The 115,664-nt window shown below is 41.2% G+C and overlaps 3 protein-coding genes and 2 non-coding genes across 7 annotated transcripts; 3 read left to right on the top strand and 2 right to left on the bottom strand.

Annotated features, from left to right (window-relative positions):
* Window positions 1–21,636: 21,636 nt before the first annotated feature.
* On the top strand, window positions 21,637–21,709 carry TRNAR-CCU (transfer RNA arginine (anticodon CCU)). The gene has a single exon. It is a non-coding gene; the product is annotated as a tRNA-Arg (tRNA).
* A 417-nt stretch (window positions 21,710–22,126) lies between these two features.
* On the top strand, window positions 22,127–25,923 carry FMC1 (formation of mitochondrial complex V assembly factor 1 homolog). Its single transcript, XM_054564149.1, has 2 exons — window positions 22,127–22,423; window positions 25,629–25,923. Exons 1-2 carry the CDS (start codon window positions 22,286–22,288, stop codon window positions 25,830–25,832), a joined length of 342 nt encoding a protein of 113 aa, XP_054420124.1. The 5' UTR covers window positions 22,127–22,285; the 3' UTR covers window positions 25,833–25,923.
* Window positions 25,924–32,228: 6,305 nt separating this feature from the next.
* LUC7L2 (LUC7 like 2, pre-mRNA splicing factor) lies at window positions 32,229–91,386 on the top strand. 3 transcript variants are annotated; one of them, XM_054564146.1, is made up of 10 exons: window positions 32,229–32,632; window positions 47,636–47,730; window positions 63,087–63,185; window positions 67,098–67,208; window positions 70,279–70,422; window positions 78,478–78,654; window positions 79,942–80,033; window positions 82,207–82,236; window positions 85,933–86,124; window positions 90,098–91,386. In XM_054564146.1, exons 1-10 carry the CDS (start codon window positions 32,572–32,574, stop codon window positions 90,273–90,275), a joined length of 1,179 nt encoding a protein of 392 aa, XP_054420121.1. In that variant the 5' UTR covers window positions 32,229–32,571; the 3' UTR covers window positions 90,276–91,386. The 3 variants fall into 3 exon arrangements, with proteins under 3 accessions (XP_054420121.1, XP_054420122.1, XP_054420123.1); XM_054564147.1 differs by lacking the exon at window positions 32,229–32,632 and adding an exon at window positions 35,648–35,732; XM_054564148.1 differs by lacking the exon at window positions 32,229–32,632 and adding an exon at window positions 35,907–35,925.
* Window positions 63,920–64,026, bottom strand: LOC129063625 (U6 spliceosomal RNA). The gene has a single exon (XR_008528393.1). It is a non-coding gene; the product is annotated as a U6 spliceosomal RNA (small nuclear RNA).
* Window positions 91,387–98,539: 7,153 nt separating the features above from the next.
* Window positions 98,540–106,814, bottom strand: KLRG2 (killer cell lectin like receptor G2). The gene is made up of 5 exons (XM_054563848.1): window positions 105,985–106,814; window positions 103,604–103,705; window positions 103,269–103,414; window positions 99,117–99,220; window positions 98,540–98,660 (listed from the first exon to the last, which is right to left on the bottom strand). The coding sequence occupies exons 1-5, from the start codon at window positions 106,772–106,774 to the stop codon at window positions 98,540–98,542; spliced, it is 1,263 nt and encodes a 420-aa protein (XP_054419823.1). The 5' UTR covers window positions 106,775–106,814.
* Window positions 106,815–115,664: the final 8,850 nt, after the last annotated feature.

Consider the following 115,664-nt stretch of genomic DNA (forward strand, 5'->3'; position numbering starts at 1 on the left):
TTTTATTTTATAAAATCTAAGGGGAAAAGTTTAACTCTGTAAATCGTTTCTTAGCTCCGGTAAAAATGCTTATATTGCTCCTCTAAAACATGCTCAATTCAGGCCTTCGTCTTTTTTAAGTGCCTTTTTTTCTTTCTCCCCCCCGCCCCCCACCCTTTTGAAGCTGTTCTCAGACACCCTAAAGTACAGGCTGATAGTCAGGGGTTCAGGAGGGAGAATCTCGCACCTGCCAACATCATGTCATGCTGTGACGTTCTTCCTTTCCTTTCTATGTATATGGGTATATGTGTAAGATACATACATATATATGTACATATATATGTATACATATGTAATATATATATAAAACTAGTAGCTGCTGTACCATTGCATCGTTTCTGAACACTCCCCTATCAGTGTTTGCAAGACTTCGGCCTTGTTTATTCCACTGCTTTTAGTTCATTCAAATGGATGGGTTGGGAATCATGGTATTGCATCTGAATATGTTTGCAAGGTGGTTAGCAACTTTGTCCATATTAAAAATGGGTCGTATTTTCTTCTGGGAAAGGAGTTTTGAGAAATTCATATAGCTGCATTGCCTATCTGTCAGAGATTAATAAGTTTAGAAGTAGAAAGACTTCAGATACTGGGGAAAACACTTACATAACCTATAGCATTATTGAGAGACCTTCAGTTTTCTTGTCATTTGCCAGATAATTACATTTGGCTTGATCTGCTTTTATGGTTATTTAGATTCCTCCCTTGAGCAAAATAACATAATTTTCGGTACCTAAGATTCATCCTTTCCTGTTGTTGTCGTTTGAAAACAGATGAGACATGTTAAGGGAGACTAAGTTGAACCAATCTTCAGAACCCAGTACAAATACCTAACAAGTGCCCCCTTTTAAATACATTTGACTTGGGAAGAGGAAACTGGTGGCCAAAAAGAGGGAGCAGAGGCCCCTGGTGGTGTTACCTGATGGCAGAGCTGTCGTGAGGCAGCCTCTGTTCAGTCGTGTTCCTCTTGAGTTACTGTGTTGGGGGAATGTCGTTTAACCTTCGTGCCTCAGATTACCCATGAGAATATTGGGTATAATAATATTCACCTACCTCCCAGGGATATCAGAGACTTGACTATTTCAAAAATACTTTGAGTTTTTCTAAAATATCCTATATAATCAAGAAAGTATTATCACCGTCCTGCAGAGGCTAAAGAATGGGTAGAAAAACACCATCTAATTTTTAAGTTTAAAAACAAATCACTGGAATTCTAATTGAGATACATATTTGTTATTTAAGCATATATTATATTATATTTGTGGTGGGGTAAAATGGTTACTTTGAGATTGATAAGAGGGAAATAGCACTACATTTCTTAATCACACATAGATTTTTTTTTTTTTTTTTAAGCCTTTTATGGTGTTATTACGAGTGATTTTTGCCAAGGTTGCGCAGCCAGGTAAAGTTTGGGTGATGGGGCATTGGAGTTGATAAATGATCCTGAAAGCTTTATCTGCCTCACTTTTCCATCTTCTCCTCTTATTTCCTTGTATTAGTTGTTTGGCAATGGATAGCTAAGCTTTTAACTGTCTTAAGAATGAATGGGAGCCGCCTCATTCTTGTAAATTGGAGGTCGTATACTGTTCCTGTAACTGTGGGTTGCTCCATCTCTGCAGGGCGCACTTCTAACCCGTCTGCCTTTGTGATTTCTGCTTCTTCTACCCATGAAAGAGTTGAAGCCGTCAGCTGCTCCGGTTGTAGGGAAACGGGAGACGGGAAGCAGGACTCCCTCCCAAGCTGGGGCAGCGGTGGGGAGGCCGGTGGTAGAAGGAAACAAGGTTCGCCCAACTCTGAGGAGGAGAGAAAGATCATTTTATCCCCCCTTCTACCCGAGTGTAGTAGGTAGTACGTAGAGCTTTCCTTTTATCATTTAAAATAACAGGAAAAGGTGGATGCTGCATTTCTAGCCAGGGCTAAATGCTGAGCAACTGTTGTTAGGGGTTGAGAGTAGATTTATATTGTAGCACATATTCAGGGTCAGGAAGAACATGCAGTGGGGTGAGGAGCGAGTTAGCGGGCGCGCTCGAGCTAGGGGAACACAGCAGGCCAAGCAGACAGCACCGTGGCTGATTCCCGGAACTGGCCAAGGCTCATTTACTCTCTTGGTGACAGGACATTTTTTCTTAGAAATCACTTTTCGGTTTTTTATTGCTTTTTCCAGCTAAGGCCTTAGTTAGTAGCCTCTCGGTATCAGCTATGCAGATAAACATACTCCTTATTTTCCACATTTCCCATTCTCTAAATAACAGATGTTAAGACTTCTACCCAAAGAAATAAGGCATGAGGGTTTTGTTGAATGTGTGTGCGTGCGTTCCTCTAGGGAAAACAAACAGAAGCATAAAATCGAGATATTGTATGTGTTCTTCTATCTTAAAATGTGAACTTTATATTTAAAAAGTTACGTACAGACCCTTTCACTGGTGCAGAGCTGTAGCTAGAGCCACGCCCTGTCGGCGGGTTGCGGAGAGGAACCAGCCCAGTGTTGAGCGCTGAGGCCGTTTTAGATTCTGCGGTACAGTGTTCGGCTTGTAGAACTGAGCAGATTGTCAGACTCTAATTAAAAATAGCTTTTAATATTAATGTTGAAGGTTTCTTCATTTCCTTTAGTTTTCATTCTTCTTTCCTTTTGCTTGCGCTCTTAAGTTAACCATTTCGTCAACCAGTTGCTACACTGGAGAGCAAGCTGCGTGTTGTTCGTAGTCTGGGGAGAGAGGTTCAGTTGTCCGTCTCCTCCCCCCTTCTCTCTCTCTCTGGCCACCGCCCTGCGTCCCATGGAGGTCAGAGGTGAGGACTGCAGTCCTGTTTCCGTCCCGGCGACAGTTCACATCCCCGCACAGGCTCACAGAGGGGCTCTGGGGTCTGAATAATGATGGGAAAGTACTTCTCAGACACTCCCACAGTACCATTTGCTTGAAAGTAGTGATTTGTGATCTTTCTCTACTTCCCTCATACTGTAACACTTCTTCATCTTTCTTACATGGTTTCAGTTTATAGCTGGCTAAAACTCTTAAGTTTCAGACACTTTTCCGAACTGTTAACCAAACAGGTCAAGAATACTTTCAGAAATCCCAGTAGTATAATTAGAGCAGCCTATGTTTCCAGGACTTAGAATCATCACTGAGGGCCAGAATTTTTTTTCTCTTCTCCTTTGTATTAAAAAGTAATGTAGCTACATTTCATGGTTTCCTCTTGATACTTTTTGAGGTTATTCATAAGAGGTGCAGGCCCTTGTTAGGGGCTCTTATTTTTCTTAATTCTCTGCCTTGCTTATTTTATACTTCTCTGGAATAAACTTATTTTGCAGAGGTTTAAGTCAAACTGGCCCTGTGAATCCTTAGTACCAACTTTATGTTTCTCAGAAAACTCTGTACATTTTTTTTCGCTCCCATTTTGCTAATAATAATATAATTCTATTATATCTTAAATCTAGTTGTAAAATATTTTATAGTGGAGCACTAACAGAAACCTAATTAAATTCAAACAAGATGACTATTACCCAAGATAACTTGAAAATACTTCTGTTTTTGAAGTCAACAGCTGCATCGAGCCTCTAAGCACATTTAGGAGTTAGCAGTGACCAAGACCAGCCAGCTGGCGCGTTTTTCTCCGTGACAACCTGCCCTTGGTTTGCCGGACCTCAGCCATCTTGTATTGTCCATCCCTGCGGCCCTCGTTTGTGCTTCTCTCTGCTGCCAGCAAGGGTGGCGTGCGCCCCGTTCCAGCGCCCTGGGTTCTCCTCCCCGTACCTGCAGAGCTACCGAGGGTTGCTCACCCCAGTTTGAGCTAGAGGCACTAACAGGGAAAGAAGTTATTCTTAGCTAACAAAGGTCTTACTGTTTTACATAGTTTGTTGGAAAGCTGGCCAACTTTTGAAGTCCTGGCTCTGCCTGCAGAATTAATTACATATACCTTCTGAGACCTTCAGATAAACAAGGGGCCATTCCACCAGTAGAGGTAGGCTCCCAACCTGCAAAGAATTCCCTCTGACCCATGGCCGGCCTCTGGAGAAAGGGTTCAGGCTTTGTACTGCCCTTTGTGGGCTGTCATTGAAGAATCGTACTACAGAAAGTATCAAAAACACAAACTGTTCTTAAGAAGAGTAGGTGAGTCTGAGGCTTGCCATTGTGCTTTGCTTGCTAAACATTGTCAAGCTTAAAAGAGGAGGAAAAGAGATCTCTGGCTGGCAGAAATTGTGTGTCCCAAATAATGTGTTAATCCAAGTTTACCGAGGTAACTAGGTGATGGGTGTTTCCTCCCGTTTTTACTAGCAGAAAGTTTATTCGCAGTTGTAGAAATTATTGTGGGACTGCAGACCTATTTGCTCTAACTGATTGGAAATAAGGATTCTGATTTTTAGTCTGGCTAAGCACATATTTCCAACCTTGACGATATAAATTTTGATAAGGGAAAGACTTTTGTTTGGTAACAGAAGGAAAAACAGGACTTATTTATGCAGCAAATGTTCACTCTGTAGAGGAACTTCCCTCCAGTTACACACCCTCCTCCTGTAGCCGCCTCCACACTTGCGATAGATGCCAGCCTGTGCCACAGCCGGTCCCGAGGGAAGGAGCCTGAGTAGCTGCCGCTCCTCCGGGCCAGAGGCACTGGTCACTGTGTTGCATTTATTTATAGGGAGGTGCGTTTACGCTAACTTGAAGGGATATACTGTATTCTACGTAAGTGTGTGACTTAATATTTTGGGATTTTTTTTTCTTCCTTTAAAACTGGACCTGAACACAGCTTTGAGTTGATATTTGTAATAATCTCAGGACCTGAAAGATTGTAGCATTAGTGTGTCTTAAAAATTATGTACTGTACCAGCCATGGATTTTTGTAAATATACCTGTCTCCCTTTTTTGTATTATTTTAGTAAAAAATAATAATAAATTTAAATGAAAGGGGGTGGCGATGACATGTGAGTGGGTGTGGGCGCGTGTGTGCGTGTGTTTGTATAAGGCTCTTTTGAGATGAACTCTGGTGCTTGTTTAATTTCCGGCTCTAATCGGAGCAGGAATATGGACAAACTGCTGCTACCATGCCCTGCACTGAGCCTGGGTATTTCCATTTTGTTTTTCCCAGCGGCTGATGAAAACACGAGCTGCCCGGAAATAACTAAAAACTTATATTCTACTTCCCACTGCTATCTTGTATTTGTATTCTGAGTTCTGCACACCCCTTGGAATTTAATGGTAGAGCCTTTCAAACTTTGGGTGGTTCACAGGTCTCTGGTTTTTGGAGACTTCTTGTCACTATTTTCTAAGAAAAAAGGAGGACAGATAAATATTTTTTAACCAAAGTCACACATTTCATAAAACCCTGATAAATTTTGGATATGTGAGAGGGCTTAAACATTCCTAAATATGGACCTGAGAATTTAGTAGATTAACCCCATGGATATACTCCTTCAGTGCAGGGAATTTTTTTCTTTTCTTCTTTTTCCCCCCTATTTTTGCAACAGCCTTGCTCATATTCCAGTTGTAGCTAGCAAACCCCTGTTTGAAAGCAGGAGCCTTATTTGATTTAGCATAGATGCTTCCTGTCTGTCCTTTGTGACAGGGCCTTTTACATGAGTGTTTTTTCTTTTTGTATGTGCTACGTGTTTGTTGTATTAAATAAAGAGGAATGTACATATTATTCTCGTGTCTGTTTAATTATTGGGCTAACTCGGATTTTAACACCTCATCCTTTCAGTGCTGGCGGAGTGTCTGTCATCTGTATCGCACGGTGCCAGGCACCGTGCAACACAGAATTAAAGGCACAGCCGCTACCATCGGAATATTGACGAACAGTTTGCGATCGCAAAACGCGTTAAAACATAACAGTCCAAAATCTGCCACGAAGGTGTGGACCATTGCCACCTGACGATTAGGTCAGAACAAAGGAGAAAAATTAGACTGGAGAGATCTGGGAAGACTTTGCCAAGCGGATGGCAGTCGAGCTAGGCCTCCAGAGAGAGGTGGGATTTGCCCAGGAAGAAGGAAGAGGGACTGACCCAGCGGACAGGGCGAAGCCGGAAGGGGCGAGGCTGGCGTGAGAGCGCAGCGGGGTTGGGAGGAGCCAGAGGGCGGGGCCTGGGGTGCAGGGTCGCTGGGTCCTTTCTCTGGCTTTGGGGATGTGTGCGTGCTCCAGGACGCTCCCAGGGTTAAGGCTGGAAACGTAGGCACTGGAAGTATCTGCAAAAGCCCTGCTTGTAGAGCACTTCTTCCTAGGAGGAGGAGTATTAGAGAAAAGACTAGAAAAGAGAATTCAACCTTAGAAATCTAAGTAAGGGGTGGGAAAAGAGTGGGGAGGTAGGAAGCAACTTGTCAGAAATTGAACAATGTCATTTTTAAGTGTGAATAGGAAAAGGACATGCCCCCAAATACAAAGAAGGGTGGTATGAGTGCTTTTTAGTTTCCCTTTGAGTGCATTGTCCGTGCATTGCCATGAATGATGAAGAATTTTGAGAAGGCATGGTCCTCATGCGTGGGGGCAAAGGGCAGGCTGCAAATGCCTTTATTAGAAAAACTAATAATATTTAAGGATGGTTTTGTGAAAGTGTGTTCTTGGGAGTAGTAGCCCCTTAAGAATCATGTGCTTAAATAATCGGACTACACTTAACTATGTTGTTAACATCTTGTAAATGTATATTAACTTTTTTTTGCTTATTTGTATATTAACATTTTAAAGGTGCCATTGTTAAACAAGGTTTTTTTTTTTAAGCCCATAAGTTCCCTTTATTTGACCCTGGGATGCTTTTTTATTATCACTCATACTAGTTCTGTTTTACTCTATTTATTTTAAAGAAGTTTTTAAGAGAAAAACCATGGCGCAAGGCGTTATGGATTTCAAGAAGTAAGCCGGTAGAGAAAGACAACCAGTTCTGTAGAGCTGAATGAAAGTCAAGTAGTCCGAAAAATGAGGTGGTTCAGGAGAGTATAGAAAAATATGAGAAGCGGTGGTGTGTTGTACACTTGACCGCGTAGGCAAGGAATCGCCTCGGACCTGAGCTTTGGCAAAGAGAAGTGCCTGTGGCCGGTCACGCAAAGGGTGACTGGAGCAGCAACTACAGATGGAGACGAAGCAAAATTAACAAATTGATAACACAGCTACTTTGCTTTTACAAATTTATTCTCAGGGAGAAATGACCTTGTACAAAGGTTTCTGTACAAGGATATTCATCTCAATGTTGCTCATAACAGTAAAAGTTTAAAACAGTCTAATGCCATATTAGAGGGGATTGGTTAGTCAATACAAATAATATTAAATAAAAATTTTAAAAATAAGATACGGCCAAGATGTGCACGTACTAAATGAAAAAGCAGGCAGAAGTGTAAGTGTACCTAGGCATGAGAGAATATTTAGGGCATACACTCCGAAATATAAAGAGTTGTGTTAGGAGTGCTTTTTCTTTATCCTTTGACTTTAATGTGGATAACGTGAGTAAGTCGTTTTTTGTTTCTTTTCTTTTCTTTTTTTAAGGAACAAACAGGTGGACTTGGTTGAAGAAAGGGAGAAAGAAATGGGAAGGAGACTCTTGTCTCATCACAGGGAGAAGGGCTAAGAATTTCTTTCTTTCACTCGGTCCCTACTAGATCCCCAAATTGGATCTGGCTTGGAGGGAAGACATAATGAACTGCTTAGCTTAAAAAAAAAAAAAAAAAAAAAGAATTTTTGGAAAAGATTATTCTTGCACTTGGTTTTTAAAAAGTACCGAGTACATGGGTGGACAGGGAGTGCAGAGCATCTCTTCCCTACCCACGGTGTCCCCGTCTCCTTTCTCCAGAGCGGCCACTGTTACTGGTTTCTCCAGTTCTAAGTATAAATCTGTATGTGACTTTTTAGCATAAATTAAGCATACATATCTGCTGTACTACACCCAGCATTTCTACCAGCTTTTTGTAGCTCACGTACCCACAGTTGGGGTATCATGACAATTTATTGTATTCATTTTATTGACACGCGTTTAGACTACTGTCACTGGTCAAACTGTGACAGGCGTTACATAGTTACAGTCTGTGTGTGCATATCAAACGGACAGTCCGGAACCCATTTGGAAAATAATGACCAAATGGATAATAATGACCTAACACTAGAGATCGGAAGGGCTGTCTAGAATCTGTGATTGTTTCATATCCCCGTAAGCTTTGAGAAATACGTGAGAAAATAACTCTTTTCTTTAAAAGACTTGAAAATTGGATGTAAAGGCACAAGCAGTGATTCTGGCTGCACTAAGGGTTGAGTTACATTGCAGGTGAGATCACAAGCTTTTCAAAGGACAGCGATGGCCCCTCTGCGGCCGGTGTGTCATGGGTGTCCGTATCTCACAAACGATCGCTCCTCCTCATCAGTATGTGCCTTGACATGGCTTTTTCTGTGTCTGTATATTTACCTCTTCTGTGTCCCTGTGTCTGTCCCTCCACCATTTCCCCACTGTCTTTTCCAGCAGGGTGGCATAGCGTGCAGGGGAACAGACTGACATTAGACAGATTTGAATTCCCAAGTCCTCATATGACGCCGTGGTACTTGAGACAGGATGTCAGCCTGTTCCCTCATTTCTACAGTGATAATATCTTATGGCGGGTTTGTTGTTGAATCAGATCAAGTGTGGAAAGCACCTAGCATAGTGCCTAGCACATAAGAGCTAATAAATGGTGGCTACTATTCTGTCTCTTTTCTGCCTTTTTTCCTTTTAAATTCATGCTTCCTCTCGCTCTCCTGATTTCCCAAAATATCTAAGAGAAGCCACGGTGTTTTTTAAAAAGTCTGTATTAGTTACATTACAGGCACGAATGAAAACACCAGTGAAAATTCTTTCATTGCCGGTATCCGACCCCTGGCTTAACAAGTAAAAGGAAACGGCTCTAAAAAATAGTCTATTAAACAGAACAGTACAGGGAATCTTTTGGCTCACGTGACTGGGTAGTCTAGAGGTACACCTCTTTCAGGTGAATCTTTACCAGGCAATTTAATGTCGTGAAGATCCTGCCCTGGCTCTGCTCTGGCATTCCGAGTGTCAGGTTTCACAGGTAGCCCTCTGACAACCGCAGGCTCTGCCTTCGTAGCCAAGTGGCTGCTCTAGTTACAAACTAGTTGTATGTGTTCTATCTAGTTTATTTTTGCTTTATTGAACCTCATACGCAAAGCCATGCATGAATGATGTGCCTCGATTCACAGGACACGGTCATCATCACTCAGTACAAGAATGCATTCCCTCTTTTTATTATAAATTAGGTTTCTCCTTCCTTAGTCCCCGCTCCCCTCAGTCCCATAGGCACCCCCCTCTTACTTACTACATACGTGCCCCTTGTTATGCATGCATCCTTCTAAAATACGTAGTGTTATTTTATGTGTGTGTGTGATTTAAATTTATACACATGGTCCTGTGCTGTAAATTTTGCTCTTTCCTGCTTTTCTCACTTTTCTTAAATTTATCCACGATGCTTTGTGTACATCCTGTGTGTTGCCTCTTATCTTTGCCTAGTATTTCACACTGTGCGTCCACCACATTTTACATAGCCACCCCCAGAGGTGTATACATGGGTTGCCCCCAATTCCTTATTACACTAGAAAAGTGACTAGAATAGTTGGTCTTCTGTGAATTGCCTGTTCATCTCAGCTCCTTATTCAATTTCATCGTTGTCTTTTTGTTGCAGAGAGTGATCTCTCACCAGTTTTAGATGTCAGCTATTTTAGACTGTTACCTGTCTTTTAACTTTGTCTATGACATCCTTTATTGAACAGAAAACCTTACTTTTTTAATGGTCAAATCAATCTACTTTTTGTCTGCATTTATGTTTTGAAGGTTTTGTTATGAAATATTTCCCTAGCCCTAGGTCACAAAGATGTATCCCTGCCTTTTCTTCTACTGGCTTTATAGCTTTGCCTTTCCCTTTTCCACCAATGGCCCAGCCCTTGTCCACCTTTGTATGTGGTGTAGCAGAGGGATCCAGCCTTATTTTTCTGCAGTTAGTGAGGCGATGTTCCCAGCACCACCTGGTAAGTCAGTACTTCTCCCGCTCATTTTTGGTACCATTTTCATCATATGTCAAGATCTCATACATACAAGGGTCTAATTTGACCTTTATTGTGTTCCATCATTCGCTTTATTTATTTCCGTGCCAGTATCATAATGTTTTTCAATACTGTAGACTTACAGTGTGCTTTAATGCAGTAGTTCCCCCTTATCCGTGGTTTTGCTTTCTGCATTTTTAGTTACTCGTGGTCAGCCGCATCCCACAATTGTTAAGACGGAAAACCCCAGAAGTAAAAAATTCGCAAGTGTTAAATTGCACACCATTCTGAGTTACGTGATGAAATCTCGCACTGTCCCGCTCTGTGCTGCCCGGGATGTGGATCAGCCGTGCGTGCAGCACGTCCACGCTGTGTGCTGGCCCTGCCCGTCAGTCCCGTCGCTGTCTCAGTTATCAGACTGTCGAGGTGCAGCAGTGCCTGTGTTCAAGTCACACTCCTTTTACTTAATAATGGCCTCCCAGCTCAAGCGTAGTGATGCTGGCCTGTCAGATCTGCCCAAGTGCTTAAAAGTGCTGCCTTTAAGTGAAGAGACATGTGTTTATGTATAGGAAAAAAACACAGTATCTGTAGGGTTCAGTACTACCAGCCGTCTCAGGCATCCACTGGGGGCCTTGAAACAGTCCCTTTTAGATAAGGGGGGACTCTACCTAGTAAGAAGAATCTCCCTCTTTGATCTTCGATGTGGACTCTGCTAATTTTGGATTTTTACCTTTATAAATTTTAGAATAAAATCTTCAAATTTTATTAAAAATCACCCTGGCCCTGGCCAGTGGCTCAGTTGGTTGGGGTATTGTCCCTTACAACAAACGGTGTAGGTCCCGTTCCTGGCCAGGGCACATCCCTAGGTGGTGGGTTTGGTTCCTGGTTGTGGTGTGTTTGGGGGGCAGCTGAGTGATGTTTCTCTTCTCCTTCTCTCTCCACCCCACCCCCATCCTCGGTCCCTAAAATCAATAAACATATTCTTGAGTGAGGATTTGGAAAAAAAAGTCAAGCCTAAATATTTATTGGGATTGAATTTTATTTGTAGTTTAGGAAGAAGAATATGATTTGTACTCTGTTAAGTTACCTCATTTTTGGTATATTCAAATCCTCATAATTTTATGTGTCTGATATACCTTTGAGGAATGGTATGTTATTTTCTCACGGTTTTTGCCGATATCAAAGAATGCTCTTGGTTTTGGAAGTTGAATTTGTATCCAGAAACTTTGCTAAAGTCTTATTCTGATAACTAGTCTGATTATTTTATTAACCTTTCAATGGAGATGATTGTATCTACAAATAATTTTATAATTTCTCCCAGTTCTTTCATTTCTTAATGTTTTATCTTAGATTCTAGAGCATTAGACTGGTCCCTATTATGTCAGACAGTTGTGGTTCCTTATTTCAATGACAGAATATCTCAATTTTCTGCACTAAGTATGGTGTTTTTACTAGATTTTTGATAATTTTGATGACGTTAAGATAGTTTTCTATTCCTAATTTTCTGGGAATGTTGATCATAAGTGTGGGTTGAATTGAATTATGTCAAATGCTTCCCCCTAACATCTATATGTGATCAACACTTGCAGAAAATGTCTGAGAAATGTATTCATGATACATTTTTATTCTTATAATCTCTGAGGTATATGTATTTGTTTTCCTGTTTTCACTTTGTTTTCTTTACATTGTTTGCCTTTCTCCTTTTTCTTAATCGGTCTTGCAACAGGTTCGTTATTAATTTTTCAAGGAACCATGATTTTTATTGGGTGAATATATGTTCACTGTGGTTATATATTTTGATCCATTTTTAACCATTACATAACGTCCTACAATTTATGATGTTTTTGCCTTAACATTAAATTTGATATCCCAGCTATCTATATCCTAAGATTCCATTGTATGCATATATCACATTTTAATTTACCCCACTTATAAGCTGGTAAGACACTTGGGCTGTTTCCACTTTTTGAATACAGGGGTAGGGAAAAGTAGGTTTATAGTCATGAGTCCATGAAACAGTTTATTCTTGTATTGTTATTTATTAATTGTATTAATTTGTATTACAACTGTAAACCTATGTTTGCCCACCCCGTAGAATGACTAATGCTGCTGTGAACATTTGTGTACAAGTTTTTCCATGAATGTGTGTTTCAGTTCTCTCGGGTATATACCCAGGAGTGGAATTGCTGGATCTCTGTGGTAACTGTTTAATTTTTTGAGGAACCATCAAACTGTTTCCCACAGTAATTGAAGCATTTTACACTCCTACCAGCGTGTAGGAGTTTTAATTTCTACATATCCTCACCAGCACTTAAACTAGTTTCCATTTTTTAAATTACAGCTGTCCTGGTAAATGTAAAGTGGTATCTCCTTCCTTTAATTTGAATTTCCCTAATGACTAATGGTATTGAGCCATCTTTCCATGTGCGTGTTGAATACTGAGTATATTTAGTACAATTTACTTATATAAGGATAAAAGTACTTCCTTCAGGAGAGCTTTCACAGCGACTCTTTGTGCTGTAAACTTTCTAAGGCCTTGTAAGTCTGAACTTTGATTCCTCACATTTAAATAATAATTATCTGGAAATAATATCCTAAGTTATTTTTTCTTCAAAAGTAGAAAATAAACTTCATTTTGTGTGTGCGTGTGTGTCACCAGTGTTTCTGTTAGGAAAACTAATGTCAACCTAGTTCTTATTCTTCTGTGGACTCTCTGCCTCTTCTCTCCAAAAGCTTTCAGAACTTTGTTTTTAATGTTCTTAAATTTCACTATGTGTCAAAGTTTTGCACTTACTATATTTATTCTGTTTGGTGCTCCACAAGACCTTTGGAGTTCTTTTATCTTTAATTTTTGAAAGTTTCTTATGATTTCTTTAAATACTCTCTTCCCTAAACCCATTTCCTCTTTATCTGGGACTCATATTTACAGGTATTGATATTGTTCTTATTTGTTATATGTTCATATTTTCCATCTCTTTCCAATGCCTTCTGGGAAAATTCCTTGCACAGATTTAAGTCATTATTCGTTTCTCAGCTGTGTAGCCATCCTTGTGTTTATTCAGTCTAATATTGGTTTTGTTCAACTAGTACGTGTTTCATTCCCAGTATTTCCATTTGGTTCTGTACTACAGCTTGTTCCCTATTATTATCCTCTTATCTCTGTGAGGATCTTTATATGCTGAACTTCTTGATCTGTCTTGTTCCATTCTGGTTTGTCTAGTACAGTTTGTTCCATTTATTGTCTTTTGTACGTCTCAAATATCTGATTATTTTCACCTGTGAGCTTTTTTCTTCTTAGGGTTATCAGCTTTCTTAGCTGGTGATACACACTAAAGGGAGAGGCCCAAGTCGCTAGCATCGCGTGCCTTCCCCCAGCGAGGTCGTAGGCACCAAAGTTGGACCTGGAGCCAAACTGCGTGTCCAATCCTGCGGTCTACTGTTTTCTACTAACTTTCTCACAGCGGCTTATTTCTCTGTTTGGTGATGGTTTATTATATATCCCTGCACTTTGGAACTTTAGCTATGGCCATTCTTTGAGACCTGGATTTAGAGTTTTCCTCTTAAGAGTATTTGAGTTTGCTTCTTCCAGGGTCCAGGAACATTTCCAATCCAGGACCACTTCAAACTAAATGTTCAATTTAAGGATTTCAGGGCCACAGAGGTAGGAAGAATTTTCAGCCACAAATGCATGTGAGTGGTTATTACCAGTGGTTAAGAACTCTTGTGGAAGGTTCTCCACCTGCCAACCATCCTGAGCTTAGGCAGATTCAGAAGTCTCTTCTTGGTGAGGGCAGTGATATATATACATATATACATATATACATATGTGTGTATGTGTGCGTGTATGTGTGGGGGGGTGTATATATATTTGTGTATATATTTTTTCATTCCCAGCAAGGAGGTCAATCATTGAGCGTTCCAGCATTTTGCAAGTGTTTATGATCTGACCTCCCACCATGCTAGTCTGAGGCTTTCTTTCCTTTTGACTACAAATGAAAATCCACTCAAGGCCACTGGAAATCAGAAGATACCCTCAAGGCGAATGCTTTTAGTGCTCTCTTATCCACTCCTCCTCCTCCTCTCTGACCTCCTTTTATTCTGGCTTCCTTTAGTCAGCTCCGTCATACTTTGAAAAACTGTTTTTGTGTATTTGCTAAAATCTCACCCAGCACTCTAAGGTGGTTGGTTCATATGTTGGAGAGAGATTTCTCTGTACATCTAATCTCCCATAATGTCAAAAACAAAAGTCCTACATATAGTTTGTACAAAAATAATTAGACCTATAAACATAATACATATTAATGTGATGAATATAAAACTAGAATTGATTAATATGTAACTACTTAATAGTCCCATATTAGCTGTATATTTACACTATCCAGTTCAGAAGTCACTGTCCCATGTCACCTCCAGTGCATCAGGTGTCCTGATGAAGAACAGGAGTTCCCTAAGGAGGAGGGGTTGACAATGGTAATTCTGTTTACTAAAATGGGACTCTTTCTGTGTCAGTTTCACCAGAAACCCCAAAGGCTGAGAACAAAACAATAGGTGCCATGTCCGTCCACATTCTAAAGGGAGGAGGAGCTAAATCACCTTTGCACCACATGCTCAGAGATTGTGACACTGGGAAGCACTAGCTCCCCACTGGGGAGGATTAGCGCGGCCGCCACCTCCAGGCTGTATGTGTGCTGGACGTTTTCCTTCTCCCCAAGCAGGACGGGGTGGGGGTGCTTCCTCGTCACCTCATGCCCAATGAGGAGGGCACTTCTAGAAGACCATTCGGAGAGCTTGACACACCCTGTGGAGTTTCAGGGACACGGGGACTGGTATCTGACTCACTCCACAGAGTCTAAAGACAAACTGTAGGTGGCCAGCTCCTTGAACAGACAGACAGAGAAGGCTGCGTCCACATCACCGTGCACTCTCTAAGTGCTCCTGAGTTGCCGTGGGCCTGATGTGCTTTCGACAAAGGGAGCCAGATTTGGCTAGTCTGAGAAGGAATCCAGCCGGGGAACACCGAGAGGGAAGAAATGACCTCAGTGGAGGGGAGGCTGTCACAGACTAAGGGGCTGGGGCAGGAACCCTCAGTAACTAGAGAAGGCATGGCCTACCAGGGGACAGCTGGTGAGCCATCCGCACTGATGGAGACACTCGGGAGAGCCCACGAGGAAGCGCCTATGAGGAAAGCAGCCACGTGGGAATCCGTGGCTCCCAGAGGACACTAAATCAGTTTGCAACTCTACTGATCAAGTAAGACCTTCCCTTCCCTCTGCCTTCCCTCACTGTAAGAGGACAGCAGCTAGCAAGTGGGGAGGAGGCAGTGCGTGAGACACAGAACCACTGGCCATGAGCCCTATTCTTGTTCAGATTTCCAGGCTGGAGGAGAAGTTCTAAATTAACTGACATTTGAAGTTTTGATATGATACTGGGTGAGACTTGTTAATACCTAGAAAAAGAGACTATTTTAAAAAAGATGATGATAATAACCCTTTAGTCTGCTTGTTCACTGAGGGAGGGGCTGGAAGAGCTATCAGTTTCATCCAGGCATGAGAACAAATCATTCCAGCCAGTTTGTAGGGGCGCTCCCGAGAAAACAAAGTTGCTCTCTGTTTATAGCTTGTTCCAAGAGCAGGTTGCACGTGACAAGCAAGAGAGCAGAGCAGGGAGACGGAGAGGCTGGCCGCATCCTCAGCCTTCACTGCCCACGTTTCATCCCCTGGCAGCCGGCCTCGGCTGACAACAGGGAGAAGTTTAATGTTACACAGACTGGAATTTTTTAAAACCAAAGAGAAGAGGCTAATTGTCCTGTTATTTCCTGGAAAAGCTGCATGAACCACCCACGATTTCATGCTGGAGAGAAACAACCAGGAGGTTTGCGAGCAGCCGTGGGGAGAGGAATAAATTGCCCTCTGCCTGCATCCAGCAAGTCCAGCTTGTTCATTAACAGTCACATTTACTCCGAGTTTTATAATGTACCACAGTTTATATGCTACAGGATGTTATCAGTAAGGTTAATTTGATGAAAAGTTAAGACCTTTAAACAGCAGAAACTACTATGTAATGGGAAGTACCTCTGAAAATCCTGTAAACCATACAGGTTGAATTTCGCTGAAAAGAATTTACAAGAGTTGTCAAACTTAAAAATGAATTACCTGTTTTTCTTTAACGAAGCAGGCAAGTATTTCTCATGCCATGATGACAGGAGACTATCAGGAGTACACAGCCGTGCAACCTAAAGTCCGCTGTTTGGCAGCCGGCATTCATGCCCACATCCTTCTGGGCTACTCTGTTACAGGGACTAGAACTACGGAAACTACATTTCCTAAACGCCCCTGCCTTCAGGGTTCTGGATGTGCTTTCTTTCTGCCCGTGTATTCATGCTAGATTTCGTAGGTGGAAGGAAAAAGTGGCATTACTTTTTCTCTGGCAGTACCTAGCAAAATGGGTAGGCCAAGGTAGACTTAAAATTCTGCCCTAGCCTCCTATCAAGTGACCTCCAATCTGCTCCCATTTCAGTATTTGGGGGGCAGCTCCGATCAGCAGTGGGGAGGTTCCCTGCATTTTTTCTGTTCTGGGTAACAGCAGCAACCTCCTGATACTCTGAACTTCCAAACATTAATGGCAACGTCCCCGAACTCCTGCGGTCCTTCTGTTAGGGCCACGAGCGCCTCGATGCCCTGCGCTTGGTTCCCTTCTGCTGGGAAGGCCTGCAGGGGTTTCTCTGCCTGACCGAGCCCAAGAAATGGACGTACTTAATGGGTCCCTTTAAAAGTAATTTTTAAAACCTATAAGTGAGGCATTAACTGCCTTTTTAAAAGAAACTCGTGTGATGAAGAAATTTGAAAATGGATGTTTAGAAATGTTTATCACTATGTGATTGTGTTACCCAAAATAATGTGTGAAACCAAGATTTTCAAGATAATGAAACACACTGAATTACATTGTTTTCAATAAAATAAACTAATAATCTTTCTTTACTGAGAGAAATTAGGACTTTTTTTTACTGTTAATAAAAATATTTTCAATATATTGCTTATTTCATTGTTAGAACATTTTAATTTCTATTTTGTATATGTTTTCAATGTATATACTACATTAATTCAGTAGTTCACGTACATGACTTAAAAATAAACACAAGGACTATGGCAGAGGCACAAGATGTTCACTGCTACAAATACACACTGTCAAGGTTAGAAATCATTGCTTTAGGACACACACCTGGAGTATCCCAGGTGCTGGCAATGCGTGCCTACAGATATACTCTCTCAGATACACCCTTGGATTAGTTCTGGCTCTTTCCCACCAAAATTTACCCCAAAGTCCCATGTTCATGGCCAGGTAGCCAGTCACTGCTGTAGTTGCAGAGTTAAGGCTGGACACTATGGGGTCTGCTCCCACAGTTTTATTGGGCATAGAAAATTTGTCCCCAAACAACTCCTTTACCTTCAGAGAGCTCAAAGGACAGAATAATGGTGGATGGACATTGCCCCAGCCCAACACTTGGACTCACATATGCTGAAGATGCCCTCACATCATTTGGGTCTCTGCTCAAATGTCACCTTACCACTAAGGACAGCCCTGAAGACATGATAAAGCAGCAGGTCCCGGTTCCCTGTCCCCAGCTTTATTTTTCCCCGTAGCACTCATCAGCATTTGACAAATTTTATGTTTTACTTGTTTATTTGATTGTCCACCTTTCTAGAATGGAAGCTTCATTAGTATAGGAAGTTTTATTACTTTTGTTATCCTGGCATCTTGCAAAGTGCCTGACTCATAGCAGATGCTCGATAAAAATTCGATAAAATACTTGTTTTGCCAGCCTCCCTTGACTATTACATGGGAACATGACCCTGGCCATGCTAATTAGCAGTACTCACCCCAGAACATGACTCTTAGGTAATGACTTAACCCATTCTGAACAACTGGAAGGAGAGAAGCCAGCTACAGGCAGTGTCCTGGAACAGCAGCCATGGTGTTGGTGTCCAGTCCTTGTCCAGTGTCACTGTGTCAGCCTTGCAAACTGTAGGGACTGTGTCTGGTGACACTTTCACTGGAGCATATCTGGGGTAGGATTTTGGGTGAGGTTCTTGGCTGTGTAGCTTCCAAGCCTGATCTCTAGCCTTACCAGGAAATTCTGAGACTCACCCAGCATTTTTTAAATTAAAATTCCATTTCTGGCCTTGGCTGGTGCGGTTTAGTGGACTGAGCGCCAGACTGCAAGCTGAAAGGTTGCTGGTTTGATTCCCTGTCAGGCCACATGCCTGGGTTGCGAGCCAAGTCCCCGGTTAGGGGTGTGCCAGAGGCATCCAATTGATACTTGTATCTCTCACACATCAATGTTTCCCTTTCCACATCTTGCTAAAAATAAATCTTTAAAAAAATTATTTTACTGCTATAAAACCTTTTCTTTCATTAAATAGGCTTTGAGCATGTTCTTTCTCTCTGGAATACACCCATGCCTTTCCCCCTTTCTTTTTCCTAAGCTCCAATAGCCTTCTTTTCCCTCTGTAACTAATTTCCTGAGCCCATGCAGCTCAGCTGGTGCACCTTTTCCACCTCTGGGACTTTCTAAATAAACTTTCTCTTATAATTTGGGAAAAAAAAAAAAAAAAAGGGCTTTGAGTTGGATTGCATGGGGTCAAACAGCAGTTCTCCACTGACCAGTTGCCTAAACCATGAAACTGCTCTGAGATTGCTCCCACATTTGTTTTACATTTAAGTTTATTGGGGTGACACTGGTTAACAAAATTAGAGTTTTCAGGTGCCCACTTCTACAACACATCATCCGTACACTGTACTGTATGTTCACAGGCCCCCCCCACCCCCCGCCGCCCATTTGCAAGTGGGTAAAATCAGAGTACTACCTCCTAGGATTGTGGTGAAGGTCAAATGAGATGTTACCTGTAAAATGCCCTGGGATATAGTTTACACACTTGCAAACCTAGGTTATATAAGGCCAACAGAAGTCTTTTTGACAAAGTGTTATTTATACCTGGCTGCTAATGTTTGTAAGTAATGACATTTCAAAAAACATTCTGGATTTACAACTTCTCTCTAAACATCAAAAGCTCACCCTGGCTGGTGTGGCTCAGTGGATTGAGCACCAGCTGCGAAACGAAAGGTTTCCAGTTTAGTTCCTGGTCAGGGCACAGGCCTGGGTTGCAGGCCAGGTCCCCAGTTGGGGGCATGCGAGAGGCAATCAACCATTGTTTCTCTCCCTCACTTTCCTTCTCTCTGAAAATAAAATCTTTTTAAAAAAATCAAAAGCTCTGGGACCACACTCCCACTTTTCAACAATGAGATTGTGCTGAAGAGTCTAGCTCCTTTGGAGGAGGTAGGAACCCACGTGGCCTGATTCATTCTTGTTACCTGCCTGGTCGCTGAGTTTGTAGCCTGCACTAGGAATTTATACATAGATTTCCTAAGGCTGCAAAAGTTTAGCTAAACTGTCTCTAAGAAACTTCAAACTGATTTGGTTTTTGATTGCTGCACAGTAATTCCAAAACATAGTTGAATTATTCCTAAACAGTCATTTTATTATCTTTAATGTTTCTCTGGATTGACTGTGTTTAGCTGGACGACTGTCCTCTCCACAAGGTGTTGGCTGAGACTGCAGTCATCTGGGAATGTCCGTGGATTGGGACATTCAAGATGGTTCCCTCACATGGAGGGTAGTTGGTGCTGCCACCTGAGGGCTCAGGTCCGCCCATCTCAGTAGCCCTCTAAGTGCCTTGAGGCTTTCACAGCATGGTAGCTAGATAGGAAGCAGGAAGTAAAATCTGCCAATTTTAAGTCCCGGCATTCCATAGAAGAGTCCCAGAATGTCACTAGTGCTACTTCCTATTGGTCAAAGCTAGTCACAAGGCTGGCTGACATTTAAAAGGGGGAGGGATGGGTGGGAAGGAAAATAAGTGTCTGCTCTTGAGATAAGTATACTCACACAATCAGGAGAGGACTGTTTGCAGGGGGCAGCATATCTATGGAGACTGACTAGTGGCTACATAAAGCCAACATTTTATGATCTATTTACTCTACCTTGATGTAAGAATGGCTTAGGGTGGAAGAAAAGCCTCTTGGCAGCTCAGTAAAAAGGAACTCAAAATGACTTCTTACTGCAACAGGTCAACAGTTATTGAAGGCCTACTTCCTATAAATTCCCCCACTTACTCAGAGCTGGCTTAAATTCACTACATCTTATTTCTAACAAATTTTTGTTAGGAGGATTATCCCTAACCCCTTCTGCGTATTTGCCTTTAAAAATCAGATACTTGTAAAAAATAGTAAAAAAAAAAAAAACAACCACCAGATACTTGTGAATTACAGGTTGACAAAATGAATATTTATAAATGTTAACAGGGAGATTCATTCACATTAAGTCATTCTAGTTTCCTCTTCTGTTGATTCTGGGAGTGTCAGGATTCCAGCCTAAATATGAAAGGTTACATACAGTTGGCCACAGCTCTAACTGGTGGACTCTGACGGGAGACCTAGAAAAGACCTGTTAGAGTGGGAATTCCTGAGTCTCGAGCAGTTGCATATTGGCTCACGTGGAAGATGATGCAGCTGAGATAACCTAGCTGTAAAAGGTAAAATTATGGAGGTAATCCAGAGAAGCCCAGAAGTGAAGTGAATCATTTTAACTTAACCACAACGGCCTAGGTAAGTGTCTGGCCTAGACCTCCCGAGGAAACTTGAAGCCCAAAGGGCAAATAGGAATATTAATACAAACGGTTAAGTTTGAGGCAGAAAGGATAACAAGTGTGGTAAGACAATGAGAGAAGTTCAGATAGCTGGAGGACAGGGTGATAGGAAACAGAACATTGTGAGTTGAAGGCTGAAATAAGGGTCAACTTAGGTTTGGCCAGTAGTCTGAACTTTATTACAGGCACTGGGGAGCCACTGCGAGATTGTAATCAAGGGTTAAGGTGGCTGAATCTCAGAGAAGTGCCTTACCCAAGTTATACAATTAAGAACAGAATCAGAAAATAAACCACTCCTAATTATTTCCAACGAGCTAATTCCTAACGCACTAATCCTCCGTTGTTCCAAGTTTATTACTGAACCTCCAATTCGCAAGGCAAGTGATGGCTATGTACCTCACCACTCTGCGGAAATAGCCTCGGCCCTTCAACCGGAAATAGAAAATGACCTCTGCAAACGCCACCTAACGGTGGGCTAGAAGCAAACAAAGTCCGGAAAGCCGCAACGCCGGAAACGGCCGGCTATTTCCGGTTAAAAACCCTACCGAGCACACTCCTAGAAGGGCGAGTCTCGGAGATTCAGCCAGTTCGTCCAGCGTGCTCGGCTCCGCGACGTCGCAAGCCTGCTTCTGCGCAGGCGCAGGAACACCCACACAGGCACACGCGTATGCAAAACCGTGCGCGTCCCCGTTCTCCGTTCGGCGCCACGGTGCTGTTCGAGGGTAAAGCCTTTGGAGTTGTAACGCAGCCTTTTGTTCTCTTAACTACAACTCCCAGCATGCTTCGTCTCTCATATTGGTACTAGGTGTGGTGTCCCAGGATAGGTTAAGGAGAGACCATGGTAAAAATGACGTACCAAAGAGGAAAAAATTGAATACGTCGTTGCAGGATGTCATTTGCAGAAGCCCCAGTGGCCTAATGGATAAGGCATTGGCCTCCTAAGCCAGGGATTGTGGGTTCGAGTCCCATCTGGGGTGATTAGTTTTTTCCCTTCTTTCCTTCTAAGAAACATTTGCAACGATACACCAACTTAATTTTACTTAAAAAAAAAAAAAAAGCTAAGTGTATGTGTGGTTTTATGCTGTTAGGTTACACTTTAAGAGAATCGGAACACTATTCTCTTCCTCTGATTTTGGGAAGTCAATACGTTTAATTGTTATCTCCCCTAAAAATAGTTTCAGCGTGTTCTGTTTCAGGTCGACTTCCGCCAGCCTTTCATTACTCGAGGTTCAAGAGGTCGGCCAACTAATAACTTCTTAAATGCAGCTAAGAAAGGACTTCCTTTTCCTTCGCCTGGCTTTTCTCCTAGCTCGTCAGTAACCCTCGGCTTCCCTTTGCCTTTCCCTTAACTCCTTAGGGCTCCGCTCGGCTTTCGATTAATAAGGCTCCGCAGAGAAGGGAAGTGAGACTTCCCACTGTTTTGCAATCGATGAGGGGAGCCGTTAGTGTGGGTCCGACCGTACCATTAAGCGGCTGGGCTTAGGGGTGAGGGAATTAGAGGGGCGTAGGGCGCCGTAGGGCGCCGCAGGGCACCAGCCTCAGAGCACGGGAAAATGGCGGCCCTCGGGTCTCCGGCGCGCACTTTGCGAGGCCTTCTACGGGAGTTGCGCTACATGAACGCAGCCACTGGCCGACCCTATCGCGACACCGCAGCCTATCGGTATCTCGTGAAGGCTTTCCGTGCACATCGGGTACGGAAGCCTCTGTCCAGGGTTGGGAGGGAAAGTAGGAAATGGGCGGGTGAAGAGAGCGCCGGGCCCTAGCACCGGGCTGTCTGAAGCCGACCCTCCCACCCGGTCCGATTCCTTCCGAGAAACCCCCAGGCCCTACCTGGGCTCTGGTCCCTGGCCTTAGCCCAGGGGTTGACCCTGCACGGGCGGGAGGGTACGTCGCCCGGGGGTGGAGCCGTTCCTTAGGATTTCATTGGCTGTCTTTGGAGGAACTACGGGGGGGAAAGGTGTGTGTACAAGGTGGACAAGTGTAGGGTCACTACCCACAACATCTGTCCACTCTCCCCGCCCCTTCCGTCGTAAAGCTATTTTCAGAAGCAATTTTTGAGGCAGAAAAAAAACCCAACCAACTAATAATGCATGGAATATAGGGAGCTTCCTGAAGAGCAGGAACTGTTTCACTTAATTTCTACCTCCTACACCACTTTGAAAAATGGTGCCTTGTAGAGCGGAACTAGAAACTTGTAATGGGCTTGTACTGTCAGGTATGACATTAACCTGCTTTTGGACGTTGTAGTTTTCCTTCTGTGGCTGCTAAATGGGAACATAGGGGAAGCCATCCTTGAGAAATTCCTTTGTGAAATCCATACACCGTATCCTCCTTAGGCGAGAGCAATAGAATATAGTTTCATTTTTTTTTTAAATGGACAACTGAGACTAAGGGACAGTGACCCTTTAAGCGACATGTATAAGAACAACTAAAATCTAGGATGCCTGGTTCCCAAATGAGAGTCTTCCATTAACTACTGCCTTTGAAGTTATGAAGCTGGTCTGGAGAGAGGTTGCAACCTACCTCAGAAATAATACATTGGAGAGTCATCTTGGGCTCTGCAAGAAAACATACAGTCTTTTGAACCATGTAGGAGAATGGAGAACTGTCAACCTAAATGCTGAATTTCTGAGCCATGGAAGTTAGAGTTAGAATACAAAATATTAGAACTAAAATTCAGCTAATTGTTAAAAGGCCACAGTGTTAGGGACTTTTAGGAACTTGGCTAAAAGCAATGAATAAGATGCACATAGGTCCTGTCTTACAAGAAGTTTACCGTCTACCTGAGGGTCATCCATATGACCAAGCACTTAGAGTAAGTCAGTGCTCAGGCAGTAGACAACAGTGATTTCTAATACGCAGGAGTAGGTTTTCAGAAGGCAATTCATTAAGCAGGGACTTAAGGATAAATTGGAGTTAGAAAGCAAATGGTGACTGGGAAGGATGAGATACAAGTAAATAAGCTGCACAAATGAAGTCTAGAAGTGAAAACTGACAACTGAGAATGGCTAAAGCTTACAGGGTGATTGGTGGAGTGGAGGAAGATGAGGTAGGTGGTAGAAAGAAGGTCACTCAGATTATTAAGAAGGTGTCATGTTTATAGCTGTCCCCTATGGAAGCAGTATTACTGTCCTTAAGAAAGGCTTGGTAATTGCTCTAAAATTCCTCGGCAATAAATCAGAAATTCATGCTATAAATTCCAGAAACACCACTCTGTGGAATGCACATAAGGATATGGGGAATGGTTCCTATTTCCTGCGGGCTCAGTGCCAACTCAGTCTTCATGTATGCCCATTCTCTCTCTCCGTTTCCTAGGCTGAAGGAGTTCAGGTGGGGAGAAACCTCCCCTTTCTCCTTAGGGAAAATAGACTTCTCTATTTCATTTATCTCTTTTGATTCATTTACTATGTTATATTCTTGATTGACCCTTCTCTCCAGACTCCTCATGATTCAGGCCTAGCTAAATCAAGGACAGTATTCTCTTGTTCTATACTAACATAGAATTCCTATTTCAAATCCTACAGTTTAGGTTTATATACCAAGTAGATACTACCGTTTGTTAATGTTTGGCATTGGTGTTGATCTCATAAATTTTTAACTATAAAAAATTGATTAAAGCAGATGAATTGTTTTTGAACAGCATTTGAGTGGCATTTTCACACATGTGATCTGCAGATCTTAAACCATACATTCTAATTTTGATTCTAATACTAGGTATTTAAATAAAGAAAGGGGATTCTGTAGGCAGTGGGGCCAGATTAATCCACACTGGACAGGGCTCCTGAAGTCATTCGAGGCTATGCACCCATCTCCACCTCAGCCTTCCTGCCCCTTTCTCACAGCCTCAGAACCCAAAACTGGTCAAGTGAAGGACAGTGGACTAACTTCCTTCATCTGGAAATTAATTATAAAGAAAAAAACAGCTTTTAAGTCACTGAGGACTTAAGAATGGCTATGAAGTTTCCATCTTCTGAGCATCATCAGAATCCAGGTTTTTCAGATGGATAAGTAAATTGTGAGAGTAAGAGTAACGTGAATATATGCATATTACTTTTAGATGTAAAACCTTCATTTTATTACTATTGAGGACAAAGCTGTTTTTTAGACAAAATAAATTTTAAATTGTCATTGACGTGAAAGGCATACGTCACATTAACCGAAGTCCACAGTCATGTAAGGAGCAGCCCTTTATTTGAAGGGGAGAAAGTTCTAAATTATATTTCTGAGGTGACATTAATGACCAGTGACCTGATTATAGTTGTCCACCTCTGTCATTCACCAACCACCCAGCCTCCTTGGGCTTTAGTTTCCTCTTTTGTAAAATGAGAGAGTTGAAACTAGAAGACTTTCTTCCACTATTAAAATGTGTGCTAATGGTTAACTATCTTGTACCAGTCTATGCAAAAGAAGTATGTATCTATCATTTTAATCCACTCCTGGAAATTTCCCCACTTTGCTTTCTCCCACCTCCCTAATCTATCACCAATGGATTTTATGTAATGCCCTTATGACTTCGTTGATTCTAATGTAGAAAATAAGGTGCAAAACTGCTATTCCCTGTAGTGTTTTCTCAATTTGTTGAGATACTGCTTCCCAGAAATTGTCATCAGTTTGGCTAAAATAAACTCACAAAAATTCTCTTAAAAAAAAAAGGTGTGCTAATTCAATAAAACACTTCTATGAAACTTTGTAAAACTCTTCTTAATTGCAAATTAACTGGAGGTCAGCTTTCTGAATTATCAATTACAGAGTTCCTGTGTGTATGTATTAAGTGTACATATACATGTTTCTATTTCCTTTTCAGTTGTATTTCATTCTCTAGAATGTTTATTAAATCTTATTTTGTGGCCTTTAGGTGGGCTGTTGATAGAGTATATGACTTTGCTACTTCTCTAGGTCACCAGTGAGAAGCTGTGCAGGGCCCAACATGAGCTTCATTTCCAAGCTGCCACCTATCTCTGCCTCCTCCGCAGCGTCCGTGAACATGTGGCCCTTCATCAGGAATTTCATGGCAAGGGTGAGCGCTCAGTGGAGGAGTCGGCTGGCTTGGTGGGTCTCAAGTTGCCTCAGCAGCCCGGAGGGAAGGGCTGGGAGCCATGAAAATGGAGAAATTCCTTGGATGCTGCCTTCATACAAGAATTTAATTATTTCTATCATTATGTATTTATTATTAAATTTTTTTTAAAGTTTAGGGATTTTTTCTGTAATTTTGTTGGCCAAGTGTTTCTTAAGGACATTTCATCTTTACTCTCAGTGAATTTACTGAACTTCTTACACTAGATTGATTGATGTTCTGCATTTACTTTTAAAACTCTTTATTAGTATTTTTATTTTAAATAGAAGCCTATTGGTAAGGAATTCAAATAGTATAGACATAAAAGCCCTCTTTTCTTTTTTTAAAGATTTTATTTATTTTCAGAGGGAAAGGGAGGGAGAAAGACAGAGAGAGAAACATTGATCGGTTGCCCCTTGTACACGCCTAACCCACAACCCAGGCATGTGCCCCTACCAGGAATCAAAAGCTGGGTGACACCCAACCAACCGAGCCTCACTGGTCAGGGCAAAGTCTACTTTTCTTTCCCTTTGTCTCTCCCTTCTCCCATTCCCATTCCCAGGTGGTCACTATTACTAATATGTTCATATGCATCTTTTCAGATACTTCCTATGCATATACAAATATACAATTGTACTTGATTAGAAATATACTAATATCCTGGTAGGAAACAAGTGGCACACTCAAATGGGGTTATTGAGGAGAGTTAATGAGATACATAAAGATGTGGCCTGAATTAAGGTCAACAGGATGGGCTGACAACAGTGGGGTGTTATTATGGGGTGAGTAAAAGTAGGTTAATAATAAACAATACAATCATTCATAAATAAAAAAAAAACTTCCATGTACTCATACTGTAAACCTACTTTTGCCCCCCACTGTACTGCATCCCTTGGCCTGGGAGAGGTGACTCTTAGTATAAGATCATGGACACCACTCAACTCTAGGCCTCAGGAGGAAAACCAGGGAGAGGGAGAAAGAATACACTGACTTCTCCTTCTGCCTTCAAACCTTCATGTCAAATTGCTCTTCCTCTTTAATTCTCTATTGGAGCGCACTTGACCAAGTGAAAAACTTGGGCTTCATTCTGTATTCCTCTCTCCTTTTTCCACATCCAATCAGCTGGCAATTTCTGCTTCTGTAGTAGGTCTAACATCCTTCTCCCTCCTCAATCTTCACTGCCTCTGTCCTACTTTAGGCACTGATAATCTTCTGGTTGAAGTATTAAATTATTCTCCTAAATGGCCCTCTTGTTTCTAACATCCAGAATTTCTCAAATACAAACTATTCTTTCTGTAAACTACCAAGTCGTCTTTATCTTCGCCCTTTGTGGCATATGTCAGAGTCTTCCGGTATCGTAATTGTAAACATGTCTTACCTAACCTCTTTTTCTTGGACTGTATGGTTCTTGAGAGTAAGGATCAAGTGTCATTCATTTTTATGGTCTTGAAAGCACCTGCCATAGTGACTTAAATATAGAATTATTCAATCATTGTTTTGAATTCACTGCTCAGTTAATTTTGCTCATTGGAAGGAATATAATCTGAACAGACCTATTTATAAAGCATTGCACCATCTCCTAAATAATAGTATTAAAATAATAGTATTAAGAGGTCAAACAGCATTATTCAATTGACCAGATCAAAAACTAGAAATGTCTTTTTTTCTTTTTAATCCTCACTCAAGGATATGTTTATAGATTTTAGAGAGAGAGGAAGGGAGTTTGAGGAGGGAGGAAGCATCGTTGTTAAGAGAGAAACTCTGATCAGTTGCCTTGCAAATGTGTCCCCACAGGGATCAAACCTGCAACCTAGGTATGTGCCCTTACCGGAAATTGAACCCAACTTTTTCTTGGTGTATGACACAAGGCTCCAACCCACGAGGCCACCTGGCCAGGGAGAAACTGTAAATGTTTAACATACTTCTCTTCCCGTCTGTTTCATCGACATGGTATTGGGTTGCCCAAAAAGTCCGTTATGGTTTATCCGTAAAATGAAAGACACATTTTCCATTTTCACAAATAACTTTATTGGTTTGGAAATTTTGAGTATGTCGGCTATCTCCTGCTATTGGCTTCTAGTGGTTAGAGGCCAGCAGGGCTGCTAAACACGTTCCAATGCATAAGATAGCCCCACAGCAAAGAATTATTTGGCCAAAATGTCAATAGTACCCAGAAACTCCACAAACCATTTTCAACATGTTTGATTAGTCACAGCACCTTCTCCATACACTGCACAAATCATTTTTTGCATTTCAGTTGCCTTTTTACCTTTCTAGAAATAATAAAGCATAATATGCCAAAAATGTTGCATATTTTCTCCCATCTTCAATATTAAAATGGCTGCACAAAAATTCACCAATTTTGGTTTTTTTTAAAATGCAGACTGACATGACAACTGTCACAATACAATCTAACAAAATTATTTTGAAAGACGTTAAAGACAACTAAGCGCTGCTAGAGCCATTACAGGAAAAACATAATGAACTTTTTGGCCAACCCAATATATTACTATCCAAACATGTTTGCTAAAAAGGAAGCAAAAGGATTAGGATAGGTTGATGTTTTCATTTTCTTGTTGTTACAATATTATATATACAATAAATAACCTTTTATAGAAAGCAAATGGACGCAGAACTGCCTAACAAAGTAAGAAATATTATGGCCCTGGCTGGGGTGGTTCAGTGGATTGAGCACCAGCCTGTGAACTGAGAGGTTGTGAGTTTGATCCCGTCAGGACACATGCCTGGGTTGTGGGTCAGGTCCCCACTAAGGGGCAAGAGACAGGCAACTGATCCATGTATCTCTCCTGTGTTGATATTTCCTTCCCTCTTTCTCCCTCTCTTTGCATCTAAAAGTAAAAAAATAAAAACAAAAACAAAAAACAAAAAAAAATATTTATTCCAGGTTTTAACTCATGTAGACCTCGGTTTTAATCCCATCTTATAATTTACCAGCTGTGTAACCTTGGGCAGGTTAGTTGAATTGAACTTGCTCCCTCTTCTCTAAAACGGAAATGCCATCAAGGTGGTTGTAATAAATGAGAATAATGTTTACATAAAACATTTGCACAGTACATAATAAATGCCTGACAAAAGAAAATCTTATTTTCATCTTTTTTAGTATACTCTCATTCTTTTATCACAAACCCTCCTCTAAGCCTTATTGCCACCAGTCTTCTTGGAGTATGGATAAGTTATTTCTTGTGGTTTAAAAAATTTGCTCAGGCCATTTTTGTCTGTATGTAATCAATCTGTACCTCTTATTAAGAATTAGCTGAACTCAGTGTTAGAAAGAGAATGAATTGATTCTGGAACATGCACTGTATTAGTAATCATCCTTTCATACTAGGAAGTTCCCAGAACAAGAGAATCCTGTCGTTTTGGCACTGTGTTAACTTACTACTCTACTTTTTGATATGGTACTTGCTTTATGACATTTTTGACTTTGCTCTCTCTTACCTTTTCTCCTTTACCTTCAACTGCTTCCTCTCACTGAATTCTATTAGGATTTAGCATATATTTAGCATAACTCAAGACTCTTTCAAGTGCAATAAATAAAAATAAATTCAGCCTTGACCAGTGTGGCTTGGTTAGGCATCCTTCTGCAAAGTGAAAGGTTGCTGGTTTGATTACCGGTCAGGGCACATGCGTGGGTTTTGGTTCCAGTTGGGACAAGTCCAAGAGGCAACTGATCAATGTTTCTCTCTTACATGGATGTTTCCCTCTCTCCCTATGAAAATAAATAAATAAAATCTTAAAAAAAAATAAAAAAATCCACACCCAGATACATCACAGTAAATTGCAGAAAACCAAAGGCAAAATTGGAAAGCAGCCAACTATCTTCAAGAGAAGGTAGTGACAGACTGAGAACTGACTTCTTAGGGGCAATGGAACGTAAAAGGCAGGAAAGATACAATCCATATGCCAAAAAAAAGTAACTTCCAGTTGAGAATTCTAAACCCAATAAATATATTCATCTGGAATGAAGAGAAGCAAAATAAAGATCTTTTCAGATCAACAAAAATGAGAGGCCCTGGTCAGGTAGCTCAGTTGGTTAGAGCACCATCCCAATATGCCAAGGTTGAGGGGGCAATGCCTGGTCAGGACACATGCAAGAATCAACCAATGAATGCATAAATAAGTGGAACAACAAATTGATGTTTCTCTCTCTCTGTCTCTTTCTCTCTCTCTAAAATCAGTAAATAAAAATAAAGTGGGAGAGCCCCTTGCTAACAGGCAAATACAAAAGCAAACAAACACGGTAGGCAAACTTCTATAAAGAGCCAGATAGAAAATATTTTAGTCTTGCAGGCCATATGCTATGGTATCTCTCATAACCACTCTGCCGTTGTAGCTCAAAAGAAACCACAAACAATAGCAAATGAATGTGCCTGGCAGTATTCCAATGAAATTATTCATAAAAATAGGTAATAGGCTAGATTTGGCCTGTGGACTGCAGATTGCTGACTCCTGTCCTAAAGTTTAAACTTCAGACACAAGGGAAATGATCCCAGGTGGAAAGGCAGAGATTCCAGAAGGAATGAAGAACAAAGAAAGAGGTAAGTAAACATCGATTATATGAAACTTGGTTTTTAAAAAAACAACTAAAACACATAAGAGCATATAACAAGAAGTTAAATGGAGTTGGCTTCCTAGATTCCTTGTGATGTCTCTCTGGGGGACTTGTAAAGGTATTGATGAAAGTAGACTTCGATACATTAAAAATGCCTGTTATAACTTCTAGGGTAACCCTTAAAAGAATAAAAATGGAATAAAACTTCCAAACTACAAGAAGGGTTAACAATGGAATGATTAAAAGGCAAGCAAGAAAGGAAAGAAATATTAAACAAAATATTTGAGACAAATAGACAACATAAAAAGTTCAAACCGAAATGTAGGACTAATGACATGAATATAAATGATTAAATGCTTCAATTAAAAGTGATTATCAGACTATTTAAAAACAAAAATTAAATGCTGTTTATAAGAGATGTAAGCAACCAGAAAGGTAAAAGACAAGGTTAAGACTAAAATCCCTTGACTAACATAAGTTTTCAACACTTTAGTAATTTCTCTCTTACAGATACTATACATACATAATAGTGCATCTGTTTGGGACACAGTAATTGAACATTTTTCTTTTATTGTACATAATTTTCAAAGGATGACATTTGTAGTATTTGGAGTGGTTTGAATCTTGAGTTATTCGAATAATTGAATGGAACTGTTTTGGCAGTTACTAAAGGCAACGTGATTCCAAAATTTTTATTGGCTCAATATGCATATAAAAGTATCCAGGGTCAATGATTGCTATTTCATGTTAATTTTTTGTTGATCATGCTAATAAAGTTCCAAAGCAATGTATATAAAATTTTAATGAAACAAAAAATACACCATTATTTCCTTTCAAAGTATCTAGAAGTACCTATATCTCATCCTGAAGAATTAAAGAGTTTATAAAAAACAAAACGTTAAAGCGCTGGGGCCAGGCTTTGGGCTCAGCATTTTCTTTTAGCTCTTTTAGTTCTCACAACAATGCTATAAAGTTCCTATTTACATTAAACATGACATTAAGAAATAAATTGCTCAAGGTCCCACCAAAGGTTTTGAGTCCAGGGCGACGGCAAGTTATGAACACAGGCTTTTTCCGTTGCTGCTGATACAATAAAAAGGCCTTATCCTTCAAATTTCTCTCAAGCAGGAAAAAATTCTCTGCAAGATCACCTCCTCTCCTTCCTCAGAATATCGCTTACTCTCCGTAATTTAGACTATCAGCTTCCTGCCGTTATTACAAGTAATGATGATATTAATCCGAAATGCGTTACATCTCTTGTTTCCCAGTGTATCAATTCCGGGTGTTATTTCCCGAATTTGACTTATCCCCGTGCGGGGAGCTTAACGCCTCTATGTAGATGAAAGAAAACGAACCAGATAGATGTCAGATCTCCACGGCTCCTTTTGTAAAGGGTCGGGCAGCAGGGAGAAAAAGGTTGAGTCTGCACAATTCATGGTGGGCCCCTGAAAACGAGTTAATTGGTCGGTAAGTATTCGTCAGGAATACGCCCATAACTATTTTGACTGCAAACAGTCGAGCCGACCCGCAAGGTCTCTTACTCACTTTGAATTCGGCCTAACCTTCCGGTACATTTACTAATTTGGGCTTGGTTCACAAGTACAAGGTCCCTCACAGCCCTATCCGACCTGTAGCGAGGAACATAAGATTTGGCGCCTAAGGCGGATCCTGCTCCAGGGTTCGTGGAAGCACCAAACTCTCGCGATATCTGAGGGGAGGGGGCAGGAGAACTCACGTGCACGCGCACGAGAGCCGTTAGGGTGGAACCCTTCCTGGGCGGGGCGGGCGGAGCGGGCGGAGCAAGTACAGTTGGACGGCAGTTGGTGGAGCCCCCGCAGAAAACGACTAAGCGCGAGCAGCGTGCGCGCTCACGTCGCAGCGACGGCGGTGGCGAGCGGCGTCAGAGCCTGAAGGGGGGGGTGACGGCTGCTGGCGGGTGGCTAATATCGCTTCTGTCCCAGGAATCGGACAGGGATTGAGGGAACGAGGGTCGTTTTCGGGGGCTGCTGTCTTCCGGGTACGCGTCGTCTTCAGGAGCGCAACCCGGACTCTGCTGTAAATCCTCTGGCTCCTTTTACGCACGCTTTCGGGCGGCGGCGGCAACCGAGACAGCGTCTCACCTTCCCCCAGCCCTTCCCCTTGTCCCCCACTGCCCGAAAGGGCCTGGTCTGCGCCCCACCCCCGCCTGTCCGCCCGGCCGCTACACCGCAGCCATGTCGGCGCAGGCCCAGATGCGCGCGATGCTGGACCAGTTGATGGGCACCTCCCGGGACGGTAAGTCTCTGCCAGTGCCCTGGGGGTGGGGGAGGGGATGGAGAAGGGGCTCTGCGGGCGCACCTGGGCTTTGCGTGTGTGACTGAGTAAGGGGCTCCCAGATTGGTAACACGAGGTCCCGGCTCCGGTCCCATCCAATCAGGACTGGGCAGGCGGGCTGGGGGGGCGGTGTCCGAGCGGATTGGCGGGAACCGCTGCCAATGGGGTTAGGCGGGGCCTGGAAGCTGAAAGGAGAGTTTGAGCATTCAGTGTTGACTTGCCTGGACCGGAGAGCCCACGTCTCTCTTGCGTAGTCCGGCGGCCAGTTTAGTGGTCTGATTAGGTACCTACGGACCGCTAGAGCCTCCGCCCCCTGTGTTGTTCCCTAATCCAGAGCTTTGGGATCTTTGGGATCTTCCCTCGCCGCCGCCCTCCCGAGCATCCAGAGAGAACGGCCCCCACCCCATCCCCTTTACCTGGGTCCGGAGGAAACCTTTTACTAAGAATCCAGTCCCAGAAATGCACACTCGACCCCCCGCAAGATCAAGTATTCTTAAAAAATCTGACCCAAACCATGGTTTCTTGAGTGGGTGTGTTTGGCCCCATTTTGTGGAAAAGAAAAATGTTATGTCCTGTTTTTCCGAGACCTCCATTTTGTTAGACAATTTAATAGAGGCTTTGTTCAGTAAATATTGACAAATCTTGCATGTGCCCCAAGTAGAGCCATTTTGAAAATGTGGTGCCCAGTGAAGTAGAATTGAGGGAAACGATTCCTTTAGGCACTTAGATTAGAATTTGTATAGAAAACTACTAATTGCTGGATATCTTTTTGTTATAAAGAGAATTTTTAAATAAAAAGATGAAATGTTGCTTTTTTGTTGTCGGTAATTAGTAATGTACTCTTTAAAATTCAGCTCAAATCCATGCTACTATGGAGGAAAGATCTAGTTCAATACTTTCTTAAAAACAAAATAAAACACTTGTTTATTTTTGTATGTTGCTTGTATAGGCAAATAGTTTCACAGCCATTGGAAAATTGCTTTTAACAAGTTAAATTGCTTGATATAAAAGAAAAGACACAGTCTTAAATTTTTAAGTCGCTCTTATAATTTTCTTGAATGTTTTGCAGCAAAATATGTGAGTAGTTTTTTAAAAATTTATTGAATTCAAACATTTTTGGCAATGCATATTTAGAATGGCTTTTCGGTGTTCACAGTTCAATTTTAATAAAAACCCATAATGGGAACTTTATTCCTTGTAGAACACGTAGACAAATAGGTGTAGATGTCAGGTTTACTTGTGGTTGTATAGAGAGGAGGGAAAGATTGGGAAAGAAATGAATTTTATTTGTGTAGTAAATCCTTGAAAGGTAACAGTTTAAAACGCCACTTAGAGAAACTTACCCGTTATCATTTTTCACTTTTAGATAAGAATGGTCATTTTACATCTGCAGCATGTCTTAACATTGCTCCTTTTTCATTATGAAGACACAATTGTGAAGGGGCTTATTTTAGGATTTTAGCTGGCAGAATTATTCTATAATAAAATTATAGAAATTGTTTAATATTTATTTTCCATAATCTTTTAGATCCTAGCTGGATACCATTTTTGGTACCTTCTGCATGGATTGAATTTCCTAATTTTACAGGGAGGATAATTGGATCAGAGTACACTATTTTCACCTGAAAAATTTCTGAACTAAGTAGCCAATCTAGGATTGCAAAGCTAAACCGAATATATATACATATACACACACACATACATACATACATATGTGTATATATATATTTTCCTGTGTATGTAGTTAGAACATGACATGGATTTCTTAAAATCCATCCTGTTGTGTATATAAATAAATTCATATTTTTTGTGTCTGTTACTGATTATTTATTTATTTATTGCATCCAGACTAAGAGGATTTACCAATGAATTCATGTTTAAGAGTCCACAATATTATTTAGCCAAAGTGACTAGGTTTTCACTGCTGTGTTGGCTAGAAGTAAGAAACTACTTTCAAGGAAAAGAATTGAATGTTTTTTTAGATACATAAATTCTTTTATGTATACATAAAAGATATTAATCAGAACATTCTTTTCCTTCTTAACCCGATACCAGATAGTTGAATGAGTTTACATATTTCATTTTATGATTGAGGACCTTTACATAATTAGAGTTGTTCTTTATTAGCATGTAGTCAACTTCAAGTTATCCAGGGATAGGGGAATGTGGATACTTCCTCAGTAACACTATGTAATATGAAACCACATAATGGGAAGCTTTGTATTGGACACAGGAACAGCATACAGGGACTGCTGTTGGTTGTGTTTGGCACTAAGGTGGAATTGGGGATTCAAGAGGTGAGAGAGAGTTGGAAAAGGTAGGTAGGAGGTATTTAAGGCAGCTCTGTCCAAATTTTTTTTTTTTTTTTTTAAATTTTAATCCTGGATACTAACTATAAAGCAACCACTGTCTTCCAGGGTAGTGGGACTCAAGGTGGCAATAACCCCCTCAACCTTTAGTGTCCCATCTTTGAGGGAATCTAAAGTGGCACAGGAGGCTTGGGGCAGTGGGCAAACCTTGTACCTCCTGCTCCCCAAAATCAGAGTTTTTAATTATTTTTTAAACTCCTTGGAGATTTAAGTCTGTTAAATGTACCTTATTTCGAATTACTTAAATCAATTAATCATTTAGATTATCTAAACTTCACTGAAATTCTCAGGAATAGGAATTTTAGTGGCAGGGAAATGGAGAGGTAATTTTTTTTTTTTTTAATTGAGACTATCGCCGTTGTCCCCATTCTTCCCCCCCCTCCCCCACCCCTATGGCCCCTCTTGGAGAGGTAACATTTTTTTCACTGGGCACTTCCAGAAAGGACAGTCCTGGGTGAGTGGTGACAGTGGGGGGCTTTGGACAACCAGAGGGCAGCATGATGACGCTGGGAGGCTGGGCAGGGGGATGACCATGAGGTGGGAGAGGAATGTCTAAGGGAGGTGGGAGGGCCAAAGACAAACTTTGCCTTCTTTGCAATTTTGCCTAGGGCCCTGGTGGTGGCAACCGCCTGTGTGCCACTGAAAATCGTGCCGATGCCTGGCATACTGCATAAATGGAAGCAGGGTACCGCGTGAGTTGAAACATTGGTCACACTATATAAAGTTTGTATATGTGAATCAGTGTAACTCATACCCATGTAACTGGGGGTCTGACTGTATTTGGATTTTTCTGATAAGGCATCATGGGCTAAGGAAAAGAGCACTGGGCTGAGACTCAGGAGACCTGGTTTCTAGCCCCAGCTGTACCTCTAATTGTAACCTTGGGTAAGTCGCTTAACCTTTTTTGCCTCAAGTTAAATCTGTAATTTGTTAAATGGGAAACCAAACAATTTCCTATGTTATACTCCAAAAATCTTGGAAAAATAATATTTTAAATTTTTAGGAGAGAGGAAGCATAGTACATAGAAATCAGTATCTTTCATCTGAAGTGTAGGATATGTTAAATTTTATAAATATCTTTGTTTTAGTTGTTAGAATTGAAAGAAGGGAGAGGGATAATTTGTTCTCCCTGAACTATTCCATTTGAAAGCAGAGAACAGGAAGATGCAAGCAGCAGTTTGAGGCCTGTCAGCGTGACACTTGGAGGAACCCAGTGCCTTCACACAGACTATGGTGATTGGTGCTGAATTGGGTTAATTGCAAGAGTGTCCCTTAGTTAAAGCTCTTTTGCCAATAAATACAGTTTGGTTATGATTAAGTCTCTGGTTTTGATCCCAGATAGGCCTGGCAGGATGCAGGGAGAGGAAGAGGAATTAAACAAAATTGAGGGTGTGAATTTAGATTGCATTCTTTGTTTAGAAACTAGGGAAGTTATAGAAGGTAGCTTTCAGGATTTCATACTTCTTAATTTCTGTCACCTTTAAATGGGTTCATAGACCATCTCTAAAACGTTAAAATAACCCAGGAATGAAAATCTGCCCTCAAAAGTAACCAGTAGATAAAAAGAATGTAGCATATAGAATAGAATTTTATGGCATCATTAGTTGTCCATCATAGTTAGGGAGTGTTTGGTGCAAAGTAAAGCTTACAGATAACTTTAGCTATTTTTGATGGTCATCTTCCTAAACTTGATGCTATACTTCCTCAGTTAATAATAGAGTACATTAATCAGAATTTAATATTCTTTGTTGATTGGTTACATTGTTCAGTAGTTGTAGTTTATGGGCTGTAAACTTAAAAGATTGCTCATCCTGAGAGCTACCCAGGAAAATACAGGTCAGAAAATTATTTACTTGTTTCTAATGCAAGTCAGTGATACATGACTGTAAAACTTACAGAACAGTATGACACTGATGCCTTTCTGCAAAATAAATTATTTAATTAAAGATTGAAGTAGTAGTATTCAGTGGTTTTTCTTAATAAAATTATCTTTACTGTAATCTGTGTTCCTCGACTTGTCATCAACATTGACAGCATTTTCTTTTAATTTTTTTCATTAACATAATTGACCATATTTATTTCTTGGTCAGTTGTAAGCCATTCTTTTATTTCACTTGAATTGTTCATTTTAAGTGAAGGAGGCATAGCCTTTAATATGTAAGCACACTTTTTTTTTTTTTTTGAAATAATAATGGGGTATATCTTACTCTAGAGCTTGTAAATTCTTTAACAGTATGAGAAATTTTAGCAAGCATAAGGTTGAACAATAGTTAAACATAAAAAGGTTAAACAGTTTTAGTAAATATTTGAATTAATCAGAGGTCCAGGCATATCAGAATACTGAAAGCTTTGTTGACACCCACATATTGAATCCATTAAAAAAAAAAACTATTAACTCATTTTGCATTTCGAACTCTGAATAATATTTCTACTACAGAACAGCTCAGAAAACAGTAATAGTATCACCTCATAAAACCCTCCATTGTCGTTGGATTCTTTAAAGTTGTTTAGTTCCCTTCAGGAAAGCCTTAGAATTTTGAGATATTCTTTTACTTCAGTTAAAAACAATTAAAACCAGGAAAAAAATCATTTTGTTTATCACTGCATAATCTCTGTAAGCAGCAAGTAGATGCTTTGATTTGGTTTGGGTAAAAATGTCATATAAGCATAAATGGTGGTGAGCTCCTTATACAAGATGCTAACAGGAATTCAAGGGCAAGTAGGTATCATGGGTCAGTGTTGAGTAAGATAGTGGTTCAGTACCAGGTGTTCCGTACAGACATTAAAGCTCAAAGTTGCTAAGGGTTCACGCAAGCAGTGGGGTTCAGAGATAGGCAGATGCTCCTCAAGGATGGAATTCCAGAAAGGTGATTGAAATGGATTGAATCCTAAAAGCTCAAGGCCATTAGTATACTGTTGTTAATATAGAAGAAGCATAAACAAAACCGCTACCCAACTTAATCTCCTAAGAAACTGTAGACTGAGAAGATGAAAAAAGTTGGAACATTTTGCTGGAGAAAGAATACGGGAGCAAGAGAGAGGGTAAGTTTCTGATAGAAGTCTTATGGATTCAATACCCTGCAGAAAAATCATTCTGTTCTTTTTTGGTTTAAAAGTCTTGGACGGGCACCAGCAGCACTAGGGTAGAAATTGGAAGGCAAGGCCAAAATAGATGAGCTCGTCAATTTAGTAAGGTTATTGAGACTGTAGAGAAAAGTCGTTTGTAAAAACTCAGAAATTGGCTACAGCTTGAGTGTTTTTGTTTTAACTAAGTAACTTACGACTTTAAAAAGTCAAAGCCATCAGAACGTAATATGTAGCTCAGTCAACTGAATGTCATATTTTGCTGTTTAGCATGGCCTAGAGAAGAGGGATTTGTATATTTTTTTAAAGAAAAAAAAGCCACTGTCTAGATATTGATCCATACATTCTAATTTAGTTGTGAAGCATCTGCAATGATGTTTGACTTTTGTGATTCAACATGAATAGAATTTAACCAGCTGCCCTTGCTGAATCTTTTGTCATGACTCCTGAATGCATGGTAAATTGTTTTTATCTTCTTGAGACCTCAGGTTTCTGTAGACCTGTTTTCTCTTTCATAGTTAAAATTTCCAGAGCTTTGCCTTTCGATAAAATAGGTTGGAGATCTATACTATATCTAGCTGTTGAGCTGCTTCTGTATTCTGTCCAACTATTAGTTTATACTTGAGGGTGTTTTAGATCAGGGCTGGCACTATGGCCCACCTGCTTTTTTGTAAATGAAATTTTGTTGGAATACAACCATGCCCATTTGTGTACATAAATTCTTGTACCCGCCTCAGGCCTAGAGAAATTCTGGGCCTGGAGTCAGCAATCTGTGCTTTAAGAAGCCTTTCACATGAATGATACACATTAAAAGTTTGAGCCGTGGCTGCTGTGGCTCAGTGGATTGAGTGCTGGTCTGTGAACTGAAGGGTCGCTGGTTCTCGATTCCCAATCAGGGCACATGCCTGGGTTGCAGGCCAGGTCCCCAGTTGGGTGCATGCAAGAGGCAGCCGATCAATGTACCTCTCGCACACTGATGTATCTCTTCCTCTCTTTCTCCCTCCCTTCCCCTCTCTCTAAATGTAAATTAAAAAAAAAAAATCTTTAAAAAAAGTTTGGGAAACCTTGTTATAGAAAAATGTTTCTCAAATGTTAGTCATACATGGTAACTTTACTATTTTTGAACCCTGTTTTTCTGTTTATTTAATATTCTTTATGTCAACTCACTTTCTAAAACATTTGTTAATTTTAAAGTTTATATCTTCAGAAAAATAAATACAATGAAAACTACATGATGTTGTAAGAGATAACTAGACTCTCTTGTCACTTACCCAATGCTGAAAATTAGAATTTGTTTGCTGTATTAAACACATGCTAAGTGCCAGTGGAAGCTTTCCCCCCCCCTTGATTTATTCATAATAAATAATCACCGGTAAGTGATTGGTGTTTAAAACATCATGTTGGTGAGATCAAGTAACACCTAAAATCATCCTTTCGACAAATCTCATACTTGAACAATACTGTTCTGGTCATTCATGTGAAAGGAAGGTTGCTTGAATTGTATAAAGCAAAGTCTCCAAGTAGAAATGACTGGCCAGAAATACACACCTATGAGATGGAGAAATTGAGGAGGCCTCATGGGTCCATCTAGGCTTCTCCGGAGAAATTTCCTCCTCTATTGATTTATCACCTCTCCACTAGTGTTGTGGTGTGGTGGTCAGCAGTTCTGGAGGATTTCACATAGTAAGACTGTGAAAAGGTGCACCTGGTTATGGGAAAAGCTGCTTATCAAAGAGAACCACTGGACTAGAGGCTGAGGTCGTGGGTTGTGATTTTACACTACAGACGGGGAACAGCAGGGCATGCTTACTAGAAGAGTTGGTCCATCTCAGATTCTACGAAACATTATTCGTATTTAGAGTTCCCTTTGTTGCAATTTAATTTGCCTCTTAGTTTTAGAGGGAATACTTCCCCAGACATGGATTCTATGTATTTATTGGCTGATGTGCTTTAGGGTATTGTAATTGCTCATAGGAATAGAATCTTTCGGGAATATTCCCATCTTGCTGAGTTGCTTTAGTTCTTCCTTTCCTTTCCTGAGAGATTATGGACATGCTTCTATTGTCTTTTGACTCTGCAATAAAGTAGTGACATAGGTCTCTAATCCTGGAGGGACTGAAAATGTATTGGGGAGTGAAGAATTTACTCATGAAGCGATGAATTCTCTGATACTGATTGCAGGTGTCCAATTTTGAAAAAAAAAAGTTTAAAAAAATGCAAAGACAATCAGATACCTATAAAAATGAACAAATGTTATTTCTTGTATTTTCCCCTACACAGTGTAGGGGACTGTAGAAGAATATAAGGAACCATTTATAATATTTAATTTAAGGAACATATTTGGTGTATAGTCAACACATTGCTTCTGTGTTGTTTCAGTAGTTGTAAGGCTCAGTCTCCTTCATGGTAATCTGTTTTTCATTTTAACTTCTGTTATCATTGAGTTGTCTGTCTTGATATTTTCATTTCTTTTCCCTTTCTCTTTTCGCGTCATTGATTTTAAATTTGGAGAGGCTCTGTTTAGCTTTTATAGCTATCATTAACCAATGAGAACTTGTCTTTTTAATAGATAAATCAGCCATTCGCTTTTTATTTGGTTCTTTTCAGCTGTTTCTTCATAGACACAGATAGCTTTCACTACTTCTAATTTTGTGTATAGAAAAGTTCTGCTGCATGATAGAAGGCACCAAGTATCCAGAGTAGGAGTGTTGCTAAATCAGAATTGCAGCTCTGCAAGTAAGTACCAAAATATAAATTTAGCAGGCTGCAGCTTCTGTTTTTTAAATCCTCACCTGAGGGCATTATTTTTTTTCATTGCTCATTGAGAGAATGGAAGGGAGAGAGAGAAACAGCCATGCGTGCAAGAGAAACATCAATTGGTTCCCTCCTATGCGCCCAGACTGGGGATCCAACTGCAACCCAGGTATGTGCCTTGACTGGGAATCGAACCTGCAACCTTTCCATTATGGGACGATGCTCCAACCATGTGAGCCACGCTGGCCAGGGCAGGCTGCAGCTTTTTAATGAGCTACTTTATGGCATACATCCATAAAACAAATTCTGTATACTCCACTTTAGAACTTGATTTTTAAGAAACTATTTACTCAAGCTTTTCTAATATATTTCTTAAATCTAAGAGGAGAAATATGTAGATAAATTTCGTAATGCACATATCTTCCCAGAAATACGATGGCAGTAACCCCTGCCAGTGGCCAAAACTCTGTGCTTGTATAACGAGAAAAGATATGGTTGTGGCAAGCAGTGGAATAGAGTCCTTGGAATGTAGGTACTTTAATATTTCTGTTCTCATACTTCCATTAACATTCTGCTAACTCTGAAAGACCCTATAAGCTCTTTTTCCTACTATCAAAGCTGTTTCCCAGTCTCATTCCTTATGATTTTGTTATTTGGATTTTCATAGTCAAGTAGGCTGGTGGATTTAAAAAGTTACTCTAGCATTATTAATCTCTACTCATATTCTGGAAATTTCTTCTGCAATGGGCATTGCATTTTAAGAATGTCGGACTTGTCATAGGGATTGTGGTGGGGGTGTTACTAGTTCCTGCTTGTAATTATAAACCTATAGGACCCCATAAAAGTCTTAAGAGGGATAGCCTTTCTGAACTGTCTAGTACCCTTATTTTTGTATTTTCTGGGGAAGAAAAAGCTGCTTCTACTGCTCAGTATGCTTATAAGTTCTGTTAGGAAGAAGCGACTTTGACATTTGGAGGGGAAAATGCCACAACTGGTTTTTCCTACTGTCATCTTTGGCTGAGTATACTTTCCTTTCCTTATAATAAATATATTCCTGAAAAGTTTGACATGTATTGAGTTATATTAAATGTTTTCAAAGCATTTATAATCGTTTTAAGTTAAAACACAGTAGTGAGTTCTTTTATAAATGAATTGTATGCTTTAAATTGTATAAATATGCTGTGAATTAAACTGAGTATATTTATTAACAAGAGAAGATGGGGTGGTTTTTTTTAAAGGTTAATTACAAAAGGATTCTTATAGGTGAGTTTTAGGCTGAATTCTAAAGGAACAACAAAGGTAGGTGGGGTAAGTTAGTAGAGTTGGTGAGGAAATTGGAGGAGGGTGTAAAAGTGATCAAATTGGTTCTTTAGTGTAATAGTCACTGTGCAGCCATAGTCACCTGCGTTTACCTTGGTTCCACATGAATACATAAGGGTTTACTAGTACCTTGCCATGTACTAGATTAGAAATTGGTCATGAGTCTTTGTAGAGCTCCCACCTTATTATGTGGATTCAGTAGCTTATGTTGTAAGAAATAGTAATAAGAGGGTAGAACATTTCTCTGCACTTGAGAACTCAAGGGCACAGAGAAATGAGAAGCTATAAGCTTTCAGTTATATACCTCTCGTTCTAGCTCTGGCTTTCCTTTCACTGAAGGAGTATGGATTTTATATTAGAGGGAATGTATCTGTCCTGTCTTAAGCCAATAGTGATATGTGGCCCCTAAAAAGTATACTTGTGGAGAGAGCTTTGGTTGTCACATTGGAGACTGTCAGGGCTTTTCCCCATTTATAAACTAGGGGTTGCTTCTATTTGCTTTGTGTGCTGTTGGGTTTCTTCTCTGTTTTCCCTAAGCTAAGCTCTAAGCTAATTCTGTACAAAAGAAATACTAATTAGTTGTTTTTACAAATTGCTTGCCATTAATGCCTGATAATATGCAGTAAAATAAGGGTTCTGCATACTATTATGTATGTCAAATATTACAAACTTTAAGGTTCTTTTGAAATTATAATACTAAACTCAGTTCACTTTTGCTTAGCCTTCACAGTTGTTGGTCACATAGCATGGTCATCCACTCACAGCTTAAAAAAATACAGGGAGCATCGGAGAGAATGGGTAAAGTAAAATTTTGATGTTTTTAAAATAGCTCCTAAATCTGTGAAAGTTGATTTGAATTATTGTTTGTGTGGGAGGGAGAAGGTGGGTGGCACTGGAGGGGTGGGGGTGGGTATTGGGAAAATAGCATGCACCATGTAAAATGATGACAGATACCATCTACGCTAAGGTCTTAAGGTCACACCACAATTTAAGTCAGTTTCAGAAAAGGCAGGACTGTGAAATGGCAGTGTTGGGATTTACAGTGGTGCTTATTTTTTCCTTCCAATAGATTGAAGGGGATTTGGAGAATAGCCGTATTTAAGTACAGTTTGGATGGGAGCCGCCTTTTTGGAGTGTTATATTCCCTGAGTGAAACTGCCTCAGTGTACCACCTTAGGCTCTGTTACATTGCTGAAAGACCTCGAGAGGAAAAATATGTACTCTAGTTTTTATTGTGCACCTATGACTCAGGTGTTCCCAAATACAGGTTATAATTCCTGAAACTTATGAAGGAGTTGAAAAGACAGAGGGTTAAGAGAGTTTTTACTCCAAAGTCAATTGCTTTCAGTGAAGAACATTTTGCCTGCTACAGTTCTAAATCAAGTTTCTAACTCTAAAAACTGGGCATTGTAGTTATATACAAAGTCGAGTGAATTATTGTGGAGGTTATAGAGCAGAGAGACATCCACGTGTTTATGGGTAGGACATTTTGCTGTTGTTGTTAATGCAAATAACTTGGCCTAATCTCTGCCCATTATTTTTAAACTTTTTAAAATCGTTTCTTAAAAAATTGTTTTAAAATTTATTTTAGAGAGAGGAAGCAGGGGTTGGTGGGGGGGGGGGGAGAAAGACAGACATTGACATCAGTTTGTTGCTCCACTTATGTATGCATTCACTGGCTGGTTCTTCTATGTGCTCTGACCAGAGATGGAACCCACAACCTTGGTGCATTGGATGACGCTTTAACCAACTGAGCTCCTTGGCCATGGCTGTTTTAAAATTTTTTTTCTTTCTTTCTTTTCTTTTTCTTACTTAGTTTACACACTAGAAATCTGGATGGAAGGAAAAAATCACTTAAGAAATCAGGTTTTAACTCCCCAAATACTTTAGCCCCAGCTTTGTTTGCTTTTCCCGTACATGAAGCTCTGTGCCAAAGCTAAATATGATTCTGCCTCTTTGAGCTCTGTCAAAGATACTACTCCAGTTTGGAATATTCTTTATCTCTTCATTCCTTTGATCTAAGTCCTAGCTTTCCTTCAAATTTTGGTTTCTACATGAAGCCTTTTGTAAACCTCTCCAGTTCTTGGTGGTCATTATAGCCTTAGAATTCCCAAGTGCTGTCAGTTGAAACATCCATTTGGCACTTGGATCAAGCTGCACTGTATTATTACTTCCTACATGATTTGAATGTCCTATTTCTCTAGCAAAATCATGGGCTACTTGAGGGTAGAGAGCTTGTCTTCTCTGCCTCTGTTGCCCAGTATCTACCAGAGAGGATGTGTTCACGAACAGGCTTGATTCTGTGATTTTGATCCCATGTTAGTGTAACAGGGCAATTGCTTTTTCTTAACTTAGGTTATTTTTATATAGATATATGCCCAGAAAACCCAAAGCTAAAATACATTGAATGTATAAAATAATTCCTATTATAAGGAGATTTGGTTCTTTTTTTGTTCCGTATTAATTGTCCCTCGCTCCCTCCCCACCACACTATTTTTTTTTTTTTTTTTTTTTTAATTTAATGGGCGCTGTTTTACCTAGTATTGAAAAACATGGTTTGGGCCAGATATCGTCACAGAAACCAAAATTACCGATAGATTTATTTTTAAAAAAGTTTTTTTGTTGGTGTAGCTAAACTATACTTCCATGGCAAAAGCCCAAATTTATCAAATACTGCACAGACATGGTAATGTAACCAAATTATTTAAAAATGTTAAAGTATCTTAAGTAAAATTTAAAAAATACCAATAAACAGATACTCAGGTCCTAGTTCCTCTCAGCGTATTTCTGTATCTCAAGTTATTATGAGGTTTATTATTTCATTGTTTTAAAAATTTTGTAATGTATAGGCTGATTTTTGATAGCTGTGTTCATTGTGATTACTACAGTTATCAAATGTATATAGAGCAACCACTTAGTGCAGTGAGAAGGCATTTTAAATACTCTGGCGTTTATAGAAAGTGATTTCTTTTAAAGCTCAACAGGAATATTTGCTAAATTTATATTTGGAATTGTTCATATTTTATCTGACAGCTGTGTCTTCAGGACACATAGGTCTTAATAGTAGATTTAATGTGTGATTTCTGAAGCAAAAATAGTCACCCTACTTACTGAAGTGTTTGACTGGTGAAACTTCGGAAATTCTTTATTTTATTTTAAGGCCTGGCTTATAACCGTGAGCCATTAGTGTGACAGCACTGAAATAACACTGCTGGGGCGCTCCTGAAAAGCTTAGGTACTTGGAGTAGGGAGACTCCTAGCTGTGGAAGGTATTTTTTTTTCCTCTACTTAAAAAATGTATTTCATCTTTAAATATCTTAACATAATTTGGGTACAAATTTAAAATAAAACATTTTCTTTCTTACATGCCGGGAAGCAAACAGCCTCTAATACATACAGCGTTGCTATTCTGGTGTTAGCTTATCATAGTATCGTTCTAACGTGAGCTTAAGGCCCTCACCAAAATCTGAATGAAATAATATGTTTTAAAAAAATCATTTTTTTAAACCCCAGTTGGCCCAAGGAATACCACTTTCCAGAGCTCCAGCCTTGGACTTTTACCTGTGGTTGGTCGTATTCTTCTTTAGGGTTACACACTTGTTAAGTCAATGTTTAAAAAAAATGAAACACCCTGATTTTGTTCACTTTTGTTTTCATATACAAGAATCTTTACAGTCAACATGTACTTCTACATGCTGTATTGAAATTGCTGGCAGAGTCTATTCTATACAAACTGAACAATCTGGCCCCTTGTTTTATTTGTAAAGGTTCAATGTATCTATGCCTGCCTACTTCAATCTGCAAGGGAGTGTCAGAAAGGCCCCGCATTCGCCGAGCCGTGAGTTATTGCTAACTTTTCAGATGTGTTAATGAATGTGGAACAAAAGCAGTTGTGTTTAAAGGAGAAAAGGATCATCAAAATAACCTTTATTATAGTAGCAGGCGTTAACATTAAATGAATTATTCCAAATTGTGGTGTCAAAAATAGCCTACTTTAAACTAGAAAATAGCCTCTAGAAAACCTATTGTTGAACTGCTCTGAAGCTATTGGTTTAGCTATAAATTACTGTTAAAAATATACATTCCCTGGTTACAAATAAGAATTGTTCTTTAAGTCTTTTTAACCAAGTTAAAACAATTTGAACAAAATCTTACCCCACCTAAAAATGATAGTAAATGATAGTTGACTTTGAGTTAAGCTCTTCAAAATAAGACCATGTAAAAGGGGTAAAGTTTTAACCTTTTTTGTAATTCCCATGTGAAAAACCAAAATTAATCCAAGTCCTTGAATCACTTCCTAGAGGAAGGTTTTTGGAGCGCTCCAGGCGTCATGTGAAGGACAGCAGCATTAATAAGTCTGTTTTGATACCAGCAGTCTCGCTTCAGTAATTCACCAGTAGGTTTTCATTCATCAGTGATGGTATCAATGTAAGGCTAAAACGAAACACCTCCATTTTTTAGGGCTATCACTCTAGATAACATTGTTAAGAGTTTTTTCTTTTTTTCCCCCCAAAAAGATTCTAAGCAAAAAAAAAAGGTGGTAACTATCATCTATATTTTGTTATTAGCTTTTTTTTTTCTTAGAATCTGTAAATTTTTTAGTTGATAGGCATCATTAGCAGGTTGGATGCTTCTATTGCTTAGGAGTTGTATTGTGTTATGTGAAGACAGAATGAATTTAAATGTATCCAGTTAGGCCATATATATAGAGAGAGCGAGCACAGGCTACATAAAACTTGGAGATGTGGGACCTTTGGAGGCATTACAGTTAACTTTTCATTTAGGCAATGTGCCTTTGTTTGACTGGTGTGTAAGTCCTTCTTCCAGGTTTGTACGCTCTTAAACACGTTTATTCTACCCTCTCTAACTCCTCCCAGCAGCAAAAGGGAGACACTTCAGCTGGAACAAAATAGTGGAAGAAAATGTCGTCTGGGGTTCAGTGGGGATTCGCAGTGTGTATGCAATGTTTGCAAGATTACTTTTTGTTTTTCAATTAATGTAAATAAGTCAATCAATGCTTAGTGTCAAGTAGGGAACGTATACCAGTAGAACTCTCCTATTGGGTCTGCTGCCAGCCGCTTAACCTCTCCAGGCCAGTTTCCTCATCTGCAATGTGAAGGAGTTGGACTCAGTAATCATTACGGTCCATTCCTGCTCTAAATCCTATGCTTTTCTGAATTACTTTGTTTAACAGAATGAATGCATTGCTTTCCCACTTTGACTATTTGAATTACATGTGCAGTACACCTACTGCAACTGCATGTTGTCTAAAATAGTTTTCCTATAAGATATCATATAAAGAACTAATCCCTTTTGAGCTCATATATAAGTGTGTGTGTATAGCCACACATTAAAAGCTAGTGATAGTAGGGCTTTCAGATAATAAACATTTTTCAGTTGTCTAACCTCGAATGTTACTAATTTTCCTATATTACAGGAGATACTACTCGTCAACGAATCAAATTCAGTGATGACAGAGTGTGCAAGAGTCATCTTCTCAACTGTTGCCCCCATGATGTCCTCTCTGGGACTGTACGTATTTATTAAATCTATTATTTGATTATTGGCATGCTGTAAAAATGAACTACTTGATAAAGCCTTAATTCCTGTCAAATTATTATGCAATGATTTTTTTAAACACTGCTGTTAGAGGAGGGATTTGCATCCCTTATTTATTTATTTAGGTTGGTGATTTCAGTCTGCAATAATGGGATTCCTCACAAACTTAATTGCTATGCTTTGCTTTATAATTTCTTTCCATTTCGCAGAGCAGTTTTTTAAAAAGCATTTCTTGTTTAGAATATAGATAGTTACTAAATAGCAGTTGCACTTGTAATTCAGAAATAATACAAATGACATAAAATATAGTTTTCCTTACTGTTGAGCAGAGCAGACTTTTATACAAAACACCATACATTTTTTTGTTAAAATTTGTGCACATTTATATTGTGGAAATAATTATGGGGAAAATATACTAGTAAATACTTAAATTCACACAGCTTGATTTGCAAGTAGTGTTGTCACTTAAAATTCATTTATGTTGCTGAATCATCATAAAGCTCACTTAATTTAGATTCTATATATAATGATGTCGGTTGATCTTAGGGTATTATCATTTTAATTTGGAAGATAATCCACATGATGATGGACCTATTTAAATGGAACAAAGGATTAGATTCCCTTTGGTTTGGATTTCTTTGATTACATACTGCAAGAGGGTCCCTGAACAGGCTGCATCTGATGCTGGAGGAGGACTAATAGGGGCTAAACATTTAGATGACTTTGTCGTTTGCCAGAAATGGCTGAAATGAAGAGAAGGTTTCTGACTTTGATTTTCAGAAGTAATGAATTCCCTTACTTAATGATATCTAAATGAGTGGTTTCCCTCCTCCCCTTTCTCCTCCCTCCTCCTCTCTTCCCCCCCTCCTCCTTCATTTAATCTTCATTGTATTTTCTTTCATTACCACTTAGTCCGCTTAGAGTTGTTTCTTCCTGATAGAAAGGGTTAAATGCCCCAAACAGATAGGCATTAAGACACATAAAATAGAAAACCTCTTTTTCCAAAAAGAAAGACTGTTGAAACTATATTATGGTAAAATGAAAAAAAAGTGTATATTGAAATATACATATATAAAATAATTTTTTAAGTATATATACACACACATATATATATATTTTTTATCCTTACCCTAGGACATGCTTATTGATTTTAGAGCGAGGGGAAGAGAGGGGGAGAGAAACATCAGTTGGTTGCCTCTCTTATGTGCCCCTACCGGGGATAGAACCTGCAACGTAGGCACGCGCCCTGACCAGGAATTGAACCTGTGACCTTTCAGTTTATGGGACAACACTCCAACCAACTGAGCCAACACCCGTCAGGGCTATATATAATTTTTTAAAAGTGTAATACCACAAGGAAAGAAATCCAGCTTCTGAGCACTTTAATTGGTACTATGATAGATAGTTAACCCTCCTATCTACCCTTTAGAGTTTCCATAATTAAAGTATTTTCTATTCTATAATTGAAATACATAAAATCTATAATTATCTTTAGTATACTTTGATTCTCCCCATTTTCTCTTAAATTTAACGAAGTCATTTTATTTACTAGCTAAATTATCACTTCAACGAAATTTTGAGAACAAAATTAACAGCAGAATTTAGGTTTTGTTGTTTTTTGTTTTGTTTTGTTTTTTAAATATTTAAAAACCAACCGTAGCAAGACTTTGACATATTCTTCAGGTATGGCATTAGTAAAGATGTGACATTACAGTTGTGCCTTGCATTTTATGTTGCGCATAATGTAGTTATGCTCATGCATTTCTTAAAACAATTCTATAAGGTATATGATCCATAATTAGCCTTAATGATGGTGACTTATGCAAAATCATTCTGTTCTGTTGATTTAAAGTAAACCTGGGACGAAAGCTAAATTTTCTGAGCTGTAGTGTTATTCAACATGCTTTCTGTTTTGTAGGAGATACTCTTCATCATGTTAAATAAAAATGATGAGTGGACTTTCCTTGTAAAATTCTTGCTGTTGGATTTATAAGATGCACAGTTTTTCAAATTTTAACATATCTGAAATGTGCATCTTACATTGTTGATAGAAAAATACACTCTAAATTGATAACATTTTCCTCACAATAGAGAATTTAATGATGAGGCTTAAGGTTGATGCTGTGGATTACAGGAAACACAGTTACTAAGGAGAACCCTTCTAAAGGCACTAGCCAGGGAAACTTCAGGAGAGAAATAAGTTCCTTTCATCAGTCTGATAAAGAGATTGTTGTATGTAAGGATGGGGTTTAGAAGTTGTGAACCTCTTTCAAAATTTAAATAATTTTATGACTGGTTATATAGGACTTTGTGAAATTTCAGGGTTGTCATAGAGTAGTGTCCTTGAGAACTTAAAACCATCCATAGTGTGACTTTCTTATGACCCTTATTACTAAAAGGGGCTATTTATAACAGTTCGTCCTATGTACAAATGGTTTGTAGCATTAGAGATGTGACGTCTTTAACAACCAGTCTTTGTAGAACAAATGCTTCTTTGGCACAGTTCATACCTGTTTATCTTGAAGATGTCTGTTTGTTTTTTTTTTCTTTTTCATATTAAAGGATGAAAAGAAATGAATTGTAGCTTTTGATTTTATACTGTTTTCTTTATTTTGTAACTAAAGATTGCCCTTTAGTGTTCATGACCTTGTTCCTTAGATCTGTCACTTCCAGCTGAGTATGACTTACCAGTATCCTGTATTATTTAGCAGAATACTTAAAATGTATGCTCTGGCTTTATTCATTATAGGTGGTTGAACTTTATATAAAGCACTTGGAGATGGAGAGTGTGATTTCTAAAAATGTACTTACTGACATTTGGCATGGAATATTTTTGGAATTCAGTTTGATGAAAATGCCCCTATAACGTTTTACCTTTTATTAATCTGGTACTCTGTTATAACTAATTCTTTAGCTAGTAAATTATTCAGAGGAAAAATGTAGAGCAAAAGATCCAAATAAAGGTGTGTGTAAATATATATCTTTGGATTATGATTTCTATAAGAAGCATAAATATTTCTTATAACTTAGGAAGTTACTGTTTTTCAAAGGCTTGAGTTGTTTCCCTGTTCATCTAGAATATTTTCTTGTTTTATTTAGTTCCACTTACTTCCTCCCCTTGGCACACTTGGTTTCTCCTTGTTCTATTCATTTCCTTTCAGATTTAGGCAAAACAAAAAACCTAAGCAGAGTTCACACAAAAAACCTAAGCAGAGTGTGTATACACACACACACACACACCCCCCACCCACCCCCCACCCCCACCCCCAGCACTTTATTTGTGGAACATAGCTTCCCTCAGGAAAGATAAGTATATTAAAGTGCTTAAAAATCTTTCTATCTGGTTCCTAGTAATCTGGGGAAAAGATATGTAATAGTAATAATTTACAGAATGCTTTAAATCTAAAGCAGAGATAGTCACAAAAGCTTGAAGTTAAGATCTGCAGAGATGGAAATGTATACTCTCATGAAGTGCCTTTCCTGAGTTCAGAGATGTCCACTACTAATTCTATTGCAGCCTTCATCGTAATATAATTTTAGCATTGACAGGTAGTGAGGTCTTCTTGTGTAAGGTCATCATCATTTCACAGATGGGAAAATTTAAGGCTCAGAGAAATTGTGCTGGCCACATGTCTCATAATTAAGGAATCACAGTATATTATGCTACATAGGAATATTAGAGTAATTTAAATTAAATATTTAAAAAAATTTTTTTAATTTTTTTTAGACAACACAGTTGCTTAGTGTAGTGACTTTTAGATGTTTCTGAAATGTCCTTGGAGACATTGTACCTATAAGGACATGGGGATAGGCAGTTTTTCTATTTCAGCCAGAATTTTGCACATTTAAAATATAGAAAATTTCCATGTGATTTTGTTTTAATGAGATTCTGCTCAGGAATAGAATTTAAAGAACTACAACTGAAAAATACTTAGGAATAGGCATAAAGTAAAATTTTTATCTGCCTTTTTGAAGTGATTGGATGGGATGTTATTGCCAAAAATTCTGACTGAGTTGATTTTATGGTGCCCCAGTAGTTTTTGGGTTTTTTCTGAAGTGCAATTTTTATTAATCAAAACTCCTTTATTGCTTCTCTAACTCTTTCTTTTAAGGCCTGGTCTAAAATCAGTTACTTGGGTGCATACAAACCTGAACTTTAAAACTGCTGAAGTCTCTTTCATAGTACGTATGTAAAAGAGCCATGAAAGTATGGAGAAGCAGAATAAATGATAAGAAGTAAACCTGCACAAAATTCTCTCAACCAGCCACTAGAATGTAAGTTTCATTATAAGGGCAGGGACGTTGTTTTGTTCAGTGCTATATCCTCAGCATCTAGAACAGTGTCTCCTCCATTGTGTTGAATGAATAATGAATCTACCCAGATGCTAAATAAATAAATCTGTTTCAAAAACTAACTTTGGTTTTAAAAAATTGATAATTGTTAGTGGGAAGTGTGTTACCTTTTAACAGATAAGGAGCTGGAGAGTATCTTCGTTTTACTGAGTTGCTTATCAATATATGACAGCAGTGGTTTCACATGCAGATGTGAAAAAATTAACCTGTAGATGTTTTAAACTTTACCCCTTCCTCCGAAATAGTTTGTTTTGAGCTTTTTTTAAAAAATGTATTTATTTGTTTTTTGAGAGAGGGGAAGGGAGGGAGAAAGAGAGGGAGAGAAAAATAGGTGTGCGACAGACACATCCATCAAGTTGCCTCATATGTACCCAACAAGGGACATGCCCCACCAACCCAGGTATGGGCCCTGATTGGGAATTGAACTGGTGACCTTTGGGGTCGCAGGCTTGCACTCAGTCCACTAAGCTACGCTAGGCCAGGGCTGTTTTGGGCTATTTTGTAACAAGTGTTTTTAGCTTTAACCCAGATTACTGGCATGAATTTTTTTTTTTTTTAATTTATATCACAGCCAATTTGTAGAGTTTCTCAGTTTGCAAAATACCAGTTAACCCAGGTTTTATAAGATTTGGGTTTTGAAGTATACTATGTTCTTATATTAAGCGGATTTGCATTTTTTGATTCTCAGTCTATTACAAAAATAAGCATTTCTTTAATAAGCATTTCTTTAACAAGCATTTCTAGAGATTGCCTAAACCCAAATCATATTTGGTGCCTAGGAAATCAGATGGGACATTAAATATTTCCCAGTGAATAATTAAAACTACTGTTAAAACTTAAATAACCAAGTCCTGAATGTAATTTGGAGCATTGTTGGCAATTTGGAACATTAATGCCCTGAACTATTCAGCTTGGGGTACAGTGCTCTTGTGAAATAGCCTTTTTTTGTTGTTCCGAATATTCCTTCTTTTTTAAGATTTTAAAAATTTATTGTTAGAGGGGAAAGGAGGGAGAAAGAAAGGGAAAGAAACATTGATGTGCAAGAGAAATATGAATCGGTTGTCTCTCACACTCCCACGACTGGGGACCTGGCCCATAACCTAGGTATGTGCCCTGACCAGGAATAGAACTGGCAACCTTTCAGTTTGTGGGAAAATACCCAACTCACTGAGCCACACCAGTCGAGACGATGATTATTTTTTTTAAAGTGATGCAGAGACCATATATTCTAGAATATTGTGTGCCTCTAGTTGAGGTGGGTCAATGTATTTGCTCATAACTTGGATTAATGGTTAAATACAAATATACTTGCATATAGAGATGATGAACCGTAGTGCCGATGCACAGTCTTTAGAAATCAAAGACAATTAATTGTAGTTTAAATATTTATTCCATAATAAAATATCCTATAATATATTTTATTATTCATTTAGAATTAGTCTGAAAGAAGAATCTTTTTTAATTTCTTTAATAAAAAATTTCAGCTATAAATAAAAGTGAAGAGAACTGTATGATGAGTTCCACTTACGCAAATCCGCTTAATATAAGAACATAGTATTCTTCAAAACCCAGATCTTATAAAACCTGGGCTAACTGGCATTTTGCAAATTGAGAAACTCTACAAATTGGCTGTGATTTAAATTTTAAAAAAATTACACCAGTAATTTGGGTTAATGCTAAAAACATTTGTTAAACATACCAACTGCAGTAAATATTTTACACATAGCTACTTCTTTTCATTTGTAATCATTTAATGTCCTTTTCATCCTTTTGTTAGTTTTAGAAACAAATCTTAAACCTTGTACTTATTATTTAGGATGATGCTTGAAATAATACAAAGTAGCAGAGACCGGATACTCCCAAGCAAATAGAATGAGCTGTGAAAGTCCTTGTTGAAGCTTGGTTAACATATTTCTCTGTCACATTTGTTTTTATTATGGTCCTCAGTAAGTGCTTGTTACCTGAGAACCAGGAATCACCCTCATATTATTCCCTGAGCTCTTAATTTTTTTTTAGAGATATGTACAGTTTTGTAAACTGCATTTTAATAAGTCTGAGGAAACTGGTGTAATCTCTGAGGTGATTTGTTGAAAAAGGGATGGTGGAATTATAAATGCATCATAATCATAAAGGGGGATGTAGACAGTGACCACAGGGCAGAGCAAACACGTGGTAATAAATGGACACTTGAAACAAATATTTTTATTGTACAGGTGATTGACCACAGATACCCAGGAAAATTACAGATCCTCTATAACTGGAAACATGAGTTCTACCCTGATGTGCAAGTGTCAAGACCAAATGACCTAGTACAATCCTGTCTAGTTTGATGATTTTTACTCATTAAGGGAACTTTTAAAAGCATTTTGTGGTTTACTTTGACCTCTGTAGGAAAAAAAACATTTTGAATATGTATCATCCCATAGACTTTTTTAGGATCTCACACACACTTGGATAATGAAATTTGTAAATTTTCTGGATTTAGATAGGTTTTTTTTTGTTTCTCCTCTGTGGCATTTAGTTTAATAATGTTTGTAGTAGTGAAATTTAAGTATATTGGAATTACCCATATTTTGCTGTGTACAGTGGGGTCCTATATATAATGCGCACTCACGGTCTTGTGTGCATTATACACAGAATACCAATGTTATGTAATCATTATACTCATGTATAGTGCACATCCTTACTTTTCCCTCAAAAATTTGGGCAAAAAGAAAAGTGCCCATTATACATGGCAAAATATGGTAAGCAGAGGAAGAAATAGAAAAGGGTGAGTGAGAGATTTTAGTTTAATGAGGGTTGAATGGAGAAAGTAAAGAGAATTCACAGTAAAAATTAACAGAAAATTGCCCTTCAAGAAGTGATTCAGCCCTGCAAGGTAGCTCAGTTGGTTAGAGCATTGTCCTGATACTCAAGGGTGCAGGTTTGATCCCCGTCAGGGCACATGCAAAAATCAACCAGTGAATGCATAAATAAGTGGAACAACAAACTGAGCTCACCCTTGCTTGTACTCTCTCTGTCTCTCTCTCAAATCAGTAAATTTTTTTAAGTGCTTTTTTCCCTCCATCTCTCAGAGTGGTGCTGATTGCTGCTGTCAGCACGCTTGCTTCATTCATTCATTCACTCACTCAAGTACTTCCTGAGGACCTCCCGACTGCCCTGTGTTGTGCTAGGAATACAGACACGTACAGGGGTTTCTGCTTTAGCAGTGGGAGCTTATCTGATGTGGGAGGTACACAACCAAGTGTGGAAAGAAATAATGCCATTTTAGTGATGACAAAAAAGCATGGCTGGGTAATTTAGTAGTCTGGGACAGTGGGCAAGCAGCTACTTTGGCAGGGTGGTTGGAGAAAATTTTGATGTAATGATATTTAAAGAGATCCAAACGTTAAAAAAAGAAGCCCATCATTCCTGAGAAGGAATGAACTTACCATCTAAAAATCTAAAACCCTTAGCCCAAGTCCACCTCTCCCTTGAATGAATAGATCAGTTTGATCTTCTCTTTTGAGCAAACTGATTTATTCCTTGTTGTCTCACTACTTTCCTTTTTCAGTGTGCTTTCATTTTTGCCTACTCCTTTATCTCTGTCCCCTTTGTACTCTACAGATTTAAATTCGCCTGGCTTACTACACTTAATTGCCTGAGCCTACAGTTTACCCACTGAACCCCATTGTAGCACCTGTTCTTCATACTTGTGACTAGACACTTGTTACTTTATCTTGTTCATGTGTTTCCTCTCCCCCCATAATCTCCTTTCAGTTAAATAGTATGATCTTCATGGGGCGAGGCCTTTTATTTTATGTAGGTATCTTTGCATATCTAGAGTTCGATATAAATAACAAAGTATTTCCTGCTATATTCTTTTTTTCCGATTTTGTTAGTTTATTTCATTCATTAGAATCCATATGTAAGTGAAATCATAGGATACTTATCTTTCTCCAACTGGCTTATTTCACTTAGCATAATAATCTACAGGTCCATCCGTGTTACAAAAGATAAGATTTCCTTCTTTTTTTTATGGCTGAGTAATACTCCATTGTGTAAATGTACCACAGCTTTTTGTCCACACACCTACTGATAGACACTTGGACCGCATCCAAATCTTGGCTATCGTAAATAATACTGCAGTGAACTTAGGGGTGTATGTATTCTTTCAAATCAGTGTTTTCTGATTTCTTGGGATATATTCTGAGAAGTGGAATCACTGAGTCAAAAAGCAGTTACACTCCTAATTTTTCGAGGTACCTCTATACTGTTTTTCATAGTGGCTGTACAAGTCTGTATGTCTGCATTCCACCAGCAGTGCATGAGGTTTCCTTTTTTTTTTTCCCACATCTACAACACTTACTTCTTGTCTTATTAGTAATAGCCATTCTAACAGGTGTTAGGTGGTGTCTTAGTGTGGTTTGGGTTTGCATTTCCCTTATAATTAGTTATGTTGAGCATCTTTTCATGTACCTGTTGACCATCTCTAGGTCTTTGGGAAATTATCTCTTCAGGCCCTCTGCCCATTTTATTCATTCATTTATTTAAGATTTTATTTATTTTTAGAGAGAGGGAAAGGAGAAAGAAACATCCATTGGTTGCCTCTTGGCACGCCCTCATCCCACGCCCTCATCCAGGGACCTGGCCTGCAATCCAGGCATGTGCCCTGATGATTGGGAATCGAACCAGCGACCTTTTGGTTCACAGGCCAGGGCTCAATCTACTGAACCACACCAGCCCCTCTGCCCATTTTTTAATCAGAATGTTTGTTTATTGTTGTTGAGTTATATGAGTTCTTTATATGTTTTCGATACTGGCTCCCCATTGGAGGTTGCCTTTTTATTTTGTTGATGGTTTCTTTTTCTGTGTAGAAGCTTTTTAGTTTGATGTAGTCCCATTCGTTTATTTTTTATTTGTTGAAGTGAAATAAGTCAGATGGAAAAGAATAGAAGTTGTATGATTTCACTCGTGTGGGATATAAAACAAAAAGCAATAAATAAACAAAAAAATCCCATAGATAAAGGCAACAGAGAATGATGGTTACCAGAAGGGTTTGGGGAGGGGACAAAGAGGGCAAAGGGCATCAAATACAAGGTGGCAGAAGGAAAACAGACTTTGGGTGGTGAGCACACAGTAGAGTGTACCAAATGAATTATAAAGTCATCACCTGAGGTTTATATAATGTTATTAACCAGTATTACCTTAATTTAATGTTTAAAAAATTAGAGGTAAAAGAAGGTATTCGGAGTTGGTCATTGCCCAGTCATTTTATCAGGCAGTATAGTCTTCAAGTATTAGAGGACAAAGCATAAAACATGAGTATTTCCCATTAACGTATCCCCCTTCCCAGGCCTAAACCTTGTCACTTTCATTGTTATGTGCAATTACAGGTGCATGTGTGTGTTTTCACAAATGGCATTACGTTGTTTAAATTTTTTCATTTGTCTTAGAGAAGTCTCCATGTCATTTGGTCTGTATTTTTTTTTTTAAATGCCTGCATAATACTCCATAGTATGGTTGTTTCCTAAATTACTTATCCACTGACTCGATTTTTTTTGTTTGTTTTTGTTGTACAGTGTGGCAGTGAAATCCTTATGTGTACACTTGCAATTCTTAATTAGGTTTAATGTCTTTTTTTTAATTGACAATATAAATTCCTTGATAGAGGAATTATATTCTCATACTGTTTTATAATTCCCTTTAGGATTTAGCTTATAGAACTGAGCAAATGTACTAACATACAACAAATAGTACTAACATATAACATATAATTTTGCAAATAGTTGGGACTGTTACTGTGTCTAGTTTCTATCACTGGTATATTCATTGACATTACTGCCGTTAGCTTACACCTGGCAGTACGCTCAAACATGTAAGTCAGCCTTTTGATTTGCTCTACTGAAATATTTGTTGATTTTGATGTATAATTTTCACATGCCTCTGTTCCCTGTTACTTCAGTATATTCCTCCAAAATCAAGTGGCTCTATTGCCTTTCTGATTATAAGAATAATACATGCTCAGTGCATTTAATTTAACTGATACCAAAAAGTTCATACAAACCAACATCACAGCAGTGTCTGTATCTGAATTTACAAAAACGACATTTTGCCCTGGCTGGGTTGCACAGTTGTTTGGAGCGTCGTCCTGTACACCAGAGGGATGCAGGTTTGATTCCCCATCAGGGCACATACCTAGATTGCCGGTTCAGTCCCCCGTCAGGGAGCGTGCAGGAGGCCCCTGATTTATCTTTCTCTCCCACATCAATGTTTCACTCTCTTTTTCTCTCTCCCCGCTTCCTTCCTACTCTCTCTCTCTCTCTCTCTCTCACTCTCTCTCAATCTCTCTCTCAATCTCAATCTCTCCCTCCCTCTCCCCTCTCTAAAATCAATGAACATACTCTCTCTGGTGAGGATTTTTTTAAAAAGGCATTTTATTATGTCTCTCTCTGCCATTTTTTTCTCCACTTAGCATCAAGAACATTTTTGTAATGGCTCTGTAATGTGTCATATGGCTAGTTTATAATTCAGTCAGTCAAACCTCTGTTGCTAGACTCTTAAAATGTTTCTAATTTTTAGATCAAAAACACCATTTTTAAGTTCTATCTATTTATCTATACTTATTGTTTCCTCAAGTTCTTAAAAATACATTTTCTTAGTCAAATTTTCAAGTTTATTTAATAATCATGGGTTGTCTAAAACCTATTCTTTTATGTAGGGTGGAATAACACCGTTTTTTCTCAGGAAGCTTGAAGTTCATTTGAGGAGATAATATTCACTTTTGGAATTTCAAAAGAATAATTACAAAGCACTTAAGAGAATCATCTGTTAAACAGTAAAATACTCTAAGGTTGGAAGTTATCAATATCATGTATAGATACTATGGAGAAGACAAAATACAGAACTGAATTTATCCAATTAAAAGTGGTCAAACCTTGGTTCTTGAATGTCTTGTTTCTTGAACAATTAAGGTGTTGAGCAGAACTTCTGTTCTCAACCCTATGTATGACCCTTTCAGCGCTGATACCTGCATTTCTAAAGGGAAGAAAATGATGCAGTTTTTGAACAAATGGCTTCTAGAAACAGCCTTCTGGAACAAATGAAGTTCGAGAACCCAGGTTCCACTGTCAGCATTTTTCTCCATTTACAGTCTAAAAGCCCAAATTAATTATCTATTTATTTTTAAAGAGAGGCGAAGGGAGGGAGAAAGAGAGGGAGAGAAACATCAGTGTGGTTGCTTCTCGTGCACCCCCTTGGGACTGGGAATTGAGCCGATAACCCTTTGGTTCACAGGCCGACGTTTAATCCACTGAGCCACACCAGTCAGGCCTGAATGTCTTTATTTAAAATACCAAGAAAAAACTTACGGCAAAACTTAATTATAAAATAAACTACTTGTTAAATTTAATAATACAAAACTCTTCATGTGGCTTTCATCACAAAGTAATTTTAAGTGAAAATAACCAAACATTTTATTTTATCCAGTTTGAAGCTCGCTCATTTCAAAAGAGAAGCTGCAGCAGCAAACACCTTGGCACTTAGTGTCCAAAGCACTATTACACATCAGTGATGAAGTCAGGGTTGGTTTTTAATAAGATGACTGCGGTCTCAGAGACCATTGACATAGGCATACTTTCCCTTCACTCATTTGAATGATGAATGGTAGGTAATTGTTAGGTTTCATTTGGTTTGTTTGTTTATTATTTTAAATTCTCCTGTGCATGGCGCAGTGCCACAGTAGATGCTTAGTCACCATGGTATGGACAGGGTGAAGTAAATATTAGCTAGGCCCTGTCTTCTAGGGCTATGGGCCCAAAATCTATGGTGAGCCAGGCTAGACTGTCAGGTTGCAGGTGCTCGTCACCCACAGTAGTAAAAAGCCCAAGTAGTTTAGCTCCTGGAGGAGAGGAACAGGTACAAAAAAAGAGAGGAGTGGCTGGAAACACTTAAGAAGGAAAGGGGTCCAAGCAAAGGAGATAGCCCAAGGTGAGGCTAAGACGGCCCTCCAGAGCTTAGGCCAGTTTTGTCCTGGGTGCTTACTGACTACCCTTGCTTGTTAAGCCCAGGGCCCCCTGTGCCAAATATTCATCTCTCTTTTCCCAGATTGGTTCATTCAATAAATATTAGATATTTCTATATACCAGGTACAGGTACGTGGACGATAAAACAAAAAGAATTCTTGTCCTGTGGAGCTCACATTCTATTGAGTTAATAAATCTTTCTCCCTTCTATAATCTCCACACAACCACCTCCCATCCCAAGGCATACATTCCCTTTAATTCTACTCCTCCCACCTAAACTTTTACCTCTACTGCATTGGTATAATTTTGTCCTTCTAGGTGTTCATTTTATTCTTGATGAACATAGTTGATTTTCTTTCTTTGGTTGGTTATATGATGTAACTTTAAAGATAGCATGAAGGGAAACCTGGAATTCCTGCCAAAGGGTAGTTTGAGTAGGCAGTAGATTTTTAGATTAAACACAGTGAAGCAAGATATATACACTGTATTTTGCCATGTATAATGCACAGTTTTTTGCCCAGGTTTTTGCCCAGGTTTTTGAGGGAAAAATAAAGATGCACCTTATACATGGGTAGTTCTAATTCTGTATCTATATAAATATTTTTTAATTTTTTTGTTTATACTTACGCATTAAAAGTGTAACTGTAGCCCTGGTTGGTGTGGCTCAGTGGATTGAGTACCAGCCTGTGAACCTAAGGGTCACCAGTTCAATTCCCAGTCAGGGCACATGCCTGGATTGAGGTCCAGGTCCCCAGTAGGAGGTGCACAGGAGGCAACCACACTTTGATGTTTCTCTTTCTCCCTCCCTTCTCTCCAAAAATAAATAAATAAAAAAATTTTTAAAAAAGTGTAACTCTAGAAAGCAATAAAAATATCCACATGCAAAATTACCCTGGAATATGATAATCAGTTTTGTTTCTAAATATAAATAAATAAAATTAAAACAAAAGAGTTTTTCCCTGAAAGTTTGGGCCAAAAATGTGGGCACACATTATACAGGACAAAATACAGTGTGTTACTTTTAAGTTTTTGTTGAGAACTGATTGGAAATATGGTTAATCAGAGGGAGATCTGCTGTGTGGAGCTCTTTTAGATACTTCAGGGAGGTGATTGCTATCTAAAAATCTTAAAAGATAAGTTAGTAGTGAAATAATTGGAATTAGCATGACAAAGTAGAAGGAGTATTTGTTAGGTTAGAAATATCTACCAGATTTTCTGTTAAGTACACAGTACATTAAAAACCCCTGGGAGCCTTTTATAATTCAGTCTTCAGGGAAGGGAAGGTTGGGCTTTTTTTCAAAAGCTTTCATCAGCATTTTTTAAAAGGTCCCTGGATCCAGGTTGAGAATCACTGCACTGAATCAAAGGTATTTCCAACTGTGACTTCTTAACCTTTTATGAAATATGTAACACCTCCCATGAGCAACCGTAGCTATGGAAAAGCTACATAGAAATGCATAGGGAGTTGTTGGAATGATTAATCTTAAAATACAAATTAAGAAACTAATTGGTCGTTGTAGCAAAGATGTTAACAACATTGTTTTGCTATTAACTTTATTCATTCTAGTCATGTTTTCCTGCATTTTAAAAGAATACTAAAGGTTTTTTCCTACAGCCTTTCTCCAGCAAAAGTTGCTTAACAAAGAAGCTTTCAGTTTCCACACATTTATAGAAAGTTTCAGTTGCTGTTTATTGTTACTGGAAAACTCCTTGATTTGTTAACCGACAGCCTCATGAATGAGAATAAGCCATGGGGCCTGGAAAAATCAGCAACACAGTGACACTTCAGAGCCGTTACTGTGATGAGGACTTCTTTACTAGTGGTGGATATTCCTTGTAATTTCCCAAAGGATAATTTTGAGGATATTGTTTACTTATGTTTTCCCATCTGTTTCTTTTTGTAGTTAACTAAGAGAATACTGTTTTACAGAGACAATTTTTTTAGGTAGTCATAAAACCCCAGAGTTGGAAGAGTAAAAGCTGCTTGGTGGTTGAAGTCTTTCCTCAATATCCTAGAAAAATGTTTGTTGAAACTGTGTGAATCTCTCATTTATCTGGTAATTTGGTGACTCGTGAGGAAGCTTATTCCGTCTTCGGAAAGCCCTGGACATTCATTAGAAACTATTTTCTTACATTGAGGGAGTTAAAATCTGAGTCTGCGGAGCCCCATGGGGCCATGTAATCCAATTCTGTTGCATACTGTAAAGTCCTTCGCATCTTGATTCTTCTCCACCTGATTACCTCTGATTTCTGGCTATTTTGTATAGCTTGGTTTTGACACATTTTGTCTAGTTTACTTATATCCCCTTTGACCTGTGTTAGCACACAAAATGTGTCTTGTGGAAGGGAAAGGGTTTACTTTTGAAATCAGCCTTCAGTAAGGGTTGTCACTTTGCTCATACTGTGTCCTAAAAGTTAATTTATCTCAGTCATGCCACACTGTAAGCCTTACTCTTGACGAGTAAAGTTTTTAACTTGTCTCATTTTTTGCTCATACCTAGTTATTTATAAATTTGTCATCTTAGATATAACTGTAGGACTTCATATTTGTTTGAAATTTTATCTGGTCTATCAGTGTTTGTGAACCTTAAATGCAGTGAATTCACTGTCCTTTTTAATGTGAGATAGTGTACAGGATTGAAGGTCATATCCTTTGTTACGCACATATTCATGTTGTTGCCAAGAGCTTTTTTCCCAGCTTTGTTCAGATTCTGACAGGCTTTTCCTTGTCTGTTCTTAAGTACAAAAGTGGTCACTGTTCCCATCTGTTGGTGGGTAGACTTGATACCTTTTGTTCTGGCACTAAATTTTAATACTTGTCTATGAAATTTGGTAATTTGAAAGTCCATAAACAAAGAAGCATCTGTATGACTTAATATATATATATATTCTGGAGAGTACGGTGGTTTTTAATGAATTTTGAAAAATGTGTTTTCTGTTTAAATAATATGTACCCTTTTTTTCCCCTCCTAGAGAATGGATCTTGGAGAATGTCTGAAAGTCCATGACCTGGCTTTAAGAGCGGATTATGAAATTGCATCCAAAGAACAAGATTTTTTCTTTGAACTTGATGTATGTGATTTTGCTTTAATGGGTTAGATTATCTTTCACAGTAAAACATTTTGAATATGGATTAATTTCTCTTAATAGGAAAGGATTCTTAGCAAATTATTTTCTTGGTTTTTATGAAGGGCAATACTACGTTTAGTAATACCGTGTACTTCTTGACTAACAACATTTTTAAAGGTTTTATTTATTTACTTTTAGAGAGAGAGGGAGGGAGGGAGAAGGAGAAGGAGAAAAACATCAGTATGTGAGAGAGACATTGATTGGTTGCCTATCACACGACCCAGCTGGCGGCCTGGCCCACAATCCAGGCATGAGCCCTGACTGGGAATCAGAACCTGAGACCTTTCTGTTCTCAGGCTGGTGCTCAAACCACTGAGCCACACCAGCCAGGGCCTAACAACATTTTTAGAAAGTACAAGGTGAAACTGGGTAATTTAAGAAAATATGTAAAATTAATGCAGTTTATATGCTCGTAGTCTTTTGAAAATTAAGCATATTTTTCCCAATAAAGTAGCAAGGATTGAGGAAGTATTTATTCAAGCAAATATAAACAACTGATTTCTAGTGCACATAATTTTTACATTTATACTTTTATATGTGTAAATATACACATAGAGAGGGAAGATACTAAAGCTATTAAAACTAACAGAAGAAATGTTAGAAGAGATACCATTTAGGTATTTGAGGGGCTCAAAATCAGACTCTCTCTATATTTTTTTAAATCTTTTTCCTTTTTTAAAAATATGCAGCACTTCATGAATTTGCATGTCGTCCCTGTGCAGGAGCCATGCTGATCTTCTCCGTATTTTTCCAGTTTTAATATAAGTGCTGCCAACGGGAGCACTATTGTTCTTTTTTCCCTATAAACATGAGAATTGTATAAAAATAGGGAAATCTTTTCTTTGTATTTACATAAAGTATACCAATCAGCATTACATAAAACAAACTGGTGAGCATAAGTCTTATGATACTTTTTACCAGTGAGGTAATAGGTGTTTTATTTGGTTTGAGAGATAAAGCAGTAAGTGGGCCTCCCCATCTACTTCTCTGAATTTCCAAGAATTTCTGTTGGTGGAAATGAAAACCATCTATGAAAATATAATTTAATATGGGGCTGAAACAATTGGGAGAAACACCTTAAAGTAATTGGGTTATGATTTAGTACACACTGGGCATAAAATAAGGAGAAATTTACTGTCTAGATGTAAGCGTGTAGATATTTAGGTTATTTTCAGTCTTTTTCTATTTGAGTATGATAATGTATTTTTACATGTTAAGTGTATAGAAAGAGTTTTTAGAAATAGAATAACTGAATCAAAGAATAATTTTGCCAAGTTGCTTGCCATCAAAATTATCAATTTATACTCCTACCAGTCATACACAAGGCCTATCTAGAAAGTATCCAGCCATGTACTATGAAAAATTGAGACATTTATTACGGAGATAAAAGAAACATTGTACATAGGACAGTGATGCCTCAGTCCCCTTCACAGTAGGCACCTTGGAACCTCATACAGTTCTTGGAATTGCCAACAGCTACCCTGTCATATTTTCCTGAATTCATCGATGATCTGAAAGCTCTTCCCTTTCAAAGGTGATGTTCGTTTTGGGAAAAGCCAGAAGTCACAGGGTGCCAAATCTGGGCTGTAGGGGGCATGGGTCCCCTGGCTGATTTGATGTTTCACCAGAAAACTGCACTACACAGGAAGCATGAGCGCATTGTGGTGATGAAGCTGCCAATTGCCAGTTGCCCGTAGCTGTGGCCTTCCGAATCATCCAGATTGTTTGCGTGGAGGAATGTTTAACACAAAATTTGATTCAGATACATTGCTCTACTTTCTCAGTCACGTTGAATACGACAGCCACACAGTACACGTGCTCACTCATTGGCATCTACTGCCACCACTGAGTATGGTGAAGTTGTCATTGTTCACGCATGCTCATTCCAGTCCAGTGCAGCCACTCCCCCACCTCCGCCAGGTTACATCAATGTCACAAAAACCACTCCCACATTAACAGTGGCTGGACATTTTCAGGACAGATCTTGTCCATATGAGGTTATTTATTTCCCATATGGCCACATAGTGTATCGTCGAGGTTTCTTTGCAACTTTGGTAGATGAAATGTGCAATATAAACGTAGTTGTGTTTCTCTTATGAGTTTAAATATATTTCATATATATCTCCTTTTCAGAGAACTGTTGGTGTACAGCTATTTTTTCACTAGTGGCTAATCTTAGATGTTACCATTTTTGGTCGATTTGTACTAAATCTTTACATATTGAAAATTAGTCCCTTCCCTTAAGTAATATGTTGCAGTTTTGTTCCTATTTTTCTTTTGGTGGTTATGGGCCTTGCAGAACATTTTTATGTTGTCTAATTCATTAATCTTAAAAAATCTATTGGATTAATTCAAAAGGCATTCCCTATTCCGAGGTGATGAATTCTCTCCCATAGTTTCTTCTGGTATTTTTATGGCTTAATTTTATTCACTTAAATCTTTGATATTTTCATTTACTCTAATGTAAGGAATTGAGGTATAGATCTAGCTTTCTTTTTCCAGATAGCTACTTACTTGGCCCAGTACTGTTTATTGATTAGTCCACTTTTTCTCTCTCAGTGCTTTGAAATGCCACTTTTCTCTCTCCATAGGGAAATTTTAATAGATTTCTGTTGTAATTTTAAAGATAAAATTTTAAATTAGAAGAGTTAAATTGATTTTTTTTCCCTTCTTACTACAGAGAAAACCTTTAGGTGAGCTTTATTGCTTTTCAGTTTCAAGAAATTCTTGGGTTAACTAACCATTTTTAGAATTCAGTATGTGCTGAGTGAATTTATATTTTTAATTAAAACACTTATGTTTTAAATTAGCTGTATTTTTTGTACAGTAAGATGAAAGTCCAAACTGTTTAACTTGAGAATAAATCTTAAGTTTACTTTTAAATGAATTATTTAATAATAGACATATTAATATATAACTGACAAATGTATCCCATATAAATATGGAATTAGGTTTTTGCAATGCAGTACTGATAAACTTCTCAAGTTTTCCTGTAACATTTTCATTTCGGAAAATTTGAAAAACTATGACATACCCATATATTCAGAAGTAATTATTTTTAACTTCTTTTTTTGCTTCTTTATTTTACAAAGTTGGGATCTTACTGCATATAATATTTTATAACTTTTTTAAAAGATTTTATCTGTTTACTTTTAGAGGGGAAGGGAGGGAAAAAGAAAAGGAGAGAAATATCAATGTGTGAGAGATACATTGATCAGTTGACTCTCATGTGCCCCCAACTGGGAACCTGGCCCACAACCCAGGCTTGTGTCCTGGCTAGGAATTGAACTGGTGACCTTTCGGTTTGCAGGCTAGTGCTCAGTCCACTGAGCCACACTAGCCAGGGCCATTTTGTAACTTTTTATAAGTGAATCCTGTACGTTTTCTTGGTCCCTAAAGTGTTCTATTAAAAACTTTTTTTTAATTACTAAAGATCTAAATTTTTACATATCTGGATCTTGAGGATATTTACAACTTTTCTCCATTAAAAATAACACTGTGAAGAACACCTTTGAATATTAATTTTTCCATATATCTGATTACTTTCTTAAAACAAATTTCTGAAAGTAAAATTGCTAAATTCGAGGACATTTTTAAGGCATTTGATACCTATTACTATATTGCTTTTTTATAAAGGCTGCACTGGTTTGTGCTACCTTCAGTGAGTATTATTTCTATTTACTCTATCCCAATTTGATGATGGATAGTGTTTTTGAGTCATAATTGAATCTACTTTTGTTATATTTTTACTCCCATAGTGGCATTTCTAAAAACTGTAATTTTTGTGTAAAGATATTTCTGAGAAAAACTTGATTTTCTTCCTGGCTGTAATGGTGTTTTAATTAAACTTTGTAGGCTATGGATCATCTGCAGTCATTCATTGCAGACTGTGATCGAAGAACAGAAGTGGCTAAGAAAAGATTGGCAGAAACTCAAGAAGAGATTAGTGCCGAAGTGGCAGCAAAGGTAAGAATTTCAGTCTTTTCAGTAATACAAAATATAATTTCAAATTTTAATTTTTTATTTTGAACAATTACACTCACAGGAGCTTGTAAAGATATGCAGGGAAATCTGAGTACCCTTCCTCTGGCTTCCCCTATTTTAACATACCTTACACAACTATAGTACATTATCAAAGCCAAGAAATTAATTCTGCTCCAGTCCTTGCGTCTTGTTCAGATTTCACCAGTTATGCATGCACACGAGGGGGGCGGGGTGTGTGGGGGTGTGTGTGTAGCTCTGTGCAACTTTATTACCTGTGTAACTTGGATAACTACTACCATAATTACATTAACTGTTACCCCTTTATAGCCACACACCCCGCTTTCCCCTAGTCCCTGGCTATTCTCCATCTTTATAATTGTTATTTCACCTAATATTACATAAATGGAATCATGCAGTATGTATGCTTTTAAGACTGGCTATTTTTACTCAGTACAATTTAAGATTCATGCAAGATGTTGTATCAGTAGTTCATTCCTTTTTATTTCTGAGTAGTATTCCATGATATGGATGTGTTACAGTTTATTCATTCCCATATTCAAGGGGACATTTGGGTATTGGCTAATACCAGTAAAGCTGCAGTAAACATTCATGTACAGGTTTTTGTGTGGACATAAGTTTTCATTTCTCTGGGATAAATACCCAAGAGTGCAATTGACAGGTTATATGGTAAGGTCATTTTTAGTTTTGAAAGCATGTGCCAAACTTTTTTCTGAAGTGGCTATACCATTTTACATTCCTACCAGCAATATGTTAGTGTTCCTCTTTCTCCACATTTGTGGCAGCATGAGATGATGTCATTTTTATTTTCTCCATTCTGAAAGGTGTGTTGTGATATCTCATTGTGGTTTCAGTTTGCATTTTCCTAATGACTAATGACTTTGAACACTTTTTTCATGTGCTTATATGCCATCTGTAGATCCTCGTCAGTGAAATGTCTGTATGTCTTTTGCCCATTTTCCCAATGGAACGTTCATCTTTTAACTGTTGAGTTTTGTCTGTTTTATTCACTACTTTAAAAAAATGTTTTACTGTGAACTTATACACCAAAAGTAGAGAGAAGAGTACAGTGAATCCCCGTGAATTCAAAACTCATCTTTCTGTTGTTTCATTATTTAATATAGTCTGGTACGTTTTATGAAAATGCAGAGTGGAATCCGATTTACCCAGAGAGAGTTCAAATAATAGCATTAACTCTTGTGTTTAGCTATGTATGTACAAAGGAAAATGAATGCCCTTATTTGAGAAAAGGGTTACTTTCAACCAACTTTTTCTGAAAAGTTCTCTGAAGATGGGGACTACAAAGATGGGCATCCTAAAGTACAAGGTATCTACTATCTCATGGTTGACAGGGATCCACAAGTGCTGGCTAGACCCCAAGCGATATTGGTTATCCATCACTACAAAAATGCTGTTTAACAAACTACCTGAAAACTCAGTGACTGAAAACAGTAAGTATTTTTTTAGCTCATGAGTCTACAGTCAATTATTTAGGCTGAACCTGACTGGGCAGTCACTCCATGGGCTCACTCCCATGCCTTTCAGTCCACTGGAGGCTACCAAACTGTGTTCTCTTGGAGAGAGCAGAGGTGCAAAAGCATCAAGCCCAGTCAAATACCCCTTCAAGCCATCCCTTGTAGTATGTTTGCTACCGTCCTGTTAACCGAAGCCTGTTAGTCATGTGTCCAAGTTCAGATTCGGAGTGTGATGATACTTCGTAAAATAGCAAAAGGCATGGAAACAGGGAAGGGTGAAGAGTTCTGGGCATTTATACAATCATTCCATGACAGATATTTAAAGAAAAATACCACTTTGTTAAAGAGGTAATGACAATAGAGTTGGTAATTTCTTTGAGGGGCAAGTATCTTGCATTGAAGGAAATTTGAGAAATAAAGATGATTGGCACATTAGTTTGTTGGGATTGCATATCCATATCAAATTAGAACCTTCTTTGCTAATATAATTGGTCACACAGGATAAATACTTATTTGTTGCCAAAATAAAGACTATATATATGTATCAAGGGCTATTAAAAAAAATGAACTAGGTTCCCAGGATTATGGTGGTGCTGATGAGGAGGAGAAGGAGGCATATCAAATCCCAAGGCAAGGATTAATTCCAGCATTAAGACATGGACTAAGGGAGAGGAGGTGCCGCGCTGATATACTGAAAATCAATAATGTGCTGCACAGTGTATATGCAAGGCACATTTTCTCATTTCTCACAGCTTTGTGAGATAGATACTAATCTCTACTTCTCAGATAAGGAAGTAGATTCAGGTGAAGGAATATGATCACAGTTGCACACTTGGTAACTGATTTGGCCATAAGCCAGATCTGTTGGGCTCTAAAGCCTCATCTTCGCTTGAAAGAATATTCACCACTTTATTTCTTTAACTCATATTTGAGCTTATGCTATTTGACATTGGAAATACAAAGATGGAAAATATAGCTAGCTACCTTTAAAGCAACATGATATATACATAAAAATTGTCAAAAAAGACAGGTAACACAAAAGAGGATATGGCTCTCTGCTTCTGTGTTTAAGTGTGAAGGTGAGATGTGATTGATCAGGAATGCTTCACAGAATAGACTATTCACTAGTCAGGCAAGGGAGGTAAGGGAAACATCTCAGAAGGAGGGAACAGTATATGCAAAGTCACAGAGGCAGAAAGCAGCATGGTAAGTTTGGGAAACTGTAGACTTTGGTTGTTAACTGAGGACACAACAAGAGATGATTTAGAAAGGTGCAGGTTATAGAAGAAAAGCTATTTTATACTTGGAATATGTTGCCAAAACAGAGGCTGGAAAGTAATAGTTATATAGAGACCACACATATTTCTGACCTCACCAAAGTGAAGGCAGGCTGAAAATATCCCAGTGGCTCACGGATTCATTTGATATGCTCAGAAAGCATTATTTATACTCATATTGCCTTGGGTAATTTAAGTCTTTTCTGAGCATTTCTGAAATATTTTGAACTTTGATACTTTCTCTGCTTTTTATTCATGATTTTCTTTTCTCTTTCTTTCTAGGCAGAACGTGTTCATGAGTTAAATGAAGAAATTGGTAAATTGTTGGCCAAGGTGGAACAACTTGGAGCTGAAGGGAATGTGGAAGAATCCCAGAAAGTAATGGATGAAGTAGAGAAAGCACGGGCAAAGAAAAGAGAAGCAGAGGTAACAAAATTCTTAATGTTGGTATGCAGAACCTTAGTATCTGTACTTATAGAACATATATTTGACTGGGAATATTGAAAAGTTATTACTATTAAGAAATTAAACCAATTTAAAAATATTAGTTCACGTCATACTAGGGGTTATGTATCAAAATTAATGGTTTTTGGAATTTAGAGCCATTGACATGATGAAATGTATAACTGGTAAATAAGTAAACTAGCTAGTCACATACACCAGATGCACAGTCACACACACAACTGCGTGTACCTGGTTGCCATGATACCCTATCCCCCATTCTATTCCCATGTGACTATAGCACCTTCCCTTCTCTTCTCACCTTGGTACAACCTGCTCAGCACCTTGAGAACCTCCTCTCACCTTTCCACAGCACAGGTTAAACTCTGACATCCTGCAGACAGCTCTATTTTGTTTGGCCCAAAATTCTACTTTGCTTTTTAGAAAATTGAATGCCCAAATATGGGATTGTATTCTCTGTTTCTGCAGTAGTCTTTATGGTGTCTAGCTGCATCATGGCTGGGATTAATTTGTTATTACAGCCTGAAGGCTGAAGTTTAGGTCATTGATTTTAGACCATTTAATGCTTTAGGTTTTCTTCTAAGCACAACTGTAGCTACATCCCACGTGTTTTCATGGTGGTTTTCATTTTAATTCGGTTCAAAATATTGCTTACTTGCTTGTATTCCTTGTGATTTCTTCTTTTGACCTATGGGTTATCTAGGAATATCTTTAGTTTTTATATATTTGGTGTTTTTCCCTAACTTGTTGTTGTTATTGTTACTGATTTTAACTCTGTTGTGGTTAGAGAACATCGGTGGATTTCTTTTCTCTCAATTATGTCAAAACTTGTTTTGTATTCCTGTATATGGTCTGTCCGGCAAAACTTTTTCTAATTGATTTTAGAGAAAGGAAGAGAGAGAGAGAGAAACATTGATTTGTTGTTCCACTTATTTATGCACTCGTTGGTTGATTATTATATGTGCCCTGACCAGGGATCAAACCCACAACCTTGGTGTATCGGGACCATGCCCTAACCATCTGATCTACCCAGCCAGGGCTCTGGTGAATGTTTTGTCTGCACCTCAAAAGAATGATACTCTTCCTTGCTATAAATGTGTATAACGTCAGTTGAGTCGACATAATTGATTTGTTCAAGTTTTTATATCCTATTGATTTTTTGTCTACTTATTCTGTTTACTGAGAGGAGTGTTGAAGTCTCCCAGCTGTAATTGTGGATTTGTCTATTTATGTTTTCCATTTTGGTTTTTTTTTTGTTTCATGTATTTTGAAGCTGATGTTAATATATATTTAGGACTGTTAAATCTTTTTGATTAATTGAACCCTTAATATTTTTGTGAGATATCTTTTTATATTCCTGGTAATATCCCTTGTTCTTAAATCTTTTGTTTGATTTTAATAAAGCCTCTCTAGCTTTCTAAGTTACAGTTGTGTACTATAAACCCTAGAGAAACTCCAAGGGGGAAAAAAGGTATTATTCATAGTGGAAATAAAATGAATTCCTAAAAAATACTTAATCAAAAAGAAGGCAGGAAGGATGGAACAAGCAACAGATTAGAGATACAGAAAATAAATATGAGGATGCGAAATTTAAACCCAGTGTACAAGTAATTACACTAAATGTAAATGGCCTAAACAGTCCACTTAAAAGGCAGAGATTGTGAGACTGAATTTTTTTTAAAAAGTAGGATTTAGTTATAAGCTAGCTACAAGAAATGCACTTTAAATATAAAGACAGATTAAAGGTAATAGGATAGAAAAAGATATGCCATGTAACCATTTTTGATAATTTTAATGCCTTAATGTTTAGGGTTTTTTAAATGTAATTTATGAGTCCAGACAGTAAACATTATGAATTTTAAAATGCAGAGTATTTTATAGCTAGTTTATTTCTCTGAAAGACTCCCAGGTAATGAAGCCAGTGAATATTGTTACTTTGCTACACATACAATTGCTTAACAACAGGACTGCTTTCTGAGAAATTTTCTGTTAGGCAGTTTCATCGTTGTGTGAATATCATAGAGTGCACTGAAACAAACCTAGGTGGTACAGTTTACTACACACCTAGGCTGTATGGTATAGCCTATTTCCCTAGAAGGAGGAAAAATAATTTTTCCTCTGCCCTATTGGGCTCTTGGCTGAGACATCCCTGTAATAAAAGACAGATTAAACAGAGAAAACCAAACAAAAGCTTACTAACATGTATGCCTCCTCTATACAAGGGAAAGACCCAGGAAAACTGAGTAACTCAAAATGGCTGACTACCTTAAATACCATCTTCAGCCTAAAACAGAAGATACTAGGGTTGGGGGAATCAGTTCGGGAGGTTTCCAGGGAAAGCACAGTAAAACCAGGGTGGTAAGGCAGTCATACAGATTGAAGTCCTCCTTTGCATTGAGTTCTAGATATAAGGTCAATAAGGTCATTCCCTTCTTGGTATCTGCATACCCTTACTAGTGCAGATTTCCCTTACAAATATGTCCTTTACAAAGGGTAACTTCTGTTTGATTTTTAGAACTTCTCCCATGTCTGCTCTCACTTAAAATTAACCAACCTAAAATAATCTTTATGCCAAATACCCATATATTGGGGTGACAAGTTCTGTTCCGTTACATCTCCTAGGCTTCAAACCTGTACAGCACGTTACTCTACTGAATACTGTAACAGGGACAAGTGTTTGTGTAATGTGTTAGGGTGGCTGTAGACATTTTGTGGTTCCATTATAAGCTGAAGGGACCACCATTGTACATGCAGTCCATCACTGACCAAGATGTCATTGGCGTACGTGATTCTTCTGCACTTTTCATAAAACTTCATAAATATGTACTTGAAGGTTTATAGTTGACCTTTGAACAATGCAGGGGTGCATTTCCTGCCCTCCACAGTAGAATATCAGCTTATAAATTTTGATTTCCCAAAAACTTAATTGCTAATAGCCTGCTGTTGCCTGGGAGCCTTATTGGTAACATAAACAATTGATGTGGTAACAAACAATTGATGAATACAGATTTTATATATTATATGTATTATATAATGTATTCTTACAATAGAGTAAGCTAGAGAAATGAAAATACATTTACAATACTATACTGTATTGATATTGTAAGTTTATGTCATCTGTTTATAAGATGAATCATCTTCAGTGCCTACATTAGTACTATCTTACATGATACAAAACACTATATATTTAACATATTACTAACACCAGACTTCAGAAATGAAAAGATAATGTGAAAAGAAATTTATCATTATTTACAGGTATAATAATTCATGCTAAAATAATGAACAAGTAGCAGTATGATTGTTTTGTGATAGCCTAGTGCAACAATTTTCAACCTTTTCCATTTCATTGCACACATAAATTACTAAAATTTTGTAGCTTGCCAAAACATGCATTTTTTGTAGATCTAACAAAAAATGGTATAATTTTGATTTATCCCCATTGAATGGCTTATTGTGTTGGCTGTTGTCTTTTCTTCTTTTTTTTGTCCTCACCTGAGGATATATGTATTGATTTTAGAGAGAGGGGCCGGGATGGGGCCCGGGGAGGCGGGGAGAGGGGGAGACCCGTTGCATCCTGTACATGCCCCGAGCGGGGATCCAGCACGCAAGCTAGGTGTGTGCGCTGACTGGAGATTGAACACACAACCTTTTGGTGCATGGGATGATGCTCCAACCAAGCTACCTGGCCAGGGCTGTTGTCATTTTTCTTTTTTTTGACAATCTAAAGTAAAAGAAGTCAGTACCCTTGACTAGTCAGGTATTGCATGTTTTAAAAATCCTTGTGACACACCACTGCAAAATTGCTGGCCTAGTGTAATCGGTAAGATTGCTTCACAGCCTAGCCTATACACTAATGAATCATTGTAAAGTTTTTATGGCATACAGTATTTCAGTTATATTCATGATATGTATTAGAAACAATGTTACGTTCTTCTAAAAAACTACTTAACCTGTGATGATAGGCTAATATGCAGTTTCTCCAATTATGAGAGAGGCATACTGTATGGTAATGTAACTCCTTGAAAGTAAACTTATAAAACAGACAACTAACATATTATGTTTTCTGTTAAATATCACCCACTTTATGCCTGTGTAAGGATAGGCTCTCCACTTCCATACAAGTCTTGTGCACGGTGTTCCACATGATGATGACCTAGGCAGCGGCGATGACCAAAATTGTTTCATGCTACCGTATTTGCAGTGCACTTACTAGACTTTTTACACGAAAGCACGTGGAGTTTATGAACTGTAAGCATGAAGATTATGTCCTGTTCATTAAGTGGAAGTGGACTATCATAAAGGCCTTCACCCTCACTACCTTCATACTGAGTAGGCTGAGGAGGAGGAGGCAGAGGAGGAGTCTTGCTTTCTCGGGGTTTGCAGAGGCAGAAGCCGTAGACGGGGAGGCAGGAGAGGCAGGCACACTCGGTGTAACTTTTGCAAATACATCATAATCTCTGTCTGGCTTTTTTGCTTTTTCATTTCTCTGAAAATGTTCCTATATGGTACCAATCCTCCTTCCACCGTTTGGTTTCATTTCAGTGCCCAGGTCATAGAAGGGTCCATGTCATAAAAGAAGTCAAACACAGCCTTGAACAATTGAACACTTCTGCCAGATTATCTCATGTCAGTTTGATTTCTGGCTCTGCTTCTACCTCTTCCTCCTCATTGTTTCGTTCTGGTTTGGAAGCACTCCTCTCTTCATTCCTCTGGTGTAATTGTTGCCAATTTAGACCGTCTAGGCTGTCACTGTGGGGACCCGGTCCCAGGGAAGTACCCTCTGTCCTTTCAAACATTCGTTCTCTGTTTGGCATCGCCAAGCCACAAACAAAACTGAAGCTGAGCATTCAGCAGCAAAAGCTTTATTCAGTGGACAGAGAATAGAGAGGCGGAGTTGAACCCACAGATAAGCTCTTCTTTTTACGGAAGTCTGGGGGAGGTTCCTACGGGAGGGGGACATATACATTGGTTTTTGAGGAATGGGCTGGTCTCTTCCCTTAAGTGGGGCACCACCCCTTTTCCCCTTTTATATGGTCCCAGTCAGATCTGTCATGGCACCAGTGGGGTGGCGGTCAGCATGCTAATGTATTATAATCGGGGGGTAAGAAGGTTCAGGGTCTCTTGGAGGTCATTTTTGGTACCATCTTGGTTCAGGCCCACTCTGATTGGTTTTTGTTGTTCTGGCCCTCTTCCTTCTCTCAGGTTTTTCCTGTAACTGAAATGGGAAGAAAGTACATAGTTTTTGACAGCTTGGGGGGCCTACAAGGCATGGTGACAAAATGTCCATTAGCTCTTGAATTTTCCGAAGATCCCTATCGTGAAAACCTTTGATTCCCCCATCTTTTTTGACATACAGTCTCTTTCATGATTGCCTGGTTGTTGTAAATCCTGTGAAGTCATGCACAACATCTGGACAGTTTTCTCCAGCAGGAATTTATTGATTGGGGCTTGATGGCTTCCACTGCTTTTTCTGTAACAACGATGCACCTTCAGTGGTGTAATCCTTCCAGACTTTCATCATGTTCCCTCTGTCAGGGTTCTCTTCCGTAGCGTTGGTGATCCTTTCCAGAGAGGCCCGTGTGTGATGAGCCTTAAAGATTCTTGCGACTCCTGGTCTAGAGGCTGGGGTAAAATATGTGGTTGAGGGCAGGTAGACCACTTCAACATCTTCAAGCTGACCTAATGGGGTTCTGAGTCGCCAGGGGCATTGTCTCATATCAGAAGAAGTTTAAAAGGCAGTCCCTTGGTGGCAGTGTACTTTCTGACCTCAGGAACAAAGCATCAGTAGAACCAATCCAGAGAAAGGGTTCCCATTGCCCAGGCCTTCTCTTCTCGTACTTGTGCAGCTGAATGACTGGCAGCTAGTGTTTATCTTTTCCCTTCAAGGCCTGGGGGTTAGCAGCTTTTACCCGACTGCATTTGTACAATAGGGTAGTTAGCCTGTCACTTCCTGCCTTAAATCCTGGTGCTCACTCCTCTGCCTTGCTAGTGTCCTCTGTGTCATTTTTTCTCAGAACAGGGAACTTCCATGTGCATTAAAAACTTTAGACATTCTCCTTCTCCTCAGTGATTTTCTTAATGGCGTCTGGAAATTGTCTGCTGCTTCTTGGTTGGCTGAAGCTGTTTCTGTTATCTTGGCATTTTTTAAACAGCCAAACCTCTTAGAATTATCAAACCATCCTTTGCTGGAATTCTTTAGCTTTACATCCTTCACCTTCATTTTGCTTTAAATTGTCTTAGAGTGAATGACTTTGCTTTTTCTCAAATCATACTAGAGTCTGTAGGTATGCCTTATAGCAATCCTGTACCCACATGAAAGTTGCATTTTCAATATGAGATAAAAGAGTATTTCATTAAAAAACTCAAAGATTTTTGCACCTGCTGGTGTAGCTACAGTGACAGCCTCATTAATTCCCTTTTTTTTTTGTTTGGTTTGGTTTGGTTTGATTTTTGAACGCTGGTTCTTACACTGGATTCATGTACCCCAAAATGGTGGGCAGCCGCAGCTGCAGACCTCAATTTATGACACCTGTCAAGCACCTCAGCTTTTTCTTGTAAAGATGTGACTCCTCTCTGCCTATTGGGAGCACTTCCAGAATCACGAGTGGCACCTCACATGGGCCCCATGGTGTTATTTGAGGTTTAGAGAATTGAACTAAACATGATGAAAACAGGAGAGAACCTTGAGAGATGGCTTTTTATTGTGATACGCAGTTTACTGGAGAGACAAACTACTTGCACATTTGTTTTGTAAAACGTCCTTCAGTTTGGGTTTGTCTGATTTTTATTCCTGCTTAGATCTTTGACAGGAATACCGCTGAAGCAGTGTTATACCCTGACAGGAGGCACGTGTTAGGGGTTTGTCCCGTTTCTGGTGATGTTGCCTATTTTTCTGCTGTGCTAATAAGTATTTTGGATTGACACTCTTGAAACTGTAAATATTCTGTTTCCCATCACTTTTTGATTCACAGGTTATTAGAGATTTTTGTTTGAATTTGACTCCCTTTTAAAGAACTTTTCCTATAGATTCTGTCCAGCAATATCCACTTACAGCTCCTTAGTCAAAGCTACATGGAAGCTTGGAACTGTATTGTTTTTACCTGTGTATGCTGGCTGCCTCAAACAAAAATCGGAATTCTGTCAGTAAGGAAAAAAGGGTACAGTGGATACACAAACCTGCTAATTATTAATTACTGTATTTTGTTAATGAACGTTATATAAATAAAATGGTTGAATACAAGCCATCTAAATCTCAGTAAGGCATCTTTCATCTCTTATCTTAAAGAACTACTGCTTTTAGTAGGAAGTTTATTATTTGTATGCCCCATCCACATTTCCAAAGGAGGGAATGATCTGTAGGAGAGAAGGCACTGGAAGGAAGCTGTAATAGTATACAAGATGTGCGTTCCTTCTCTGCAAGCATGGGCGACTTCCTTGATCCTTGACTGATGTGTAGTTTTGGGATTGTTACATCTCTTTTTCTTTAAAAAAAAATTATATTATGTTTAAGGGGAAGAGAGGTAGAAAACAGGGAGAGAAACATCGATCAGTTGCCTGTCGCGTGCCTGCAGCTGGGGACCAGGACTGCAACCCATGACGGGGAATCAGACTGGCAATCCTTTGCGCGTTGCAGGTTGATGCCCAACCCACTGAGCCACATCAGCCAGGGCTCATTTTTAACAAAAATGATAGGAAACAGAACATTGCAAAATGTTGGGAAAAACCGTTTCTGGAAAGTGTTCTATATCATGGTAAATACAGTACAGTTCTTGGCAAAAAGTATTTGTGGCTCTCATTTATCTCCAGTATGATACAGATCATACTGTATGATCTGTGTCAGGATGAGGTCCTGACACAGAATCGTGGGTAATGGGGAATCTGTAATGTTCAATGACAAAATAGCCATGCTTTTGCGTATTCATTAGAAAACATTACATTCATCAGAAAAATGTATTTGTTTAATTGTATGACTTTGAGTGAGGTTCATATGAACATTGTTTTTCTTTCGTTTATTAGGAAGTTTACCGGAATTCTATGCCAGCCTCCAGTTTCCAACAGCAGAAACTTCGAGTCTGTGAAGTGTGCTCTGCCTATTTAGGGCTTCATGATAATGACAGACGACTGGCTGATCATTTTGGGGGTAAACTGCACCTGGGATTTATTGAAATAAGAGAGAAGCTTGAAGAATTAAAGGTATATTGGTAAATTATATCTCTCACTTTATCCAATTTAGTCACTCATTCTTTTGATCTGTATTAAATGTCTTTTTTCAATAGTATTCTTGACTGTGGGTTTTATTAAACAATTCATACTAAACAGTGTAGATTTTAAATTGAGATACCATCTGGTTTAATGGATGATGTTTGAGAAGCAGACCTTTAATTACTGTCCCCTTAGTCTCAGAGGTAGTGGTTGGATATGATTAGAAAGTAGGAGTCTTGCAAACTGGTTCTGAACTAATTCTTTTCTACAAAGTTTTGTAAATTTATTTTTTTAATTAATAATGTAATATTTACTTTAAAAGAAGATTGAAAAAGTGAGTCCAATATTTATTTGAACTATCTTGCAGTTCTTCACTAAATAGAAAGCCTGTAGGCCCTCTACTTTTATTTAACACTCCTGCCCCTGTTTCAGAAAAGGAGTTAGAATGAAACCTTTTTATTCTTTCATTCCTTTTTACTGAATTTGTTTGAGTGACACTAGTTAACAAAATTACACAGGTTTCAGGTGCACAATTCTAGAACACATGAATGAAACCTTTTTTTTAAAAAAGGACAATCACTGTCAAATACGTAAGCTCTTGTGAGAAAGGCAACACAGTTCTTACTCATCTGCTGAGCTCTTATAAGAAGATAAGCAAACAGAAAAGGTATCTCTGATGAGGTAAACACAAGCAGAGTTCTTGGTATTCTGAGTAGCTAGGATGATCTCACTCAGCTGAGTTATTTTAAATGACAAAATGAGTTTCACTCTAGCAAGTGGTTATTGGACTCAAAAGTGGCACCTACTTGGGATTCTTTGTGAATACCTAGCTAGCAACAGAACTGTTTAGCGTTTCACTTGTGTTTTTAAAAGCGATAATATCAGGATAGTAATTGGAAGAGGCAGAAGATATTTCTGTATTGGAAATCATTACAGCATGGTGATTTATAGTACATGATTTCTTTTAAAAAATATAACAGTACTAGAAAACATTCAGAGGAGAAAAATTTTTATAGAATTGATTTTGAAATATCATGAAGTCATGGGGGACTAAGAAATTTTACACATGTTCCCCAAAAGGAAAGCTTTTGGAAACCAGGCTTATAAGCCTAATGATGGTACCTGTCAAAATTGAATTGTTATCAAGCAGATTTTGATGTTACTTGTGTGATACCAGAAACCAGATACGGTGAAGTATAGGATAATGCTCGTTAAGAATGGAACCAGTAAAAAATGCTCCTCATTTATTACTATTTAAACTGTCATTGTTTTTTAAAGAGAGTTGTAGCTGAGAAGCAGGAGAAAAGAAACCAGGAACGCCTGAAGCGAAGAGAAGAAAGGGAGAGAGAAGAAAGGGAGAAGTTGAGGAGGTATGGAGTAATGGATTTAATAGTCCAAGCATCTGAAGTTGAATAGCCCTGGTTCTAAAAAAGAGATGTGATTGCTACAAGATTTCAGACATTAATAAATCTGGACATGGGAAATTTTTGTTTACTTTTTAAAATGTTACCATGCAAAAACAATGTTTATGTAAGAATGTTAACTAATGGCCATTTAAGTCAAGGTGTTTTCCTTCAAAATGTGTGGAAGAGGTATAATAAAGAGCGCCTTACATCTTTCTGTTTTGTAAGACATGGAAAAAAGCCCTTTTCTAGCCCTCTGATTTTCATAACGGGCTAGATTTTACCAGGTTGTCACAGAACTATTTTTATTTTTATGATATATTTTATCCTTGATAAAAGGTTTGGTGTCTTTGTTTTATCGATTATTTTGTATTTTTATTCTGTAGTTCTTCAATTCTAGGAGCTATAAGCTATTAACATTTTTATTTAGTAATAGATAAACATACATAATTATTTTTATATTGGTATTCATTAGTTGATAGAATCACATAACTCTTTGTATTTACAATGTTTAAATGTTCTGGATCACTTTCACCCATTGGCAACAAATTGTGTGGCACTGTGTTGGCAGCGTTCTTTGTACCTCATGCTCACAACTTCTTTAACAACTTTGGGACAGACAGGCACGCCACAGAAGATTTTCTGATAGCTCTAATTTGTAGTGCTCCCTTCATCGTGTCATATTACACGTCGGAAATTTAAACACCTTTTCGTCAGATGTGCCTCTGTAGCATGTGAAGGGTCACACCAGCCTTCTCCATGCTCTGAGCGCTGTACACTCAGTCTGTTTCAAGACGTTTGAACTCACTTCCTTTGTGTTTCGTGGCTTATGGCACCGAAATGGCAAAACGAAACACAGCTGCGGGGGGAGAGCTTCCCATGAGGGAAGTGCTGTCATCCCTCCGCCGGTGGGACGTGCTCTTCACTTCCCAAAAGTTTTACCTCAGAGCTTCACCGCTGTTCTCTTCCTGTACGTTCAGATGGTCATGTGGCCCAATATTATAATACTTAAAACAATGTAAATGGCATTAGAAATCTCAGTTGAAGTTAAAATTCAACTGAATGTAGTGCCACTACATAAATGGCTCAACTGAGGTGAGTCACATGAGAAGAAAAGCTCTTTGCAGGACTGTGCTCTCCCATTTGTTGCCTCCTGGCAAATTTCATTTAACAATGATTATAAAATATAATGTACTTCAGTGCGGTCTTTAAAAAGTTTCTTAAATCTCTGATCTCGAGGAAATACTGTGACTAAGTATGGATGATGAGGAAATGGCGAGTGAATTCAAAATTACGCAAGACAGAATTGCAGCTATGGTTATTGAAAAGGAGAATGATACAAATTACTGTCACTGAGTGGGATTTCCCAGGCACTGGACTAAGAATTTGCTTCTAGTAGTTCATCTAATCCTTACAACCCTCCTGTGAGAGTTATTTATCCCTCTTCTACAAATAACAAACTGCACTGAGGGAGAATATATATCATCTGCCAGCGTCACATAGATGGTGGGATGGTGGAACCAGAGTTGAAACTTCCATCAGGCTGAATGCAAAGCCATGCTGCAGCCATCTATACAGTCTCCACAAAAACATTCTGGTAACTCTGGTAACTATAATATTGGCGATTACTATTTATTGACTGTTAACTGTGTGCTAGGAAACATAAGATTGTTCTGTGTAAGAGTGTTATGTGTCATGTTAAGAAACATGTTGTGAAATCAATTTGGGTGTTGCAGGGATTATAGTTTGAGGTTGTACATCCAAAGTGTATGCATCTCAGATTGTAGAAATTTTACCCTGTTCCCAGTGGTAAAGAAGAAATGACAGAGATATAAATAACAGAATTTTTCCAGGATTGGAAGGTGGTTTCTGGAGAATTAGTGGGTTGTAATGTGCCGTGTTTTAGTCTCCTAGGAGCATAGCCTCTTTAAGAGCCAGACATCCTAGTTAAGAGAGCTAATATGCCAAAATGGGGAAGTCTGTAAAGTTTGTGGTACATTTTTAAAATTTTTATGTGCACACACACATGCATGATATTTATAAAATAAAATTAAAATCAGGAAAAATGTAATTTTAACAGCACATTGTTCTTATTCTCATTTATACTTTTCTAACAGTCGACTTTTTTTTTTTTTTTAAGGTCTCGATCACATAGCAAGAATCCTAAAAGGTAGGTATAGTACAAGTATAAGTAGTAAAGCTGTGTTTTTCAAAGATAATTGATCTAGATTAAATATCTTCTACAAGTGAATTAGAGTACATATAGATTAGTGCATTTAATTTTTTTGTAGGTCAAGTTTGAGCACTATTTGAGAAGAAACTAGTCAGAAGATACTCATGCACTACAGTTCAGTTTTATCAGAGGAAAATTATATACAGTGCCCTGGAGTTAGAGGGAAGGCTAAAAATATTTCAGGATTTTATTTTTTTTAAATTTTATTTATTCATTTTTAGAGACAGGGAGAGGGAGGGAGAAAGAGAGGGAAAGAAACATCAGTGTGCAAGAGAAACATTGATCGGTTGCCTCTTGCACACCCCCAGCCAGGGAGCTGGCCCCCAACCCAGGCATGTGCCCTGACCAGAAATTTAACCAGCAACCTTTTGGTTTGTAGGCTGGTGCTCAATCCACTGAGCCACACCAGCCAGGGCAGAAAATGTCTTTAAAATTTTCTTTAGAAGCTCAGAGTAAATATGTGACAGGATTTATTTTTTAAAAATCAGTTTGGGTGGAACATCTAAGAAAACACATTCTAAGGGGTTATACCTGTTGAAACTGTAAGTAGGTTAAATAGTTTAATACATTTTTGAATGAGGGGTTTGTGGTGGGTTATAAGGGGAAACTAAAATGTTCAGTTTATGCCTCTATCTTAACTTTGTATAAGCTTATTGCTTATCCCTTTGTAACTGATCACAAAATCTTTCAAGGGCACTTGGAGCCTTGAAGAAGAAGGCATCTCAGTAACACTTTTCATTGACTTTTGGATTTAATATTCGAGGTCTTTTTGAAACCTGTTTTTACAACTTTTACTACTTGAAATATTTTTTCGGTCTGAGAGGTGGGAAAACATGGTGTAGTTCATCATTATTAATTTTTCACTTGCCATTCTCATTCTTATCCATGAACTTTTGTCTGTTCCCAAATACCATTATTCCTCTTGTTTGGATCACATCTATTTGAAACGTTCTGAGAACTCTTTAAAGAATAACTGCTTCCCAAGAACTTTTCCCTGTAAACTAGAGCATTTGTCATTATGAAAGAAATGTTTATTTATCTCCTTACTTTTAGAGAGGGGAAGGGGAGGTAGAGAGGGAGAGAAACATCAGTCAGTGCCTGCACATGCTCCATCTGGGGACAGGGCCACAACTCAGGCACGTGCTCTGACTGGGAATCAAACCGCTGACTTTTTGCTTTGCAGGGCAACACCCAACGAAGCCACGCTGGTCAGGGTCCCTTAGTGCTTTTTTCAACTGTTTTTCTAAAAACTAAAAAACTAAGACATTAATAAACAGAATCTGTTGGGTTAGCTAATTTATGTTGTGAATATCTCAAATCCAGAATGAGAAGTATGAACATTAAGCGATGAATCTGTTCTGTGTACTGGTTGATGAATGCAAGCTGGTTACTTATGTTGAAAAGGATATTTAAACTATCTGTACATCTTCACATAGACCAGAAATTTAATTTCTACCACTCTAGTCCAAGCCACCTCTTGCCTCAGGATCTTACCTGGTCTCTCACTGTTATACTGCCCGTTCCCCTTCTCTAACTCAGTCTGTTTTTCACCCATCACCCAGAAAGAGCGTTTTAAAAAGTGAAATAAATCATGCCAGTTCTGTTCAAGTATTCGTCTTGAACCCTTTCAGGTCCTCCAAAGGTACTCCATTTTTCTTTTTACTACCTGATGTCCACGTGTCTGTGTAGACATCTTTCTTGAGTATACAAGGTAGACAAAGGTAGGTTTACAGTTGTTCATATGGGAAATACAATAATTAATAAATAATAGGACAAGAATAAACTGTTTTACATACTCACAGCTGTAAACCTACTCTTGCCCACCTCTGTGTGCTCCATGAGGTTAAGGACTTTAATTGCTGCTCAATCTCCTTAGTACCCAGAACAGTGCAGTAGACACCCAGTAAATATTTTTTTTTTAATGAATGGATAACTTTAAAAAAAATGAAATTACACATTGGAAGAAATAGGTCTATTATAATGGCTCAAAATAAGTGATTAAATAATACAGCATTTTGTAAAACTTGAATGAATTTTATGGTCTTTTCCTCCTGCTGCTTATAAGAAATACTCAGTTGTGGAAATACTCTGTTCAACTGTGGTTGATGTTACGTGTAGAGAATGTGTACAGAATGTGCCTTTCTTTGACTGTAATGTTGACAAACACTGAATGCTTTTAAACTGCACCTAACAAAATAATCATTTGAAAATAAACTTGGGTCCTGGCTGGCGTGGCTCAGTGGATTGAGTGCTGGCCTGCAGACTGAAAGGTCACCGGTTTGATTCCTGGTCAGAGAATATGCCTGGTTTGCGCGTCAGGTGCCCAGTTGAGAGCATGAGAGAGGCTACCTATCATTCTCTCTCTTGCACATCCATGCTTCTCTCCTTCTCTTTCTCCCTCCTTTCCCTTCTCTCTAAAAATAAATAAATAAAATCTTGGGGTTTTGGGGTTTTTTTAAGAAATGTTTCGTAAAACAAAAATGTTTATGGCTTTTTTAAAAAAAAGAAAAAGAAAGAAAATAAACTCAGTTTGGTAATTGCAACAGCTGAATGGGCTTTTGAACTCTTATCCAATGAAGAGACTCTTTCAACAGAGTTGCGCGCCTTTCTTTCTCTTGCTGTTTTCCCCGGTTGTCCTGTCCTGTCCTGTCCTGTCCTGTCCTCTCCTCAGTTATCCCCACCCTCACCGCACCTGGCACACAAGTTAGTTTTGTGGCCCAGCGCAGACTGCAGAAGTGTGTTTCCTTCTAGCTGCTTCAAAGTGTTTTTGTCCTCTATATTCATGTACTTGTAAATACATGGGGGTTTTTTGCAATTTTAAGTAAAGTTGTTTAAAACTATTTTATTTTTTCTTCCAATTAAATTATGCACTACATGAATAGAGAACTGTCTTACTGTGTTTTGATTACACTGACTGAGCATATTGTGGACATTCAGACTCACTTAAGTGGTCATATAAAACCTGATTCAGAGAGGGTTTTTTTAAAATTATTTTTTAATTTTTATCCTCACCCAAGACATGCTTATTGATTCTAGAGAGAGTGGAAGGGAGGGAAAGAGAGAGAGAAACATCAGTCGGTTGCCTCTCCTAAGGGCCCTCTCCAGAGACCAGACCCGCAACCTCGGCCAGTGCCCTGCCTGGGAACTGAGCCCGTGACATTTCAGGGATGACGCTCCGACCAGCTGAGCCCCAATGGTCAGGGCTAATCAGATACTTTTGACAATATTCTTTTTCATGCCTCTCCTTCTATCCATGTCTATCAGGGATATATTATGTCTGAATTGTACTAAAAATCTTCGAAGTTTAAAGGAAATTAATTCCATAAAGCATCTAGATAATACCCTCTGGTGAGTGGTACGTCTAGATTGTTTCATTCCCTTTTTATATTCCTGATGTAAATGTATACAATAATGTTTGACCTCTGAGAACTATCATTAATTTTTGTTTTGAAATTCTAGTATATATTTAATACACCAGCACCTTATTTTAATGTAGATTTAGCTGACTTGAAACAGAATTGGCATTAAGCAAAGCTACTGAAGGATAGTTTCTGTTCAAAAGAAGAGGCTTCAGTGAATGAACAATAATGTGGTGGTTACAAAGCTAAAAACTAAGTGAAGTGTTTTTTGTAGATCCAGGTCCAGAGAGCACCGCCGACATCGGTCTCGCTCCATGTCGCGGGAACGGAAGAGGAGAACTCGATCCAAATCTCGGGAGAAACGCCATCGCCACAGATCTCGCTCTAGCAGCCGCAGCCGCAGCCGCAGCCACCAGAGAAGTGGGCACAGTTCTAGAGACAGGAGCAGAGAGCGATCCAGGAGGAGGTACTGAGGTGTCCGTAAGAGGACATGGAACTACCTTATAGTTTAGAATTGGAATACTATTGGTTTGAAACTTGCATCTGGTAATATGTACACATTTGTGTATGGGTGTATAACAATGTTTTCCCTGATTGTATGGGTAGTTCAGAAAGAATATACTTATGAGCCAGAGTAAGAAATTGGAACAAATATTTGCAGAGGTTATTGCATTTCTCTGCGTAGTGTGTCTTGGGGGAAAAAAGTACTTTATGGGCAAATAATTTTAGGTACCAATAGTCTTCAAATTTTTTCTGTATGTGTTGATGAATTATGGGCTCTGAGAAGTCCTTTCATTAAGAGTTGTTTAGCTTTGTTAGACATTGTTTTCCATACTTCTTGGAGCTGGTGCACTTTTTCAGAGCAGACACATCTACTATATTCTTTTTTAATCTGCACAATGGGTATGCATTGTTATGTACAGTTGGCTTGACAGGGCGATTCAGAATCTTAAGGAAGTTAGACTTTCTAGGCATGGAAATTCAAAAGGTACAAGGCAGGCTGGGGTGAAGTAAGTTTAAGGACCTGGATATCCAATTGGAACGAAGGATTAGAATGTGGTGGAGCCTTAGCACTCACAGTCCATATTGATGAAACTTTCAGAACTCCTCAGGTCACATGATGGCCCTTAAGCCAGTTCATTTCCATTGAACATAACACACCTAAAATTTATTTTTTCTTGACAATTTTTTTTAAGCATATATACGATTTTTGAGTGTCTAGTACCTACTAGTCATAAATTTTCTATGGATTACTCCACAGAAAGCCCATGATAGAATCCACAGAAAGCTATTTAAACTTTCTGGGTCTGTTTGGTTATTTTTGTCTGTTTGGGTTTTTTTTTTTGACTCCTAACCAGCCATTCCCTGAAACCACTCAAAAGCTGAGTTAGTTAATAGGGTGTCAATCAATATTTATTGTATTCTTGCCTTGTTTCAAGTAGCTCTTTTCCCCCCAGCTTTATTGGGGTATAATTGGCAAATAAAATTTAAGATATTTAAAGTCTACACTGTGGTGATTTGATGTATGTATACATTATGGAATGTTTCCCACCATTAATTAATTAACACATCCATCACCTCTTTGGTGAGAACATTTAAGTTCTATTCTCTTAGCAAACCAGGCAGTTCTTAAGGTGACTTTAATCAGAAAGAACTGTATACTTTGTACTGTAGGTCTAGCAAACAATAACAGAATAACATAGTTGAGTCATTATTCAGTTGAGTGAGAACACGGGACTAACATCTTTGACAATAACCAGACTGATATAAAACCTAGTTTATTATAAAGTGCTGAACTCTATGTTATTATAAAGTGCTGAACTCTATGTCATAGAGTAAATGATAGAAGCATTCAAATGAGGGAAATATCTGAGTAAAAAAAGATGGCTTCATATAATGCATAAAACTCAAAGTGGATATAATTTAAATAGATAAAACCAGGTAGGAAAAGATATACAGATAGAGTGAAAATGAGGCAAATGCAGAGAATGAGCAGGGAATTTACAAGGGTCAATTCCTGATAGTGTTATTTGTAGGGCCACTTAATCTCATAATCTTAAAACGGGGCAGAGCGTAGTGCCCAGCAAAATGCATTTTAAAAAAAAATCTCCATGAGTCTCAACTGCACTGTAAATTTTGGTAATCATTCTGCTCGTTGATAGGCCCAGTGGTGTCCAGCCTTTTGGCATCTCTGGGCCACAGTGGAAGAAGAGTTGTCTTGGGCCACACATTTAATACACGAACGAACACACACAGACACACACCCACACACACACACACACACACACACACCCCACCCCACCCCCCCTTTTACTATTTTGTGTTGGGCCGCAGTTAGGACACCACTGGCTCTAGACAGTTTCTCCTGAGAGCCTCCCCACCTTCCACTGTTTGTGGCGTCTGTCACCCCCTGAGCACCACTACCACAGTGGGAATGGAAGGGATGCCCGCCTGAGGCCATGTTTGGTCCCTAACGCCTCCTGTGTTTATGAAGTTGTATAGGAAAATTTCCCACCATACAAATGATACCTCTACTGAATTTTTAGCACGTTCCTAAAGAGGCTTATTTTTGTAAAACTATTAAAAGTTTTGCTTTTCTCTAGAGCACTTTTAACCTCAATATTCACATTTCTCTTTTTCAAAGCAACATTGTTTTTACCAAAAATTACCAGACAATTGCTATTAAAACCTACGTGTTATTATACATGAGAACATAAAGTTATTGCATATTTCAGTTTAATTTTCAAGGTAAAAGTCTCAGTTAAGAGTCTTTTATGATGTGCTGCTCTCCTGCCCCAGCTAAAATACTGGTCTCGGATGTAAGGAGATTCTGTTGGTGACCTTTCCCTGGCAACAGTTACCCTTGGCAAAGGAGGGTCATTTGCATTTCTCTGCTTCCTGCTCTGTTCACACACACAGTGCAGACTTCAGAGTCAGACTACTTGGTTTCAGTGGCCTTGGCCACGTCATCTAGTGACCCCACCTTTCTTTTCCCATCTACTACGTAGGGATAGTAAGAGCGCCTGCTTTATTAGGGTTATTGGTAGTTTGAGTGAAATAGGGAATGGAACCTGCTTGTGCATGGACATTGTAATCGCTCACAAAGCATTAGTTGATGCTCATCTCACAGTTGATTTTCAGTTATTATCACTGCCCTCTTAGTCATCATCTCCCTTCCTATTCCATTCTTACAAAGATTATGGATAGGGCAAGTGTAACCAGATATGTGCACTGTGTGATTTTTTTTTTTTTTTTTTACACATCATTTTTAAATTAAGCTTGTTAAAACCTTAAAGAAGTAGAATGCTCCTAGTTGACCTTACTTTGTTTTTTGACCTTTTTGGTTTAATCCTTAACTATATTTCTAAAACTGAGTATAGTAGTAGTTTTTTCCTGCCTTAGAAGTTGAAAGTATTACTTAATCAGACCTCAGATCTAAATCCTGAATGTGGGTTAAGTGAGATGATTATGTAGAAGTATCATGTCACCTGTAAAGAATGAAATAAACGTAATATGTGTTTCTGATTCATTCTAGATGTTGAAAGTATAGAAGATTTCATATTAATTCTGATCCTGTGATGACCTTTGGTTTTCCTTCTGACTGAATCTCTGATATAACCTTGTTTTGTTATTTACCTTATGGAAGTTGGGTGTGATAACGGAGAGGTGGTACTAAGAAACAGTTACGGTTAATCAAGATTTATTGTAGTGTGATCATCTTCCTCTGTCTTCCATTCTGATTTTTTTCCTTTGGTTGAATGAGTTAACTCAGGAGGAGTAAAGCACATTTTAAAAATAATAAATGTTTACCATGTTATTAATTGAGTAGTTCTCTTATCTAAGTTGCCTGCAGGTCACATCTGGCCCTCTAGCCTGTTTTTGTATAGGCAGCAAGCTTTGGATGGTTTGTACATTGTTTAAAGGGTTGGTGAAAAAGAAAAGGAAGAAGAATATACCACAGAGACTGTATGTGACCACAATACCTAAAATACTTTCTGACCAGACAGCAAAAAGGTTTGCGGACCCCCCGTTTAAGACATTGCTTTCCATCCAGTTTGGGATCTACATTCTAGTTTATGTTTTTTAATTGGGTAATACCTTTTGCTTTTTAAAGGTATTGTTTGTAATTCTTTTACTAAATACATTTGCTAGGAATGAGAGAATCTTTTTGATTGCCTCTGAGACAGTGAGAATATCCTATAAATAATTATTTTGGTGTGTGGTTTTTGACCCTTAGCTATTTGTTTTCACCCGTGTCCTTGTTTTAGACCCTTATCAAATATGGTGGTGCTCTTTCTTGTCAGAAAACTGACTCCTGTCTTTTTGGATGTATTCTGTGTATCTTCCTTCAGCTATCAATACCTTAATATTTATCCGATTCTTTCATTTGGATTTTGGGTTTCCCAACACATTTTGCTCCTCAAATTAATATTTTTCAGATCCTCAAAAGAAAGATTCAGAGACCAAGACTTAGCATCACGTGACAGAGACAGGAATTCAAGAGACAGATCACCTCGTGACAGAGATCGAAAAGATAAGAAGCGGTCCTATGAGAGCGCTAATGGCAGATCAGAAGACAGGAGGAGCTCTGAAGAGCGCGAAGCAGGGGAGATATAATTAGCTGTGTACATGTCCTCAGTCCTTAAGCTTCCTATGGAGTTACATACTATTGTTTAGTTTACAGCTGTTCGGGGTGACACAGTGAGCAGTTCCAGACACTGACCCAGCTAGGCTAGATGTACCGTATCCAACTTGGCCTGAACTGAATGTGTTCCTTGATGAAGCCTAAAACTACATCCATGGTTTCTGGTGAACCTGTAATACAATTCTGAAAGTACTCAACATAGTTTTATATATGAGAAAGATGCGGATGTTTTTTTGTTCTTTTTAGTAGAAGTGATAGCAAACAAATTGTGTTACTTGCCTTGGGATTTTTTGAACATTTGTAAAGTGCTGTCTTCCTTTCTAGTCCAAACAGCGCAGCTTTGGGGACTTTCCTTTTTAATTCTTCTTCCTCTGACTTTTGTATCCCCTGAACCTCCCACCCTCTAATTTTAAGAGAAAGGGGGTCAGGGAAGCAATATAGCTTCTGTTCTAAGGTTTGTTCCCATTAATAACTAGCTGATTACAGTTCAGAGCATTTATACTGGAATGTGTGCTGGAGAAATTTAAATACTGGGAGGATTTTTTTAGTTTGTTTAGAGTTGGAAGTTGAACAGCTCTTGCATTACATACTTTGCTTTTTTATTGACAATTGGAAATCAAATAAGTCTTGATTTTTCTGTTGTATTGAATTACTACGTTCAGGGTGTTTTGCAAAGGGGGTGGGGACAGGGACTTTTTCATAAGCACTTCTTGTTTTATTTTGTGTGCGTGGAATATAAAGGCTATACCCGTATTGTAAAAAAACAATAATAATTAAATGAAACAGTCACCACCACCATTACTATTAAACTGTAACTTGTCTAGTAAATTGTCACTAGAACTTCTTGCTGTGGGCATTTCTTTTATTCTTTTATATCATTACTAGTGCCTTACTGTGCAAGGCACCAAAGGAGATAAACATACACTTGTGAAGATTCAAGCTGAACTGCTGTTGCCTGGGTCCCTGGCTGACGTATTCCAGCTACTTCAGGGCTGTCTGTACCACTGCTACCGCAAAGGACTGGACCTACAGAAGAAACTGGGTTTTTCATTTGCTTTTGTTTTGTATTTCTTCTTACTCAGCAAACTGAAATAAAAACATGGTATAACCAACGTAATGAGACTAACAGTTTCTGCATTGAAAAGCTATAGATATCCTCTCTGATTTAAACAAGTATCTCTTGCGATTCTAGAAAATCTGAGTAACAAAAATACATTAAGGAATGAAATTAGTGTCTGTGAGTACAGTTAACTGAGATCACCTTTCCATAACTAGTTTTGATTTGTTTCCCTGAATGTGGCAAATTTGAGGTGACTGAGGAATGTGTGCCTCACACTGAATTGATAAGAGTGTAATTCTGAGGCCCGTCTGCATCGCTGGTCGCTGAAGGATTGTTTTGCATCTACATTGTTCCTCGTGGTCTGTGCTCTTCTCTTAAATCCTTACAAGCACTTTGGATTTAGTACCTTGGGATGTGGAGTAAGATCAGAAAGGCCAGGCTGGTAGGTTCAAGGAGGACCTGGCCCGTGACAGTGGTATATCTGGAGTCAGAGCCCAAACTCCAAAACACGGTTGAAATGTAGGGTTTAGCATTATGTTTGTATAATTGGAATTTAATACCTGTTCTCTGCCTAATCATACAGGTATCTGTATGGCTAGCTGCTACCGCATTTGTGATCTGCAGGCAGCAGAGGCCGCCTGATGCCAGCAGGTCAGTGGCAGCCAGTGAAAGGCAGCCGCGCCCTGGGCTGGGCCCTGTGGCGGGTCCCGTCAGCTGCGCGCTCCTTTCAGTGAATGATCCCAATTTAAAAACTCCAGGACGATTAGGTACTCCTAATATTTAGACTTGGGGGTAAATGATTTACATATTGTAATAATTATTCTTGAGCCAGGGCAACCCCTCAGAACAACCTTAAAGTCTCAATATTTCTGTTTCTCATGCACAATTTTTGGTACTTTTTTGTATCTGGCGGCTGTAATAGATAGGAATGTAAGTTTTGTCACATATTTGCAAAAACCATTGGCTCCTTTGTGATACCAGGCTTGGTGTCCTTCGGTAAGGCCTTGTTTGCTGTCATTGGGCAGCAGCAACTGAAACGGAAGGAAATAACCCTCCATTTTAAGCAGACTTGAAAAAGAAAGACTTTCTTACCTCTCTGATAATTGTCCTGTCACTAATGTTTAACTTTTCTTAATCTTTTCCAAGTTATTTTTTTCCCTCCAAGTTTCATTTTAAGAGTATTTCCATTAACTAATAATAATAGCTGTCAAACTCTGTCCTTTGAGCCAGAGCCAAGCGTGCATTACAGTTTAGACACTTGTCATTCGTTGTGGTAATTTCTCATTCATTGGGTGCCTTTCAAAATGGTTTTTATGAACTAGCTTTAAAAATCAGAAATGTTTATAGGATTTTCAACATTAAAAATCCAAGTATAGACTAGATAACTTTAAATGTGTTCGTGTCCAAGGTGGACACTCTGCTGGTATGTACTGGTATAGCTGTTCGAATTAGTAAACGATTGGCACGCGCCCCTCCATCAGCAGTGAGCCGCTGCCCTGAGCCTGACCGTCCTCCCTGGCCCCGAGACCACCACGCCCGTGCCTTGCGAGGCTGGTGGCTGATAGCCGAGAGCCTTCAGAACCCCTCGGTCAACCATCACGTGCTGTATACTGACTTGAATATTTTGAAAAACATTGTTTCTCCTATCTGCAAAAACAAAGCTGTGTACATCATAATTTTATTACATCCTGACCCAGTGTTTATATTTTCCCTGGGTATAAATAAGAATACAGAGTTGTCCTCTGTTTTTCTTCCCATTGCCTGTTATAATGGGCAGAGCAATCCCAGCTCCAGGGGAGTTAGGGAAGGCTGAGGAGGGCGAAGAGAACAGGGCTTTGATGCCAGAGGCCGAGTCTATCAGTAGGTTGTGCTGTGGCCAACCTGTTGGTGTGTCTGCCTGTTTCCCACGTACCGGCAGAAACCAGGATGTCAGAGGTTCTGGGTCTACCAGCACCTCTGGGGATCAGACCAGACTAATGGCTGGCACCGTAGGGTTTAGGCTAAAAGCATGGCATTCAGATTCAGAACTGGGCTGTCAGTCAAAGACCCAGCAAGGTGATGAGGCCACAGGACATCAGAGGGGCTCTCAAGGTCCCAGCCGCAGCACGCCCCTGTACCTGAGTCTGCCAGCTGCCTGTACCAGAAGATCCCGCTTACGTGGCCGTGAGCGGTGCCGGGGCACATGGCAGCTCCGTTCGGAGCCTTATATCCAGATGAAGCCATTCCTTTGTTTCTCTAAAAAGCAAGTCACCTTCCCCAGAAAAGCCCGGGGCAGCCTTTTTCTCACATTTTTGTAACCGCATTGGGGCATGTTCCCATTTGGGAACCAGCTGAAGTGGGCAGAGTAATGACCTTCCTGACTGGCTCAGGCCTGGGCCCCCGAACCAGACATTGACCAGCAGGCTGGGATGGCAAGGTTGGCACGATGGGGCTTGGATGAGTCCGGGACTCGCCCGCAGCCCCAGACTGGGGTCGCTGCCAGGCCACGCGGCTGCTTCCCCGGTGGGGTCCCGGAGGGTGGGGCAGGTGAGGGAGAGAATTCAGCAATTTCTTTCCCTGGACACTGGAACGTGGGCGCCGTGGCCAAGCACTGGGGCAGAGAGGGGACCTTGTTTTCCTCCTCCTCCTCCAAGCGTGACATGGAGAGACAGATGACGTTCAGCTAATGTGAGACGATTATTGAGGTGCCTCGTCGTGTCTGCATGTGTCGGTCCATGCCATCTCTTTAGGTTTGTGCATCACGGGTTGGCAGGAGCGGCGTCCCGCCTTCACACCTGTGTTACAGGGGAGGGAACTGAGCAGCGCCAAGAGACTAGGCAGACATGGCACAGAGCTGGCCAGGTTCTGAGCCTGAGGCTCTTGCTGGCATAACACTGACAGGTGTGTCCTGGGCTGGGAGAGGTTAGATGGGACCAACAGGAATGTCCAAAGGGGGAACAAAAGCCCCAAAAATGAAGATGAGATAATAACTATGTATAGTTTTATATCATGTAGTCTCAGTTTTATACCACCTCTGAAGCTGAGAGTAACTTAAAGCTCTTATTTACCCAGATGGGGATATATGAATTACATGGTTTAGTTCCCCGATTTTTATTTTATTTTATTTTTAGAAAGTTTGGTTCTGCTTACTTGCAATCAGTATTAAAATCTTACCAGGTGATGGAATAGGAAGTACCCAGGATCTTGAAATGTTCTGGTCAAGTGTTGGTAGTGAATCAAGCCCCAACTTCCAGTTTCCAGGAAGTGAGCCCAGCGCGCTGTGGCTGTCACGCCCCAGCCAGCTGGGCCGGTCTCTGAAAAAGTATTGTTACTGAAAAGAAGTTCTAAGAGAGTTAAGAGAGGCTAAAGAGATACCCATAACAATGCTGAAACCCTGATTTTTGTTTAAAATATTGGGACAGCAGGCAAAATTGAACCATGGATTGAACAGGAAGTTAATGCTAACTTTACTAATAGTGGAATCGCAAATACATAGAAGACTATTCTTATTTTGAGGGGATGCATGCTGAAGTACTTCTGAGTGAAGTGTCCTGACATCTAACATCTTCAATGGTTCGATTTTGTACATACACATAAGTGACTGACAGAACGTTGCCTGTTGTTAGATCTAGGTGGAGAGCAGATGGGTGTTCGCCTAACTTTAAATTCTGTATTTTGCAACGCTCTCACAAAGTTAGGAAATTCCCAACCTTAGATTTTCCATTTAAATTACCACTTAAAAAAGCCTGCCCCCAGGGCATGGGTGTTTTAGTCTGGGTTTTTCTAAATATTGTCTCTGGACCTTTGGTATCAGAATCACAAAAAAGTACATACAAATGGCCATTGAGCTCATGAAAGAAGCTCAGTTATTATCAGTCGTCAGGGAAATGCAAATGAAAACCACACTGAGAGTCCACTGCATGGCCACTAGTATATTCTGGAACTCGCATATTCTGGGAATGTAAAATGTACAGCTACTTTGGAAAACAGTTTGGCAGCTGCTTATAAATTAAACATTACTTACCATACAATGCCCCCACCCCAGGTACCTAAGAGAAATGAAAACCTGGGTCCACACAAGGACTTGGATTCAAATATTCATAGCAGCTGCATTCCTAACAGCTCAAAACTGGAGTCAAGTGTTAATATCAGCAACTAGAGAGAAGGTAAATCCTGATACATTCCTACAAAGATCTGACACATGCAGAGATGAGTCTTTAAAACCTACTCGGCTAAAAAAGCAGGCACAGAACACTACGTACTGTGCAATTCTCTTATATGAAATCCTAGAACAAACCACACAATCTACAGAGACAGGATGCAGGTGAGCTTGGAGCTGGAGGTCCGGGAGGACAGGACTGACCACAAAGGGACAGGAGGGAACTTTCTAGAGTGTTGGCACTATTCCACGTCTTGAGTGGCAGTGGTTACACAAGTGGCTACATTTGTCAACAGGTACTTCTCAAATGGATACATTTCCTTTGGTACAGATTATACCTCACAATTCATTTAAAATACTGATTTTTTTCTTGGTAGCAAGATAGGCTCTGTTAGCATTTCTCAAAATGTGGTTTCTGGGCCCTCTGCATCAGAATTACCAGGAAAGCTAGAAGAAACCCCCGTGGGGGCCCTGCCCCGCCGAGTCAGAAACTCAGGACTTGGGGGACAATGAGTCCCAGGTCTAACACAGGTTCGACAGCCTAGATGTCTGGAGCTGCTGTGAGCTGTGGAGCCAGCCCGGGTCAGAGCCTGGTCTCCAGAGCCTGGTCTCCAGAGCCCCGTGCAACAAGCCAGTGGGCCTGCAACACCGCTAGATGTGAATTTCAAACAATGGCAGCTGCCAGTGCGAAGACACTAGGAAAATGACTCGGAAGAGTTCCATGCAGACCAACCCACTGTGTGTCTTTTCCAGCTTCCATTTCTGTGGAAGGGCGACGTGCTCAGAAGGCGAGGCTGATGTGGAGGGAGCTGTGACAAATGACGGCAGACTGTGAGAAAAGGCAGCTGTAGGAATCGTTTCCGACGCTGGTAGTTCCCAAGCCGTGCTGCACGTCAGAATCTTGTGGACCTTTTTAAAAAGTCGGATTTCTTTTTATCAAAGTAGTGCATGAATATGTATTTTGTCTTTTAAACTGTTAATATGGTTTTAAGTTAGTACTATGGAAGAATTTTTTTTTTTAGATTTTATTTATTTTGTTGGGGGGGAGAAAGAGAGGGAGAGAAACATCAATGTGTGGTTGCCTCTTGTGCGCCACCTACTGGTGACCTGACCCGCAACCCAGGCATGTGCTGCCTGGGAATCGAACCAGTGACCCCTTGGTTTGCAGGCCAGCACTCAGTCCACTGACCCACACCAGCCAGGGCAAGGGTGTATATTTGTATTAAAAAAAAAAAAAAATCAGTCCTAGGCAATGAAGTTCAGGATAAAGCTTTTGAACTGGAGCTCAGTTGGGCTGGTGAAATCACTAAGGAATCTTTGAAGGAAGATGAGTCACATGGTTCAATATGTAACATTTATTTCAGCATCTATTTTAAATTTCTAATATAGTCCCCATGTAACCACTTCACTCCTTGGATTATTATGCGCCCCCCACGCCCATCCAATTTTCATAAAAAAAAAAAAAATCAATCTCCTAGTTACTTTATTCCAGTTCTTTGGAGACAGACTTGACTTTTTAATTTTAAGGACAGCTTGATGAATCTTTATGTGGGTAGCCCCAGCCCTACCCACATCAAGATCTAGACCTTTTCCATCACCCTAGAATGTTCCTGATGCCCCTTCCCGGTATTCTGCCTCTGTCATCACCAATTAGTTTTAAGGTAACCATTTATAATTACTCCTGCTGTTTCTTCTACTATTTATCTCCATATTTCTAAATAATAAGCTTATATTTTGATTTCTCGGTTTGCCAACTTTGGGCAGTAACTAGGAAGTCCTCTCACTCCACTTCTTCACCAAGGAAGCCAAGTGGCACTGTGCCGCGGGATCCCCAAGCCACATGGCACTTGCCCCTGAATCTGGGAAGAGCCCAAGGCTCCCTGATGTTAAACGAGCCTGACACACCAGACACAGGATGTCTGCTGTGGAGGGCTTTGAAGTGAGTTAAAATCGAGCACATTTTCTTGCTCTGGAGTTAACTTGTAGTTGGAATAAGAAAGCCATGAGGAAGACCACAGTGCTTCCAAGACTCTTATTGCTTGTCCTTTAAGTCTCTCCACCTCTCTCTCCCAGGCACCCGCATATTCTGTACAAGCTGCTGGATTAATGGACAATACAGGTGTCTCTGAGGGGAATGTAGATGTGCACCACCTGACTTTAGAAAGTTGGTTTGTATATGACAGTTGTGTTGAATGCTCAGCCCCAAGATGAGACGCAGGAACATTCTCCTGTTGTTGGAGAGGTCGCTACAGGCTGGGGAGACCAAACAAGCCCCTCCAGCCCCCCCGTGGGGCCACTCCCTGAAGACCTTCCAGGCTGGCGCCCTCACAGCTGTGGGAAGAGCTGCCTTGAACCACCCACATTTCTCTGATTTCTGTTCTCACTAGGACCCCGCTTTCGCAGGAACCTCCGCCTACCAAGGTTGGGTTTCTCCTGCCCAGGTGGCCCTCTCCCCTGCAGGGTCCCAGCCTTGGCCATCGCGTGCAGCCTCCCTCTTCCTCCTCCAGGGGTCCACAGCGTCTCACTTGCCATGACACTGGTCGTCAGCTGGGTTGGCTGTGTGCCCGCTGCCTGGAACTGGCATTGACAGCAACGATGTCCCTGCTGATGACCCCTCTCACCACAAAACAATGGAAAACACATTTTGCGGGCTCGCCTGTGATGTCTTCCTCTAGGACCAAAGGGGTGGGCCTTGAGGGTAGGCGGGTGAGAGAGAGCATGGGGAATGGCCATTTTAACGGAGACACCAAGGCTCAACACGCTAAAGAAACCCATCTGAAGGCCTCTGAACAGACCCCCTTCAGCAGTTGGGGTGAAAATGGGCTCCCGGCCCCAGGGCCACAGAAAGCCTTCTGCCCGGAGGTGGTCGTCCAGCAGCAGAGGTCCAGCTCCCGGGATCCTACAGGCTGGGTCCCGGGGGCCCGGAGCAGGGAGCCCTGGAAGCCTGGGTCCAGGGACGGGGCTGCCCAGCTCCCCTCTTGGCCTCCGCTGGGGAGCAGGTGGCATGCCCCACGGGCTCAGAACGGGTGAAACCCAAGTCACTTGGTCCCCTTGGCGCAGACCCAGGGTGTTGGAGAGATGCAGTCCAAAGCCACGAGCCTGCCTCCCTCCAGGGCCCCGCACTTGAGATCCGGCCGGCCCTCCTCTTCCTCCGGGGCTCTGGGGAAGGACGAGAGGGAGGAGGGGCGCTCAGGGCGATGGGGCTTTCTGGCCGCAGGCCCTCCAGCCTGCGGACACACTGGCCCGGGTCCTGTTTGAATTGGCCCTGGGGTCGGTGGCGTGAGGATGTCCCTGGCTCAGCTGTGTGGCACATCTCTGTAGGACAGTGTGACAGGCCTGCTTGGGCCAATGTGCTGGGGTCCTAAACAAGGGATCGGGTGACGGGCACTGAACAAAACCAGGCCCTGAGCTTCTGTGTGGGGTCAGCCTCCCGAGAGGCGGCCCAGCGGGTGGAGCAGGGGGACTGAATCTGGGGCGATGGCGGACGCAGAACAGCAGCAGGGAGGTGCCCACAGAGGAGGGGAAGGCTTCCAGCCCCTTTTGGCACCTGCTGTGATGTCACATAGCACATTGGGGACAGAGGAGGACTCCCCGCCCAGGCCCACGGTCACTCACGGCTGGGGTGGCAGGGGGGCACCATCGATCCAGTACCAGCCATGGGGACCTCTCCGGGCCCCCACCCAGGAGGACTTGATGGCTGGGCATCTGCTCAGGAAGTCCTGAGGGAGAAAAGCAGCTGGTCACTCTTCTCTGGACCCTGGGTCGCCTCACTCAGCTCCACTGGACTCCACCCGCCCAGACACCAGGAGCTGGGAAGTTGCGCTGGATGGCTCGCTGGTTCCCAGGCACTGAGCTCAGTATGGGAGCCAGAAATGGGGGGATCCCATCTCAGCCCTTGAGGCGAGAGGATGTGAGTGCCAATCCCCACTGAGCAACAGAGGAACAAAGAGACTCCAAGAAGAGCGGGGAAGGTGAGCAAAGCTTGGAGGCTGTGGAGGAGGCAGTGATGGGGTCATTAGGCTGCGGCCGCCTGGGAGCATAATGGTCAACAACACAACAGCAAGCAAGAGCATCAGTTACGTTGTATTAGTTCAGCTCCGCGATATTATTAAGGCCATTAAACAGAATAAGCAGCACAGCACGTAGAAGGCTGTAGTATGTGAGGGGTCACAGTGAGCGACAACGCTGGCTCACAGCTGTGGCATGATTGTAATCATGAAAAAGTGTGTACAGACAGGGACACACACGTGAGGAGCAGCCAGAATGAACACAAGGATGTTAGCTGTTTGCAATGATTATTTCTTTTAGCTATTTATGCTTGATGTCCTATTTTTAACAATAAAGCAAGAGATGGCATTGGAAATTTTTCAACTTGTTTTTAACCTGCGGTTCAACTGTATTTAAAAGGTGTTAACATTGTAACTCCTGGTGCTTTGCTGCCAGTTCACACCTGCTGAGCCTTGCCTTTCCTGTGTCCCATCGGGTGACTCCCCTTTGGGGAGTAAACCCAAGAGCATGAAGGGGAGAAAAGGAATTTACCCAAAGATAACACAGTGCCATTTATGAAGAAAAAGCGGAAGCCACCCAAATGCTCAGCCAAGGGGAACTAACTAGGCCAATTATAGGTTATCAACTTGATGGAAAATTGCAGTGCCGTTAAAGATGACAAGCACATAGAAAATGCAGTTTTCTTAAATGTAACGTGCTAAGAAATCGTGCTAAGTGAAAAAGGCAGAGCCCACCAGCAAGCGCATGTTGCTCGTGATGCCAGGAAGCCTATGCTCCCGTTAGAGAAGCGGGATGGTAAAAACGAATGTAATGCTGTATTCAGGTCTCCCCCGCCCCCATCCCAGATAGTTTAAGGTGATGAAGACGAAACCTCTGTATTTAACCCTGGGAATTAGCGAGTAAGTATTGGAGTGACAACGATCCCTTGGTGCCACTCCCATTTGTCGCTCTGGTCCTTCAGCTTCAAGGTCCTTTCCTGTAGGGACACTGTGAGCTTGGTGAGGACTGGGGGCCAGTCTTACCACAGACCACAAGAGCCCAACACGCATTGGACCAGCTCCGCGAAAATGCCTCCCTGTGGCCCTGGTGGTCACAGCTAAGGGCCCCAGGAAACACCCAGGCCACCATGCCAGCCGTGGGCCCAGAGGTGTCAGCACCCATCCATCTTCTCCCCAAGGGGGCGCCAGCCAGCGGCAACTCCCAGTAACCTGGCTAACCTTACCGCCGGAGATCCCAAAGGTCAGAGGGCACATGAAAGCGGGGGAGTGGGGCGGGAACAGGCACGCGCACACAGCCTGGCGCACACAGCCTGGCGCGGCTGGCCGCTTCCTCTCCGGCTCCGTGCCACAGGCGGGGGCCACAGGTGGGGCTGGGTGGGGGGCTTTGAAGGGGATGGGAAGGAACCTGGGTGGTCCTAGCATCTTGCCACATGGGTGCACAGGTCTGGGACTCCTGCTGGCCGGCACCGGCCCCCTGTGCACCGGCAGCTGCTGGTTGGGGAAGGCGCACCGTGGCTCAGAGCGGGGCCGCCACTGCGGAGAGTAGAGCTTTGGGGCCAGGCTGCCCCAAATTCAAACTCTGGTGCTATGACTTGTAAGATCCGTGCTGGAAGGCAGGTTACCCAGCCTTCCAGAGCTTCAGCACGGTCCCCTGTAAAATGGGGACATCTGCAATGAGGCCTGAGATAGTATGTATAAAGCCAAGGCACACAGTACTCACTCATTAAGCATCCCCTCTGCTGGGTGGTGTGCGAAGCTCTGTGCCCTGCCCCCTCACACAGCCCCATCCAATGCTGTGGCAATGCCAAGGCGACCCTGCCCTCCTCTCTGCGGTAGCTCTCTGGGCCTCTGGGGCCGGGGGCCAGGCCTCCCCACCCAGCAATACCTGCTCCATTCGGCTCTTCTTTTCCTTGCAGCTCAGACTCCGTTAACCTGGTTTCATTGTTACCAAATGTTATGGAGTGGGGAAAGCGGTGTCAAGGGTTATAAATTCTAGAAACTTCCATCTCAAAGGACTGCTCTGTAACAATGACACAGTGATCCTGGGGCCTTACCGCCTTCCACTGGTGCATCTCCAACTTCCCACCAGGGTAGGGAGGGGAATTCTGACCCTGAGCAGAACTTACTTGAAATCCCATATTTTACGTCCTAAAATTCGGGTAAATCCCCTTCTATGGCTTCATACATTTCTCTCTCTTTTTTTAATCCTTACCTGAGGACATGCTTATTGATTTTAGAGAGGGGGGAAGGGAAGGGGAGAAAGAGGAGAGAAACATCGATCAGTTGCCTCTTGTATGCACCCCACAGGGGACTGAACCTGCAACCTAGGTGTGAGCCCTGACCGGGGGCAAACCTGCGACCTTTCGGTATACGGACGACGCTCCAACCAACGGAGCCACACCGGCCAGGGCCATACATTTCTTTCTTTCTTTCTTTTTTTAAATGTGGTAAAATACACAGTCAGTGTATATATACATTTAAGGTAGCTTCTTCCCCCCTCTGCCCTGCAAAACGAAGCTGTCATTAAACCAATGGCGATGGTAGCCCTTAAACTTTCTCCGCTTCGCTGACTGTGAGCAAAAGCAGCTTGGGGAAGGGCGGGCCGTGTCTGCGCTGGAGCTGTGTGCGCCCCCTGGCACTGGCACGTCCCTGCGTTTGTGCCTCCCAGCTCAAGAAGCGTGGCCTCTGCCGGCCGGTCCTCCCCACCCCTGGCTCTTGTCCAGATGTGTGGAAGATTCCAGAGCTCCACAGTCTCATTCTCGGCTGTATTTTAACTGTCTGGGACCCAAATCATAGTTTGGGTCTTTTTGCAAGGAGCTTTTTAGAAGCTCTTTTTTTGGAAGGAGCTTTTGTCCAGGCTCTATGATACAGTAGTTTCTGAATATGTACTTGTGTTTCAGTTGATTGATCCTGTGTACTTAGTTAAAACAAAGTCTTTATCTCAAGCTCCATTTGCCATTTGGAGAGTTAAATCCAGCTCCCCTTTGGAGGACCCGGCAGCCAGAGGGCCACTTGTTCAGCCGAGGTGCAGGGTCATTCTGGGTTGAACCTCTCTGGTGAGGGGCTGGAGGGCAGGGACCCTTTATGTCACTGGCTTTCCAATGACATTTGCTGTGCTCAGTGGGTCTGTCTCAGGAGATGGAAAAATTACACTGAGCTGCTAGGTCCCTGCCCTGCTAGGTCCCCTCCTCAGCTTCACGCACTCTGTCGGGACCCACCTGTGTCCCCACTGGTCTCCGACTGGCAGATGTGACAGGGCTGGCTCCTTTGATGCAGGGGCCTGCGAAGGTGTCTCTGCCCAGCCCATTCTCATCTCGCAGTGATTAAGAACTCAGGGCCCAGCCCAGGCCCCGGGAAGCAACTGTTACATACCCATCTCTCACCTGCATAGGCTGCGGCCCCCTCATCCTTCCCCCAACGCCAGCTCATAGGAGGACCAGGGAGACTCATGGAGTAAACCCAGCCTGCAGGCTCAAGCCCAGCCCAGCCAATCTGCCCCCTGACGTGGCCACTGGCCGGATGGCGGCAGCCCTGCCCTGGCCATCCAGCTCCACCTCCGCTCTTAGAATGAAGAGTAAACGGAAGACCTTGGTGACATCTAGTCCCCGTGCCCGCCACTTTATTTCTCCAGGCCTTGGTGACTTTTTCCGTGATGGGGGGTTGGACTAGATCTTTGCGATTCCTTGCAGGGCTAGTTAGTATCCCGTCACCCGTAATGGTATGCACACCCCTCCACGGCCCACCCGCCCTCCCCTCTCACCTGGACGTGACTCAGCAGGGGCAGGGTGGCATTGTGGGCTGAGCAGTAAGCCTGGCTGGCTTCCCAGGCCTGAGCTTCGGCGGAGAGGTAGTAGCACTGCTCCCCGGACCACAGCCAGCCCTGGGCACATGGCCGGCACCTGGCCCCTGCAAGCAGAGACCACGGGTGAGCCACAGAGTGAACGGCAACGAGCTGAATGCATGTATGTTAAAAAATCAACACCTGCCCAGGGCCTCGACTGAGCCGCAAATCTGGAGGCATGGAACGGGCGGGCCTTTCGGTGGGAGCTGCCGTCGGATTGCTTGTCAGCGCACAGCCAGGAGGGGGCACCGTACCTGTTCTAGAGGCCAGGACGATAATGGCGACCGTGGACACCGCCAGGAGCACAGCCATGACTACCAGGGCCCAGCGCAGGGACTTCATGTACATGGGCAGCCCTGGGGAGCGGAGGGGACAACCAGGAGACGCAGGTTAGACCCACTGACTTATACACCAGCATCACGCCCACCTCCTCAGCTAAGGCCCCCAGATAAACCACTGGGTTTAGGTTAGAACTTCCTATTTGGGAGGAAAATATGACATGTTTTCTTCTTAAATAACTAGAGGACCTAAGATTCTGTTCAAGAAAGAACAAATAACTGGCTAACAAGCACTTACTGCGCACGCAAGGTGCCTTAGACACAGTATAAACACGCCAGGAACAGGGCAAGACCCCTGCACTGAAGGAGCTGACGGGCTGGGCAGAGGGGCCGGGGATGCAAGTGCAGACGAGGAGGAACGAGGGCTATATTTGGAGTTCAACAGGCCTGGGCTCCACTGTGACTCAAGTGTCTTGGTGTTTTCTGGTTTTGACACTGGGATCGCACCTGCCTGTTTTATCTCTCTAGGTACGGGAGGCCACCGAGGAAGCATCATGCAGAGAGCACTTGGACAGGTGAGTCGTCAGTCGCTCTGGGGCCCAGGGGACCAGATGGCTGCAGTGAGGTTGCAGAGGGGAAAAGAACTCCAGAGACCCAGGAAACTAAATCCTGACATATGCTACATCATGGGCCACCTTGGACACACTATGCTAAGTGAAAGAAGCCAGGCACCAAAGGCCACGCATTGTGAGTCCATTTGGATGAAACACCCAGAATAGGAAAACCCAGAGAGATGGAACATAGGCGAGTGGCGGCCTGGGGCTGCAGGCTCGGGGGTGATAGTTAAAAGGTACAGCATTTCTTCTGGGAGTGAATGCAAATATTCTAAAACTGGCTGGAGATGAATTCAACTCTGAGAATATAGTAAAGGCCATTGAACTGCATGCTTTAAGTGGGTGAATAGTGTGGTGTGTAAATCATAGCTTAATGAAGCTATGTTTACCCAAAAAAGCAAACTGAAAATGCTTGGAATAAAAGATATATAGCCTTGGCCAGGTAGCTCAGTTGGTTAGAGTGTCATCCTGATACACCAAAGTTGAAGGTTCGATCCCTGGTGTGGGCACATAAAAAAATTAACCCAGGAATGCATAAAGAAGTGAAAAAACAAACTGATGTTTCTCTCTCCAAAATCAATAAATAAAAGCTTTTTTTTTTTAAATAAAAAAAGGTACATAAATCGACAGTCTTAACGTAATAAAAGCAGAACTAAAAAGCCTGGGGAAGAAAAGGAAAATAAACCCACCAGTCATCTCAGTAAATATAACTACTTTGACAGAACAGTAAATTCCATTCTGATGTTTCAGAAAACAAAACAGTAAAGAAATACAGTAAGTTACAAAAGTGTCGCACAACTTCACACTCAGGACTGCAATGGGGACCTGGGAAAGGCCCCACACACAGCCACCTGTCTCCTAAACTTCCTGGCCTCTTCTCCCGAAAGTCCCACCCACTCCCTTTAGAAAACAATTCTTGCCCTGGCTGGTGTGGCTCAGTGGACTGAGCAACCGCCTGTGAACCAAAGGGTTAACAGTTTGATTCCCAGTGCAGGGCACACGCCTGGGTTGCAAACTAGGTCCCTAGCAGGGGGCGTGCAAAATGCAACCACACATTGATGTTTCTCTCCCTCTCTTCATCCCTCTCTTCCCCTCTCTAAAAATAAATAAAATCTTTTTTAAAAAATCTACTCTCTTAAAAAAAAAAAAAGAAAGCTATTCTTAATCGCACAAGTAACAAATTCATTCTCCTGGTTAAAGAAAAAAAAAAAAAAAAAAAACAACAGATGAAACTAAACCCCCCCAATTGCTACTTGTCTTTCAAGGCTGAGCTCCAGGAGGCTTTCCCATACCCCCAAGTTCACTAACCACTCCCTCCCGGTTCCTAGACTAGGGTTGCTTAATTGTTTATCTTTTTCCAGCTCTTCTTCCCTCCCGGGCTGCCACCGTCTCCTCATCACGTGATCCCGAAAAACTTTCCCTCGCCTGAAATTCCTTCCACCTCGACCTCTCGAAGAGGCTGCGCACAGTAAGCGGGAATGAAAAAGTTGTCAGAAGAGTGAAAGGGGAAAAGAATAAGTGGGTTCATTCTTTTTTCGCAAACTATTGGAATTAGAATTCTGTAGACCAGAATGTTACTGGTTTCAAGCCAGAGAGGACCGGTAGGATCGCGCATTGGGAGGGTCGTCTGGGTCTCCTAGTCCCTCCGGAGCAGTGGCCCAGCGCCGAGTGGATGTTGGGGGACCTCAGGCTGCCTAGACCCCGCCCCAGCGGCGTGGGCTCCCGGCGCTGGCGCGCGCTTACCTATGAGCTTTATCGCCCGGTGCAACTTGTCGCCGTCCACCTCGGCGCGGTGCAGCAGCACGGTGTCCTCCTTCTCCAGCTCCCGCTCCTTGCAGCGGCAGCGGCACTTAGGGGAGCCCGGGGACTCCGCGCCCCCCTCGGCAGGGCTGGCCCGGCCCTCGGCGTCCAGGCCGTGCTCCGGCCGGGCTGCGGCTAGCTGCGAGCCCCGGCCCCACGTGCTGCCCAAGGACGCGGTCCGCGGCAGCAGTGGGTACACAGGGGAGGCGTGGCGGGAGAAGCCTGGGGACTCGGGTACGGGCACCGTGATGAAGCGCGTGGAGGGCGCGGGCGAGGGAGCGCGGCTGCCACCGGCCGCGCCCACGGGCTTCACGCGCACGTCCACCTGCAATTCCATGGGCGCCCAGGTGCCGGGCGCCGGCTCCCCCGGCGCAGCCCACGGCACCAGCTCCGCCTCACGGTCCCGGGGCTGCTCGGCCCCAGCAGGGCCCGGTGACGGCGGCTCCGGGCTGGCAGACGTCTGGCGGCGGAAGGCACCGTAGCCCAGGCTTGGGGGCAGCACCCGCAGGCGCGCGGGGTGCGGCGAGGGCAGCTTCTTCCCGCCCGCGAGGTCCTGGCCCGCGCCGCTCGCCTCGTGCACGGCCGCAGCCGGGCTGCTCTCGGGACTCGCCGGTCGTCGCTCCTCCGCGGGGGCCTGCGGCCGCTCCAGCCCCGGGACCTGGTTTTCCAAGGTCTCCACTGGCAACTCGGCCCCGGCTTGGTCCCCTCCGGATACCGCCTGGTCCGTCTCCATCCCGGACGCGGAGCAACCGAGAGACGCACAGTAGAACTCACCTGGGTAGGTTTCGCCTCTCGCTCCGGCCTACAGCCCACGGGGTTGGGGAAGTTGCCGAGCCACGCCCCTCTCGGCGGAGCCGCGCGTTTGTTGGCCACGCCCCTTCGGGCCACCGGCCCCGCCTTCCAGAGACACCGGCCGACGCGAAGGGCGGAGGGCGTGGATGGGGGCTTTGCGGGAAAACAGCTAGGAGCACACGCTGAAGGGAGGACCCGGAGTCGCGGTGGACCGGGACTCTTTCCGCTTCTTTGTCCTTGGCCCCACCCACTTCCCCTACCCGCCTCGCCCGGCCCGCCGCTATTGTGCTGATTTGGAGAGTTCCAGCTTGGGCGGAGAGCGGTTGGCCAAGTCTTGCAGAGACGCTGGGACCTCAGAGAAACCAGTGGGTCCAAAAGGAGGGAGGGGGGCGGCCTGCGGAAGAGTAGCAGAGCTGGTTGTTCCGACAAGGTGGTGGGGGACGGGGCGCCACACCTGAGAGGAACGGCCCCACCCCACCTTCCCGCCGAAGTCTGCTCTGGAGGCCTGACTCCTGCTAGCCTAACTCGTTAAAGACTGGGGCGTGAATGAGCGTGACGATGTCTGTTTTCCTGGTGACAGGAGCCTGAGCCCCGACGCATCCCCGTGTCGGGTACAGGTTTCCCAACCCTGAGCTGAATGCCATTTAAAAAACAAAACAAAACAAAACAAAACAAAAAAGATTCCTGGCTGGGCTCCACCCAGACCTACTGAATCTCAGAAGGGAATGAGGCCAATGGTTTTTAAATCAAGTTCCTCAGGATAAGATTGGCAGATATGATACGGGCCAATCAGTTAAATATGAATTTTGGATAAACAAGAGATAGCTTCAGCCCTATCTAAAGCTTCTTCGTTCAATTCTGGGGATTTCTGGGCCTTGTGGCCTTTTTTTCCCCCCTATGCATACCCTAAACAATATTGTTACGATATGCATATACTTTTTCTTTCCAAACTTCACTCATGACTAAGTTTATATCTATCCCTAATTCATTTAAGGTGTCTCCTGCCGGTGCACATTCGAGTTGTTTTCATTTGGAGGACCTAATTACTGCAATGCTGCAAATGCCACCTTGCACATTAGTTTTTTTTTATTTTAAAGATTTTATTTATTTCTTTTTAGAGTGGAGAAGGGAGAGAGAAAGAGAAGGAGAGAACCATCAATGTGTGGTTGCCTCTTGAGTGCCCCCCACTGGGAACCTGGTCTGCAACCCAGGAATTGAACAGGCGACCCTTTGGTTTGCAGACCAGCAGTCAATCCACTGAGTCACACCAGCCAGATCTGTGTTTTGTTTTGTTTTGTTTTGTTTTTTTAAATTACATCTCTGGTGATATTTTCAGAATAGATTAATTAAAATGGAACTGCCTAGTTCTGATCAGTGTGGCTCAGTTGGACGTGGTCCTGCAAAGTGAAAGGTCACTGGTTCAATTCCCCGTCAGGGCACCTTCCTGGCTTGAGGGTTTGATCCCGTCAGCGATCGACATTTCTCTCTCACATCAATGATTCTCTTCCTCTCTTTCTCCCTCCCTCCCTCTCTCTCTCTCTCAAAAAATAAATAAATAAATAAATAAATAAATAAATAAAAGCTTTTAAAAATAAAGAAAATGGAACTGCTTGGCCAAAAGGTGCTCTGACGGACAATGTCACGGTGACCCACATTACTCCCAAGAGGCTGAACAAACAACGAGTGAGGGAGGGCTGTGCCCCACAGCCTGACCAGCACTTGAATTTATCAGTCTCCTAGTCTTCCACCAATCTGGTGGGTGAAAATACAAAATTTCAACTGCTTTTTTTTTTAGTTACAACTGAGGTTGAACGTCTTTCCATTTGCTAACTGTGTAGTGAGGAGGGCCTTTGGCATTCTCAGGGCCGCAGCAACCTCCTCTGAGGTGAGGCTCAGACCACCAGCTGGTTCCAGGAAGTGGTTCAGTAGGAATGAAGTCCACTGGCGCAGGGAGGCCGACGGGATCTGGCCTGTCTAAACAGACCAAAGAGTTCCAAGAGCATAAACTAAGCCATGGCTGACTGCTCCAAAGAGGAAACAAACAGCCCCACCCTGGCTCTTGGCTGATGTTACCCACGCTGGCATCTTGGGTTCTTCTAGGGTCCCTGGCCACCCAGATCAGGGAGGAGGGGGTTCTGCATGGCCAGCTCCCTGGCACGGCTGGGCCATCGTCAGTTCACATGCCACCTGCTCAGAGGCTTGGGGGCACCCGAGTCAGGTGGCACTCTCGCCCCCAGCTCCCAGGGGGTAGGGGCAGGGCTGCAACAGGAGAAAGCGCCCCGCCTGGACATGGGCAAGCTCACCCCGGGAGACTCGAGGAAGAGCCCCGACAGGGCAGAAAAACATCTCCCTGCGTCATCAGCTGCTGGCTCTCTGTGTGTCGAAATGCAGATCCTCCCTTGCTGGTTGCTCCACCCCTAGAATTCATTCCTGTCGGTCGCAGCGGGTGTAACTATGGCTAGCACCCTGACTGACGCAGCATCCCATGGGTTATCCCCAACCTCCGGTGCATGCTGCTTTTGTGAGGTTAGACTTTTAACACTGAAGCACTCAACTCTCCCTTGGGGCTCGGTACACTTCAATGCTCAGGGCAAAAGGTCTCATTGTCATCTAAAGAGGAAGTGGCAGAAAAATACCTCTCTGATACCGGGTTTGCAGGAAAGAAAGATGACTAACTGTATTTTTTTTTCCTTGTTTCCATAATTATGGGGTTTTTTTTCTTTTTCAATTACAGTTGACATGCAATATTACTTTACATTTGTTTCAGCTGAACAGCACGGTAGTCAGACAATTATATGATCCCCTGATAAGTCTAGTGTCCGCCTGGCATCATGCATAGTTATCACAACATTAGTGACTCTATTGCCTGAGCTGTGCTTCAGGTCCCGTGACTGCTTTGTAACCACCGATTGGTATCTCTTAATCCCTTCACTTTTTTCACTCAGCTCCCCTAACCCTCTTCCCTTCTGGCAACACTTAGCTTTTTCTCTGTATCTATGAGTCTGTTTCTATTTTGGTTCTTTATTTTGTTATTTTTTCCACAGTTACTAGTATGATTGACTCTATTTCCTATGCTGCACTTTACATCCCCATGACTATTTGTAACTTCTAATTTGTACTTCTTAATCCCTTCACCTTTTTTACCCAAATCCCCAACCCCACCCCCATCTGGCAACCATCAAAATGTTCTCTGTACCTATGCGTCTACTTCTGTTCCCCTTGTTTATTTATTTTGTTTTTTAGATTCAATTGTTGGTAGATATGTATTTATTGACATTTTTATTATCCATATTTCTTCCTCTTCCTTCTCCTTCTCCTCCTCCTCCTCCTTCTCCTTTTTCTTCAAGAAAACTCTTTATCATTCTACCTTTTGCATTTTAATTATAATGTGTATTGGTGTGGGCCTCCTGTTTGGGGCTCTCTGTGCTTCCTAGACTTGCGTGTCTATTTCCTTTACTGGGTCATTATTTTTTCAACTAGGTTTTCAATTTCTTGCTCTCTCTCTTTTCTCCTTCTGGCACCCCATGATGCAAATGTTGATGCACTTGAAGTTATTTCAGAGGCTCCTTACATTGTCTATTTTTGGGGTTTTTTTTTCCCTGTTTTGATTGGGTGTTATTTGCTTCCTTATATTCCGAATCACTGATTTGATTATCGGCTTCATCTACTCTACAGTTGATTCCCTGTAAATTATTGTTCATTTCAGTTCCAGTAGCCTTAATTTCTGACTCATTATTTTTTTATGGTTTCTATGTCCATTTTCATGCTGTTGAAGCTCTCAGTAAGTTTCTTGAGTATCCTATAACCATTATTTTGAACTCTGTATCTAGTAGTTTGCTTGCCTCTATTTCACTTAGTTTTTTCCTGGAAATTTCTCTTGTTCTTTCATTTGGCGGCTTCCCTATGTTTGTTTCCCTGTATTGGATGGTGCTGCTACATCTCCCAGACTTGGCAGAGTGGCCTTGTGCGGTAGGTGTCCTGCAGGGCCCAGAGGCGCAACCTCCCCAGTCACCCAGGCAGGATGCTCCCTGTGCGGGCTGTGCGCACTGTCCTGTTGTGGTTGAACCTTGATTGCTGTTGGCATCGCTGGGAGAGATTGCCCCCCAGGCTGATTGGCTGCGAGGACTGGCTGCGACTACAGTGGAGGAGCTGCCGTGTAAGAGTTGACCCCATGGAGCAGGACTTGCGTCAGTGGGGCTTTGGTGCTCACCAAGTCCACCCCTTGAGTGTGTTGCTTGTGGAAGTGGTAGGGTTGGAATCCGGTGTGGTCTGAAGCTGTCCACTGGGTGCACTGGCTTTGGGGCCTCCCAGGAGGTGCAAAGTCAGCCACCACCTATGCCCAGCGTGAGGCCACCTGGGAGTTACAGAGCAGTCTTCAGATGGCTGCTGCTTGTGCTGGGCTTGGAGGCGCCCAGGAGAAGCCAAGCGGGGAACCAAGGTCAGCTGCTGCTAGTGCCGGGTCTGGGACCACTTCACAAGAGGTATGGGTATGCAGAAGCCAGATGCTGTTTGTTTGAGAAATTTCAGGAAAGTCCAGTGCATGAAGCAAGAAAGGCCATTTGTATGGAGAAGCCGCTGGAAACAAATACTTGGGTGGGCCTGCAAGTTGAGTGGGGTGGGTTCTCGGGGAATTGCCAGGACAGGGAGGAAAGTGTGAATCAGGCTGATGGTGACTCAGATATGTGCAGGGAGAGGGAGGGTCTCAGGGAAGGAACAGTGGCCACTGCCAGCACTTCTGTCTGGAAGAAAGCTGCCCCCCAGCTCTACTACTGATGTCAGACAACTCAGTTCCTTCCCGTACACCCTGGGCCCTTTCAAGCTGCTGCCCCAGAGCTGGAGCTCAGAGGGAGTGAGTCTAAATAAATCTGTGCACAGACCCTTTAAGAAGAACTGCCTGGGACTCCCTCAGCCTCAATCCCCACTGGTTTTTACAGCCAGAAGTTAAGGGGCCTTCTCTTCCTGGCTCTGAAACCCTGGGATGGGTGGCCTGGTGTGGGGCCGGGACCCCTCGCACCTCAGGGGGGTCCTCCACAGCCAAGATGTCCCTCCTTATTTTAAACCACCACATGCAGCTGTGGAACCAGCAGTTCCATGTCTCCGCCCCTCCTGTCAGTCTCTGCGTGGTTTCTCCATTATATCCCTAGTTGTAGGACTTCTATTCAGCTAGATTTTAGGTGGTTCTGAATCATGGTTGGTCTGTAGTTTAGCTGTACTTTTGATGTGGTTGTGGGAGGATTTGAGTACTGCACTGCCATCTTGACTGGAAGTCTGTTATTTTGTTCTTTGGATTCCACATATAAGTGAAATCACATAGTATTTGTTTTTTTTCTGTGTGACTTATTTCATTTAGCATAGTACCCGCTAGGTCCATTCATGTTGTTGCAAATGGTGAGATTTCATTCTTTTTTATGGCTGAGTAATATTCCATTATGTATATATACCATTATGTATATATATGTATTATATATGTATTATATACATAATATTCCCTTATGTATATATATTATGTATATATATTTATATATAAAGAAGATGTATATACCACATCTTCTTTATCCAGTCGTCTATTGATGGACACTTTGATGTTGCAATGAACATAGGGGGGGGCACATATAAGGGAGGCCCCCCCAAAACCAGAATTATCTTTTGGAGGGCAGGCCCCTTATAGTACAGGCTTCCCCCGTTATGTGAGTGTTCTAGGAACCCATCTGTATCAGTGGACCAGTTCTCAACCCTCAGTCCAGGTGACTGGCACTCCTTGGCCTTGGCAGGGCACAGCCTGCATTGTTGAATGCATACCCGGTCAAGGGTCCCTCTGCTGGACCCTGGTGGAGGAGGGTCCAACAAGTGGGAGAATGAGGGAGAGAGAGAGAGAGAGAATGTTGGACGAGTTTCTGTCCTAATTATACACATTGTGTATCCTTTGGCCAAGTCAAAGTCATCTGCCCCTCAGCTCTGGATGATGTAAACGACAATCTTCTGTAAAGGCAAACTTCTGGAGGAAGAGTCTTACATTTCTAACAACCTTGGACTTGGACCAGGTTTGCGGACTCCATGGCACTCCGCCCTTCTCCATAACCTGACGCCAGGCACCCTTGTGCAGTGAGCAACTCGCATAGACGCACCGGCAGCTCTGATGGCTCCCCGTTCTCAGATTGCATCTGCTTCTGCTTCTGCTTCTATTAACGCTCTTATCCCACATGGGTGGCGGGTTTGTCCTGTGCCCACAAATGGCAGCAAGAGCCCCAAGCTGTGGACGAGAGGTGCCGAGTGCCTCACATTCTCAGCGCAGGGAAGCTGAGCACGCAGGCCGAGCGTGTCCGCAGGGCTGATGCAGTGGTGCCCCTCGAGAGCATTCTTTCCCACCCCTCACACCCTCAGTATCAGCCCACAAGGAGGAAAAGAGGTCATCTGTCTTTGGGAGCATAGTGCTTGTGGGGAGTTGTTACCCCTTAGAAGGGGTGGATGCTTTCCCTCCATGAAGCCAATTGGGGTTGCAAGAAAACCCCTAGTAAAGGTTGGGGTGTCTAAAAAAGGGGAGTGGAGTCTCCCCCCACCTGAATGTTTGCTGAGCTGCAGGATATACATGCTTGCTGGGTCTGTGCCTGGTGCAAACAGGAGTCTGTGTGGGGTGGGGGGCTGTAGCTCTTGAAGAGACCGTCCCAGGAACCTGGGAGTCCTGCCCCCCCCTCCCCCGTGTTCAGAGCCCATGCATCAGGTGCCCGCAGGGACAGCTCTCATGGTGGAGCTCTGTCTGGCATCCTTGTTTCCCAGAACACCTTTCGACTCCCAGCGAGGAGTGGGGCTTCCTAAGCAAGAACTCCTTCCAGGCAGGTCTTTTGCCTAATGGGGGCTTCGGGAACCAACCGTAGTGGGCCATGGGCCTCCCTCTTTGAAAGAACAAGGCTACTGTCAACAGGAGCCCTGACTCAAGATTTGGACCAGAACGCCCTTCTTCTGTGGTGAGGACCCCAAGAAAGTGGAGGGCCCCCCATCCCCCTCCTCCGACAGGATCTAGAATTGGGTCCACGCCCCACCATAGAGCGCCCCCTCCACCAACACCCCAAACCCGAACGGTCCACAGTTGCAATGTTAGATGTCCTCCCGTCAGAAAGTAGTAGTCTATTTTTGTCAGTAGATGGCGACCCTGCGTAAAGCAACATCCCCTGGAAGCCATTCACGGCCAGGCTGCCTGAGGCCCGAAGGCAACCGTAGACCTTCCCCCGGGCCAGGTCCCTCGAGGGAACCACGACTAGAGAGGCTGGCTAAACGGAGGCGCTGCCTCCCGGTCTGCCGGCCTAGGCTCTGTCCTGGAGGGCGGTTCCTCCCCGGGGCCCCAGGCTGTGAGCAGACGGCACTTCGCCACGGGACAGGGAGCCTGTTTTGTCCCCAGAATGCTGTTTTTAGGTGAAGCACTATTCCAGGGCAAAAGGGCTCATGTCCTTTGGGAGGACTCATGTCCTTAGGGAGGCAAGGACTCATCTCCTTAAGGGAGGAGGAGAGAACACGCGCCGCAGGGTCAGGAGCGCTAGAGGCACAGACCCCGGGCTCCAGGCCACCGCCAAGGGGGCGCCCGTGCAGCGGGAGCTGTGAGCGAGCGAGCGAGCGAGCGAGCGAGGGATCGAGCTGTAGTTTAGTGTCTCAGAAAAACCGGATCGTCTCTGTGTGGTCGGGGCTGCTACAAAGCTGCTGCAGCAGCTCTGCGATGTATTTGGAAGCTCGTGGAATTACTTCGCAGCCCTCCACGTCGGGGCTCCAAAATCCAAGGTTTTGAATATGGACCAATCTTTTCAGGCACGAGCGCGGCGTTGCGTGCGAATTTTCTGCGGCCCGGTTAGACCTCACGCTGATGTCCATTCGCTCTGTCCAGCGAATACACCGGGCTCAGATGCCTTAGCGTCTGCCCCGGACTTCGCGGTGGGGGCGACGAAGGTTCCCAACAGAGAAAGAATGAAGGATGGGGCAGCGCTTCAGAGAAACTCACCAAGGGGGCAGAAGGAAGTTTAAAAGGCTGTATTGTCATTCCAATCAAAATGAAAATAGTCTTAGTACTACAGGAAACAGTGCTTATTCTTACAACATTGGACACCTAATTCATTCAATGTATTAACTCCACTTTTGTTTTTAAAAAATGAGTATTTCAATATGACTTAAAATGTGCTTAGAAGCACATACCGAATGGCGAATTCTAAAGAAAAGTTGTTTTGCTCTGACTGGTGTGGCTCAGTTGGTTGGGTGTCTTTCTGAAAAGCCAAAGGTCTCAGGTTCGATTCTCGATCTCGGCACATGCCTAGGTTGTGGGTTCTGTCCACGACTGGGGTAAAAGAGGGAACAGATTGATGTTTCTCTCTCACGTGGAAACTTCTCTCCCTCTCTTTCTCTCTCTCTCTAAAAAGTAAATAAAATCTTTAAAAAGAATTTAAAAAAGAGTTGTTTTAAAAATTTATATATTGTTTGCATGAAAACAGTCTACGTATTAGTTTCGTAATAAAATCTGTACATTTTTGTCAATTTAGCAAAAAAATAAAAATACAGATTAGACCCTGGGTTTTTTCCTTAGTCGGTGTGAGCTGAGTTTCCCATTACTTGCAGGTCCCGGTTACGCTTCGGGGGTGAGCTCATGCAGGAGACAGTGGTTTTGGCGGGGTTGTTACTGAGACATCATGCTCACCCCAAAGCCTGCCTTTCGGCCAGGACTGGCATTTCTTGGCGGCAGATTTTGGTTCCATCAGGAAATGCTAAATATGGTTGCCCCATCACTGTCTGAGCTGGTACCCAGGTAAGTGGGGCCTGGTGGTCTCTCACTCAGGAACACCTGAAGAGAAAGAGAG

Source organism: Pteronotus mesoamericanus, unplaced genomic scaffold (assembly GCF_021234165.1).
Source record: "Pteronotus mesoamericanus isolate MK-2021 breed Mesoamerican mustached bat unplaced genomic scaffold, CSHL_Meso_final scaffold_85, whole genome shotgun sequence".
In the NCBI taxonomy this organism is placed as follows: domain Eukaryota; kingdom Metazoa; phylum Chordata; class Mammalia; order Chiroptera; family Mormoopidae; genus Pteronotus; species Pteronotus mesoamericanus.

Bases quoted from the DNA above. Each gene is read 5' to 3' on its own strand.
- LUC7L2 (XM_054564146.1), top strand. From the start codon at position 32,572: ATGTCGGCGCAGGCCCAGATGCGCGCGATGCTGGACCAGTTGATGGGC. The intron at 32,633-47,635 runs GTAAGTCTCTGC...CCTATATTACAG, and splicing joins GATGGGCACCTCCCGGGACG to GAGATACTACTCGTCAACGA. The intron at 67,209-70,278 runs GTAAGAATTTCA...CTTTCTTTCTAG, and splicing joins GTGCCGAAGTGGCAGCAAAG to GCAGAACGTGTTCATGAGTT.
- KLRG2 (XM_054563848.1), bottom strand. From the start codon at position 106,774: ATGGAGACGGACCAGGCGGTATCCGGAGGGGACCAAGCCGGGGCCGAG. The intron at 103,706-105,984 runs GTAAGCGCGCGC...TCCGCTCCCCAG, and splicing joins CCGGGCGATAAAGCTCATAG to GGCTGCCCATGTACATGAAG. The intron at 99,221-103,268 runs GTGAGAGGGGAG...TTTCTCCCTCAG, and splicing joins CCCTGCTGAGTCACGTCCAG to GACTTCCTGAGCAGATGCCC.
- FMC1 (XM_054564149.1), top strand. From the start codon at position 22,286: ATGGCGGCCCTCGGGTCTCCGGCGCGCACTTTGCGAGGCCTTCTACGG. The intron at 22,424-25,628 runs GTACGGAAGCCT...CTACTTCTCTAG, and splicing joins AGGCTTTCCGTGCACATCGG to GTCACCAGTGAGAAGCTGTG.